At 40.9% G+C, this 144,179-nt stretch overlaps 2 protein-coding genes across 3 annotated transcripts; both read left to right on the top strand.

The window, feature by feature from the left end:
* Positions 1 to 44,327: 44,327 nt before the first annotated feature.
* pspc1 (paraspeckle component 1) lies at positions 44,328 to 54,296 on the top strand (the record flags this gene model as incomplete). The annotated part of the gene is made up of 7 exons (XM_080758582.1): positions 44,328 to 44,723; positions 48,788 to 48,937; positions 49,110 to 49,261; positions 50,012 to 50,107; positions 50,930 to 51,126; positions 52,292 to 52,376; positions 54,170 to 54,296. The coding sequence occupies 7 exons, from the start codon at positions 44,328 to 44,330 to the stop codon at positions 54,294 to 54,296; spliced, it is 1,203 nt and encodes a 400-aa protein (XP_080614708.1).
* On the top strand, positions 54,185 to 117,381 carry LOC308311649 (rho GTPase-activating protein 20-like). Of its 2 annotated transcripts, XM_080758422.1 has the most exons (19): positions 54,237 to 54,275; positions 77,292 to 77,374; positions 86,038 to 86,141; positions 95,433 to 95,518; positions 97,716 to 97,889; positions 98,637 to 98,789; positions 99,255 to 99,296; positions 99,834 to 99,918; positions 100,203 to 100,280; positions 101,442 to 101,508; positions 102,222 to 102,407; positions 103,447 to 103,625; positions 104,263 to 104,427; positions 106,725 to 106,837; positions 107,760 to 107,949; positions 108,545 to 108,659; positions 109,799 to 110,053; positions 110,587 to 111,272; positions 112,957 to 117,381. In XM_080758422.1, the coding sequence occupies exons 3-19, from the start codon at positions 86,043 to 86,045 to the stop codon at positions 113,998 to 114,000; spliced, it is 3,717 nt and encodes a 1,238-aa protein (XP_080614548.1). In that variant the 5' UTR covers positions 54,237 to 54,275; positions 77,292 to 77,374; positions 86,038 to 86,042; the 3' UTR covers positions 114,001 to 117,381. The 2 variants fall into 2 exon arrangements, with proteins under 2 accessions (XP_080614549.1, XP_080614548.1); XM_080758423.1 differs by lacking the exon at positions 86,038 to 86,141 and having other exon boundaries at positions 54,185 to 54,275.
* The last annotated feature ends 26,798 nt before the right edge of the window (positions 117,382 to 144,179 follow it).

The raw sequence follows: 144,179 nt of genomic DNA, 5'->3' as shown, positions 1-144,179 counted from the left end.
ACAGGAGCCTTTAATGCCAAATCTAACCGTATACCATTTGTTGCAATAAATGGTTAATCTATTCTAACGTGAGTGTTTATGTTGGTTGAAATCAGGTGATATTCTGGGTCAAATCTGACTAGTCTTGATTTGTCTTGATCGTTGACCGTTATTGTGCTAATAAAACAATTATCTGTAGAATGGATCCATTCGTACTGTCACGACATAGACCTGAGACTGACTACTAGATAGTGACAGATTAGCCTGTGAGAGATGTAATGCATTGATTGATGGTGATATTAAAAGTTTCAAATAACCATCACTGGCCCACAACCAGGTGATATAATGTAGGCCTATATTTTACTCATGTGGTGTGCGTATAGGATCATAGATATGTGTATGTATATTTCTATAGGGATATCCCGATCGAGTTTATTTATTTTTTGTTCCCGATCCGATTCTGCATCCGATTTGATTTTGAATATATGCCGATACCGATTTATCCCGACAAGAATTATGCCATATCACGATAGTATAATATCCATAATCACAGACAATATCCAGTCTAATATCATGATATGGATATAATATTGATACTACGGATGTCCCGATCATGTTTTTTCGCTCCCGATCCGATTCTGATCATTTGAAAATTATGTGTGTAATTAATTAAGCTAGTAATAATAATAATAATAAACTTTTAATAATAATAATAATCTATTTAGTATAGCTCCTGACCTGGCAGTATCATCATACGGTGCAGTAATTTTCTCCTGCTGCCTTTAGATTATTAATTGTACATGTTATGATGCAAATTAGGCAATATGTTAAATGCACTGTAACATATGGAGATGGATCAAAAATAGACGCAAACAGCAGGTGGTTTGGTTGCTTATTCATCCATTATTATGTGCATTAGGCCGCCAACATGCTTGCATCTTATTATCTTGGCAAAAACAGCACTTCTGGCATATACATACGGCTCAGTGCAACTCGGGTGCAATATAAATTACATCACACAATTTCTTGAATAAATCCCGCTTCCACCTTCCAGGGAGCGAGGAAGGTGAGCAGGAAATGACAGGTGAAGGATGAAAACGGTGCCGGCGGCCGACAGTATGGACAGACCCGTGGACGGATATTAAGCCGTCAAGACCTGGAACGCATCTGTGTCACTCACCGTATAGCTTTTAGCCACTTTATCCATTATTTTAAACTTTAGCTGTTGAAAAAATAGCAGATCTATAAGCTCATAGCGCAGCACTCTGTGCCGTGCTACGAGCTTGTAGATCTGCTATTTTTGAAAAAGCGTGAAAACGTGTCGCAAATCTTATATATTATTTCACAGTTGATGTTTTTAGCTCAAATATTTGCTTCTGGGGGGTCCCTCGAACAACATATTTTCAGATGGGGGGTCGGCGGCCAATTTCATATAATTTTGGGGGTCTTTGACCCCTGAACCACTGGTATAGAAACATAGGTATTTCAGAAAACATGATTTAGAAGACATTGTTCCGGTCTCAAGTCTTAATGGTTTAAGACAGAGAAGGAAGACAAGGTCACATTGCTGTACCAAGGGTCCATACCCCTGACGCACGCACGCACGCACACACGCACACACAGGGCCCCTCCCCCCAGATCTGACGACCAGGGAGAAACGGTGTGGATGAGCCTGACCGTGACGTCTTCTCTTATTTTCTCTGGGACGATCTGTCAGTCCCTCCACCTTCTTCTCTTTTTTTTTAACCTTTCACTGGATGTGTTTCACACCCAGAGCAAAAATGATCTGTCAAAGCTGTGAAAGAAGCGGGTCACCGAAGGGCTGACCAGTCACTTTGAGGCCTGGCGTAGCAGCTTTGAGGTGTTATTTCACAAGAGACCAGCCGTGAAAATGTCTGAATATGTCGCGTCTCCTGGCCGTCACATTCTGTCGACCTGAAATCTCCACACAAAGTTTAATGGTGTGTGTACACACGAGCAAAACTAATAAGCCAAATGCTGCTCGTGCTGCGCTGTACATTCAGCGTCCAAATGATGGCTTTGTCGGATGTGAATGATGAACCAAATCAAAAAGATGACTTTGTATTCATGTCGGCCCTCGTAGATGATCACATGCACGTGCATCCAAGCTGACACGCTAAACAGAATACAAGTGAGATTATAGGCTTTGTGTGCGTCAGCCACACATTGTTCTCAGTTAACCCCATTAAGACCTGAGATTCTACAAAATGTTTTCTGAAAAAAACGTATCGGTGGTGCTCAAACTTCATTCGGCCGCCGACCCCCATCTGAAAATATCTTGTTCCAGGGACCCACCAGAAGCAAATATTTGAGTTAAAAAATGTTCACTGTGAAATAATATATTCAAGGATTTGTACACCTTTTCACAAATTTTCTAAAATAGATAGATCTGCTATTTTTCAACAGCTATACAGTTTAAAATTGGTTAAACGCTAATGTGATCAGAACTTAATAAGGCCTGGCGTTCCAGGTCTTAAAGGGGAATACCACTCATTTTCAACATTTTACTATGTCATTAATATACCTAGAGCTGTTGTCTTGTCATCAAGATGTGTTTCACCATGTTAATGATGTTTTTCAGATCTCCAGTTCTAGGAAACACAGAATGGGGGTAGCCTATTATTTCCACACAACAGCTCTAAGGTAAATTAATGACATAGTAAAATGTTGAAAATGAGTGGTATTCCCCTTTAATGGGTTAATGCTATGGCACACGTATGAGTAGTGCATGTGCAGTGCATGGTGCTAACCAGCAGGACCTGTTTACGGAACGGGCATGTCCCCTGAGGGCCCACGGACCTGGGGATGCATGTGCGGTGCAGCCTTGTTTCTACTCTGTGTGGAAGCGGGTGGCCTAAGGGTTAGAGGAGCGCCCTTGTTGCCGAAAGGACGGGCAGGAAAAATCTGGGTCGGGAAGTGATTGTCATCACTCACCCAACACCGCTGAAGTGCCCTTGAGCAAGGCACTGAACCCCAACTTCTCCAGTGGAGCTGCTTAGTGGCCAACAGTATAAGAACGTGGTTGTACTGGTCAGCTCCCAGGTTTTAATGTGTGTACCCTGAAAGGATACAAAAAAAAAAGCCAGTCTATTACATGGGCCATAGCTATTTAGCGTTTTGACTCGAGAGCTACTTCTAAAATGACCCGGTGAATTGAGGTCTACTACCTGCACAGCCTTTGTGATCTACTGGTAGATCACTATCTCCCTTTTGGGCACCCCTGGTCCATAGGGACAGTTGTTACATGTATAGGTCCCAGATAATAGAGTCACTGCCTAGGGCCCACACATTAGAGGTATACTGGCTAGGGCCCTTTGGAACAGGGTTTTGATCAGTGAGCACAAAAGACCCTTTTGTTTTGGATGTGCTTAAACAAAAAAGTAAAATTGTGAAGTGTTAATATTAACGTTTTAATATTTTGTGAGGGCTTTACTCATGCCACCTATCTATGCCGCATATATGGTGTAGGGCTGTAGGCTATAGTCATGACATGTACTCCTGTACTGTACAGCCTTCACAGCGAAGTGTCCAACCACTGAGAACTGGAGGATGAAGTCAAAATGACAGCGAGTCTCTTCGTTCTCCATTTATCTTCCCCATGCATCATTCACATGAGCCGGTGGCACCGCCACAGTGCTCTGTGCTCCATTAGTTTAACTGACCGATGAGCCGTCTGCATGCAGGGCCTCATTGATTCCTCTTTACTCATGCTTTGTGGAAACATACAGAGATGAATACTGATACTGAGAGGTGGTTTGTTGGATAAAGATGGCTCTTTGAATGCAGAGCAGCTTTGCTCAATGGCTACGGCTCACATAGTATATAGGCAGGGACAGATGCTAGGGAGAGAAGAAGGCCCAAACCACACCGGTAGGGACTGATTGGGACAAAACCGTTTTAAGGTCAACCACACCAATTCAACTCATTGCAACTCAATGAGTTGCATTGGTTGACCTTAAAAACCGCCTTGTCCCGTCTCGACTCTTTGTGCAGTTTGGGATGATGACAAAATTAAAGAAAAATGAAAAGGAAAACTGAAAAGTATAAAACTGATGCTGATAAATGGCTTTTGCTCTCCCGGGTTGAATGAAGTTGGTGTCCCACCTGGAAAATGTATTTTCTCTTCACTAAAGAACTGGATCTATATAGTGCAAACACTCTTATCAATGAGATTATCTGCATTTAACTTGTGTCTAACATGTTATAGCTCTCATAAAGTTGGCAGCTATAGACTGTTGCGTTGGGTCACAAATAAATCAATCATACAATTTAACTGTTCACCTGATGGAAGGTTCGTGTTTCTTTATGGTTTGGACAGGATATGTGTACAGTATGTCAGCGACTGCAGATATGTGGGCAGGCAGACCATAATTCACGATGATGAAACACATATGACATTATGTATACGTCCATTTAGAGAAGAGAAATTAGCATCCAATTAAGCATTCATTACGGCTCTACTCAAATTGCCACCTGACAAAACTCCTGTACCTTTCTCCTGCAGTGTTGAAATGTTCTGGAAACGTACAGAATGAACATTTTAGCCTACAATTAGCCCTTCACTAAGCCCCACCCACTCCACTCTGCGATGGCAAGCTGTCCTTCAGTTCTCACCTATTGAAATGCGATTTCTCCATACAAAAATAATCTATCATTTCCGTAGCGAGAGCAATGTCTTCTAAATCTACGAGTCAACGAGGCCTGCAATAGGCTATGCACTGGACAAATGTGCATGACATTATTTCAATGAACTAGAAATACAAGCAAATGTTAGAGGGACAAACGGTATCCAACTCAATCAACTTTAACGACCGTCTGACATGAGTTTTCACGTAATGCATGCACAGTAAGACTACGGGGATTGGTATTACGTGCCATCACCTGAAGTGCGTCAGTCGTGTAACTTTCCTGATGTTAAGCTGTGTATGTGTTCAACAACATAGCCATGCAAAATAACATTGACAGCTATGAGGTGTCGAAAGCTTGCCATGCTTAGGAACAGTGGCTAAACTGTTTGGATTGGCATTGGACAGTCGCTTTTGGAGTGGGGCTTAGCGAAGGGCTAACCACATGAACATACAGTGGACCTTTAAGTTGCCACTGCTATGACATTGAAACACTGTTTCGGAACACACCGTACGCAGGTGAATGTTTCCAGCAGAGCGGTGTGTGATTCACCCAGGCAGATCTTTCAGAAGTTACTGCCTGTTCTCTCAGAGATCAATTGGTTCTCTGTTGTTTTATATATGCAGAGAGAAATTGACAGAGAGCCCCAGTGCCTTGGCTGCAGTCTTACTTGATTCATCAGGCATGACAGGCACCTACTGTACCTGTGGTGCTTTGAAGAGAAAGGTTGTGGTGGAAATCCAGAGATGAGGCGTATACTTAAGTTAAGATGGCTCATATGGGCCACTCAGCAAAATTCCAGAAGTCCATTCAGGGCTGCAAGCTAAAAATGTCAGTAATTTGAAACGTTTACAAATTTATTTTGTACCAGAGACATGTAGTTTACTACAGTCTGGTACAAAATAAATTAAGAAAACACACAGTAAGAAGCCACATTTCCATATAAAAACTCAATGGACAAAAGTTTATAAAATGTGTAGATAACATAATGAACAGATTATCACAGGTGAATCAATAAGTGGTTAATATTATATAATGGTCAGGCCATATCACTTTCTCTTGATACAAACAATACAACAACTAGAATTTTGTTCAAAACAATGACAATAACTAATTATATTTTTATTTGTACCATGACGGGCCGCAGATACATTAAGCAGGGGGCCGTAGGTTCAGTAGCACTGCCATAGTGTAAAAACAACATCAGAATGTCTCCAATCAGCACCACATTTCTTGTGAACAATGCCAGTAGGCAGGTCACTATAGGTCAGTGAGTCATGCTTGAATGTGAATGCACAGATGGGGCCCAAAGAGGGATAGAGCAGTGGTTCAGGATTTTTTTAGCAGTGTTATTTTTGGCAGCAAATTTCTATTTCAGTTTTAGTCATTTAGTCTCTTGAATAGTTTTCATTTAGTTTTAGTCACATTTTATAGTTAATTAACGAGTCGCAGTGCGACGCGTTGTGAGCTATAGTTCTGCTATTTTCAGCATGCAGTGTATACCTAAAATGACATATACTGGATCTCTTGTCCACTATAGTCCCTTCCTATACATTTAGTCTGTTTTGTTTTTAATTCATGAAAATGTGTGCTTTTTCGGGATGTTTTTTGAAAATGTTGTAGGAAATATGTCCACGACCCACAGTGTTTTGTGCGCTAGAGCGTGTTGATTTACTGGCAGTCAGTATTGGCCAACTATCTTCCTATCGGAGAGAGCAGCAGTGTTCTTGGACTGATTGATGGCTGTTCTTCAGCCGTACGGTACGGTACGCCACTCCACATGAGACACGACACAACGATACTCACCGAGGGCAATTAACCCGCCGCCACGCCACCTGCCGCTGCTCCTTATTGCCAATGATCCAACAGCAATGAAAGGTGTGAATTGCGCAGAGTCAAACCTTCACTAGCGCCTACAACAGTACCGCGGTGAGCTGTTCTTTAGCATTTCCTCTACATCACTGTTTCCCAAACACTGCATGTGTTCACTGTGTCCAAAATTCAATGATTTGTTTCAGTAACTTGCATGAAGAAATAAAATAATAATCTAAGAAATTCCATAAATTAGAAGAAATAATTAGTGAAAATAGCTACAAGCACACAACGCGGCGCGAAGTGACGCGTTATTGTGAGCTTGTTGTAGATTAGCTATTTCTACTAGTTTAGGTCCCGGGCAAACATCTCATTTCTTTATAGGGTCTTGAGCTAAAACGTTTTGGAACCCTGGCACAGCTCTACATTGAGCCAGGTGGCCTTGTGTGTGTTACTTAATGACTTACCCCCAGATGGGGATCTGATAATATTGTGTGGTTTGGGACCATACCATTTAGATGTGGGGGAAGCAGGGGTCTTTCGGAAAGTGAAATCATCCATCTTTGGGACAGACTCTGGATCAAAGCTCAGCAGTGATGGAAGAGGACAGAAAATCTGTGTTGAGAGAGAAACACAAAGCACCGCTAGACAAGAGACAGAGGAATTGTCTGCTAAGAGGACGAGCTGGCTAAAAAATCAACAGCTGTGGATTTGTCTCTTTTTTTTATTTGTAAACGTGGCAACATGCATAAATGAAAGAGTACAGTCCAAAATCCTATGTAATCATCTTGGAGAGAAAATGGGCTATATGCATGCAGAATAATTATTCCTACTTCCAGGCCCCTTCCCTACTTCCTTCACAGGTGTTATGATACTATAAAGGCTCTGTTCCTTTGTGTACAGTGGTTCTCAAAAAATTCATTTCAAGCACCCCCTTATGCAAACACATTGCGCAACATTTCGCTGTGACGCAAATTACATCACAACTTCCTCATTCCCCGGCACCTCCCCTTTTCACTGCACACACAAACGCACGTGCGCACACACATACACAGGGCACAGCAGTACAGTACAGTACAGTACAGTACAGTACAGTGAAGTGGAGTACAGTACAGTGCAGTACAGCAGAGTACAGTAGGCTACATTGGAGTACAGTACAGCACAGTACAGTGGAGTACATTGGAGTACAGCACAGTACAGAAATTCTAGTGTATATTATTGTAAAGCCTCAGGTTTGAAGCCATAAACATTTGTTGACATAATTGCAATGTTTGGTGTGTTGGTTCATTCACAAGAGCAAAATTGCAAGGCAAAAGGCAAGTGAACTTTGGGATTGGTTTCACACAATAACTTTACCCTTCCATTACATTGTTCACTGTATGCCTCTCCAACATTGCCATTCTTTGCACGCACGCACACGCACACACACACACACACACGCACGCACGCACGCACGCACACGCACACAATATCTGGGGATTTCTGTAAGCCTCTGCCCTTTGGCCAGGTATGAGAAAGTTGTTCTGATTGTATGACAGGCTCCAACACTTGTCCTCTTCGTAAACAGGTCAACACGGTGAGTATTGACAATCTGTTTTAGGCATCAAATGGCTGCTCTCTCCAGTGACATTTCAGCACTTCTCCACCTCTCCACTGTCTGTACACTGATGAAATATGGCCTGATCTCTGGCCTCTCTCCAGTGGCCTTTTAACACCTCTTCCATCTCTGGTGTCTGAGCGCTGATGATAGATGACCTGATATTTGTGCGCACAGTGTCTTGTCCGTCTCGTTCTGTCTGAAATTAATTTCCTTCTGAAACTATATCATCTCCTCTCAAACTATACTTTGTTTTCCCTCACACTTCTTGAACACCAGAATCAGTATAATGATCTGTAATTTTCACTGCTTTTGCTTGTCCAGAAAAATACTTTACAAATTGTTATTTTCCCATGAACTGCAATGATATCTGCACATGAATGAACTAATGTACTATCATTGTGTCGTTCATGGCATGTACAGTCCCATACAGTACGCAAAAGCCCTGCTTTTTTAAACCTATAATAATAAATCAAACTTATTACAATGGTTTGATACATGTAAACATGGCTGGGCCTCAAAGAGGTGCAATATCGCAGACATGTTTTCCACCATGCAGCCGTGCACGGCTCATCATACACTGTAAGCTCTGATAACCACAAGAAGAATGTTCCGTTGCTGATGTGTTGATTTTGCTCACCTTTCGATATATCTCACTCTTGCAGCGTGCACGTGCCCCTCCATACCTTTAGGGCATACATGAGCGCAAGTAAATAGCAAGTTTTTAATCCATAAAGGCCTGGAACGCATCCGTGTCACCGTAGCTTTTAACCACTTTAACCATTATTTTAAACTTTAGCTGTTGAAAAATAGCAGATCTACAGCTTGTAGATCTGCTATTTTCAAAATGTGTGAAAATGTGTGCAAATCTTTAAATATATATTCTTTCACAGCAAATGTTTTTAACTCAATCTTTACTTCTGGTGAGTGCCTGGACAACATATATATCCACATATCATTTTTTGGGGTCCTTGACATGAAATTGTTTGAGAACCACTGATATAGAAACATAGGTTTTTCAGAAAACTGTTAGGATTGAGAAGACATTTGTAGAATCTGCCTGGTCTCAGGTCTCAGTGGGTTTAATCCAATATTACCAGCCACAGTGGCATTGCAGTGGGAAATGACTTGGTTCTTGCATGAGGGAGATCAAAGTCACAGGCCGCGCTGTTGTGCAATTGGTGCGTGAGATTAAAGTTATACTCTCTCCCTGCAGAGCCCCAATCGGCATGCAACATCAAAGCAAACGGGACGTCGGCCGGTGTCTGATTAATCAGAGAAAACATTGGCCAATATCGCCACTCAACTGGGCAAGTGGTGAAGGAGAAAAAGGTAAATAATGAAACAATAGTGAAACAAATAGCAACACACACACACACACACACACACACACACACACACATAAAACCCCATTTTAATGAATAGGTTTTAATTAAACGTATTGCATCCACCACGGAAGGTCCAGCTGATTCAATTGGCATTTTGAGAAAGGACTTCGCCCTGCAGGAAATTTTGTGATGAATGGAAGGAGAGGCTGTTTAGGACAGTCGGCTCAATAACCAGGCGATTGCAACTCTACTGAAATGAACATTAAGCCATTAAGGCCTGGAACGCATCTCTGTTATCTTGGCTTTTAACCACATTAATCACTATTTGTGAGCTGTTGTAGCTGTTGTAGCTGTTGGAAAAATAGCAAATCTACAAGCTTGTGTAGATCTGCAATTTTATTTAATCGTGAAAATGTGTGCAAATCTTTGAATATGTATTCTTTCACAGCGAATTCTTTTAACTCCTATCTGCGTCTGGGGGGTCCGTGGAACAACATATTTTCAGATGGGCGTCGGCGGCTGAATACATCATCATTCTGGGGGTCCTTGACATGAAAAGGTTTGACATATAGAGATAGGATCCAAAAGGAAGCACGCACATCACCACATTATCAAGACATTATAATCAGGTCCTCAGGTCTTAATATGTTAAACAACTGCCTGCAGTATTGATGATGTTATCTGCACATAACTTTGTCTACTTCATTGAAAATAATCTTATTGTTTCACACACTTTTTTTTCTCTCTCAATACTTACCCTCTGTTGCTGTCCGTGGTGCTGAAAGGGTGCATAGCATAATTATGACCTATGCTATGCACCCTTTCAGCACCATGGACAGCAACAGAGGGTAAGTATTTAGAGAGAAAAAAACAAAAGACTCGTGTTCCAGTTGAAATGTGTGAAACAATAAGATTATTTTCAATAATTTCACTTTCCTTAGAAAGACTCCCGCTTCCCCCACAGCTAAATGGTATGGTCCCAAACCACACAATATTATCAGATCCCATCTGGGGTATAAGTAACACACACAAGGCCACCTGGCTCAATGTAGAAACAAATAGGCCTATGCCATAGGCCTATCCGAGGGAAGTTGCCAAATCGTATAAATGCAATATCTTGTATTTGCATGGATTTTGCACTGACAAACTAGACATCATACTACAAAATACATTGTTATTAATTAATCATTCATACAACCTAACTCTTCTTTCTTAATACCAGTAAGACGCGCAAACGCGTGAAGCGAACGCAGCTCGTACATATTTGGGTTTTGGACGTATAGCTGCTTTGGGGACTCCTTATATGGTTATGGCTGAGTCATGGTGACACAAATCACTCAGCTCCATATATGGGCACAAAAGCGGGACAGACAGACACACAGACACACAGACAGACAGACAGACAGACATGATCTGCTAGGTCTCATAGTAAGTGCTCACTGCGTTTGCAATCACTGCGTTCGCAATTATGTTTTCAACTCACACTAACTTGATTGTCTTGAACAATGTAGAACAACTGAGATACTTAGTTTTCATTTAAAAATGTGAGAAATGAGAGAGCCTCAGAAACATTGTGTGATCATTTTGAGGGGGTCTTTTGATTCCAGAGCACTTGTGTTCTTACACAGTAGACAGCCCTGTCTACTGTGTCTAGTGTAATAGACGGTTATATGACTGTACTAAATCTTATATAACGACAACAATTCTTCTCGTATGAGAAGTGTTGAACAGACTGGAGGAGGACAGACTGGGTTTTTCCGGCATACCTTCAGAATTCTCTCAAAAGCATAAACCACATGTCTTTAAAGGAATTAGAGCATCACGCTTATGAATCAACATAAGGCAACAGGGATTAAGAGACTGCTTGAGTTTGCAGGCCTGCATATTTGACTTAAATTGGCTATGTATTGCTTTTGAATGCTGGAATATCAAACTGCTTGAAATGAAACGACGGCCATCGATTCAGAGGCCAAATCAAAGAATTAACAAAACATAAAGAAAAGTAAATAAATGAAGAGAAACCTTTTCCACATTTTAGTCTGTTAATTCTCCATCTCGCCAATAGTAATGGCCTGGCTCGATTTTGTTTTGTTTCAAATGGGGTCCATGGGCCTAATACACGTTGCCTGACATCAGAATGTTTGAGAACTACTGCTTTATAAAGTGTGCAGTGAGGTTGCAAACAATCTTATTCTGACTTACTTTCCTTTCTCCGGTGATGTGCATACACCTGCATATTTCCACAAGGTTTGAGGTAATATTTACATCACCATTTTCTATAGAAAAAGTAAAGCACATCAGCGGAATTCAGGAAATGCTGTTCTTGCTTAGAAGACGTATTTCATCATGAAATGCTAAAGCTGTGTGCAAGAGGAAATAAGTAATATTTTCCCGTTGACACAAACTCATACAAATTAAAATGAACGATGGTATCCAAACAAAACATGTGTAAAAGGCCAGCATGACCAATTATATAAATACTATTTATTTTGGGGCTTTTATGCCTTTATTGATAGGACGGTGGACTGACTGGAAATGGGGACACAGGTGGGGAGTGACCACGCAGCAAAAAAAACCCGGGCCAGATATCTCCAGTCAAACACACAGAGAAATCCAGACGTATCCCATTAACATTGGTATCAGAAGTAACAATACCACAATGTAGAACTCTGTTGCAAGAAAACGTCTTATATTTCAAACATTATTGAGTAAAAGTACAAATGTATTGGCTTCAGAATATACTTAAAACACAAAATGGAAAAGTATAGGGCCATTACCCATGCATTAGTGGCCCATGCAGTAGTAATGTGTCTGTGTTCATCACTTTAATGTTGCAGCTGGTAAGGGGGGGTAATTAAACTACAACATACAGTACATCATATTGCAACATTTAATGTACTGTACATTTTGTATTAATATTATAAATCTGTAGAGTAACTAGCAACTATAAAGCTTTCAAATGATTGTGTTGTAAATCGTACAATATTGGCCTCTGAGATCCTCTGAGCATGCAGTACTAGTTGAGTAAATGTAGTGTGTTACTTCACAGCAGTGGTTTTCAACCCTTTTCATATCAAGGTCCATTCTTTTTTCGTCATTTGAGCCACAGACCACCATGTGATGAGATTTTGCCTTTCGGACCCATAACCTAGAATATTTTATTATTGTTGGAAAAGATTTTTATCCACAATTGCTGTTTTGATGTTGGTAACATATAGGAGAGATAACAGGCAAACGATCAGAATAACAATTATTTGACATGCTCTAATTGTGGACTTTTGTAAATTAAGTAATCCAGATGTTTAAGAATAATTTACCTCTTGAAACCAAATATACGGGTCAATTTGGTTTCATTGTACACTCTCAATAGTTAAAAGAAAGGGTCCATTTGGTAACCAACTCTCCATCATTTAGCTGGGGACCACCTGGAACCTCCTCAGTGACCACTGGTGGTCCCCCGGACCACTGGTTAAGAACCACTGCTTTACACCACTGCCTATTAGACACCTGTATGTTCATTAACCGAAAGACGAGACAGGAATATATATCCAGGCCGGCCATTAGGTGGCCTGGCAGCATTTCCTCTCACCTTTATTGGGATTTAAGTGACTTTTATAAGGTACGCTGGGCAGTGAGCAGACTGTTTGGGTTGCTAATAAGGCCTGGCTCATGTACTGCAGCTCAATTGCCCAAGGGGTTTTTATACGTGAGTGCTACTTAAAGAGATACGGTGAGATTTACAACGAGGCCTGTTGCAGTCAGAGCCTTTGGAGGCTCCTTAGCAATGGCTCTCGTCGGATGGAGAAGAGACTGGAACGTTATTTCCCCCCGGAGACTGCATTTGCTGTGTGGCGTGGTAGAGAGTATGTGTTCAATCTTTATTGTAGAAGACTAAAAAGATCAAAGGAAGAGAAGTGTACGCGGTACCGTCTTTTCCCTTCGTCTTCTCTCCTTCAGCATAGTAGGTTGACGCAGCCAGCCGGCCTGTGGGGAAAAGGCTGTCAGAGAAACCTGCGTGACCGATGACTTTCTGTACATAAATGGTACTGGGCTCTTTTTTAAACATTGGTTCCAGCCAGGAAATTCTTCCTTCTTATTATTGAAAGGTATAGTGAGACATAGGGCAACATTTTCAGGCTCTTGCATTGCCATCTGGTGGCTGTATTGCCATATAAGCTCTCTTGGTATTAAGGGACTTTATTAGCTACAGGGTTTGATGCTCATCAGTGATTGCGCCTGTCTATCGCCATATAAAATAATAAATTGCTAAAATAGATCTATACAAAAACAAAAATATTCTCAATATGTTTTTAAATAACAGATGTTATTGTTTTCATAGACCTGGCCGCTTGTTTCTCTTGCAAAATCTGGCAACACTGGTCACAGCAGCAACAGGAAGAGGAAGTTATTCAAGAGTGTGGATAACTGGATAAGCATAGAAAAACTTAAATGGATTTTCATCTCTGAGTCTGCAGGTACCTACAAAAAACAAGTGCTCTTACTCTTACCTGTGTTTCAACAATGGTGATCGAGTGAGTCTGTCAGTAGCACATACAGTAGGCTATTTCCTACTTTAGGCCGTCCTGGCTCAGCAGTCTGCAATAACATGCTATCTGAATAACATAGGCCTATCAGCCATAGGGCTTCTATGCTCTGACTGCTCCAAGGCTCAAAGCTTACTGGCTGCTACTCCAAAGTTGATCTCTAGTGGCTCAGAAAGCCATGCTGCACAGTGACACTCATCATCGTGACACTGAGGAAGTGTTGTGTGTGCCACAGCCATCACTCCTGGCAGGATTTGCATTCTTCTCCCCTTTTTCCTTTCAATTCCTGTTTGCAGGAAGCGCTCACATCGACGTTCAGTCATTTTGAGCAATGCTTCAGGTGCCCAGGGTTAAGAAAAACAGCCAAACATGATAGAGCACCTCCATTGTGGCAAAATTGGTAAACACTTTTTTTGTATTATTATTATTACCTGGCCTTTTGTGCTTTGGAAGTCTAAAATGATTTAATAGTCACTGTACAGTAAATCAAACACCAGCGAAGACTAACTAAATTCCAACGTCTTTACAAGTTTAAATGAGGATCAACTGTTTTATAATCATAAGAGGGATAGTGTTAATTATACACATGCAGATAACTAGAACAGCATCTGATCTTCTCCAACATTATGTCCCCTCCCGTTCCCTCAGGACAAGTGAAGCCAACCTCCTGGAGGTCCCCCACACCAAGTATCATACCTGGGGGGGACAGACAGGGCGTTCTCTGTTGCTGCCCCCTCCCACTAGAATGCGCTCCTCAACCTCAAAGATGTCCTCCCTCCCTTCAACACCACACACTCACCCTACTTACGTAGGGTTCTGAGAGGGGCTACAGGACAGCCTTTCCCAGCTGAGGTCAAGGTAAGATGTCCCCCCATCCCATGCTTAGCCTTTTTTATCATTTTCAATCTAACACTTTTCTTTTTCTTGTTTTTTTTGGTTATTTTTCTATTATGCAAAGTGGCTTTGGGTACTTATTATTATTAGTAGTAGTAGTAGTAGTAGTAGTAGTAGTAGTATAGCTTCTGTCACATGTATGAGTTCATACAACATGCAACAGACTTTCAGTAGCCTACTTTCAGAGTTTGTAACTCTTAAGTAAGCCTACTTGCAATCTTGGTAAATCACCATTCCGTTTTTTGCCAGGTGCTTGAAAAGTGCCTGGACAACATTTTCACCCACTACTACTGATGACCGTAAAGTTGACTTTAGTGGCGACTTTATTGACGACCTAGTCATGATTAGCTGCCTCCTAGAGACCAGTCAAACTTCAACTCTCTTATAAAGTCACTTTTCTCTCCAAATTCAAAACACAGCAGCAGCAGCACACAGCTCGGCAGGAGGTTCAAATCACCAAGGTGACACATTCCTGGCACTGGCAACGTGGGCCTCTGTTTATGCATGTGTGTGTAATAGACTTCAGTGTCATTAGCCAGTCCATTGAGCTGGATAATAATGTGACTTACATGACAGAGGCCATAAGCCACCGACATAAAAAATGCCTCACTGTTCACTGCTTAAGTGAGAAATCTTGGATAGAACTGGTGAGGGAGTTGGGACCGAAGATGATGATTTCCAATTTATTGCAATTGAGTTTGAGAAAGTTATTTTGCACTGAAGTCCATGGTGGCGAAGGATCTGACCAAGTGGGAGGATGTATACGATGAAGAGGAGGGGACTAATAACAGAGCCCTGCAGGGGGACACCGTGGGTAACTGGGGCAGTTGAGGAGTTGCAGTTATTGATGGAGATGAATTGTTGTCAATCGGAGAGGTAAGATGTTAACCAAAGGGCAGTGCCTGTTAAACAAAGACTGGAGATGGGTGATGAGGATGGAGTGGTTGATGGTGTAAAAAGTGGCGCCGAGATCGAGGAGGATGAGGATGGAGAGGTGACCGGAGTCAGCAGACAAGAGGACATCATTGGTGACTTTTGTGAGAGCGGTTTCTGTGCTGTGTAGTGAACGAAAACCGGATTGAAGTGATTCATAAAGGTTATTTGAGTCCATGTGCGATTTAAGCTGAGATGTAACAGTACGTTCCAGGATTTTGGAGAGGAACGGAAGGTTAGAAATGGGCCGGTAATTGCTGGGGGAGTCGGGGTCAAGTCACGGTATTTTCAGTATTGGGGTGATGGCAGCAAGCTTGAGAGCAGGGGGAATGTGGCCAGTGGACAGGGAGGTGTTTATGATGTTGGTGATAAGTGGAGAGAGAACAGGAAGACAGGCAGTAACCAAGGTGGAGGGGATAGGGTTGAGGATGCAGGTGGCGGTTTTGGAGGACAGGTTGGATGCAGTTATTGCAGTAAAGGAAGTGAGTGGTTGGAGGGGAGGGGAGGTAGGTTCAAAATCAGGTGTTGAGGTGGGAGAGGTGGCCAGTTCGGTGTGTATGGTGTGTCGACCTTACATAATATGAAAGAAATGTTTCACATTTACTGCCGGTGAATGAGGTGGTGATGGTGTTCATGGGCTTGAGGAGTTTCTTGAAGGTGGATAAACGTGATTTAGGATTTTTGCTGCCGGATTGAATGACAGATGAGTAGCGCTGTTGAGGGCATTTTTGTATTGTTCCTGATGCAGTATTTAAGCCTTTCTAATTGATTCCTCAATGACTTGTACCGCAAGTAAGTGTCACATAATAATGTGAGTCAGCAGTGTCAAGTGAAGCCAAGCGATGAATGTCTGAATGGATTCATTTCAAGACGTCGCCACGTTTTGCATTTCAAAGTCATCGTTGCTGAATGGGGAAATTGGGCTACAACAATGCAAGACGTTTGCTGCGGTAAGCTATACATTCAAATCCACATTGAATAATACACTAATGCTCTACCACCTGCACCATTCCAAGTTCACACACACACACACACACACACACACACACACACACACACACACACACACACACACACACACACACACACAATAAGTGGGGAGCTCGTTGTCATGGAATGATAAAAATATGAGAATAATATCTACTTCCGAGCCACATAGTCCATAGTTCCCTACTGTGTGTGTGTGTGTGTGTGTGTGTGTGTGTGTGTGTGTGTGTGTGTGGGGGGGGGGGGTGTTATTCATTGTATAGAGGCCTTCCATTATTCACATGCAGCATATCACAAATGAGCTCCGGGCATCCGTTCTTTTTCCCTTTCTCCCATATTGTGCTGTGCCTCGGTACAGCTTGAGGATATGTGATTATTGGATTTGATGTAGCAGCCACGCGATGTACTGAAAGGTCACTGCTTCTGCTCCTAGCTGACCCAGACGAGGCCACAGGGGGAGAGACGACCCTCTTGCATTCTGGACGCTCCATATGGGCCTACCAGCACTAATAGGATTGTCCACTTTTTTTGTAACGTGGAGAGGCTATAAGCCCTGCAGCTCTAAGGAGATGGAAGCTTATATACTGTTGCCACTTGCCAGTGGTAGAGAAAGTACTCACTTTTTTTTTTTAAATCAGTACTGCAATTTAGAAATACTCCGTTACAGGTAAATGTGCGGAATTCAAAATGCGAGTAAAAAAAGTACAACAATATTGGCATCAAAATGTACCAAAAGTAAAAGTGCTCATTAAGCAGAATCTCATTTCATGTTTTCAAATGTTTAAAAATCTTTTGAAAATAGCCGATGTACAAGCTCACAATGGGTCGCATCGCAACGCATTGAAATAGGCTGCTGTTTTCGCTATATTTCAATCTATTGTTGAACATTTCTGCCTATAATGACATGCCCAAAATAGGGATGGCACATTGAACGAGTGCATACAGTATTTAACCAAAAGTATTAAAATACCTTGTGACTATATAACTAGACTGGTCTTTTCTCCATTCCCTGAGGTTTCCGCCCGACAGCAACAATATAGTTCTATATCTTATACTGAGGATGAGTGTGCAGTTAACTTCATCTTCAGCTATTATTTTTGCAACAACAAAGGGTTTTTAGAGAAGTTCAGAATTAATTATTTTCAGAATAGCACAGTTGTAGATCTATTGAAATGTTGAGAGGCGATATACTCTTAATTTATTCTCCTGTGGAATAACATTTCCATCTCAAGCAGCAGTTCGTTCCCTTGAGTAACTCTCCTAGAAGAGCTTTCAAAAGGCCCTGAGTTTAGCATCGTCAATATCTGTTGTTTCAGTGGGGAACAGTAGGCTACTGCTCAGAAGCTGTTTCATTGTAAAATATGTATCAATTGAATCATGCTGTTATAAAGTGTGGCCCTGTAGGAGGATGTGGCATTTATGAGAATCTGGTGGATGCTGCGGAAGGGCTACTCAAGGTTAAACCTATTTCAGCCAACTGTCACCTGGGTTCCATGGGTTGCCATAGCAACTGCTCCTCCAACCTCCCTCAAAATGAGATGCGATGGTCGAGAGATGGAAGAATCGCTAGACCCTCCTCACAGCCCTCCCATGAAGGAATCGGAGGAGATCGAACTACGTATATGAAACGAATGAAGACAAACAAAGCTTCACATGATTTAAAATTATGACCGTCAATTTAGTTAAGCACAACTCCTCCATCAAGTCCCCCCTAGCCCTGAACACTGCTGTGACACTTTTGAGAAGTGACGATGTTTGAATTGCTTCTAAATAAGCGCTCAGATAAGTCTCTTGCTGCAGCGACGATATATTGGTCTGCGACGATTAATGAACGCTGTTAGTGTTGCTAAGAACTAAGCTATACGACAACAATGCCCACAGCGGCGACAGCTAGACGCAGAACCCAAACTGGTTCTTCCGACTAGTGATGCCATTTAGAAGAAATAAACCCTCAGACCATTGTTCAAGAAACCTTAAAACCTATATGCACTTAATCGACCGGTGTCTCCCAGGGGTTTATTCGATCCACTGCTTTTCCCCCCTCTACAACATGACATCATCATTTGATTTCACACACCATGATGAGGTTGTTCAGACTCTCATAAGTTCTCGGTATTTGAGACATTCCCTCCTCCCTGCACACATTCTGACTGACTTGGACTATTTGTGTTGCTTTTACTTTAATGTCATGTAACTCACACCCGGTCCCTCACACACACTAGTATTCTATTCGCCAGTGCTGCTGGTGTTCCATTCATATTGTATACTGTATTTTTCTATTTGGTTCTGTTAATATACTTTCCCCTGGAGAGAGTAGTAGCCTACTGACATTGTAGTCACGTCCAACACCTTCAGTATATTTTGGCAGTGATACCTTGATCCTTGGGGGGGGCGGGTCGTTTTTCATGGTTTTCGATGATTTATTTTTCCCGTATAGATGTACAAAAGTATTTATAATATCAATTATTTTACGCCTAGAATCAAGCCATCCAGGATCCTGGTGAATCATGACTATAAAACCTATTTGATTGATAGAAAACACTAAACAAAGGGTATTTATTAAATATCATATAATTTATTATTGCTTTATTTATTACTTTCACAGAATCAAAGGTTTTATGGTCATGACTCTCCAGGATCCTGGATGGCTGGATTCTAGGCTTAAATTAATTCATAGAAATATTTTAGTAAATCTCTATATGGGGAAATATGAATGGCAGATTGTTCAGTGGGAGAAAACCACGCCCACTGGGTATGCTCTATATAGTATGTTGTTTTTCATGGTTTTCATCTATGGAATCATAAAAGGAAAGCGGGCTATGAGCTTTAGTTGAAGAAACTCGCTACAGAGTGATGCAGCTGTTAACCAAAACCTGATTGTCCACCTCCATCTTCTGGGGAGAGCATGGCGGGTAACGAGCTACCAGGACAGGATTGCTGTACATGAGATTATGTCTCTGTTTGATGTTTATTCTTTGTGTTTATCTGTAGTGGGAGAGACAGGGATTAAATCAACCCCATTTCATTTTGGTTACTCATTAATTTAAAACCGCTCTCATCGAAAGAGAATTAAGTTAACCTCTGACCAGACTGTTATGCATTCTATTATTGCAACAATTTAGCAGTGGTGGAAAAAGTACTCTCGTTTTGCTTTTAAGTAAAAGTCCTGAATTCAACATTTACTTGAGTAAAAGTACAAAAGTATTGGTATCAAAATTGACTTAAAATAATAAGTAGAAAGTACTCATTGTGCAGAATGTCACATTTCAAGTTTTCAAATGTTTAACATCTTTTGAAAATAGCTGATCTACAAGCTCACAATACTATTTTCAAATGGCTGAAATTAAGCGGTTAATGTTAATGTTTTGTAAAAACAATTAGTAACTAGTAAAAGCAACTAGTAACTAAAGTCCACATAAATGTAGTGGAGTAAAAGTAGCCTATAATATTTGGATCCGATATGTATTGGAGTAGAAGTAAAAGTATTGGCACCTCCACATCCCATGCTTCCTCCATCAATCATTGTGGGCCAACATTTTGGTTGCGTAACACCATTAATCCTAATCCAGTTGGAACTCCAAAATGTAATTTTTTCAGGAAATGAAAAAATTAAAAATATAAAATTTTCAGGAAATTAAGAAAACCTTATATTTTCAAAACAAAGCAATAGGCTACTGCTTCATCAAAGTTGGTGTTTTTTATATTGTCAATTACTTGCATGAGAGGGGGAGAGGTGGTGGAGTTAGTTGCTTTAGCAGACAGTTTTAGGGTCCAATGGATTTAAGAGGTTTTGTCCAAAGCGTTTTTTACTACTTTCCATTGGCTCAAGATTTTCGAAACAAAACACACAGACGTAAAGGTGTTCAATAGCACTAATTTATGCAAAAATGTATATCATAAACCTCAAAAATGTAGTTAGGAGGTTTCCTCCCGACAGCAACGATATACTGCAACTCAGACCGACACACCAAACATGGAGTTAAGGTTGAGAGTTACTGTAAGGTTGAGAATTCAAATTAATTCTTAGAGGTCAATGATCACATTCTCCTCTCACAAATATGCTCTCTTTGCTGCCAACAAAATGAAAGGGATATTAATGCCTTCTCTGAACTCTTTGCCTTTATTCTGCAGAGTGGCTGAAAGAAGAGAAAAAATACTCTGCTCTCAGGTTGACCTCTGGAGACTAGAGAACAATATTGGTTTAGATTCATATACACCCACACAGCATCACTTCATCTTAGTGCTTTCTCTCTCCCACTGCTTTCCCTCGCACGCACACACGCGCACGCACACACAGTCGCACACATGCACGCATCGCATGTGCACACACAGTCACACGCACGCACGCCTCCTGCAGTGCAACAAAATCACTTTGCACGGTCATTATGAACATTTATTTCTGCAGTTATCTGCACACAAGGAACATAACTGGTGTCAGAATTGACAAGAAAAAGATTACTTTTGGGGCCTTTATGCCTTTATTAGACAGTAGACTGACAGGAAATGGGGACAGAGATGGGGAGTGAAACGCAGCAAAAGGTCGTCGGGATTGGGATTGAAACCTGCGACATGCTGTCAGGCTGGCATTGCAGCCTAGGGTGGCCCAGACCAGCACACCGGTGGCCTGGGCCTTGATAACACATCTCTATGATGCAAATACCTGCATTATAAATCACACCCAGTAGGCCTATGAAGTAAACAGTGTCTTTGATGAGTAACTGTAAAGCTCTATTTATAGTATTTCGCAGTGTTGGAATGTAACTAGGTACATTTTAAGTACTGTTCTTGAGTACAATTTTGAGTTTTTGTACTTTACTTGAGTATTTCCAATTTCCAGTACTTTTACTTCTACTCCACTACATTTCAGAGTGCAAATATTGTACTTAAGTCTTTTACTTACTTACTTTTTAAATGTATTTGAAAACTGTATAGTTACTATAGTTACTTTGTAGATTTGGATTATTATTAGTATTAGAAAACATACTTCAGCGCTATAGTTCGGCCATTTGAAAATAGCCGATCTACAAGTTCACAATGTTGCGATGCGACACATTGTGAGCCTGTAGATCTACTATTTTCAGATTATAGACATTTTAAAACTTGAAATGGTAAGAAGATTTTACTTTTAATAAGGCAACGTTTCGTTCCGGACCCTTCTTCAGGCGTCTGGAGTTTTTGCTTGAGTACATTTTTAATTCCGGATTTTTACTTATAACGGAGTAGTTCTACATTGCAGTATTGATAATATTACTTAAGAAAAACAATTAAGTATTTTTTTTCCTCCACTGGTATTACGTTGAGTAGGGCAGCTTGATGTACAAGTACACCCCCTGGACATTATCACCTGTATGTCACAGGGTTTTAAACCCAATCCAGCCCCTTGATGCTGAGTGACATGCAGGAATTAGCTGGGTCAGATTTTTATAGTCCTTGCTATGACCCGACCAGGGATCGAATCCCGGCCTTCCGCTCTCAAGGCGGACAGTATAACCATAAGGCATAATATGATTTGGGGATCGTTACAATACAATACCATACCAATGCAAAAACATCCCATTGTGTGCCAGTGTGTGTGCCGATCCTACAAGGGCCTTCTGAATACTGAAGTTTTCTGAAAAACTTCACGGACGGACAAGTGGCGGCCGGCACCAGCGTAACCATTAATGGCCTGAGAACTCCTCAGTTTGAATCCGGCGACTTCCTCAGATTTCAAGGAGAAGCTGAACCTTTGAACAAAATAACCAAAATCAAGGCCGTTTTTGACAACAGACTCATGAGAGTTAAAAAACAACCTAGGAACCGTCCGGGAGATAGCACTGAAGCCTGGACTGCTCACCATATTGCATTATTCTAGTCACGCTTGTTTGCATGCATGTGACAGTGACTCTGAGATAAATCTTATCTCATGTATCGGAAAAACATGAGCACAATCCAACAGGGGTTTAAAGTAAGCATCTGGTTCACCCCGAGGAAAACCTGCATGCATTCCTGACCTCTTCAGGGGTCTCATTCATAAAACTGTGCAGATTCCATACTAAAGGATGTGCGCACAAAACACAACAATGCATGGCCTGCAAAATAATCATACAGTGTATTTAATAAAATGCAGCTCCTACATGATAAATATCACAAGTGCACTTGTGCATATTGACCCGAGACAGTTCAACAGTGACACTCGGCCTATTGCTGTGAGTGCGAATCAAATTTAATTTAATTTACTGCTGGTGTCATATTTTGTGTGCAGTAGCTTTGGTGCAATTGCATTTGCTGTGTATATATAGCATATTAGTTTGTCTGCTTTCTGTTTGGTCAACATGGTCGCAATTCATTGTCGCTTTGGTGCTGAAATGTGGTGTGCCGATTGTGCACATAATATTACTTGGGTAACCTTATTCTTTTTCTAAGATATTATTTGGGCTATTGTTTGCCTTTATTGATGTATAGTAGGTAGACAGGAAACGGGGAGAGAGAATGGGGGGGGGGACGGGGGGGGGGGACGGGACAGCAAAGTTTGTCGGGACCGGGACTCAAAACTGCGACACACTGTCATGCTGGATTTACAGCCAAGGTGCCTGGACCGCTAAACCGTGCCATTACTTGGATAACTTTAGTTCTGCTGGGATCTTGTGCTCCAATCTTGTAAATCGTGTAGCCTACTGCCTAGAACAACAGGTTGGTTATTCACCCTTGTTAGACAGCCAGTACATTTTTACGTAATTCTCCATTTGTACAACAGTGTTGTATTTTCTATATTGTTCTGCTTTAACATGTGCAGCACTTTGGGTCAACCACGGTTGTTTTTAATTAAATGTGCTCTATACATTTGACTTGACTTGACTAGTTAGGCCTGCAAATTGTCATGCAGTCGTTCTCTTTGCCAGGCCAAAATTCATCCTGTCTTTGTGTGCGTGTGTCCGCAGCTAACCTCGCAAGTGACTTGGCTGATCAGCATCATATTTCTTGTGTATGCTGCCAGTAGACTGAGGATCTCAATCCTCATTGGTCAACGATAACACCTTTTTATTTTTAACTCTGTCAACTCCCTGAAATCAGCCTGATCAGAAGCCCTGGGCTTGTCTGGGCATAGAGGCGGCGGAACAAACTAGCACTGGAAATGGACGCCGCCTCCCTATTGGTTCACCAACCTATGTGCCCGCCTCCCCTGCCCCTTGAACTTGTAGATCTGCTATTTTCAAAAGATTTGTATATAGCCTACATTTGAAAACTTGAAATATGGGACATAATGCACAATGAGTAATTTTTACTTTTGGTACTTTAAGTAGCCTACAATTGATGCCAATATTATACATTTTCAATTCCGGACTTTCACTTGTAGGGATCCGTAACAAGTGAAAGTTCGGAATTGAAAATGTACTTTTTTTTTGTTGCTGATTGCTGATTTTTATATTCTAGGCTACACAATGATCTTTGTCTAATCCACATTGTATTTCTATTTTCTACACTGCACGGTTAGTACAGTTTGTTGTATAAACGTTGTCGTTGGCGGAGTGGGAAAGAACAGTGAAATTGGATTACGCCCGAGGGACGTGAACTCCATCATCACGACGGCAGCAAATTGAGGAGGAGAATTCAATTATTACAATTAGCACTTCATACTTTTGTTGTGGTTGATTGTTTTGAGAATGGCCCCCTCGTGTAGTACATTTACTTAAGTACAATTTTGAGGTATTTGTACTTTACTTGAGTATGTCAAATTTCCAGTACTTTTACTTACTCAGAGGCAAATATTGTACTTTTACTCCACAACAATTATATTAAAACGTTTCGGCCATTTGGAAATAGACGATCTACATAAAGCTCACAATGTGTCGCTGCTTGATGCACATCTACAATCTGCTTGTAGATTTTCAAAAGATTTGTATACATTGAAAACTTGTGAAAAGGGACATTCTGAGTACTTTCTAGTTTTGTTACTACCTACATTTTGATGCCCATACCTTTGTACTTTTACTCAAGTAAACTTTGAATTCCAGATTTTTACTTCTAACAGAGTATTTCTATACTACAGTACTTTTACGTAAATAAAAATGTCAGTAGTTTTTCCATCACGGATCATTACAAATATAATATGACTCCACAACTTTCACAGAGGACTATAGTAGTCTTTCAACGTGTCATATTTACCACACTAATGATTTTATTGGTGAGATCTTACTTGCAGTGATGAAAAAAGTACTCTATCTCTCTCACATACACACACATTTGCTCTTCGCTGGTATTCAGTTCAAATATAATATAATATTATAGCAGCATTCTATTTGATTGGGGCAGCATTTCACACGATCCAGCAACTAATAAATCTGTCTGCTCAATTGAGGGCTGGCGAGCCGAGGCACATTCAGATTCAGTGAAAGAACCCATCAGTGTATAATGTTATACAGAGAGAGACATTTAGCCAAAAGAGCCCGGCGGATATGGGCGTGACTTTGAACACGGTTGTACTGAACGGAGGCCCCAAAACATCCAAATGAATTAAATTAACCCCGGACACATAAGAGACGCCTGCTTATAGAGTTATAGTCACCATAAACTGTAGACCATTTTCATTAACGGAAGAGTCTGGCTTCAGAAAAATGATCAATGCAATACAATAAGTAATAGAGCATAGCAGTGGCCGTGGTTTTCTGGACCCACTGAAAAATCTGCTATTCATTTTTCCATTGGAGATCTACTAAAATATTTATATATTTTAAGCCTAGAATCCAGCCATCCAGGATCCTGATGAATCATGACGATATAACCTTTGATTCTGTGAGGAAAGAAAAATGCTAAACAAAGGGTATTTATTAAATGTAGTAGCCTATATCATATAATTAACATTTCTTTCACAGAATCAAATGTGTTATGGTCATGATTCACCACCATACTAAGCATTTAAAGTATGAGGTATAAAGTACTTCTGTTCATACAACAGAAAGATTGGGCATTGGTATCTTTCAGAACCTTTCACTGCTTCGTCTCAACCATTACTCTATGGCTCTGGTCTCAGCCACCGTGGTGTATTTTTTGACATTCTGTTTCTCTCCAAAGTCAATAATCTACATAGGTTCATTCCGATGTTCTGGGCATATTTGTAAAGTTAGTTTTTTAAGCAGGTAAAAGAATCACATTTGAGCCGACGAACACAAGTCACTTTTCCATTCACTGTAGTAGAAGAGGGGCCTTTTTACACCGCAGCTATGTCAGCTGCGTCTACTGGAAATACGTTGCGACCATGAGACCCGTTTCTGAATGTGTCTATAATATGCACATGGTCACATTATGTGACCCACCGTGAATGGGAGACAAGTCATTGGATTATTATTCATTTCCGTTTTTTCATGTCATATGGAAGCAGGTACTCATAGCTTCAAATTGACATATTGTTTGTTCAGTTTGACCCACCAGTTATAGATATATGGCTAGTAATGTCTTGTAGAAAACAGCGAGTTGAGAAAACAGGGTTGAAAGGTTCACTTCTGTGGACTCGAACGTTACACCTAGCTACATGTTTAAGCATTTAATTTCATATTTACATGTCAATTTCAGCTCTGACATTTATTTCAGACATGCTCTAGTATGTGAAGAGTCACATACTCATTTTGGATAAAAAAAAGGTTCTCCTCTGGTGAAAAGATGGAGGTTGCACGATGACAGCCCCTCAGTCATATGGTCACAAATCATGAGCAGTCGGACCTGACAGTTTGGATCTCCATACATGCCTATGAGCATATCTAGGGTTTGTTTATGGCTATGTCTGAGTCAAAGTGACATGCCTATTTATGGGCGTATCAGGCTTGTTTATGGTTAGTCAGAGTGACCTCAGAGGTCTGCCGGCCGGCGGACACCGATATTCTGAGCGACATCATGGGAAATACACAACCCAAACCTTTACCAAAGTTTGTGTGTAGGGCGTGAGCATGCATCGTTGCATCTGCACAAATGTGTGGTTGTGGTCTATACCTGCTGCTGTTGCTCAGTTTCTTTGACAGTATACAGTCGTCCATTTCAGGGATCTCCATATATGGGGATTCCCATATATGGGCTTAATATTGATGACATCAGGGATGTCATCACGTGATATCATGAGGCATGCCCATATATGGTCATGCTTGGGGTGACCAGCCAACCAACCAACCAACCGACTGACTGACGGGGTATACAATATTATACACTTATGTTGTTTTAAAGCGAGTGTAGAGAAGTAGGCAGAGAGAATAGGATGACTGATGGAGACAGTGTGTCCTCCCCTCAAAGACCATCATTCTCTTTCCCCACACATTACACTATTATAGCCTCTAACCAGATTTGCAGAGCAAGGCCAACTGCTGGGTTTCTATCTCCAGTACCTTAATCCATTGCGACCTGAGACCAGATTATCCAAATGTCTTGAAAATCACGATTTCTATGTCAGTGGTGCTCAAACTATGGGATTTCATGTCAAGGAGCCGCAAAATTATATATAATTGGCCGCCGCCGACCCCCATCTGATATGTTGTTCCAGGGACACCCCCCCCCCCCCCCCCCCCCGCCCCAGGAGCAAATATGAGTTCAAAACATTCACTGTGAAAGAATTTTCAAAGATTTGCGCCACATTTTCAGCAGATTTACAAGCTCGGCAAGCACAGAGTGCCGCGCTACGATCTGCTATTTTTCAATAGCTGAAGTATAAAATAATGGTTAAAGTGACACACATGCGTTCCGGGTCTTAATAGCTTAATGCGGCACAGAGGGCAAACCATTAGGACCCCAGCTGCCCGTCAGTGGATAGAGACAGCTGAAATAACAATGATGACTCCTGACAGCTAGTGGATGAGTGCAAACTGCACTCTCATTTGGCACGACGGCGCTCAAATGTCATTTCACTTTGGCCGCACGTTAATAGGTGACAGGCTTCATCTTTCTTGCCAGGGGGACAGATTGGCTGTCTGCTGTGGCCGAGGGGACCGGTGATGTACAGCGAGCCCTCCAAATGACATGCCGGTATCCTTCCTGACATTCTGTATGTCACGATGAACAGATGCCTCCATGGCACCTTCATGTGAAATGGATGCTATTCACATCGACGTTCAGTTCAAAAGGTCTTCTCGGTTGAATCAAACGGATGTTATGTGATACTATGTCATTATTTCATGCAAGAGATATTTATTGGAATGCATGAAAAAATAACGGGTTCAGTCCCTATCTAATGACAAACAAATATCTGCTGTATTGTAAAGACAAACTAAATCTACTGTATTGTACTGTGCACAAACAAGACGAGAGAGTCTACCTACCACTTCATTTATATTTCGTCATACGATTTGTACTGCGTGCTGAAAAATAGACGATCTAAAAGGAATATGTGTCGCATTGCGAGAGAATGATCAGTACGTTGGAACGGGTGACGGATCGTCAAGGTCACAAGCCAGGTCAAGGTCAACATCCTCAGAAAGGGTAACTTTAAAATACATAAATACATTGCTTATGCCAAGTTGACGGGAGACACTCAAAAATAGTTTGGAGAAGTAGAATAAAACACATAAATGTGGAATGGTAATTGCGAATGATTATATAAAAAATAACTAAAGTCACAGTATGACTTGAAGGAAGCTCATACCTTGTGAGATACCTAGGTACTTCATAATGTTCAGGTTTATCATAACTGTCTGTCATAGCCTTTGCTGCAACTCATATCGGGGTAAAGAGCTTAATCTGATGGAACCTATACATCCTTGTCTAATGATCCTGTTGGGAACATACAGAAATACTTTTATAACTTTCACTGAACCTGTGTGTGACCCTAAGGAGACTGCCATCCTCGTCGACATAGTTTTAAATAAGCTGCTCCCACGCACGTATGCTACTCCCACAGACTGCGCCGAAGAGATTTGTGTCAGAAATCCTATTAAGCATAGCAGCAATGTTCTTCTCACGATCCATGTCCTATAGCCAGGTGATACATTTGAGCTTAGTTTCAGGCACGACAGAATTACTGTTCAATGCTCAACTCTTGACCTTGCTGCACAACATAAAACCCGCCTGGGTGCTGCATTAACAGACCTAGCCTAATTCAAATCTCTATCGAATAATTTAAGAGAAGTACAACAACAACAAAAATCTTCTACAGAAAGTGTCACATCACACACACACACACACACACACACACACACACACACGCACGCACACACACACACACACACACACACACACACACACACAATGCTCTATAGGCACTGAAGTGTAACTCATGATAATTACGCTCTTCACACATATCTACTACAGTATATTATTACCTTTTTTTCAATAAGCAGAGTGACCTTGGCTTGCAAAAGATACTGTACAATGTAAGGAGAAAGCCTGCTACTTATGAAAATATATATATATATATATATATATATATCTCCTCTGGGTTGATTTTACTATATGAGTTGTTGTCAAAGGGTGTTATGGACATTAAGGAGTAGTGAGAGCTGTGTAGTTTACCTTTCTGGGGCTGGGGGTGGGTGGGTGGGGGGGGTCATTCTTTTTTCCAGTTTTTGTTTGTTATTGTTTTTCCTGTTTTTGTTTTCGAGGGGAAAAAAAGTGATTCTGTAAAGTAATCTGATGATAATGTGTGCATTGTCAATCAACAAATCTTTAAAACTCAGCATACTATCATGAGCGTGAACATGACACACTGTTATCAACAATACCATATATTAAACAAATCAACACATTTGCTTCATATACATTTCATATACATGTACAGTAGATATCACACAAAATATAAGAATCTCTTTTGTATTATTGTGAACAGCACATAACAACCACTATACTCATTGCAAGCATAAAACATTTGAAAATCCTCCTGACTAACAACTGGATTTAATTTGGCTTTTTCAAATACAGGAACACTAGCTTGTATCCCATAAAAGGAAGCCTGCATGGCTGCCTTTATAAAATCCATACTGTGTATTCAAGCTTTCCACTTAAGTTCATTCATGAGCTTTTCCCTTTCATTTTCATCCCTAGACAGTTGTTGAATTGATTGCAACTCTATTTCCTACGGATACAAAAGCTCATGTGTGCTGCTGACACGTGTGGGGTTTCAGCTTTATCACATGTAAGAATGGGGTCTCCAAGGAAAAATGTTGGAAACCAACCACTCTCTCAGGGAATGAGACTCCTTGGAATAAGGCAGTAGTGATGGGCTGGTGATGGACCTTCACATTGGAAAGTAATTACCCTGACACTGACGCACGCACACGCACACGCACACGCACGCGCACACACACACACACACACACACACACACACACACACACACACACACACACACACACACACACACACACACACACACACACACACACACACACACACACGTAAAACCATAGATGACCTTTTCTCAGGCTGCATATCTGATATGAATCAGATAAGCCGTGCTCAGGAGGTGACAGCTTCAAAGAAAACCGGGGAATGTCACTGTTGTCATTAACATTTGACGTTTGCCATTTGGTGGATGATTTTATATTCAAAGGATAAAGTGGGCCGTAATGGGAATTGAACCTACTGTTAAATCGACATCGCTGCCTCTTATACTGATGGCCATTGGCCACAAGACTTAACCGAGACGAAAGCCTACTTTCCTTAGTGGACGCATTCTGAGCCCCCCACCGCACGTATAAACGGTAGGCTACTTTTTGGCCAAAAGGGGATTTTGTTGCCACCGGGGAAAAAAAATACTTTTAGTTACTCCGTTGCGCCCTCTACCGATATTGCCCAGAGAATTGCCTCATAAAGAATATTTTTCTTCCAGTGAAAAGAAATCCCTTTCTGGTCAAAAAGTACCGTTTATATGTGTGGTGGGGGGCTCAGATTGCGTCCACTAAGGAAAGTAGGCTTTCTAATGACACAACCGCCTTTGTTTTGGTGAGTAGCAAAAACGTTTTTTTTTTTTACGCTAAAGAGGAGAGGCTGGTCTGATTTCGATTTGAGATTTAAAACCGAAAGTCCCATAGCCTTATACTGCAGGGCAGAATCGTAGAAGCAGTAGAAGGCTATGGACCAGAGCTAGGTAGAGAGGTGTGATGGTTTATTGTGACAGATGGGTGGCAGCGAGTGCATGGGCCAGCACTAGGAGACATAGCATAGCATTAGCCTGTGTTCATTAGAGAATGTCGAGGAAGCTTATATCATATTTCTGAATGGCCTCATTAGCGAGAGATTAATATATGGCAGGTTCATTAGAGAGACGAGCTAGAGAGTGTCAGTAGTACACCGGTCGGTCGCTGTCCAGTGTCCACCTACCCTCCTGTTTCCTCGGAAATCAGAAATATCACTTTGTAGTCCAGTGGTTTTCAACCCTTTTCATATAGAGGCCCATGATTTATTCTGCATTTGCGCCACGGACGGACCACCATTTGATGACATACTGTAGCTTCTCAGACCCAAAAAAGAATATTTTGTTGGATATGATTTTGTCCACAATTCCATGCTGTATTGATGTTGGTTGGTATACCATAGGAGAGATATACCATGCAAATGTTAATCAAAATAAAAAATATTCTACATTCTCTCTAAATGTGTGGACTTCTTGTAAATTGAGTAATGCAGATTTTTAACAATAATTTAACTCTTGAGAGCGTAACATGAAACCAAATGGACCCTTAATCCATTTGGTTATTATACTCTCAATCACCTGGAAGGCCCTCAAGGCCCACTGGTGGTCCCCAGACCACTAGTTGAAAACCACTGGTCTAGAACGTTTTTTGGTCACTCCGTACTATGAAATCGCTAATTTCAGTTATGTGGAAAGACTGATTTATCATTAAAGAGCTGTAGTTGACAATGTTTACGATGAAAATGTAATGTAAAATTATACGGTATTTCAGTTCGATGTTCTCATATAAACTTGTCTTCTATGACCTTTGACTATTTACAACAACAAAAACTATTCCTTTTTTTTGTCTTTTCAGGAAAAGAGGGTGCTCTCCTTTATTTTGCATATGGTTCTCAGATTTCTTAAGAGTTAGTGGATTCCAGAGGAGCTACAATCAACTGTCTGGGGACCACCCTTGTGAGGTACTTTGCCTGTACAGTACAAAGCATTTGTCCAGAGTTTCGTGATTCATTCAAGCTCAATTAAGTTGAAAAAACGGAGCTAAAGTTAAAGGATTAAGTAGAACTCACTATCACTTGATTTGTGTGTAAAGAAGAACCACTAAAGAGTTTCCTTGTCCCCTGCTACACCATCGGCTCCTCAATGAGGATAGTCCGTCAGCCAACAGGCTTCTTTTATTTAAAGTATGTTGTTGAGACGGGCAGTTGCAGCCACCCCGCCTACCCGGAAATGTAGTCTCTGGGTCGTTTCTAGCGCATATTGTGTTACTCTTTGGGTATATTTGTACATTTCCACCTTCAGTCGATGCTGTGATGACGACGATGGCCGCTTGCAGCCAAAGGCGTGTTTTTTGTGCAAAACTAAGATTCAGAATCATGAAAACGCCCCACATCACATTCTACTTAAATCATAATGAAATTTGGACAATTTTGCCATACATAGGTTGTTAACGATATGTCAAAATTTGAATTACTTTTTTTTTGTTTTGTATACAATAAATAAAATGCTCCCCATTCAAAGATGTTCCTAGAAGCTTTGTCATTGGTTGAAAAACCCGGTCGAAATGACTAACCAATCAGGAAGTAGACAGGCAAATCGACCAATAACAGAGCTTCTAGGAACATCTTTGAATAGAGATTGCGGCCCCTAGATGTGTCACAGAGACTACATCATTACAATTTTTACATATTATTGCTAGCAGCTTTAATGGTATGGTCACATATAAACCCCTATAAAAAATTGCCGGTCAGCATTGGCAACTGGATTCATGAATACCGTATATACATTGTATATAGACAATATTTTAGGCCAATAAAAAAAAACTATCTACCACATTTCCCACTCCACACCGCCGGCTGCCAGACTAGGAGACATGAAATGCAGTTGGACTGCACGCTGTGTGAGCAGCACATTCTGTCTACAGTATATGTGTGCCGGTCTCTCTCTGTATACTGCAGGTTATTATACTGATGCCTTTACCCCCTGCGGTGCCGAAATACGATGAGTTGCTATAGGGAGCTGCGGAGACTGGCTGTGAAAACGTGAGTTCATCAAGGAGTCGTCAGTTGTCCTCCAATGTGGTCTGTTGAGTGACTTCAGTCATGTTGTGATTTGACTGTAGCCTCCTCCCCACTATAGGCGTCAGTGAATCCACGCTATGAGTCTGGCCAAGCCATGCTAATTTGATTGTAGTAGAACATTAAAGTTCAATTTGGCGTTTCATGTTGCATTGTCTTTTGAACCAGAAACACTTTATAGTATGTTTCATGCAAGAATTTTAATTTGACACAGGATGCAGCTTGAAAACCCAGTATAGAAAGTCTCTTCTCTTCAACAGTCATGGCATGCATAGAGTATCTTGTACGCCACAGATAAAAAGCTAATTAGGGGATATTTTCCAAGCTGTGCTGCATCCTCACGCTGCAGACAAGACATTAGTATGCAACGCTTCCGGTGTAGCATCATCAATGTTGGTCATTCACAAAGTCTGTGGTGCTGAACATTGAAAACAAACTGAGATGCACAGAAGCTGAAGGCACGGAGAGAGACACAGCTCATACAAAAATGAGCTCATACAAAAATCTACAAGCTCATAGCTATGAGCTTGTAGATTTTTGAAAAATAAATGCAAATCTTTGAATATATTCTTTCACAGCAAATGTTTTTTAACTCATATTATAAAATAGTAATCATGAAATAGTTTGAGAACCACTGATATAGAAACAGGTTTTTCAGAAAACTACGGTCTCAGGTCTCAATGGGTTAATCATGGCTCAACCCTTGCCACAAATAACACAAATTACACAATTGCACATTCATGATATTATACCACATCATTATTTTGGTGGTATAATAATAGATTTTGTTTAAATTCTGCTACCCAAAACGAATATGGTATCAGTTCAATTAAACATTAATCAGGGCTGAAAGTCTTGTGTAAAAAATCTAATGAAATGCTGGAGAACACAGTTTGGAGTCAGTTAATAATTTTTTGGGTTTATCAGCTAATAGTTCATGCATATGCCATTTGATTATAAATCCAATCATGTATGGTCAGTGCTCATTAAAAAGCATGCAGTGAAATTATATCAGCATTTTCAGTTATTAATTTTACTTTTTTTTGGGTAGGGGGGGGGGGGGGGGGTATGTTTTGCACAATAGATGTGGGGAATGTTAATGTTTTGATAAACCTGCACACGATTCAATTCCAACACAAATAGATAGATTTATATGTAAATGTAAACACCAATGATTGACAACCTTGTTAGTTTGCAAATGAACAAGTAGTGGAAGCACCCTGACACCGAATTGTGGCTGAGCAACATAATGGTGGGACTGCATGGGACCCCAATTTTGACCTGAATTACAAAAGTGTATACATATCTACCTTCGTAACGTGAGCATATACATATAACTGTTTTAATTGCCTCATTTACATGAGGAAATTAGTAAATATGGCATATGGTCTATCAAAAATAGCAGCCAAAGAGGATGTTTTACCTTTGGCTGCTGCTCTTCCCTGTGTCAACATTTCTCATCATGCATGCATCATGTTCAGCTTATTTTTTTTCCTTTCTTGTTTGGCTTAGTAGAGGATGGATTACTCTAGTCTTTATACTTTTAAATTAATATGTGTTTATTGTGATGTTATTCTTCTGTGCCTACTGCACTTCTATGCCTTTGTATCTGTAACTTTTCCTAGATAGGCTACCTTCAGCAAGTTTCATGGCAGTCCAGTTTTCAGGTTATATCTTTTGGGGGTGACCAACAGAGATCAACATACGCCCGTAAGATAAAAACAGTGAAATTCTACAGCACGTTAAAGTCATACAGCACTGCAGGTCGTCTGCAGTGTTTATTTATAGCCACAGGAGGACATTTCAACATGTGTTTTTGACAAAGAATATAATTGTTAAGTTCATTTCCAGGTCTTTATTTAGCTGTTTCAATGCAACAATGGTGTTCTTTATAAGGTACTGCACCTGTAATTACCCTTGGACTATTAGGTACTGTAGGCTACTGCACCCTCTTTTTGGGAATCCATTTGTTTTTTTCTCTTTTTGCCTCTGGGCTAGGGGCACAACCTCCTTTTCTGTGTTAAACAGTAATTAGGGTTTGGCTGCTTCCGTTTTTAGGGGTGCGCCTGTGTTTATTCCTATAACAAGTTCACATGTTTGAAGAGTGGCGCCGACTGATGTATAGCTAGATTGATATTTATTTAATGGGCCCACAGGCCTCTGGCAAAACGTTCAATGTGAAATAATGTAAGTAAATAATGTAATACACAGCCTTTTTTGTAAGACTGAAAATGAGCTTGTAAGGAAGATAACTTCCCAACACACCGCTGTGGAGATGCACTTGAAGATAGTGCTTCAGTTCCTTATTATCTAGTTTGTGCCAATTGAAAGCCATTAGGCCACGTACGTAGTATTCACACCTACTTCTAATAATGCAATTTAGGTCGCCGTGAGAAAACACAGCAGGAAGTTCAGCAGGAGTTCTTTCTGGCTTGTGAAAACCTTGTCATATCACTTTGATAGCCAGAGCTTTTGTGTCACTGCTCAATACTAATGATGGACAGTTGAACAAAATGAAACAATCAATCAAAGATAAATGCCATGCAGTTCTATTTTGAGCTGCATTTGCTGCACTTTTCTTTCTTATTTTAAATGCCTGCCATCTCCATAGATGCTAAACTATAGACAGGAATGATGGTTGGAAGTTTAATTCTGTAAGAGGAATGAATGTCCAAAAGATTAAAGCTTTGATGCTTTATCATTTTATTCAAATTCATTTAGCAGCAATTATAAACATTCAGATAAATGCAGACGGACGGACGGATAATCAAACAGACAAACAAATAGGCAGACCGACAGACGGATAATCAGACAGACAGACAAATAAATAGGCAGACCGACAGACGGATAATCAGACAGACAGACAAATAAGCAGGCAGGCAGGCAGATAATCTGACAGGCAGAACTTCTAACAGCACTTCTCAACAGAGGTCACCCTTTCTAGTATGACATGACAAGGACTGGAGGTCATGTGTTATGAGACATTACCACCCTGGTTTATAGTTTATACCACCCCAGAGACACTGTACATCAGCTGGGGTGACTTTAGAATAAAGGATGGCTGCAGTGAGTATGATGGTATTAGTTGTGTCCCTCATATTTCTCCCAGCTTTACTGTCACAAAGGATTTAGGAATAAGCGGCGTACTGCAGTGGCGTGCACACTGCACAGACATTTAGAGGGGCAGGTGCTCAAGTGAAAAAGGGCACCTTGTGCAGCACGTGGAACCGGCCGGCTGCGTTAATAGTGTGAGATTTATAGATTTTGTGGCATAAATAATATAGAAGTGTTTTTTTCTTTTTTCCAGTTTTTTTCAAAAGGGCACATTGCTGTCCAGAGGGCAAGGGCAGGTGGTGCTCTAGCACCCCTAGTGTCTATCTGTGCACGCCACTGATGATGTGCTCGACCGTTGTCATCTACTGATAGTCGTGGCGATTTAAGTGCCAATACTAATACCACCATTTCTCAATTTTGTGGAGAAAGCTTCATTGTGGAAAAGTCTCTACCAACACCAACACAGACACTCTCAACAAATGTCTCTTACTATTTGAAATGTTATATGTATGTTAGGGAGCCTTCAGCCTTCAACACATTTCCTATAGAGCGTCGCAGTCAGAAGTGAATTCCCTGTTCATTTTCTCCATAGGCTTTTTAAAAAGTATTTATTTAAAGACATTTACGCCGCGGACAAAGCCAACTTGAGTTGTGACAAATCATGACAACATTTTGGGCAAATAATTACAAATTCCTTGATTGACCTATGACGTTCTCCATCGAGGAAGTATGACTTTTTTTTACTATTCGGGTGCACCGCATTTCTCTGCATGGAATCCCTAGGACTAGGTGAATGATTTGCCGGTCACTGAACCCAGAAGGCACTTTATTGGAACACACGCTCGTGCACGCACACATGACGCACGCACGCATGCATGCAGTGTATAGCGCACAACACACACAGACACACACACACACACACACACACACACTTAGCCCAAGCTAAGTTGTCTTTCAGCAATATGGCAACATGAAAATCATAGAGGGAATAGTGTAATGTTATTATGTCTCTACACCCTTTGAGTTCATCAATCTCTTTGTGCAGTTCCGCCTCCTTCGGTTTGATGACATTTTATGTCATCATTGATGACATTTTATGTCATTTGAAGAGTTAAAACTGCCCTAAAAACTGTCATCAAAAGGATTCAAGATCATTTTCATCGCTCCATGTTCATCAATACAGATTTCTGCAGCACTGCCTGTCTACTTTTAAGGTGGATTTATTTTGTTGGACTTGATTTATTTCAACCAGCTGACTGTGTCTGCCATCTACCGGCATAGATTTTCCTTCACACATTGGGTGTGTGTGTGTGTGTGTGTGTGTGTGTGTGTGTGTGTGTGTGTGCGCGCACGCACGCCCTTACAAAGTATATTCATCATAATTAGTGTGGTTGCACTTAATAATATATATATACGATTTATATAGCGCTTTTCTGGGTACCCAAAGTCGCTTTACAGAAAGAGGTACAGACATATTTATTAGAAAACTATTTAAAAAGGTTTAAAAGGTTAGGTAGGGCAACCAGACTAGTATAATTGGGTTATTTATGCGTCTTTATAAGGGGCACTAGCCCCTTCTATAAACATGTCTCAAGATTTTCCATTAACAATGAAAGAGGATTTTCGGTCAATGTCCGTCTCCTGACTCAATATTTGCCATTTTGCCACAATAAACAGAGAAATGACGTCAGAATGCCGCTAAATATGACATAAATTAAACATCAAAACATTAAACGCATTTAACATTGAAGGGAAACTTTACGTACACGAGCGAATCAGCCAACCAATCGCAGGCAACAGGCAGAATGCTGTCCAGTATGAGATGATACATGATGATGTATGATAAGAGCTGATAATTCCGCTATATATTACGTAAATTAAACATCAAAACATTAAACACCATTGACATTGAAGGAAAACCAATCACATGTTGGTGGGAGCGCTTGGCCAATAAGGGACCACCTTATGTAGAAATGTCAAATGTCCGCTAACATAAATTGATGACAAGAGCTCCCCTAATTTCACACAGGTGTGATTTTTTTATTATATTTATAGTAAAACGTTTGGTCATTATTATTTTTCTGCCCCCTGTGATGTGGGTCTATACATCATCACCACACTACTTAGTGAGCGAAGTTCGGTGTGGTCGGTGGAACCCCACTTGCAATTTCCCAAAATTGTGAATTATCTATAGCTGTCCATGTGTCTGTTCGTATCTAATCTTGGACACTGCTGGACCAATGGCATCAAACTTTGCATGTACACTCGATCCGATAGGCCACGCTAAATTTTTCAAATCGTCCTCATGCTATGAGCTCTAACAGGCCCCTTTTACATTTTGGCTCATAACTCTTGAAGGTCGCACAATAAAAAAGGTCTCTGGATTTCTTGGACATGACATATCATCCACCCCCAAATTGGAATCACATGTTGAGGAAAGCGCAGTTCCATAAGTGTTTATTTCTGCCTAAAGAGCGAATCACAAATGTGGAAAGTTGAACGCATGTCGTAGAAATGCTAATTCTCTCCGCAGCTTTCTCGGGTTAATGGCTGAAACCCAAAGTGTCTCGAGGTTGAAATGTTGAGGAAGGCTGACGTGCCGAAACACGTTCATTTATCTACGTAGAGTGTGGAGATATTCCTTTCTCTATCTATCTTCAAGAATCTGCACCCAGACTACTCCTCCTCATCAGTGCATAATCAATACATTTTCTCCCATCTCAAAGACGGCTCCTTCATCCAAACTCTGACTAAAAGTGATCGCTTCCATTACAAAAATCCCAGAATATGTATAGACAATTCCCTGCAGAAGAGGGCTGCGCCTGTAGCCATTTGTATGTAATGGCCTTTTCCCCTGTTGCAATAAATATTTTCAAAGGTATCTGTCACTCACTGTCACCTGGGAGATCCCCAAATACAGAACAATTAAGGCAGGTCCTTTGTAAGTGTATAGTGATGCACAGGAGCAGGGATTGAACCAGTCTCCCACTTGCCAGACCGACACACAACCTGTCGCGCCGATTGGCAGGGCTGTTGTGGGCCGGGTCTTGGCTGGGTGCTACATACACTTAGAATCTGATGTGTCCTCTCCCAAACATCATTCCAGAAAGCTTGGATAGTTCTGTTGGATTCCTTACCAACCGGGATATAGTATAGCCTTGGTTTGCCTCTCTTTCATCACAATTCCCCCCAGCATGTTTGAGGTATTCCCAGCAATTATACCAATTTAAGTTTGGGAGTAAAAAAAGAACCTGAACATATACGTGTTGATTTAATATGCTTTTGCATTAATGTTAACAAATCCTCATTAACTCCAAACGCTAACCCTATTCCTAAACATAATCCCAGTAAAACTATGCCTAACCACCCTAAACTTATTTCTAACCTTATTCTCAGTATAACAGATAGGCTACAATACAAGAATCGCTCCACTGATCGGTCGGCGTGAGGTCGGTGGAAAAAAACCAGGGCGAGCGTGTTTTAATGTAAGCATTCCAGATACCATGACGAGGATACAACCGCTGACGCATGTCACCTTTCTGTCGATCTCAGACAGAGAGAGGTCTCCGTGTGCTGCGTTTGGGTCCAGTATGTGACACACGTGGTGACTAGAAGCGACTTGTCCACTTTGTTCTCAAGTTGATAGCCCCCGGCCTTCTTCTCTTGCATCTGATAGCCCCCGGCCTTCTTCTCTTGCAGCTGATAGCTCCCGGCCTTCTTCTCTTGCAGCTGATAGCCCCCCGTCTTCTCTTGCCTTCTCGCAACCGCGTTCTCCACCATCGTCTCGCTCGCATCCTCGTCCTTCTGATGTTCTGCATCGAGAATCTTCTGCGACAAACTTTCTTTTTCTCTGATCAGTTTCAATCGCTCGCCCAGCCACTTGTTCCTCTCCTCCCTCCTTTCCAACTCCATGTCCTTGAGCTTCGCTTCCATCTTCACGACTCGGTTCTCCTTCGCGTTCATCTCGTTCCTCATGATCTCGTTCTTCTGCTCCGCGGAGAGGAACCTCTGTGACAAATGTTCTTTTTCCTGAACCAGGTGGTTGAGATCCTCCTCCATGTCCTTGATCTCTTCTTGCAGACGGAGCCTCTCGATCAGTCTGTCTTTCATCTCTTCCCATTCGTTCTGCTCCTTGATGAACGTCTGCTTCATCTCCTCCATGTTGTTCATGAGGACGTTGTCTTCTCTTGTCAAGCACATGTTCTTATTGGTCTCCTCCGTCCCTGCATGTTTATCCTGGGCTTTGGGGGGTGCAGGTGGAGGCGTACTGAAGTGCCTCTTAAATCTTAATCTTTTCATGAATTTGCGAATTACATTCTTTAAATACATCTTTTTCATTTCTAAGATATCACCGCGGGGGTACTCTACTAATGCGAAGTGCAGACATAGCGTGTTGATTTATATCGCTAAACTCTCACAAGTTGGTGCACCACAGCTGCACTCTAATTGGACAGAGTGTAAACACAAACATTGCGTAAACATAAACATTGAAGACGAAGCTGAGGATGCAGATGGCCGGAATGAGATGATGTATTATGATGTATGATGATAAGAGCACCCCTCACTTCACACAGTGAAGTGAACTGATTTTTATTTAACCTTGCATGGCCCATGTGTGAATAATACATTTGAATGGATTAACAGATGGTGGTATTGGTATAGTAAATCACCAATAACCACATTAACTGAGTGTTTCTATTCTGGGGGCAAACATTTAGCGAAAATAGCAGATCTATAAGCCTACAGCACAAGAGCACATAGCAATGTGAACGTTATACATTGGACTCTTTTACATCGAGGTTGAACCGGTTCGGTTCCTTTTCCCCTAATATTGAACCAGTTCAGAGCGTTTCCACTGAAAATGAATTGGTTCGGAACCCTAAAAGTTGGTTCAGACCTGGAACCAAAAATGCCTGCTGGATCTATGAAAGCACCACGGTTCCAAGAATATATAGAACCAGGTTTTAGAACCCAAGTTGTTTTGGTGGGGAAAAGGGGCCTTTGTGCAGCTTATTAGGAGATCTGGTGTAGAGTGGAAAAAGGGAGGGATCAAGCCCTATGTATACAGGGTTTAAGTAGTTAAATGTGAGTGGGATTCAGTCATCCTTCAAGCAGTCTGCTATGTTTGGTCTGTCTAAACATCGCAACATAGGCCTAACCACGCCCGGCGCCACAGGGTCATTGACATCTGGGACTACCATTGACCCCCTAGACCTGTTTGTGGCTCACGGCACTTACAGTATAGCACAGAAGGCACCACAGCGAACAGAGAGACAGGTGGCGAGCGCCCATAGGTATGCAAATGTATGGCTGCCCTTCATCATACGTCATCATACATCATCTCATTCTGGCCAATCATTAGTCTTTTAATGTTTGTTTGTGTGTACACAAACACTCAAACCTGGCCATTCATTATCAATGGCATTTAATGTTTGTGCTTGGACAAACAAAGTTTGTGTTTACACGCAGACACAAACTAAAAGCTGGACGTACAAAAATCACACTTGTGTGAAGTGAGGGGCATTCTTATTGTCATACATCATAATACATCACATTCCATGCTCAACCAATCAAGTCATCAAAAATTTGCTACACACAAACCTTGGCATAGCCAGGAGCTAAAAATGCACAGATTTGAGTTCTGCAATGATTTTACAGCATCCATTTATACTTCAAAAGGCAGGATATTGTAAATGTGGACTTTCATTCTCCCATTGGAAATGAATAGACTCATAATAATAATAATAATACTTACTTGGCTGTTGCTGTAAGTTTGCCGGATGCATTCTGGTTATAATTGCAACAGGTTAGATTTAATTATTTTGGAAGACCAATGTTATCTTTCTTTTTTTTGCCCTAAACATGCATCTATAGATGGTGGAAAGCACTTTTGAATAGCAATTTTTATAATGCCAGACTTGCCAGTATGCCACTCTTCTTGGTGTATGTGTTTTTTTTAACCAAATAACCATTCATTTTAGCATAGCTATACAGATCAGGTTTGTCTCAGCGCAGTAGCATACTTTTAACAGACTGACTGAATCCTGATGGCCAGTGGGAAATTCCAAAACTTGAATTCCAAGGGTAGTAGTGACCAGCTGTGTGCATTATATAAGTTTCATGCAGTATTCTTGCCATATGGTAATTGTAAATTATAAAACAAAACACTCAGTTTACCAGGTTTCCAAGGCTTCACTCACACCTGCACATAGCTGATGCGTGAGACTTGTTGACTGTTGCAAGCTCACAATTAATTTCCAATGGGAGTCACGTGGTTTGAAGAGACAAACGTGTTGTATGAGGGGGAGGGGGGCAGTCGAAACACAGCCGAAAGACGTACAACAGCTTCAAACAAAAATGTTGTGTCAAACCATGCGACTTCCATTGGAATTGGAATTGGGGCGGCCATGACACTTACAACTTGTTTACATCTACCATGCAACAATGTTGTATGCTAGATGTGAAGGTGTGAGTGAAGCCTTGGGCTCTCTATTGTAGGCCTATAGGCTACCTCTTTTTTTTGCTGTTAAAAAAAGCTCTAAATATATTTCCCCAGCCATGCAAAAATTACGTCTTATTAATAAAGCTTTATGTCCATCAAAACAACAATGTGCCAGTTCAAAGTGAAATATATGACTATAGCACTAGAATTATTCAAATGGAGTCAGTTGGTAATCATTATGTTACAGTATGTGTTTGATATGGGATGCTGAATCCCACATCAGGGAGTAAATTAGACCCCGGCAACTACCGCCCTATTTCTATTCTCCATCTCGAAAACGATGGAAAAAATTGTCTACGAACAGGTTGAAAAGTACAAATAAATTAATGTACGAGTTCCAATCTGGCTTCAGAACATCCCACTCCACTGACACATGCCTTCTCTATTTGAGCGGCCACATCGAGGGCCTTTACTGTTCCTAACATAATGTAAACGACATGACTTCAGCTTGTGACTGCAACTTGTTCCTGTTCGCAGATGACTCTGCACTGCTAGTCTCGGACAGGAACAAACTGCAGGTTGAAAAGGCCCTCAGCTCTGAAATCGGTAGAATCTGCACCTGGCTCGCTGATAACAAACTATCTTTACACCTGGGAAAAACTGAATCCATTCTCTTTGGATCTAATAGTAATCTCAGCAAGGCAAATGGCTTCTTGGTTAGAGTGGGTGACAATGTTATGAACAAGATTCCTTCATAGGATCTCCTCACTGGTCAACAAAAACACCTTGAAGACCTTAACAGAAGCCCTCGTACAAAGTTACTTTGACTATGCATGCACCTCCTGGTACCACAGCACCTCAAAGGCCCTTAAAACTAGGTTCCAGACTTCCCAAAACAAACTGGTCAGGCTCCTACTTGGCCTCACCCCCCGAACCCACCTCACCCCTGCCCACTTTGACAGGCTGGAATGGCTTAGGGTCGACGACAGAGTAAAATCTGAATCCCCCCACCCTTTTTCCCCTCACTGTATATGTTTCTTTTCCCTTTTTACCTCCTTTATGATGAATTCCTGTTCTGTTCTTTGACTATAGAAGTTTCTATTTGTACGTCTCTAAATGTTTTGATAAATTGAACATGGTGGACCCTCTTGTAAACAAGTGTAATGCTTAATTGGGTCTTTGTATTGAGTTTGTGCTTGAAATGTACTGTAATTCTGCAAACTGTTAATAAATATTTCAATCAATCAATCAATGGCACTCTCATACATTGGACACTTGGGAATCTTGGTATCGCTTTAGACATAGTCAAATAGATATACTTATATAGAGTATCCCCCTAATTATTGTGGGCTATGTAGAATAAAATGTTCTGTAGCCATGGTTATTTATAATAATTTCTGTAAATTAACCGGTTATTAATCTCCCATCACTAGTTGAAGTTCATCATTCCACACAGGATTTAAAAAAATGCTAATGTCAAATTAATAATGGAAAATTTTTCAGAAAGAAAGTACACGTACCATATCCACAAGTTGTTATTGAAGATTTGATGAATCAGACATTCAGCAAGCCACTACATCTACATTAAATGCAACCACTTGGTGGCAGTGTTTGCACAGTTTAGGAAGATCTAGGTGATTAAACCACCAGACCAGTGGAGGGCAGTAATACCTTAGAGTATATAATAACTCTATGAGTAATACGCCTCGCGGCCTTGTCGCGGCGTCCATACGGCCAGAAATAAAAAGAAGAAGAAGAACAACAAGAGCCGGAAGAGGCGTATTATAGCCTTGATGAACGTAGCACCATCTTTGCTAAGCGAATATTTAGCTAGCTGAGAAGAAGCTGCAGAGCGTCGAAAAACGTCTTTCTTTCACATTCGTACAAAAAACAACAACAATAATATTCAATACATTTGTAAAGAAACAACACTCAAGTCTGAGAAAAGAATGGCCAACCGAAATTTGAAGCAAGTGAGCATGCAGCACCAGGGAAGAAACAGCAACTCCCCTCAACAACCGCCGAGACGCGGCGGCACCGAGTCCCCCTCGGCGGAGCGGCCGATCAAGAAAGAGTGCCCCACGTCGCCTCCACAGGCCGGGGAGCAGCAGCCGGGCAACGGGGCTGGTGGTGGGGACCCTGGGGAGGCCCCGCGGGAGATGGTCCTGGACCTGAAGAGCATGCGGAGGCCGTGGGAGAAGACGTTCACGCAGCGCTGCCGTCTGTTCGTCGGCAACCTGCCCACGGACATCTCCGAGGAGGCCTTCAAGAAGATGTTCTCCAAGTACGGCGAGGTGAACGAGGTGTTCATCAACCGAGACCGGGGATTCGGCTTCATTCGCCTGGTAAGTAACTTCTAGTAAAAAAAACGTATTTTTATTTTAAACTTTACTACTAATATGACATTGTAGCAGGGAGAGAAGCGTTGCTCATGGTAACGGTGTCGGTGTCGCTAAGACAAATTATTCGCTAGTTAGCCTGTCGAATTAATTGAATGCTGGACAACTCGTTAAATTGTTAAATATTAAGCTGTTTTGCTGTCTGAAGAATGTTCATTAGGGGAGTAGACATTGTTATTCAATATCCAATAGGAACTATAATGTCACCATTTCTAAATTCACCGCCTTTTTCCATTCATACATCCCATTACCATTTATTTTGTTCTTTATATGATGATTTCCTGTTCTTTTCATAGAAGTGTATATCTTTACGTCTTTTAAATGTTGTGATAAATTGAAACGGGAAGACCCTGCTGTAAACAAGTCTTGCATTTTGGTCTGTTTAGTTTTCTTCGAGTATTCTTTGAGAATGTAATTTAGAAACTTCTCCATGAATGAAAGGAAATCAACAAATTGCAGAGACGTAAATTGCACATCTCTATCATATGACATACACAGAATAGAAATGAACACATTGTCACATGAAAACGTAATTTAGTAATTTATTATAGTCCAATATTTGGAGACCTCTTTGTGTCCAAAAAGAAAAGTGATTCCAGATACAGCAATTGCATTATTTATTAGTATCACTTTAAAGTGTACAGTTTGTCAATACATCAAAGATGCGATAATAATCCATTTCTTATGGATAAAGCCAATATATGGCTGTGTGTGTGTGTGTGTGTGATGATTTATCGGTTTAATGATTTCTTTGTGCCTTTGCAACCATATATATATATATATATGGTTGCAAAGGCACAAAGAAATCATTAAACCGATAAATCATCACACACACACAGCCATATAATGGCTTTATCCATAAATTGATTATTATCGCATCTTTGATGTATTTACAAACTCTACACGTAGTGATACTACTACTACTAATAAATAATGCAATTGGTGTATGTGGAATCACTTTGAAAGGTCCTTTTTGGCCACAGAAACACAACAGACACAACAAGATGGAAAACGAACATCCCCACAGCAAAAAAATTGCTCCGCCAATCAGAGGCAGTAACGTAGGGACACATAGCTAGCCAACAGCACAGCTGGAGGCGGTACAATTGGATGTCAATAAACAAGGCAGGAAGAGAAGAAGCAAAGCGCGTTTTTAATCAAACATGGATTAAAAATACTTAACGGCTTCCGCGACACACAAGATATTCTCAGAGGTATGTATAGGTACCTATAGTTCGCACATTCAGAAGCCATCACAAAAAAGAAAATCGTCAGAGTCCGCAGATCGACTAAATGCCGAGTTTGTTTATGTCCGCGTTCCAACAATCGCATTAGAAATTTTTGTAATGTCCAGGAACCCTACGCAAAGCTAAGTCCAATCATAAAAGCTTTCGGAGGGTTCCGAGAGGGGCTAGGTAGATAATAGATATCATATGGAGCCGCAATTGCAACTTTTGTTATGAATCTAGAGTTGCATTACCCTCCATTGACTCACCATTCATCCAATTTGCGATGTGCTTGTATTAAACAATGTTAAACTCACCAACATTGCAGCTCTAGGACAAGCTGGAATTATCCCCTTTCAATCTGCTGAGCTTTTGTTTCATAAAAATACACCGTAGACATGTTATCACTATCACTATCGGCTACTTTCTGGCAAAAAAATCTGTGCAGGTGATTCTTTTGTGCAACCACTCACTCCCTTACGGAGCTATGTGTGTGGCTGAGCACGAAAACAGCATGGTTGTTTTTCACCACCTGTGCGCAACCTAACACACACACAAACACACACTCACATATGAACTGTATATACAGTGACAGTACAGTACAGTAGTGGGTACATTAGAGGGACTCCCACACGATAACTCTGTCATTTCGCAACCATTTCGGACGTGGGGAGGCTCGCCGGAACCGGGCCGTCACCCTGGCCATGGTCCTGTGGGTCTGGAACTTCTGGGGACCCCCGGGGACCCCTACACCGTACAGTTTCACCACTCACTTCACATGTGTGATTTTTGAAGTTTTGGAGTTTGGAAGCACTCGTTTTTATTAACTGGTCGCACTTCTGCTTCCTGTATTATGTGTAAATTCAAAACGGGTGGTACGCACTACGCAGGACCGTTCAGTGACTTCAACGAGTGTTTACAAGCAGATCGCAAAAGCAAATTGGATGAATGGGGAGTCAATGGAGGGTATTGCAACTCTAGATTCATGAGAAAAAGAGTTGTTAAGGAATAACTCTGCTCCACTGGTTTATTAATTCAACATTTCGATCACTGGGATTCAGAAATGTCCACTCCAGCACCTGGGCTAGAGTGGATGTGCATCCTCTATTACCTTTGCTATAGCTTGGGGTCCACCTGTCCTATGCTTTCGGCCTAGGAATCTAGACGCAGCTGTGCGACATGAGACTGAAATTAATTAGAGTGACAGAAAGAGAGAGGAGTGTGTGTGTGTGTGTGTGTGTGTGTGTGTGTGTGTGTGTGTGTGTGTGTGTGTGCGCGCGCGCGTCAATTTAACAAAGGTGCAGACGATCAGAAATCAGCAGAATGATCGATGTTTGCGCTACTGTATGGCGAATTGAAGTGGACTCGGACCCAGACTTTTTTTTCCTCCCTGGAAATAAAAACGTCTGGGTTTCCGAGGCTACCTTTGTTACTCTAGATTCATCTCATTATAAAAAATATCTAGTGTTGCAAATTGCATCTAATGGACTATGGACTACTAGCGGCACTAGCCCATTTAGGGACTTCAGAAAAGTTAACTGAGGGTGCCGAAAGGGGCTAGCTAGAGTATGGACCAGAGCTAGCTAAGAAGCTAAAACCAGAAAAAGCACCAAGCGAGTCTGGTCCATTGGACCAGATGCCAGAACTAATTGAAAGTAGTGCCTATTTCAGAAATCTGATATAGTAATTGCTTTATATTTATAATCATTTCGTGATTTGTGATGGCCATTAATATTGGTCACAATTAGGCTCTTGCAACATTTCTAATGGCCTATGATATTATAGCATTCATTTTAGTGCTGCCGTAATTGTCCAAAAATTGGATTCGGATATTCGTTTTAAAAACCCACGTGGATTCGAGCCATTCGATCCATTCGGATTTCGGATTTCAATTCGAGCCATTCGGATTTATTAATAATTATATTTACACGAATACAACCTGAGACATAACATTTAAGATCGCATTGCTGGCGCAACTCTCTCTCTCTCCGCGCATTGGTGCTGCTGGAAATCGAGTTGGAACACAACGCATGCATTATCCCTTCTCCAGTAAAACTCCGGTAGCAGCAGCAATGCAGACTGCATTGCTGCTGCTACCGGTCCGACCCGGTACCACATTTCATCCTTACGCATTTTATTTATCTTTTTATAATTTCCTGAAGGATAAAGTCGCGTCATGATTGAAGATTGATGAGTGATAGATCTGTGTGTTAAAAATATACTCTCCCGTCTGTCCGAAACAACACCGAAGCAAAGCCTGTCCCAGATTCTGATCACTAGATACTGTTGACGGAGGATTTCACCCTTCTGAGCAGCGTACACCCACTGCGCAAAGAACGTAAAAGGCTCCCGCGGCCCCGCCCGCCCTGTGCTCACTACGCAGGCTGCGCTGCGTAGTCTGCGTCTAGGAATAGTGCCTCCAATAGAGTACGAGGCAGCTGATTTATTCTTCAATGTATGCCCGTGTCGGCGTGTCGCGTGGCAAATATAACTAATCTACAAGCTCACAAGTCACAACGCGTCGCTTACCCATGGCACCGCCTCGCGAAAACGAATAATAACTACAAAATATGTTTTATTATTATTTTTAATTCGAACCTTAATTTTATATATTCGGTTATTCATTAATTTTTTTGATTCGAAAATATATTCGGATATAGAATATTCGTTGGCAGCACTAATTCATTTCAACCATATGCAAATTATATGTAACAATTGAAGTAAGATTTTTTTGAGGTGTATGTAGGGCATTATTTTAACGCTTCATGTTCTTCTGTGTCACAGGAAACCCGCACCCTGGCTGAGATCGCCAAGGCAGAGTTGGACGGGACCGTCCTGAAAAACCGACCTATCAGGATCCGTTTTGCCACGCATGGCTCTGCGCTCACTGTACGCAATCTGTCTCCCGTGGTTACAAACGAGCTGCTGGAAGAGGTAGTCAAACAAATTGTAACTTTTAACTGTTTGTTTTCCTGCTTTGTAATTGCATTGTTCATTCCAACTTGCCCCCTGCTACCATACCAACCCATCAATGAAGTTATTAGCTATTCTGTCCGCCTAGTTCGAAATGGTCAGTGATTTCTAAACCGTTGTGAAATCCACACAGGCGTTCGCTGAGTTTGGGCCAGTGGAACGAGCCGTGGTGGTGGTGGATGACCGTGGGCGTCCCACAGGGAAGGGCTTTGTGGAGTTTGCCAACAAACCGACCGCTCGCAAAGCCCTGGACAGATGCAACGAGGGGGCGCTGCTGCTCACCACGTAAGAGGCGTGCAAGCTGTGTGTGTGTGTGTGTGTGTGTGTGTGTTTGCAGTTTTGTGTTGTACTTTGGCCTGTAAATATCTATAGAAAGATCAATCAAATAATGTTGCGGTGGAAATGTGTCCACAACAAGGGGTTTAAAAACAAACTATGGTGGGAACCCCCTGTATACTAGAGAGGTTTTGATTGATTACTTTATTAGGCAGAAAACAGTACAGAGTACAGTCAAACACTTAGTCTAAAAGGATATCGCAGAAAAAAGTCCTTGCTGACTTGTTTCCATTCAGGTCCTGGCAAAATGACACGCGCACGCCGCACAGTCTTTATGTGCATAGATGTGTAAAATGCGATATTTGGGGCTTGATTAGAGCTTAATTTGACTTGGATATTAAAATAAACGATGATCGCTTAGCATCCCGGACAGATCACCGTGTAACAGTGTAGAAAGCTAGCGGATGTTGTGATCCGTTTGACCGGAAATTACATCGCCAGATTTGCTCTATTCGTTCAAAATCGGCATAATTGTGAAGTTACCGCCACCATCGGGACTCGGTGTCTAATACTATAGTCTTGCCTGTGAAAATTAGATTCAGTGTGTATATCACAGATTTTTCTATTGGCATTAAAATTATGAAAATATGAATAGTGCAGGTAGAAGGCACAATCCACTGTTAATTAGGGTGGCCATAAGGGGGTTAATAATGACCTCATGTATAGCTTGAACCTGTTGCATTGCCTCCCATCCTACAGCACCCCTCGTCCAGTGATCGTGGAGCCCACAGAGCAGCTGGATGATGAGGACGGACTGCCAGAGAAACTTCTGCAGAAAAGCCCGGCCTACCACAAGTATGTAGAATGCAAATGTATAGATGGCTTAGTTATAACAATGATTCCGAACCAGTGTTGATTTAGATTTAGTCTTTAGAATTGATTGAATGTTTAATAGACAGATGTGAAAAACGGCAACGGAGTACAGTCAAACATTTTGTCCAAAAGGAATGGCACAAAAAAAAGTCCTTGCGGTCTTGTTTCATTAGGCCCTAGGAATACATTTTCATTTGGTTTTAGTCAGTCTTTTGAATACAATTTCATTTAGTTTTAGTCATCTGAAATGTTAAGTCTTAGTTGACTATATTATACGATTTTAGTCAACTAAATCTACAGTTGATGGTTTTGTCGACAAATGTATTTTGGCGGGCCTTGATTGCGTCGTAATGGCTGATTTTATACTTTGTTGTGACGCTTTGTGAGCTGCTATTTTCAGAGCGCAACCTAACTATAATATGGTTTGTCTTCGTTTAACTTTATCTCTTCTTCACTAGTCCCTCCATAACATTTTAACAGTTTTTTTTGTTGACGAAATTGTCAATATATAGTCTAAGTTAGCCAAATCATCATATCCTAGATTTTCGTAGTTTTTATTTAGTTTTCGTCAGTGAAAAAAAGGTAGCCAACTAACATTTTTTGTCTTAGTTTATTGATGAAATCAACACTGTTCCGGACCGTTTTCGTCAGGGACCCATGGATTTCTATCTTACCTATGTGTAGTAGAATCGTTTATATTAGCAGTCTTTTGACTGATACTGTATGGTAGTTGAATCCTAATTAAATATTTATTTATGGTATGCGGTTCTCAGTATTTAACGTTCTGTTTCTTTTCCTTTCCAGAGAGAGGGAGGAGCCACCGCGCTTCGCCCAGCCAGGCACCTTTGAGTTTGAGTACGCGTCTCGTTGGAAGGCTCTGGACGAGATGGAGAAGCAGCAGAGAGAGCAGGTGGACTTGAACATCAGAGAGGCCAAGGAGAAGCTGGAGACCGAGATGGAGTCGGCCAAGCACGAGCACCAGCTCATGATGATGAGACAAGGTAGAGACGTGTGCATACCTGCTAGCATGGTTTAAAGTTTTCAATCGCCATGATTGGTCGTCTTTATCTGTAATCCACACAGTGTTGAGTCGGTTGGACTCACGGTTGTCCAGAACCATAAAAAAAGTCCTCTGCCCGGGCTCTGGACAGGGCACCTGCCCAGGCTCCATATATGGAGCTGGCCTGTTCTGACATCACAAATAATTATGTTCTGACATCTGCATAGACTCCATATTTGGGCATGCCTGATAAAGAACTCCATCTATGGGTATAACAGGGACACATATCAACTGGGTGAGGCATTCATTTCCAACTTGCATCGTTCCAAGTAGGCCAGTGCTCAACAGGCATCACTCTAGTAAAAGAAAAGTTTAATGCCAATACCTAAATATCATTACATTTTCAGTAATGAGATTATTATTTTGCTTTAGTCCATTTGATAGGCTTGTCTGATGTCTATTTATCCACACTCATGAGGTCTCTGTAAAAAAAAAAAAAAAACTTTTGATTATTATTAATCATCCAAAATCTTACTTCAAGACATATCTACAGCCACTTGACACAATGACAATTTGCAGTACTACTTACAAGCCACTGAGTGGTGCTATTGAGCTACATTACATGTGTATGTAAGTCTTTTAATATATCATTGTACCCATCAATCAATTGAACACACCAACACTGGGAGGCTGAGATCCTTTTAGTAGCATGACATAATTGACAGTAACACAACTAGAGATTAGATCGTTATAGGGAGCAAAAGGGGCTGTTCAAGATTTAAATGATATACTCATGCTCTTTTTCAGCCTAATGTGACGACTTGATCTTCAAGCCTTCACAGTAGACTCAAACAGCTATGCCCCAATGTTCAGTATGGGGACAGATAATACATGTTCTATTTAGAGGTGCTCTGATCAGGTTTTTTGGGACCAATTCCGATCACCGATAGTTTTTCTCCTGATCTTGTGCATAACGGGAAAATTAAAATATTTCCAAAATTATGTCAAAATCCACGTCAAAACTGTGGTGTTCTCCGGATCAGGTAAATTGCCGACCACTGATCGAGTCATTCTGAGTGAATATCGGCGATCAGAGCACGTCTAGTTCTATACTCCCTCTGCTCTTCACTCATGTCCTGTCTCTCCTAATTTCCCCCCTTTCTAAGATCTGATGAGGCGTCAGGAGGAACTGAGAAGGCTGGAGGAACTTCGTAACCAGGAACTGCAAAAACGCAAGCAAATGGAGATGAGGTGCGCTTCTTCATCTTGCTTTAAAACTCTTAAAACCTTCTATACCATATATTATTACAGAACTTCACTAGTTCTGGGAAGTTTCTGCTTATGGACAAAGGTTCACTCTCATTCCTGCCGTTTGACTATAGGAGCTGAAATTGAACTTCATATTAGTGTCTCCTGTGACCTGGCATACATAAGGCAGTCGGAACTTCATGTAATAGTTTTTTGGGAGGTTTTGAGGTTGTGAGAAAGCAATTAATGAACCACTTAGTCTACACTACAACACTGTTACTAGTATACTCAATAAGATCCACACAGTGTACAGGGCTACAATGGCTTCTGGGCACAAACGGAGTTATGACACTTGGCACACAGAAGTCCTATAATAAAAAATAGGACTGTAGTGATAGCGGAACAAACTGCATATTTTAAAATGGATGACATGGGTTTTATCCAAACTAAAAACAAGCTAAAAAAGTGTTTACAATGAGCACAAAGAAGTGAAATGTCCTGCCAGGAATCTGAGTACATTTTCTATCCATCTGCGTGACTGATAATGTCAGGATAATGTGATCTAGTCATGTGGGCCTTTTTTTAACCGTAGTTTTAGTTTTATAAACCAGTGGTTCAAGGACCCCCAAAGGAATATTTGCGAACCCAAATTTTCACGGTTCTAGCAGTGATTTTCAACCATTTTCATTTCAAAGACCCACTGTTTGACATGCATTAGGCTACGGACGGACCTCAAAATGTAATGGGATTTCTATTTCTGGGGGCCTAATATATTTGTAAATTTTACTCAAATTGAACCAAATGGACCCCAACGGGTCAATTTGGTGCACTCTCTGATTGACCGACCCATAAGGGTCCATTTGGGACCCCCTGGTACTCCTCAAGGACCCCTGGGGTAGTGCTGCACAATTCTATCTCGATCCTCCTCCACAAGAATTGAGATCACAATTTACAGTTCAAGCATTTAGCATACGCTCTTGTCTACCCATTCTGACTTGAGATCAGATTCTAAAAATGTCTGTTTGAAAATGACAGTTTTCTGAAAAAGCTATGTTTCTATGTCAGTCGTTCTTCCATTTTTCAAAAATAGCAGACCTACAAGCTCGTAGCGCGCCACTCGGTGGCGCGCTATGAGCTTGTAGATCTGCTATTTTTCAATAGCTAAACTATAACAGAATGCTTGAAACACCAAAAGGGGTTCCCGCCCAAAATGGGTTAATCCAGAGCGATTTACAATAATCAAGAACAAAAAACATGTCATGAATCATATGTATTTTGGACTTATTTCTACTGTAAAAAAGCCTTCGAAATCCTGACCTAAGTTTTCTGAAAAACTATATTTATATACAAATATTTATATACTGTAGCAGCATCACATTTTTAACATTTGGAATATCTATTTTTAACAGTGGAATATCTATTTAAGGAAACTGTGTATACACGATTCCCACACATGTTTTCCATGAAAATATGTATTGTCTTTAGTCTGTAGTTGCTGAACATTACTGCATTAAAAATGTGGCACCTGGAATATCAAAGTGCTTCACTTAAACCTTTCTTAAAGTCTCTCTCTCGTAGCAAAAACAAACGCTAAAAGGAATGGGACAGCCAACTAGTGCTGCACGATTCTTGAAATCACATAGGTCTCTGAATCTAGATCTCAATCTCTTTTTTCGATTGTGCAGCTCTACCTTGAGGTCCCCGGACGCCACTTTGACCCACACTGGTATAAACGAGCAGACTTTGATGACTAATTTTCCTTTTTGACTGATCAGTCACATTTCTCCCCCGCCCAGGCACGAGGAGGAGATGAGACGTCGAGAGGAGGAGATGATGAGACACCGAGAGCAGGAAGACCTCAGACGACAGCCCGAAGGCTACAAGTCCAACTTCATGGACAACGTGAGTACCTTCGGGATGTGATTAAAGTTCTCAGTCGCCAAGACTAATTTCAGTCATCTGGATTCCATAGAAGTCTTCTATATGGAAGCATGTTGCGCAGCGAAAATAGCGCATCTAAAAGCTCAAAACACGTCGCAGACATGTAGTGATCGGCTATTTTCAGTCGGTTATTTTAAGAGGAAAGAGTATTTGAAGTGATCACACTAGGAATAGAATATTTGGATTCCATTGAAGTCGGCATGTCTTCTATATGGAAGCATGTTGTGCAGCGAAAGTAGCCCAATCTACAAGCTCTCAATGCGCTCGCTTGTAAATGGCCTATTTTCGGTTATTGGTTATCTTAAGAATAGAGTATTTGTGGTGGTCAAACTAGCACTAGAATGTTAAGTCTTCCAGAAAATCCTAATGATCTTGTATATTTCATGAGGTTAAAGCCAAGGTTAAAGCCTCAATCTTCAATGTCTTCAACTGGTTGGCTGTATGGCTACCAAAACCATAATTGTACATATCGTGCTAATAATTGATTATGAAAACACAGTGCTAGTGTGTAGCTCTAGCAACATATTTTATTTTGCTTTAATCCATGGCTGTATCGCTCACACACTTATCCCGTAACACTCCATAGACCACTGCAGTAACGCAGACACTTAAAAGGCTTCGTCCCCAGCTTTTGACGGGTGTTTCACACAAAACGTGAAAGATTAAGATAGTTTGTATATAGGGAAAGGTATCACATTCCTAACCTTTTGTTAACCTGTTATTATCCTCGTTACCCAGGCTTTTATTTCTGTTCGCATTTGCCTAAAAAATGAAAGCCTGGAGAAACCCATTGGAAAACGTGGCATAGAAAGCCCACTTCCTTGTATTTCACTAACCAATGACAGTGCAGAGGGGCGTCGCTCCTTTGGTGATGTCAGTGTTCTCTGCATGATTCGACTTAGAGATTGGCCTAATATATTAATTAACAAATAGTTTTTTGGGGGAAAAAGGATAATATATATCATGATTTATTGGGAGAAACCAAGCAAGTAAAAGTATATGTAAAATCAAACATTAAGCACCCCACAGCCCAAATGAAATGATTCTCTATTGCATTTTTATGGTATGCAATCTCTGACTGACTGCCAATCTCTCAGTCAAATCATACAATATATTTATTTTTTTATTTTTTGTAGTTGCCTTATAGACAACATTTGGCCAATCATAGTCGACTAAACAAATCCTTAGTTAGGGACAGTCCTAATATCTACAAACCACACCCGGGAAAATATGTCCATGTGCTTTGTCGAGTATATGTAAAGACCCATATCCACATTAATACATGTTTGAGACGAAAACAGACAGTCTGTATTAGCCTTCTGCGCCAAGGTGTCGTCGTGACTATGTCGTACAGGAAAAAATTTTGAATTGTGTAGACCTGACCTGTGGATTGTCATAACAAGCTGTAAGAACAAGATGTCATACGTGCTAGACTACACAAGAGGCAGAGACGGTGTAATATACAGTATAGGCACTTGAGATGTTCTCTAATAGACCTGTTTTCATTCCAAATGACTCGATCGGCGGTCTCCAAATTGCCCAATCCCATAAAGCGAATAAATTACATTTTAATATTTGTAACTGTAGTGTGGTTTGTGTCATGATAAGCACATGGTAAATGGTGTATTCATATAGTGCTTTTATCCAAAGCGCTTTACATAAATTGTGCAATTCACCCATTCACACACCGATGGCGGAGGAAACCATGCAAGGCATCAACCTGCACATCAATTTCTCTTCAGCCAACACCACGGGACACCACCTTGGCGCAGAATCAAATTAGCCTTTAGTGTAAAAGTTCTCTAACTTTATTGAAGACTGCCTCTGGTTCCGTTGACCACAATGAATATCCTCTTTGAACTGGGATGGGATTGATTGTGGGTTTATTCTTTGCAGATGTTTTGCTATGTTTATTTTCCGGTGACTGTGCAGCCTCCGTCACTGTACTTTAGATGTGTTTTTCTAATAGAAACGACAATTGGTTAAGGACGTTGATTATAGTCATGCAGTGCTTTGCCCTGGACTGACCCCTTACCTTACCCCATGATCTTGTTGTGGTATGACAAAATACTGACAAATAAATCCTAATAAATAAGGTAACCTAGTTGAATGGCCATCGTTGCATTTAAAAAAAAGTATGACATGACTTACTTGCTGGTGTCTTTCGTTATTGTGCCATAGAGCTGTACTCATAAGACACAAGTGCTTCTTTGAAGTTGCCACTTGGATCTATACAATTTGCTTCTTGCATAATAATTTACTTCAACCTAGAAAGTACTCTTCTCCTCTCAGTATTTTAGTTAAAAGAAATGTTTATTTTATTTTATTAGCAACGCTCCAGAGTCCAGACTAACGTTTTTTTTTTTTTTTTTGCACTGGTACGCTTAAAGGACCACTTCACCACTTTTCAACATCTCTTCATATAATTCATCATCATTAGGCAGATTTGTTTTAGATTTTTATTATTGTGAGAACGTTGGCAATTTTGCATTGCAACTTTTTAGGAAAAGAAAGCCTGCCGTTTCTATTAGCTTGGATTCACCATCGATGATCGATGATCGATGGTCACTGGTGGTTTATGAACTGCCCACAGCCCTCTTATGAGACACAGACTGAGTAGTGTGGTGGAAATTTAGAATGCCACAGTAGAGACAATTATTAAGTGACTAACAGCTGTCAATCTGACAGCTGCCACCATGTTTTGTAGCTGTGTACCTATTCTAGAAATAGGAACAAGCACGTATAGGTTATTTAGAATAGGAGTCAAAAAAGTTAAGTTATGGGGGTCCTTGAAATTGAAACGTTTGAGAACCACTGCACACTAAATGGAACAGAGGCTTAATTAGTATCGTCGGTAACGCCTGTGAAGGAAGTAGGAAAGTGGCCCGGAAGTAGGAAGAGTTATTCTGTGTGCATAGAGCCCTTTGCCACATTATGACGAACGAGTGCTCTGCTCTATGCAAAGGGTTGTAATCATGCTGAATTCCGATTAAATGGGATGCTGGGAAAATCAACCACATGTAAGGAATACACTGCACACATTGAATGCTCAGTGCATTGTTGCAATTCAGCTAGAATATCTATTAACCAAAGCATGCCACAAGACCTATTATTTTCCATATGTGCATGTTTTCCCCAAAATAAGTTACTAATTATATTGTACAAGATTTTATTTATTGAATTTACAGAATAATCCCCAAATCCCATATCTTAATTTAACATTCCAGAACTTGCGTAACCCTAAAAGTGTCACGTTATTGTTGTATAATACAATAATACCACTAACCTAGTGTGGTATCATTATCATTATATTATTATCAAACCTTGACCAGCAGAGAATATGAAAAGCTCCATGCCAGAAAATTCCACCTTTTTCGAAAATAAAATCATCATAACCATTTTTTAAATGTGTATCGTAGAGCATTACTTATGTCCAGTTACAATATGTTTCTGTGCTTTTCTTTTCTTTACTTTTTTAGCTCATGATTTGTAATAACCTAGAGAATGAGTTGGTCTTAGGCCCAAACCACACCAATACAACTAGTCGCAACTCCTTGTTTTAAGGACATGTCCCACCAATACAACTTCTTGCAACTGCCATTGGGGGTAATGGTTTCATGCAACTACTCGCAAGTTTCGCAACCGTTTATGTGCAAGGAGTTGCTTGGTGAATCATTGGTGTGGTTTGGGCCTTAGTCAAGTAAATTATATGTATTGAGGTAAATGAAGAACATATTAAATACTTCTCATAGTTCTCATCCGTTTTGTAACGACACAAGACCTTATAGTTGTATGAATAAATTATCAGTCAATGGCCAAGTCCCTAATGTTCAGAGTGTGCATGTACTGTAGAGGATGCTGAAGTGTGTGTGACTTGATGTTGTTTTAATCTGTAATAACTTTTCTCCTCCAGTCCTTTGCTGTGTTGAGAGGTTCCCCGGAGTGTGCACGCGCGCGCACACGCACACACACACACACACACACACACACACACACACACACACACACACACACACACACACACACACACACACACACACACACACACACACACACACACATTAATGCACTGGTCACATTTTCTGTTGTACCTCAACCTCATTGAATCTCTAGATTACAAATGTGCCGATTTGACCTCGAAATTGGTCAGAATGGTCTGGTCACCCAACACGGTAATGTTGGCGGATTCAGTGAGGAAAGAAAATGTAACCTACTGATGATTTGAAAAGTTTGCTTTTGTGGGTCACCAATCAGGGCCCAGTATGCAAATATGGGGAGGGTTTATCACCATATTTTTGAGGCATTTCTCTTATCCGCCCCTTGGAAATGCACCATCGTCACTATTTATTCTTTGACACAATAGAGGGTATGCGCATGCTTAAAGTGAATGGCACATGGAGTGGCAAATCGAGTGGCAAAGTGAGTTTAAAGTTGTTTAATGCAATCGCATAGGACTTTTCTGTTTGGATGCATGCGGGCTGTCAAGGCCAGAAAGTAGTTTTTTGCCAATCAGTAGGCATTCCTGCATAACTTCCGGGTTTGATGATGATGTCACATGCATACCCTCTATTGCAGTGAATACAATTTCACGTTGGGATTTTCACCAGACATTCCATCTCAGAGGAATCTTTATCTTAACCAATGTTGGCAGTCTTCAAGCAGAGGAGCTTAATTTATTTGACTTAAATTGTTAATCGTTTTATTTAAAAATATTAATTATTATTCACAGTAGTTTCTATGGGACATGATGAACTGACTGACTGTCACACATAGCATTGCTATTGTATTGCTATTTTTTTTACACTGATTTTATTTCACAAAGAAAATCAACAACTTCCAGATCACATAAGGGCACTGAGTGCACACATATGTCAAAATGTACAAAGGTCACAAGTCTTAATGACAAAACATTCTACCACACAGGCTACAATTATTTAGATTTCCCAATGGGACAAAATAGTGTGCAATTATATTTTATATAAACACAAAAGGGCTAACCCAAAACATAAAACTGTTATGGTTCTAGAAATGACGGATGTATTTATTAACTGGATCTTGCTCAGAAATAGTTTTTTTAATGTAGATTATTCTAAGCATCAATTCAAGGGGCGCATGCCTCATGTCTTATACTGTATTTGTCACATTTTTGGCCCAATACATGTATATTTCAAACAACAATAGTAACAGATGATTGTAATCAGAATAGTGAGAACCAATGGAATTAGCCCTTCGCTAAACCTCACCCCAAAAGCAATTGTCCCAACGCAAATCCAAATAGTTAGCAACCATTGCTAAGGATGGCAAGCTTTCATCACCTCATAGCTGTCAATGTTATTTTGCATGGCTGTGCTGTTGAACACATATACAGCACAACGTTTGGAAAGATACACGACTGACCCACCCAGGTGATGGCAATAATACTAATCACCGTAGTCTTACCGTGCATTTCGTGAAAACTACTGTCGGACGGTCGTTAAAGTTGATTGAGTTTGATACGATTTCTCCCTCTTAACATTTCCTCGTAGATGTTTACTGAAATAATGTCACGTATATTTGTCCAGTGCATAGCCTACTGCAGGCCTTGTTGACTAGATTTAGAAGACATTTTGAAGCTCTTGCTACTGAAATGATCGATTATTTATATGTGGAAATCCCGTCATTTAACATGCATCTCAATGGGTGAGAAGGACAGCTTGCCATCGCAGAGTGGAGTGGGTGGGTCTTAGCGAAAGGCTAATTAAAGCAATTAAACCAGCTGAATTCAGCTTTTTGAATTCATATTAAATGTGATAAGATCACCGTGCCCCCTTTATTTAGTCCAATATATTTTCTTCTCAATTAAATTACGAATGTATTGATGATATTGCACCCCTTTTCTTATATGACAGTAGATTATTTTACATGCTATGTGTATGCAGTAATGTTTACCTAAGTGTAGTGTTTGTTTGCGTCTGTTTTATGTGTGGATGTGTGTGTGTTCTGTCTCCCTCTGTGTTCATTGTGTCAGTAACTGCTTTATTAACAGCAAAGGACGTACTCCTGTGAAAATATTATTTAAGTATCTGTACTTAATGGATTAATACTATTCTGGAAGGTATTATATTCTGCATCCACCTGAGATCGCAATTGAAAGAATATGACTAATTTCATATTTTTGCAACTAAATAAACTAAACAAACAGCTATTGTGTATGAAATATACATACATATATTGGGGTTTAATTTCAAGGACCCCCGGGCCCCAATAACTCTTGAGAGTCTGCAAATGTGATCCAGATGTACAATCTCAGAGTTAAAACCAGTAAGGGTCCATTTTGGTTTTGGACCCTGGACCCCAATTTGACAACCGGTGTTATGCTGTATTGTAGACCATTTCAGGCCATCAACGATAAAGCCTGATTTATACTTTTTTGCGGGAGTGTCACCCACTGAAACGAGACTATCAAGAAGCTCACACAATGTTGCGTTGTGAGCTTGTTGATCTGTAGAACTAGGATATAACTTAAGTATAACTCAGGCTGTTTTGTGCACACGTTCCAGCCTTTGACCTTCCCATTTGTAATCATGAGGTATGACAATCTGTGAGTTTTTATTTCATTTGCCTAGTGGTTTTAAATAGTTGATAGGATGTTGACAAGTGTGTCACACATCTAGCAACAACAGAATGTTGGAAATTAATTGAACCCTAGATGTAGAATTAGTCCTACCCCAACCCCTTGCATAATCATCAGTCTTCTACCCATATGACTTTTACACATCATCTATGGGCACTCCATTTACATGGCCCCACGTGAATAACCCTACGATTGATTCACATAGAATTGAATTGCTCCATGTACCATTTCTCTGATTTATTGCAGCTTGTTCAAGATATTTAGGCCAGGTAACCTGTTGTTTCTCCTTCCTTTCTTCTTCTTCCTTCCTTCCTTGTTCTTCTTCGCTGTCTGGTTAGCTCTTTTTCCTTGCGCCATTTCAATGAGGCCGGATCTTCTGGTAATGATATAGCAACCACCTAAAATTCTACATTTTCATACAGCTGTATAATACTACAGCTTTGCACCCTTTGCTGAAATGTAAGCCCAAATCTGAAGACAACTGCGACTTAGTAGAAATGACTATCCATCACTGTGAAACTTGCTGTATGCTTGAATGAGGATGTCATATTTAGTCGTAGTTTTTAAATGTATGTATTTTGATCAAAGTACAAATTTTCAATACTTTCTTTAATCATTTTCGTTTTTCTGAACAAAAACGGACAAAAAACAGGATAGTCCGGTCTCATTCAGTTATGCATACAGTAGGCCTACTACAAGAAAATAAGTCTTCCTAGAAATGGAGCTACAGAAAAATATATAAAGGAAAACTATTAGATATAAGCCATGCTGTACATTCTAAGCCTTGCAACATAGTGTACAACAAAATTAACCTGACTGCCAGATTGCTGCAGTATTGAGTTCACAAGTTCTCTCCTCCTGCCTGCTGGGCTCTCTGGGCTCTCTCAAGCAGAAACGATGAACCGGAAGCAGCAGGACAACAATCTGATATCGCCATAATAATTTGGAGTTGTAGTCTTGTTAGGCTGTGTTTACATTTGTGGTGTGGCACAGCTTCAATATGTCATCAATCTCGCGTTGATCCCGCCTCTATAGCGGCCGCATGCGGCTGCATATCTCTCCGGTCTGATTTGGTCCGGAGTCTCTTCCCGAGAGACACCAGACTCTCCCTTCTGGCATTATGCAAATGTTGTCCAGAAGGGGAAGTGGTTTCACCAACAAAATGCCCAAACTTATTATTATTTTTTTTTTACTTTATGACGAAGTAAATAACAAGTTTATAAAAAAAAAACTCTACTATAGTTTTAGGGATGTAACGATGAGACATTTTGGCCGATATCCGATATAATTAATTGCTGTTATGGCCGATCTCATGCTGTAAAAACTAAAAGAATGATTTAAAAAGGCAATGCCTCTTTATACTGAAAACTAGGGTTGCAGGTAGTACTTTTTTTTTTTTTTTTTAATCAACTTTTTGACTCTTTTGAAAACTTTGCCAATAAACACTGATAGAATTTGCAGCCTTCATCATCACAAAATGCTTTTTTTTAAATAGATTTTTCAACATAATTACTATAAAATAAAATATCTGCTAAAACCGATACCGGTATATTAATTATTTCTGTGCCGCTTAGTTGTTAGCATAAATCACACTTCCCAGTGCCACCATCAGTGTCCACTTTAAGAGGAGTTTGCCCGCCCCTTACCCCACACACACACTCAACACACACACTTTGCTATCATTAGCGCAGAAGATCCACCAAGGACAGCTCTCCAAAATTCCGACTTTGAGGTGGTTTGAATATATATATATATATATATACACACACACACACACACACACACACACACACACACGGATTGAACATTGGAACTTTGATTCCACGTCTTCTCTGCCTTTTAGGCTTTGTAATCACAAAATGCACAGGGCAGATATGACAACTTAAATATACAAATAAATAACTGACATTTAATCATTTTAATATTTTTTTCTTTCCAAATTAATTACAAAATACGTATGGACATATGTATGCACCTTTTTCAACATGGAGACAATTGACGATTATAATCAAATAATTGCGATTAGGCCATTATGTAATGTGTCGCCTAAATATGGTAGACTTATTTTGTGGCGATTGAAGTTCATTCTGTTGCTTTGACACTTAGGTGGCAATGTGGTCACATCTGTCTATTGGCAGCTGCTGAGTTCAGGATGAAGTGATCTATTTATTGTTTTTATTTTTCCAATGTGTTGTCGGTGCATGTTTTATCATGTTCTTTCTATGTCTGGGGAAAATTGCAGTTCCCAAGGCTCATGTTGATGCTGGTTATAAACTGGTGAATTATGTGCTACGTAATGACATGTTTCCTTCTGGACAATGTTGGGCTGGTTTGTCTGACTTGAATTGTTTGTTGAATTGTTAACAGTTATCAAAAAATAGTTTCCTACATTTGGGATATTAATGTCTTATTGCTGAGCCAAGTCAGTGAAATCATTCCTTGCATTGTGTGTGTGTGTGTGTGTGTGTGTGTGTGTGTGAGACTGTTGCACGCCTGTGTGTGATCGTGCGTGTGTGTGGTCACGCGCACGCGTGTGTGTGAAAGCGTGAGCGTGCGCGCATGTGAGCGTGAGTGTGGGTGAGAGCGTGCGCGCATGTGTGTGAGAGAGGGGGAGAGAGAGATAGCATATGCATGCATGTGTGTGTGTGTAGAGGGGGAGAAAGAAGGGAGTGATGTTATGTAGGGATAGTTTGTATGTTTCTAGAATCCTTTGCCTTCCTTACAGTGTTATTGTGTGCTTGGAAGAATGAATGCATAATTGTATATATTTTTTGTCTTGCATCTAATGTATATATGAGGTTTTGATATTGGGTTGGGTTTAGCAATAAAACCGTAAGGAAAAACTAAAGGGGGAACTAAACCCTAGACATTTTGTGAGGTTTCAAGGGCATGGTTTAACTTATTGCATTTATTTATGTAAGCAGCACTGATGCAGTGTGTAATATTGTCAATACTTGCACATTGGCATACATATCTCTTAAAGGGCCACTTCACCCCTTTTGCAACCAGATCATATTTTAATGTTTGGGAGACAAGAATTATTATTATTATAAGAAACCCTTTCCTGTTTTATGTTTTTTATGTGGATAATGTGTTTTTAGATGTTTTAGTATTTCAAAGTGTCTGTAATGTCATGGACACTGGTCTCAGCTCCTTCCTGGACTACATGTCCTTCATGGACTACATGACAGCCCTCCCCCTATCCACAAGGTTGGGTGAGTACAGCAAAGCATGATGGTAATTGTAGTAATCCAGCAGTGAGACAAGTGTCCATGACATCACAGACACTTTGAAATACTAAAATCTAAAAACGCATATTGCCCTCATAAAAACCCCAGGCAAGTGTTTCTTGTCTCCCAAACATCATTAAAATAAGATCTGGTTACAAATAGGGTGGAGTGGCCCTTTAAGCTTATTTGCTGCAGTGGTTCTCAACCTTTTCTGGCCAATGTTTGACCAGTTTTTACAGTATAGTTTGATTTCTTTGGATGCAGGAATGCTCGTATTTCTTTCTTAATTAAATGTCCCTTTTTGAGTGGTGCAACCACTCCATTGCCCATCAATGTGTATCCCTGGCTGGCTGTGTCCATGGGTCCGTCCGAGCATGGAAATACCCCCCATGGGGATCCCGACCCACAGGTTGAGAACCACTGCATTACAGCACCACGCTCAAACTCACAGAAGAGGCTTAAGTGCAAAACTCCCTGCCTGTGCAGCACAGCGCCACTGATGTGGTGGGCGTTGTACATGGACAATAATGGCGGCAGCTGTTTTGACATGTGCCAGCAATGTGTTTTACACTTTAGGGTTTAGTTCCCCTTTGCAAAAGATCATTATGGATAGAATTGACACTTTCATAGTTGGTGTATTATATACTTAATACACTAGTATGCAAACATAATAGTATCTGGACAATTATTAATTTTATTTGAGTTCAAGGAAATGCTATACCAGCTAGCTTGTATGTGGTTAGTTGTATAGACCAGATGGCCTTGTATAATCCAACAGTCATTTTACCTCGTATGTGTAGCCTGTATTGCCCCAACATCTCTAAGTATGGCGAAATCTCCGCCATATTGGTTAACATAGGCGACCTCAGCAATACAGTACTGTGTTAGTTTTTTTTCTAGTAGTGTATGAGTGTGGTGCGGTCCGTAACGATCGCTGCTGGGAGGCTTTTGTTTTCAAGGTTCTTCTTCACTTCTTCCAGGAAATGAGAATGGGTGAGCTGGGCCCTCGTGGAGCCGTTAATATGGGAGGTAGGGGCCATATGACCACATAAGGACTGGTCACTACTGAAAATAATACGTTGAGCGGAGAGTGCTCTAAATGCCACTTCCCTCTGTTTTTACACCCCTAGTGGCTGCATTTCCATGTTCAGAGTTTTCCTTTTATTCTTTAATATATCAAAACGGATCTGGAGCCAGTTGGGGTGTAAAACAAAAATTTAACTGAACAAAAAAAAAAGAAAAGTCTAGTACCTGCAATATACTACCTGTAATATTCGGTGTACTGTAGAGTGTATTATCTATACTCTGCTGGGTCTATATTGTGGGGGTACGAGGTCGGAAATTCATAGTTAAAACCTTTGTCTGGTCCCTAAGCTCTCATCCTCTGTCATCTGAAGCAAGTAGCAAGGTTTTGTTTGTAATTATTGTAAGCAAAATGTACCGTAGCTGAATGCTTTGTAAGAATACGTTACAGGAGGTAAAAAGACAAGCCTATATATCATTTTTAACTAAATCCAATATTCTAGTGTACAAACTTGTTACTGATCTGCTGCCTGCAGGGCGATAGCCTTGGGACCAGAGTTAGGCAGGGCCATACTCTGTTGCTGTCAGAGCTGGAGTCGACTGTCGGGAGGTTCATGGTGACTTTTCACCATGTCAATATAATCCAGTACTGCACACCATCATCACCATCAACAAAGCTACTGTGGGTCGTTTTTAATTGTGTTAAACTCATTTTTTGTACATTTTGCATATGATCACAATCTGCCAAGGAATATTTTCCATACATTGAAACGGTTTCTAACACCTTTTGATTTTATGGGCGGGTGTGCGCGTGTGTTCGTGCGTGTGAGCGTGCGAGAGAGAGAGAGAGAGAGAGAGAGGCTAGAGTGTGTGCTGTGGAATGAAAATGTGATTTAGTTTGTGGAATCTTTGGCTTCTATTTTGTGTTTTGACAATAGTTCTTTTTTGTCTTCCATTCAATATGAATATATAATGTTTATGATGATTTATGTTCCAACAGAGTACAATAATAATTAGTGGGCAAACAAAATTTTATAGCATAAACCACTGAGGCATTAAAAAAAGGAAACTTTGCTAATTATCATCCTAAATCCCAATATTATGATTTGTGGAGGTAATGGTGTAACAAAGATATTATAATTAGGGCCGGGACTTTAACGCGTTGAGATTAATTAACTACCCAGTGCACTGAGTGGAGTGTCCGTGTCCTCTTCAGACAATAACACCACCAGACAGTTTACCAGACCAGGGGAAGCCGCTGATATGCGTTTAAAATGCGATTAATTGAGATTAATAAATTACAAAGCCTCTGATTAATTATATACATTTTTTTTAATCGAGTCCCGGCCCTAATTATAATATCCATGTCTTCTGTGTAGGTCTCAAACCCCAATAAACTTTTTTTTGTATATCACTTTGAAAAAAACGGTGTTAGTGCTCCACACAAGACAAGACAACTGCGAGTTAACACTGAGCCCACTAGAGGCTTAGAAAGCGTAGATTAACTTTTGTCTGGCAGCCCGCCAACAGCGTAGCCTACGTTTTCTAGGCTTTATATTCTTTAATCCATGTTTTGATCGGATTGCATCGATGGCTGTCTCTCGTTAGCGTCAGTGTAAAGTGGTCATTTTGAAGATGCGCACACATCCACTTGCACTCTATGTGCTGCTTTCAATTGTCTGTATCTCCAAATCGGCGCAATGAATGTCGTTTCTGGTGAAACAAGGTTTTTCAACAGCCGACAGCAGGTGCTGTGATACTCACGGTCGGGTTTTTTCTGCACCGAGCGAGAGAACAACAACCGGTCAAGACACTACCACACACAGCGTTATGTCATCGTAACATCCGGTTACGGATATTTGGCTCTTCAAAATGAGGGTTGAAAGCGGAAAAAACCTTGGCAATGCGCGATAATAGATTAATTAATCCTGGCGGGCAGTGGTTATTAAATTAAAAAGATTAAGCTTTAAAAGCAGCTTTGTAAAACGTGTGATCTAAGAAAGGGATTTAAAACAAGGCACTGACTCAGCAAACCGGTTGTCCTCAGGCAGCGCATTCCAAAGTGTATAGTAGCTGTGGCGATATAGAAAAATATAATATCATGATATCGCTTTCTTCCTTTTTTTTATGGTTACTTTTCAAGTTCGTTAATACTTTCAGCACCATTGCCGTTGATTAATGCCAATTGAAGCCTAATTTTGATACTAACGCTTAACGCCATTGCCGTTGATTAATGGCAATTGTGCTTTTATAGTGCATTCGATCGATCGAACCATAATGCTACTTACATTAGCCGGTTAGCTAGCTATGTTTTTAGCACAGCAGTGGATCGTCCATCTTAGATCGTCGTCGCCATAATAATCCATTCTATCCTTTTCTTTCAATCGCCTGTATCCTATTCCTTGTCCCAGATGGCATTTTGGTCAAAACAGCGTGTCGGCGATGTGGAGCTCTCCAGTGCACCAACATAGATCGATCTTGTAAACAAGGCCTCCCCAGGCTCCGTTCAGCTTCCTAGGTTAATACTACTGCGGTAGACCGGAGATGTGGCTTTTCAAAATAAGAGCTCGACTGGAAAAAATGCTGGCATGAATAAGATCCAAATTTTTCAATAAATGCTAGCGCTGAAACCGTTAATACAACCACCTACAAGGTAACACAAACTAAAAGAGAAAAGGAGTAAAATACCATTTAGACAAAAATAATTTATTATTTTTGTTGAGCGAAACCGTCGTTCTAGAAGTATAAAGTTAGGTATAGAACTGCAAATCATAGAACGTGCATTCACTGAATCACAATATATATACATGATATCTCTGAAAAGGCATATCGTGGAGACATTGTATTGTCTCTACAATATTTATCACCATATCGCCCACCCTTGGCTGTGATCGTAAAAGCCCAGTCATCTTCTGTGTTGTCATGAAAATTATGATGGGAAACTTGTCGTTTCACAACTGTACGGAATATACGTATGCTAGATGATGATTTTCTTTTCACACTATGGTTCCATTGACTAAGCTGTTCACACCCATATTTTTGGGTGTAAAGGACATTTTCCAAACTTCCCACGTTGGTAGTCTAGAATAAGGCATTTGGTCCCATGTAAGTCTGCATCCGAGAAGACTTGAGAAAAAGCGTCCCTCTGCAAAATTCAGACAACAAACGTATTACTGAGTCGGACTACTAACGTGGGAAGTTTGGAAAGTTCCCTTACACAGAATATGGGTGTAAAAAACAGCTTAGTGAATCAGGCCCTATATTATTGATCTCCTCATACTTATCCACAATAGACCGGACCTCTCTATCTATGATTTCCAATGTGTGATGAGTTTGTTTTGTGTTGGATAAGAGTGAATAGTAGAGACTTGCAACAATGTGCTGGTTAGAATAATTGAATTTGGACTACACAATTTTGCATCTTATGCGGGCAAAGCTCAAGGTAGCGCACATGCAGGCATCATAATGACTGAGCATGTTCAAGGCAGGTAGCATTACTTAGCAGATTATATTGTATTGATCTAGCAATACTTTCACTTTCAAACATGTTAAGGGTCATTTTAACTACTCAGGTTTTTGTGAGCACCATTTTTATGTTGCTTGATTCAGTATTTACCGTATTGGTATACTCATTTTTAACAGACTTTTAACCCCTCTTATACGTTCCTATACAAACCCATTGTAACTTCAAACTCCATTTTAACCATTAATTGAAAACACCACTTTGTTCTGGTGACTGATGTTGTCCTAATGCGTGAGGAGTCCGTGCTTTGTCAATTTTAGGGGGACAATGGGGGGGGGGGGGGGGGGGGGGTGTGTGTGTGTGTGTGTGTGTGTGTGTGTGTGTGTGTGTGTGTGGTTAAAAATGTATATCCAATATATCTAAATACTAAAGTAACTTAAAAAACTGGAGTGCTCACAAACACCCAAGTAGATTACCAAACATGGTGTGTGATATATCCCTTTAAGAACAGATTGATTGGTCTGTTGCGTTATGGGCAGTATAATTCTGTAATCTAAACATTTTAGTGTGTTTCTCTGTGTGATTGTGTGTGTGTGTGTGTGTGTGTGTGTGTGTGTGTGTGTGTGTGTGTGTGTTTAGGCATGTATTATATTCAAACATTGGACACCAGCTGTCACTCATTGTAGATATTAATAGCTTTTTCCTTCACTGGATTGCCATCTGTATGTACCTCTATTACAAAACTCATATTTTCTCTAATATTCCACATCATATTGTGGGGATGAATGCAAGACATCCTCTTGTGTTACTGATATTTCTCTGAATGACCAAACATGTGTACAGTAGTGGTATCATGTTAATGGTGGCGTTTTGTCTGTTTGTGGTAAAAAAATAAATAGGGCTCTATTTATTGTAGGTTCTGGTCAAGTTTCCAACAACTACTCTCTTGCTCTCTGACTAAAGATGGTGTGCAGTTCTGGGTTTGTCTAATATATACAAATGTGGATGTTTTGCATTTGCATCAAGTCTTAGTTGTTTTAGCAGAGAACCTCCCACAGCTGGCTCCGCACTATGATTAAATACCAAAAAATATTTTCCGTAATTTAAAACGGCACTGTTACTATTTTTAGCCTAATGTTGGTTTTTGGTTAACACAGAATCGTGTAGACATAACTAGTACACGGCAGTTGTTCTCTGAATTAGGTCGTACAGTACACTATTTATACTATTGCTTTGTAAATGTAAGCTTTTTTGAAATTTGTTATTTGATCTCATAACTAAGCAGCTGTTTTAAACAGCATTTCAAATGTATAGCACTGCTTGTTTTATTCATGGTAAATATATTCCCAGGGTACTACTGGTCAGATGTCTGGCAGGCATTCTAAACCTTTGTGACCAAAAGCCAACGTTAGCTAGCTTTGTGCGCGGCTTGTTAATATTTTGCTCCACCATTCTGAACAAGTTCCTCTGGAGGGTGGCTGTGTGCGTTAGGTTTATTCTTCCAGAGTCACCGAACGATGCTTCGTTGTTTTGCGTGTAGATGGCTATAACGCTGCCTCTGCTGGGGCCAGCGGTAACCAAGGCAACCCTCAGATGATGGGAATGGGAATGAGTGGAAGGGGCGGAGCCATTGGCCAAGAGGGAACTCCAAATATGGGCACGATGTCAGAGAATGGAGCCATGGTAATGTATTATTAGTGCTCCCTCGTTCTCTCAAACGCCTTTGGATGGATTTGAGTTGATTTTAAAATGTTTGTTGGAGCAATTGTAATGCAAGCTTTTGAATGGCGTTGGCTTAAAATTAAATGTTTATCAGAAATCCAATAGTTTTCTAAAACAAAACATGGCCTAAATTGATTGCACTCAGAGCTACTCCAAAGTAAAATGGTTTAAAACACAAAATTCCATGTCGTATGACATGCTGCAATGATAAGTAACATTTCTGGTTGCAGGGTCGCCTTTGAGGCAATTTTCGGCTTTTCACACTAACTGGAAAGCCTAGTTTCTATTTACTGTTCAGTGCTCAGATCCGGTCTAGAGCCTGTATGCTACAGTCTACAGGCGCCATTTACACTGGCAGCCAAATCCAGCCTGAATCAGATTTTTGCCACATCCAGATTGGAATCCAAGTCTCATGGAATTGGATTTTTATAAATTCAGAGGTGGATCTGTCTTAGACTGAACGCAGTTACATGATCTAAATCGGATTCCATGTGACTTTTTTTGTGTTTACATTTATTTAAACAAATCGGATTGCAATCTGGATGTGGCACAGATCTGATTCAGGCTTGATTTGACTGCCAGAACACACATGTGTGACAGTTCCAATCTGGTCACTTGCAAATGCAGGCTGAACGGTCAGACCAAAAGGGGTAATAAATACGATTTGACTGGATGTGACTGCAGTCTAAATGGGGCCTAAGCTGGTCCCGCATTTCACCACCACCTTTCTTAGTTTCATCATTACAAATGAAGTGCTTCATAGTGGTGCTGGTTACATGAATGCTGGACTGGTGTATCTAAGCAATGGATTTGTAGGCATTACATTTAGTTTAACTCTGGAAACACTGTCCTATAAGACTAAAAACTAATAAAAAAGGACCTTTTTAAATTGATTTGGAAGAGCATGCAAAGTCAGCGATGTTGTGAAACATTGGATCAATAACTAATTGGTTCGTTCCTCTCTCTCTCTCTCTCTCTCTCTCTCTCTCTCTCTGTGTTTCTGTTTGGCCACACGTCTTTTCTTCACGTCACGCTTTGGATCTAAATTAAACCCCGGTGGATGAACTTTGATAAACCAACCTATCGTCGCCCAACGGATTTGTTTCACTCCTCACTCCCCAAATATGCACACACACACACACACACACACACACACACACACACACACACACACACTATATCTATATATATCTCTATCTCTCTCTATATCTCTAACTATCTCGCTCTCTCTTTTTCAATCATTTTTGTCACTCACATTCTGTATCGTTAAAATCCACAACATTGCTTCAGCGTAACGATCGGTTCCCACAAGCTGGCCTAATGGGGGCCCGGCCAGGGGTGGAGTCCCCTCAGCAGCAGACCCAAACGCAGCAGCCAGGGGCCACTCAAGGCGTCGGAGTGGCCCCAGGAGGATTTGGCAGGGGAAGCCCTGTCGGGGCAGTCTTTGACGGCCCCAACAATAAGCGTCGCAGATATTAAAGTCGATTCGTTTTGGAACGAGGGACTTTTGATGGTTCACAGTTTTTGCTTAACTGCCCAGTTTAAAAATGTCCTGTCCTCACACCATTATTGCCTGCTTTTTTATTTAGTTTTTATTCCCAGTAAGTTACCTACTCTTTAACTAGAGGCTGTTTCTGTGATTATGTAGTTTCTTTGTTTTGTCAGTGGAGGGCTGGACACTTATTTACTTACACGTATTTTCTTTTACAATTCAGAATTTGGTAGTTGTGACATTAAATAACTATTACTAACACAACAGGCATATGATGTTTGACCACAGTACCCCGAATGCTTTGTAGAAACACTGCTCTGCCTGTAAATATATATTTTTTTATTTCATCCTACACCATTTCTTTTTCCTTCTGAAAGTTTTAGCATCTGTGGTTGTAAGAGTGTACCTGGTTTTTCCAGCTTTCAAATAATGGATTCAGCCATCTTTAAATGGTTTCCATTGAGTCCACGTGAAAGAAGTTTTAAAAGCATGTTGAGCATTACCCATCTAATTAAACCACTAATATCCTAATAGAATACATACTTGCTCTATGCTTTAGATATAAAAAAAAGTTTAACAAGAAGCCTGGAGTACAGAAGTTTTTCGAAGAAAAGGGAAACCAAATGGTACCCAAGAATGCCACGTTCAAATATAGTTCCTTCTAGAAGGCATCTACTAAATATCCTCATTTGGTGTTTTGTTGTGATCATGTTAACCCAGTAGATTAATATCTTTTCTGCTTTTGTTTCCTAAACCAAAAAGCTGTAGCACAAACTACATGAATAATGAATATCCATCCATGCCGTCGTTAAATGTCTCCTCTGCTTGATTATTTATCCATGTGAAATAAAAGACATGATGAACAGGGGAAGGTGTTGTTTCTCTCATGCAAGAATGACTTCCACGTTGTAAATCAACAATGAATTATATTATGTAATATACCAGGGGTGCCCACACTTTATTGACTTGAGAGCTACTTTCAAAATGACCAGCTCAACTAAATCTACCCACCAAAAAAATTATTATCCCATTGCTGAAAATAGTTAAACGTACCTGTGTTGGAATAGCGGCGATGGAATTGGAAATGGAGGGGGAGAAATGTAATCGGTAGGGTTTTCTTGTACTGTAATATTGTTTTCAAGAGTGTTGTGCAAACATCAGTATAGCATTACAAAGTATTTCATTGTGGGTTTGAGCCGAGAGGCCATTAATTCAAGTGGCAGATTCCCAAAATATATATATATTAAATATATATTTAAATGATATATATTTTTAGGGGAATGTCAGCCTTTGTGATCTACTACTGGTAGATCGTGATCTACCTTTTGGGCACCGCTGTAATAGACGGTAACTTATTACTTAAAGTTAGATTATATAATAGTAAACTAATTACTATACAATTTGAGTAATAATAATATTGCTATTTTATTCTTGGTTGTACTGTGGGCTTGAGTGTTTAATAGACTGGGTTGGGATGGAGTTCCTACTTGCTGCCCTCTAGTTGTCGGAAATTGCTTATTGCAGCTTTAAGTTCAGACCTTTTTTTTCACCCCCATAATACTAGAATCCAATTTCTATCCACACATACAATATGAAAACATTTTACATGACTATAAGAGAAACTTAAAATGCCGCCAAATGTTAGAGTATATGGTATTGTACATCGTATCATAAATAAGAAAGTAAAGAAACCATTTTAAACGATGTGCAGTGTGTGTTAATCCTAATCAAAAAGCAGATGACATGAAATATTTATTTTTAAAATCAGATTTACGTGTTGCCTGTATAATTTGTGGTGGGAGACTATGGCAGCTCTTTCATTGCTTTGCGCTGATACATTTTTGAGATGGGGAAACGTACTAAAGAGACCTTGTGATGAATGTCTGGTGTTGTATGTGTGTTCATCAGAGCTAAACTTGCAATACATGCGTGACTTTGACTGTTTTTGAACACTGTATTACAGACGGGTACATTCATAAATTCTCATGGTACATGAAGGAATTTGTAGTATTATTTGTATTTTTTGTTTCCCAAGTCCTCCATCGCTCCAGCCAACTACTGTACCTATTTTGGAAAGAAAGTTTACACACACTAATGAAATACAGTATTTTCGGTTGTATTTGCTCCAGTGACCAGTGAATCCTTTGGTAATTAACTGATTGTCTTGACACAGATTACATTATAGAATGTGATCAATTAAGCACCAGTTTTCCTATAACTAGGGTTGATCCGATCACGTGATCGAAAATCCAGACCGATCAAGTCATTTTCAAATGATCAGAATCGGATCGGCGGCAAAGAAAGCGGGACATCCCTATTATCAATATGATATCAGACTGGATATTATCTGTGATTTTGGATATTCAATCAATCAATCTTTATTTATATAGCAGATTTCAGACGAGTGCAGTTCAAAGTGCTTCACACAGCAAAAATCTAACAAGAAAGTACAATTGTACTATTGTGATATGGCATAAGTGTAATATAAAAATATTATATAAAATTCGTATTGGGACAAACACAGAAACATGATCGGGACATCCCTACCTAAATTGTAGGCCTACTGTAACCGCTCCTATAGCATTAAAAAAGTATTACTGTTAGAAAAAGTATTCAGTAAAGGATAAGCTAGCATGCCATTTGGGGTTTTTAGTTCTGATTAATACAATGAAAACATTCTTAAAATGTTCTTTGGATGAGATACAGTAAGTCCTCTCCAACCGACCACAGAAGGTCTGGCAGTGGAAATATGTCTGATTATCTTATTAGTACAGGGGTTCCGCAAGGATTATGTTCTCTCCGCCTGTGTTTTCTTGTTTTTTACACACATTAAATAATGATCCAAGACTAATGCTACGGTTTGTCAAGTTATTCAAACATGGAACACATCTGTGTCACCTTAGCTTTTAACCGTTATTTTAAACTTCACCTGACATTTTTGAAGAACCTTGAAAACGTGTGCAAATCTTTGAATACATATTCTTTCACAGCAAACATTTTAAACTCAAATATTTGCTTCTGGGGGTCCCTGGAACAACATTTATTTAATTTAATTAGCACATAGTGTATCACAATCCAGTACAAATCATAATAGATGAATAGAATTCATTTGTCTTTCATAATTCATTTGTCTTTCATACTTATCTGATACACCCATGACGAAAAGGAGATGGAAGAAGAATAAATTCTTATTTTCAGATGGGGGTCAGCGGCCAATTACATTTCTTGTTTTGTTTTGTTGGGGGCACAGGTTTGAGCACCACAGGTTTTTCAGAAAACTGTCATGATTTAGAAGACTCTAGAATCGTCCTCGGGTCTCAATGTGTTAATCATGCCTTGTTGTACTTACCTGTTGAAACTGTAGACCAGTGGTTTTCAACCATTTTGATACCACTGGTGTAGACCATGGCCCTTATCAACGCGGTGTACACCAAATTTGGGTGTACACCGCGTTGATAAATAAGGGCCCATGTGTTTTCAACTGAGGTCCGTGGACCACTGGTGGTCCGTGAAGGTATTGCATGTGGTCCCTGACCCTGCATTTAAATACGAAAGTATTATCTAGGCGTATGATGACTCATCAATATTTACTGAGAAGTCGGACATCAAGAACTTGATGAAAAGAGTTAGAATCTCAAGGGGTCAAGTCACCATTATAGGGAAATGTGCCCATATCAATCATGTCTGCTCGGAATTGAGAGTTTAATCTGGGAGGTTAATTTCCCCTCACTACGCCCATATCCCCCCTCCCAACACAACGGTGGTCCTCAGGTTGATTCTCAGTCAGGGTGGTATTTTTAAGCACTTCATTCACATTGACACCTAGTGACTGCAATGGAAACTAGAAAAAGTCCGCCTCAGGGCACAGGTCTCCACCAGGATAGGATTGTTTCAATTTGTTTAGTAATGTTACAAAGATTAATCCAATTTATTTTCAATAAATGGCTGGCATACATTGACATGACATGATCCGGCTTGATTACATGACTATAAAGACCATGTCTAGAGACATGGTCAGATATTTCGATACAATCTGAAGGACTAATATAAAAAAAGTGTTGCACCAGGTGAATAAGAGATGGTGACTGTCCTATTGGTCATATGGTGTACCTTAACTGATGTGTGCCTATGTTTCCTATTCAATATCCTGATTGATTGATTGCATGCATGCAAGAGAGCAACAGTTCAGTACAATAACAATGTTATTGCACTGCTCAGTTCACACAGGCGTGATGTTTTATCATCTTTGTCGCTCAAACATTGGCAGAAGTGGATTTCTCCGTGGTGCATGAGTTGATGGCATTTTTTTTCCACGTGGGATGATTTGATGCCGTGATAAATATGATGTGTCTGGCGTGAGTGCGTGTGAAGAGAGCCAATTGTGTCTCACGCTCATTGCGTGAGAGTTGGCAGTTCTGAATGTTTATCTCTGAAAACACTGAATATACAAGAAATGTTAACCGTGCCTTTATCTTAGTCTTGACATGAGTCAACCAACTTTAGAAACTTACTTTATGCGAAGACCTACAAGCTCACAAATCGTCACATCTGCAATGTCATGTGAACTTGATTGGCTGTTTTCAGCACGTCACACACTCACGCACGACAAAGCAGAAAACGGGCTTCAGGAGTTTGCATGACCAGAAAAATGTGATTAAAATCATTTATTCATTTGAGTTGAGATGACAAGGGAGATACAGTAAGGCAGTGGGTCGGGATCCGTTTGTGGGTCGTGGACACATTTTTATGGGTCCCATTATTTTTGTTTCCTACATTGTTTTAATTAATTATTAGGCCTAGTATTTCAAAACATTTTCAAAAAGGACTCTCCAAAAAAAGTAATGTTTCATAAATTAAAAACAAATTAAATGATTTTCAATTAGTTATTTCATGAAGAAAAATCAAAGAAACATCAATGAATTTCCATAAACAAATGTTTTAGTAGTGAAAATAGCCGATCTACAAGCTCAACGTGGTGCGAAGCGTGAGCTTGGTTTGGGTCCCAGGGAGACATCAAATTTCTCTTTTGGGTCACAGGCTAACAGGTTTTGGAACCACTGCAAAAAGTGTTTTAATAAGTCTTACCCTTTATTCTAATTGCAATCACCATTCACTCCAATGTGGTCTTGTTGATGTTAGTTTCTTGTTTTTTTTCTTTTTCTTATGTCTTCCTTTTCATGCTCTAGTCGTGCATTGTTGTGGATTTATATCATGCCATGTGTAATAAAGTCATATATTGCATATCAACCAAAAGGCATAACATTGTTATTGTTATCGCCACACTGTTGACTGCATCTTATAAGGCCTTGGGTATTCATATGGTATTGCAATGTGGGATCTGATGTGTATGGGTGAGGAACTGAAGTGGAGAATGTGAAATATTTGATATTACAAAAACCTAAACCTTCTCTCTGTGTTCTCTTTCATACTGTAGGTCACTCTACTACTGCACATCCTACAGACAGGAGAACAGAGGACACGATGAAGAAGCTCAATGCACCATCTCTACATTCCACGGTAAATTAAATGTCGATAGAAACCACACGGCCATCGAGACAGGGGGGTTTGATTCCTTCCTTGCCGAGCCTATCTCCTGTTCCTGTAGCGTGAGGCAGCTTGATGTACAAAAGTACACCCCCTGGACATGATGCTAGTTAGTATGTCGCGGGAACTTACACCCAATCCAACCCTTGATGGTGAGTGCCATGCAAGCTTGTAGATCGTCTATTTCCACTATTGCTTAATTATACATATTTGTTGTACTGGTCCTCTTTGGTATGGACTCTTTGGTATGACCCGGCCAGGGATCGAACCCCGACCTCTCGGTATCAGTGGTTTTCTGCCTGCACTCAAAAATCGGCAATTCAACTTTGCCATAGAGAATTACAAACATATTTATATCCATTATTTTTAGCCTACAATCAAGCCAACCAGGATCCTGGTGATTCATGACCATACCATTTTTCAGTGGTGCAACCACTCATATAACCAGCAATGTCCGTGTACCTGTGTAGGTACCTGTGTACCTGTGTAAATGAGCATGAGTATGTGACTTATTTATACCAGTAGGGGGCGCCAGAAACAGAGAGGGGTAGTGCTGTGTCTCTAATGAGAGAGAGAGAGAGAGAGGGGGGGGAATTGCACCACTCAGTTCACGCATGTGTGATTTTGTATTTATTCTGTGAGATATTCTTTCCCCACTAGTTGGGGCCCTTAGGGAGATTTTAGGGTATGTTCGTTCACTTTTGTCTAAAAGCGCCAAATTTGGCACAGGTGTAGCTCAGGGCATACTTAAATGATTTGGCTAGGGCGCCCGCGCCGGTGACCTTTGGGGTCGCCACAGCGGCTGATCCAATATGGCCGCCACCTGAACACGCTTTTGCCTCTACATTTGAACCAGATGAGCTACAAATCCAAACTTGGTGTCTATTTCATGTTTTTTGACAATTAGAAATATGATGGAAAAATCATCTTTATGATTGGGTGTGTCTGGACCCCTAATTAGCATATTTCCAAGATGGCGGCCATGTAAAAATTAGGTGTACCTTAACTTTTGATACTTTTGGCAAACTATTTTAGGTTTTTTGAGCATCAGAAACCTCCAGATAAAGCAGCATCTGCATCCATGATGAAGCATGCAATGGAGCTTGCACAGAAAGGCACATCATTTCTGAACCCTGGCCAGATTGCTGTCCTTGGTGCTGATCAACCATTATATGCTATAGCCAAGCAGCTCCAATGGCAATACCCCATGACACTTGGTGAGGATAAATTGGTTTTGATGATGGGAGCATTGCATATTGAAGACAAAGCTCATCTTATGGTAGGAAAACTTCTCCATAATTCAGGTTGGACCACCGTCCTCTCCCAGGCCCAGGTGTTAACTTCAGGACGAGCTCAGTCTGCCCTCAATGAGCACCATATAAAACGGACACGCTATGCCCATCAAGTCACTCTCATGTCCCTTCAGATTCTCAAACAAAATGCATACTCTGCCTATTGTGCAGATGTTCTTGGTCCACCTGAGTCATTTGAGATGTGGGACCAACGAGCTCAAGCAGAGATTCCACAGTTCAAGTACTGGTCCACCATCATGGAGCTAGAGCTACTACTGTGTCGATTAATTCGGTCACTTCGTGAAGGAAACTTCAATTTGTATGTTCAAGTTTGTGATGAACTGTGTGCTTGGTTTCATGTGATGGATCACACAAACTATGCCCGCTGCACGTTTAGAACACAAGTTCAGCTTGATTGCAAAGGATCAATCACATGAGCAGTCAAACAAAATTCTGCAGTCCTATGGTGGAGCAGCTGGACTCTATGAAAAGCCTGAAGCTCTCACACTATTCATGCTTGCAGGGCCAGACAGTGCCAGGTTGGTGCAAGAGTTTGAAGCTGTGTAAAGTAACATCAGCTCACCATCCTCAACTTCTCATCATGAAGAGGCACATAGCTTGCAGGTCAAGTTCATGAAAGATGTCAAATCCTTCACAGCCATTATGGAAAGTCACAGGAATCCTTCAGTAGATTATGACCTCACAGCACTTGACACGCAGGAAATTGTGGAAACAGAAGTATCTGAATCACTCACAACTGTTCACAAAGTTGCTATAGCCCTACATTTAGCTTATGTAGAGGAGCGACTTGAGAAGGCCACAAAGCCCATTTTGGATATAATTCCATGGACAAAAATCTTGACTTTTGCAAATCGACCAGACCGAAAAGCCAAACGCAATAACAGCATTCAGAAGCAAAACATGAATCTCATCACCCAACTATTCCTTTCCCTTCAATCGAGGCCTGATGCAGACATGGCAGACTTCTTCAAGTATGAAAACCAGAGAGAGCCACCCAGCATTAAGGGCTTTTACGCTGCGGCACAAAGGCGGACATACTTGAATGCTTGAATGTCCAAAAAGTCCGCATAGCAGCAGCTAAGAAGGCCACTGTAGTTGTGCTTGATGGAGCAGTAATGGCCCAAATGGTCCGGCCCCTCGCTGCAAATACAATCAATGAATACATAAACACCAATATTGCAGGTTTGTTAGGTCATACATGAGCCATGACTCTGTTGAGCGCTTGGATATTGTGTTTGACACATATCCAGAGGAGAACCTAAAAGCACAAACTCACCAACGCAGAGGAATGGGGAAAATAACTAAAATAGGGGAAGGCAGAACTCCTATTCCAAAGCGTAATTGGAACAGTGAGTTCCTGAAAAATGAAGACAATAAGAAAGAACTGTTTGGACTTGTAAGTGTCGAGCTCACGAAGGATGACATGCAGGGTAAACTACTGCTGTGTACGATTAATGATGATGTTCTCTGCAACAGGCCTGGATTCAATTTGTCTACACTTAAGCCTTGTAACCATCCTGAAGCAGACACGAGAATGGTTCTTGCAATCCACTTTTTTGATGCATTAAAGATCACAGATCTTTGGATTGGCTTTGGCTGTGGAAAAAGCTACCGAGACATTCCTGTCCATGAAATCCGCAATGCAATGGGTCCTCAGAAGTCACTGGCATTGCCTCTCTTCCATGCGCTGACAGGATGTGATACTACATCAGCCTTCCTTGGCCATGGGAAAAACAGTGCATGGGCAGCTTGGGAGGCAACACCAGATCTCCCAGACACCTTGGTTGCCCTCACCTTGGAGCCTGAGAAGATCAACTCTGATCCTGTTCATATGCAACGTCTGGAGTGTATGGTTGTCATCATGTACAGTAAGAGCTGTGGCTGCAGTAGTGTAGATGAGGCCAGACAGAGGCTTTTCTCAAATGGTACAAAGTCCCTTGAGAACCTTCCTCCCACCCAAGCTGCACTGACTCAGCATGTATAAAGGGCACTGCTGCAGGCCAGTTTTTATTGGAGTCAGGCAACCTCCGTCAAACTGAATATTCCCAATTTTGGAATATGGGGATGGAACAGCTCGACAACAAAGGCTTGGGAACCATACTGGACCCATCTGTCAGATGCCAGTACAGCCTGTGCCATCCTTCTCCGCTGCGGGTGCAAGAAGTCTTGTAGCGGGCGCTGCAAGTGCTTTAAATCTGGGGTCTGTTGCACCTCATTGTGTGGATGTGAGGGTGCATGCACCAACAATGAGGGTCCAGCACACTAACCTGGATGCGTACACTTGGTGCAGCTTTTGTCTAGTTATTGGGGAACAAAAACAACAACAACCCCAACCCCCCCCAAAAAAACAAAAAAAAACAAAGGGAGAGAAGAAGACAGCCTCCACGTGGCCTCCCCCGCAAGTAGCCAAAGAGCCCTTTAAGCGAAACCAATGTCTTAAAAATGTCACAACCACAGCCCCCCCCCCACCCACCCCTGACATTTCACATCAGAAAGGAATCATGCATGTCAGAATTAGTTGAATTAGACCTATTGCACCAGGTTTTACTCATAACAATGGCCAAGTTACGTCCAATGTCTTCAGAATAGAAAAACGCCACTTGGAATTATGCAAAATCGGGGTCTAGACACACCCAAAAAAAAAAAAAAAGCATTCCAACACATTTCTATTTGTCAAAACACATGAAATAGACACCAAGTTTACATTTGTAGCTCATCTGTTTCAAATGTTAGAGACAAAAGCTATTACAAGTGGCGGCCATATTGGATCGGCCGCTGTGGCGACCCCAAAGGTCACCGGCACGGGCGCCCTAGCCAAATCATTTAAGTATGCCCTGAGCTACACCTGTGCCAAATTTGGCGCTTTTAGACAAAAGTGAACGAAAAAATCCCTAAGGGCCCCCACTACACAGAATCAAAGGTTTTATGGCCATGATACTGGATGGCTTGATTCTAGGCTTAAAATAATTGATGCATTTTTGTAAATCTCGATGGGAAAAATGAATGGACGATTTTTCAGTGGAACCAGGAAACCACGCCCACTGCTTTGCCCATAGCACAGTTGTATTACAATTACAACATCATTCATTTCACCTCAACTCATCTCTGTTATGGCGCTCTTATTTCCAAGATGATGATGGAACCTACCTACAGGTACCAGGTAAGTTTTCAGCGCTGGGGTGGTTTTGTAACCTGATTTCAATAAAGATGGTTAAAAATACAAGTCTGTGTGTGATTATTATGCCTGTGGTGGACTTTTGAGTGGTGCAACCACTCCAAGGAACAGCAATGTCCGTGTTGTTCACCTATGTATGTGACGACGACGTTCACCTATGTATGTGACGATCACCTATGTATGAGCACGAGTATGACCATTAGTACCAGTGCCAAACAGAGAGAGAGATAGTGCTGTACTGTTGCCTGCTAATGAGAGAGAGAGAGAGAGGGGAGTTGCACCACTCAGTTCACACGGGTGTGATTTTTTATAGATCGATTCACATTGTGTTTGTTCACACACCGCTGTTTGCCTTTGTTCAAAATCTACGCTTTGTGTGTCACTCGGACACATGATTGCGAACGCAGTGAGCACTTACTATGAGACCTAGCAGATCATGTCTGTATGTCCGTGTGTGTGTCCCCCCTTTGTGCCCATATATGGAGCTGAGTGATTTGTTTGTCATTGATGCAACACACTCCATATTTGGACGTATAGCTGCTTTGGGGACTCCTTATATGGTTATGGCTGAGTCCTGGTGAGTTGTTATTGCAATTTACGATCTGCGTTCGCTTCCCGCGTTTGCGCGTCTTACTCGTATTCATGGAGAAACGACAACAACACGGACACGTAGCGTTAGCGGCACTTAAGCTTCTAGTATAATATAGGCAGCACAAGCAGTGCTCGTCTTAAATGTGTCCCGAAAGTGACGTGAAAGTACATGTGCACTACATATTCAAGTAAGTATTCAAATATGATGCTTTGCTGTTAATATTAGTGTATACATTTGTCCATGCAAACTTGGAGATCAGATGAGTGGTGGTATCCTATATGAGCTGCAGACGGAGACATCATGTTTAACCCATTTAGGCCTGACCTCAAAATAAATAAATATTTTCACGATTTTTCAAAAATAGCAGACCTACAAGCTCGTGGCGTGCCATGAGCTTGTAGATCTGCTGTTTTTCAATAGCTAAATTATAACTTAATGTTTAAAGGGGTTCCCACTAAACCTAACACCCACTTTTCCCCCAAATGGCCCATTATTTAATTATCATAGATTGAAAATATGTGGGGGAGAGATGGCTGCTTTTCTTTGCCATGCCCAAGGCAGCTCATTATCAACACTAGCTAAGCCTAATCATTACACTGATCCACTTTTAACAGGGCTGATTGTGGCCAATTTGGGGAGCGAACGTGTGCACACAGCACACACAATTTCTCTCTGTCACTTTTTGCCCTGGTTCTAATACTTTAGCCCAGTTTGTGGCCCACTTCTGTCCCCACTCCCAGAGGTATAATCGATTTGGGGACGATATGCATATTTATTTCTGTGTCTTTGTTTCTATTTCAGAGACTTTTTCTGGCATACGCACATTGTCTTGATGTGTTTTGAACACTGATAGTCAGTGTGCCACATATATAATTATGACACCACATGAAAACTAAATATTCCATGCTGATTTTGATTGTCCATAGGATACACATAACCTTAGAAATATTTTCTTTCACATCAGGATGTAATTGAACTCAGAGAAATAACCCACCTAGTCATGAGTTAGGAGTTTGAATGAATATACAATTATGTGCAGGATGTAATTTGTAGATGTGAGTGGATTTAAATTAACTGGCTAAACGTTTTTGGAATGAAAAGAAAATAAGTCTCCCCTGTGCCAATGTTGGCACCCGTGCCTAAGGTTGCCTACCCCTGATCTAGGCTATATTCAAAAGCGGATCTCTGATAATGACTTCAAAGGAAAGGACCTGCACAATCACTGTCAGGAACTTGCATGAAATAAAAATAAATGTTGCTCTTTATTGGACGTTTGGGTCGTTAGACCTTCGTCGTGTGCGGGTCCTCTTCTTTGATGTCATTATCAGAGAATCCCCGTTTTGAATCTTAGCTCACCTTGAAACCAAGAAAAGTGTCTTCCTCAGGGTTCCCTGAGGAAGACTATTATTGTGTTTCCTGCACCTTTTTTAATTTATTCTGCAAAGATTCGTGGCTTAGAGTTGTGCAGCCTCATCCTTCTCAATGTTATTACAAACAAATTGTAATGTAATGTTATTTATTTACATAATGGCCTACATTAAGAAGACATGCTACTAGCCGTGCTACTAGCCGGGGAGCCAGTCACCCAAAATTGGACAGGACCTGTGATGTCATGCTGTACTTTTTATTTGTGTTTTTTCTATTAATTTGGTCATTAAGGTCCACAGAATCAGAGGCCTGCTCTTCCGGAAACATCGCGAAAAGAAGTTATGGCAATTCTTGTATACCACACCATACAACCATATTTCCCAAATTTCATCATGCTTTAAGTAGCATGTGATAATTGTGACATGTCAAACTAGGGGGTTTTCATGATTCTGAATCCATTCCAAGCATTTGTAACACTCCTTGGCCTAAAAACGGCCATAGCCGTCTTCACAAATGTGATGAGGTCAGCACATTTTGGTGGCTAAGGCTGAATTTATGGCCAAGTTTTCGTGCAAAACTAATACTTTTTTTCGCGATGTTTCCGGCAGAGCAGGCCTCTCATTCTGTGGCCTTTAATGACCAAATGAATAGAAAAAAACACAGGTTAAACCCTATTCCTTGAGCTTTTGGGCCTGTGGAGCCCCGGCTATGCATGGTAATTCAAATTGTTACGTTATGTGATAATTATTCTAGTTATATACAGTATAGTTATATTTAGACCCCAGGAAGATCCAAACAAAGAAATAAATCATTTTACTTGCCTGTTGCTTTTTCAAAGGCATATAAAGTCGTCTACCTGCAGAGCAGAAAATGCCACCTCTATTTTCTGTTTTATTGGGTAATGAGTGTGTGTACCTCTCTCTCTCTGTCTTGTCCAATGAGTGTGTGTACCTCTCTCTCTGTCTTGTCCAATTTGTGTGATACTGCAGGGTTTATGATACGGTTAGATAACGGGACAAATCTGGACATGAAGTGAAAATTCAATGGAAATGTGTTACGTAGGCCTACTGTACAATTTAAGTTTGCTTGAGTACTTCCAATTTTCAGTACTTTTATTTCTTACTCTATTACATCTCAGATCCAAATATTGTACTTTTACTCCCCTACAATTTATTTGAAAACTTACATTGCAGAATTGATACTTTTACTTAGGTAAAACATTTGAGTACATTTTCCACCACTGAATAATACCACTATAATGAAAAAACAGTTGGAGACCTAGCATATCACTTTAAATCGTTTTCCTTTTTTGTGTTGCGCAGCTAGAGGGTATGCGCATGCTTAAAGTAAGTGGCAAAGCAACAGGCAAAGTGAGTTTAACATTGTTTAATGTTGTTTAATGCAATCAGATAGGACTTTTCTGTTTGGATGCATGGGCTGTCCTGTCAAGGCCATAAAGTAGTTTTTTGCCACTCAGTAGGCATTCCTGCATAACTTCAGGGTTTGATGATGATGTCACGCGCATACTCTCTATAGTGTAGTGCCATTGACAATGAATGGAGAATTATGTCATGTGGACTAGCAAATTGGCTATTTCAGTCCTACACAAACATAAATTCCCATTGACAATATTATTGATATTTATGTATATTTTGTTTTACGTCATGATGTACGATGATAAGAGCGCCCCTCACTTCACACGGGTGTGATTTTTATTTTACACACCTACATCCTCTGCTCTAGATTGGAACCACTGACTGGCCCCAAGTGACCGGTAGGCCCCGCCCCCATCTGCCTCCAGGCTGTGCGTAAAGACGCATAATACTGAATTGGCACACTTTAAAGTCTAGGTTATTCTCACACAGACAGGACTCCTCTGTAGGTGAGGTACTTACTTCAGAGCCTTACTTCTCATTCCCAGTGGATAATTAATGATGAAGAGCAGCTGTGACAGATTGACAGATCTGTTTAAATAGTCTCTGAGTTTCTGCGCCAGCTTGAAGTTAATTTATCATTTTTACGCACGATTCAATGCCAGCTAAACACGTTTTCTTTGGGTTCTTTGCCTGTATGTATCGGATGGGATGGCGCTAAAGAACAGACGTTTGCTATTATTGCATCACCGTCGGGAGCCCGTTGTGCGACTTTGAGCTTCAGTGCGTGTTATTTATTTATTTAATTTTTTTAGCCTGGATGGAAAACATGTCGCCGCAGCAGCAGGACAGCCTGAGCCGTAGCCGAGCCTCTCTGTTCGGGGACGCGAGGAGCAGCGGACAACACGACAACAAACGGGTGCGTGTGTGTGTGTGTGTGTGTGTGTGTTCGCGCGCGCGCGAGCCTGTCACTCAGGGTGCAAATAACACTCAATAAGGGACCAGGGTCCCTTGGGTTACAGTTGTACACATTAATTCGGCTATACCAACTGTTGTGTCTGTTATATAGGCTATCCTCCTTTCGACCCAGTTAGATTTGGGTCGAGCTGCCACACAGCCACTACATTATGCAGAAATTTAGCATTTTAATGAGTTGTGAATGGCTGCAATTTAGGCCTATATTGAATCCCATTGTCAATTCAAATTTCAGGATATCTATAGGAGCTGATCAAATATATGTGCATCCGATTCTCATGCTTTTGGATTGCCAGCCCAGCCCTCAGTAGGCTATGATTACGCAACATATACACTATAATACTAGAGACTGCTCCTGTTGTACTATTGTAGTATACTAAAATCAGTATACTACAACTCTAACTGATTTTGTATCATTCTGCTATTCTGGGTAAAACGTGGGAGAACTGCAAGATCACAACACAAACTTCTGACCTGAGACAAGTTTCTATGTCAGTGGTTCTCAAACTTTCTCATGTCAAGGACCACCAAAATGATATGTATTTGGCTGCAAACCCCTTAAAATATGTTGTCCCAGGGACCCACAGAATCAAAGAGTTGAGTTAAAAACGTTCGCTGTGAAAGAATATAATAATTAGAAAATAATCAAATATTTGCACCACATTTTCACAATTTTTCATAAATAGAAGATCTACCAGCTCATAGTGTTGCGCTATGAGCTTGTAGATCTGCTATTTTTCACCAGCTAACGTTTAAAATAATGCTTAAAGTGGTTAAAAGCTGACACAGATGCTTCCAGGTCTTAATGGGTTCTAATTGAGGTGGCATGTTGTAATGTCCTTGTTCATTTCAACCTGCGTTAGCATGTTGACTTTCAACTGCGAGCAGCAATTGAACTACAATGCCCTGTGTGAGTCAAACCAGAATAGTTGGAATCCTGGGTCCCATGGCAACATATCACACTGGAATCCCAAACAAGAGATATGGTATTGTAAAAACCATACCATATCTGAGGACCCTGTTTAGTGCGAGTAGACAACTGTCACTTTAAATCTTGAGCATTGATTTATTGATTGAAAATGGTATCAACAGTTTGTAGAGTGGGTACAGTTCAAGGAAAGTACAGGTCAATACAAAAACTGCTAAGAGGATAAAACCAGAAAAAGCACTAAGACTTGTTTACATTTATTTTCAATTCATCAGAACATTTAAAGACATACAAATATGTACTTCTATGAAAAAAATCATAAAAAAGCATAACCCTGAATGCCTGGGTTTGTGATCCCCATATATCCCATTCAGGAAAAGGCAACATTTTGCTAGTCAATCAAAGCTGATACTGCTGTATAGAATAGATGAACATGTACTTGACTGACTGACAGAAAGTATTATTTTATGTGAAAAAGCTTTCAAAATAATTATGATGCCAAAAACATGCAAATCAAGGCCTTAATCATCTTGGTTGGAATGTTCAAATTCATTCCGATGCTAAATCAAGTGTGTTGGTTTCCAGAGCCTGAAAATAGAAAAAGTGATCATTATTATCGTTTATTGTAACGTATAATTGTATCGTGGCGATTTTAATTTATAGTGAAATTGTCCTCCGTCAACTGTCGACTTCCTGCGCACGCATGAAATGCTCACAGCCTGAGGACTGAAATCGGGACCGATCACGTCATTTTCAAATCGGATCAGGAGCAAAAAACTCGTTCTGGACATCCTTGTATCAATATTACTAGAATTTCGGCCCCCTTCGGGGGCCTCATCCCAGTGTCGTTGCAGCGCAATATGGGAAGAAAGAAATTGAAAGAGTTGACAGACTCCAATTCATGTTTCAGCTGTGTTTTTAAACTCAGTAGTGTGCCCTGCACACAGCGCACACTCGCAATTGCAGCTGGAGGGCGACGCGACACACACACAAGCCCACACACACACAGAGCGATGTGTGGATAAATCACTGAGATTTGGGAAATGTGTTCTGAATGGGCCTGAATATATGTGTGTAGGCTGCAACAATGATTTCATAAAGTGTAGTTTATTACACTTTATGAAAAGTTTACAGGCAACTAATGTAGTGATAGATTAATTGAATGGGCCTGAATAGATAGATAGATAGATTTCTTTATTTTGTGTCATGCACCAAAGGCGCCCAGCCCACATGGGCTTACAGGACACACCATATCATTGCATTCAATATTGCATTGTGTACAATAAACAGATATGTTTTGTTGATATTCCCTTTTTTTTTTACACAAACAAAAGATTCTGCCTTATTTCCCAGGCCCTGCATAAAAAGTCTAAACTCAGTAGTGTGCCCTGCACATGTAGTAACGGATGGGTTATAAATTATTATAATACTGTACTGCACTCCTTAGTATTGCACTGTACTGTAATGTTGTCCTCTGTACTGTACTTTACTGTACGTCTGTACTGTACTGTACTGTACTGTTGTTAGTGTTGTTATTGTTGTTTTTCTTATAATGATTATTATTATTATTATTGTTATTATTATTACATGCATTATTGTTCTGATGTGAGCTTGTTTGTAAATGAGTGAGTTTACAAAGAAGTTTATTGTTATTATTATCCTGCTACCCTAATAGACAGGGGTACATGAGCACCTGGCCGTTCATTCGTGCTCTATCTCCGACCAAGCCACACTTCCACCACACATCTCTCTATGCAAAATAAAACCTGCACACTCCCACAAAAGACATAGACTACATTGCATTCGCCAAAAATGTCTTCTTTACTGTTTAAATACACGCTATTCTTGCTCAACCTCAACAGCCTACGTCAGAATCGTCATGTTGGCGTCTACTACGCCAACTACGTTCACTTAATGGGGCCAGTCCTTCACAGTGACACACGCGTTAGATCAACCACATAAATTAATTATAGGTCCAGCAAGCAAATCATGATTGTCTGTTTGTGCTCAAAACACAGCTGAAACATGAATTGGAGTCTGTCAACTCTTTCAATTTCTTTCTTCCCATATTGCGCTGCAACGACACTGGGATGAGGCCTCCGAAGGGGGCCGAAATTCTAGTTATTATTATTATTATTAGTATTGTTATTGTGATTATTACATGGATTATTGTTGTGATGTGAGCTTGTGGCTGACTCACTATCTAGAAAATAAAAACATGGCACTTCATTTAAAATAGGTTACAGACCCCTGTTATATGCGCTTGTTTTGGGATTATTTTTATAGACCCATTTACTTGTTTCTATGAGACATGGCAACAGCAGCGAAAGGCATCCACGTCTTTCTCTTGTGAAATGCTGAGATTAGAAACGACCATAATTATTTCATTTCTCAACCTTAAAAAAATAAATAAAGACATCTCCATAATCCTTGGGAAGTGTGTGGAGCAAAAGTAGTCGGCATTGTCATGGTTGAAAGTATTCATGCAACACTGACGCTGTAAGCTGTGTGATGCTAACGCGCTAACACCGTTAGCATGGTCTGTGTTGGTCAAAGGAGAAAGGATAGATATGAAACTACTGGCCAAAATGTCATACAAAACACAGCACCTAAAATCGGAATGTGATGGTGACCTATTGAGCACAAACAGACAATCATGATTTGCTTGCTGGACCTATAATTAATGTATGTGCATTACATTTCCACCTCGCACATATAAATCAAAAGCAAGATGGATGCTAACGCGCTAACACCGTTAGCATGTTCTGTGTTCGTCAAAGGAAAAAGGATAGATATGAAACTACTGGCCAAACTGTCATACAAAACACAACACCTAAAATCGGAATGTGCTGGTGACCTATTGAGCACAAACAGACAATCATGATTTGCTTGCTGGACCTATAATTAATTTATGTGCATTACATTTCCACCTCGCACATATAAATCAAGCCACAGTGCAGTCAGAGAGTAGTTCACAGGTCACACACAGGAGCAGTGAAAGGGGGAGGGGACTTGGGATGGCAGTGTAGAGTAGGCACGACATTGAGGGGTAGAAACCATCCCGGTCGCGTGGTTGATCTAACGCGTGTGTCACTGTGAAGGACTGGCCCCATGAAGTGAACGTAGTTGGCGTAGTAGACGCCAACATGACGATTCTGACGTAGGCTGTTGAGGTTGAGCAAGAATAGCGTGTTTCAGAAAAGTAATATTTAAACAGTAAAGAAGACATTTTTGGCGAATGCAATGTAGTCTATGTCTTTTGTGGGAGTGTGCAGGTTTTATTTTGCATAGAGAGATGTGTGGTGGAAGTGTGGCTTGGTCGGAGATAGAGCACGAATGAACGGCCAGGTGCTCATGTACCCCTGTCTATTAGGGTAGCAGGATATGCATATATCATGATATTAGACTTCGTATTTTCTGTGATTTTGGATATTGTGCTATTGTGATATGGCATAGGTGTTCTATAAAAATAATGGTATCGGCATATACTCAAAATCAAATGATCGGAATCGAATCAGGAGCAAAAGTATGTGATCGGGACATCCCTAGCTGTCTTCTAGCTGTCATAACTAACCAACCACATTGCATATTCCTCTTGGAAACTTTACTACTAGGGATGTCACAATTATAAATTTAAGTTGACGATTAATTGTCACAAATAATTGTGATTAACGATTTAATTGTTTTTTTGGTGTTGAACATTGGACAACATATTAATACAAATGTAATTTTAGATTGCCTTTAAGGCCTCCCTCGTAATAAAAAAAAGCACAGGGCAGATATGACAAATAACTTAAATATACTAAGAAATTACTGACATATTTAATAATTGTATACAAAAAGAGAACGCAAAAATGGCGGAAATAGGTGATCATGCTATTTCCGCTTGTATTTTATTTTGACGATGACGATTTATGCAAGAATAATTGCGATCAGACGATTTTGTAATAATTGTGACAGTCCTGCATGTGTACAGCCCAGCTCAGCAGCATATTATCTTTACAAGGGGAGCAGCGAACACATCAGCAGGCTGGCCCATTTGTCCTCTCGTCTCATGTGGTTACTGAGTTACTAGCACAGTGTCATTAATCACACAACTGCGTGCTACTGTATGCGGACATTCTGAAGTCAGGTGGCGGTCAGCCTGTTCCGAGCCATGTTCATTCATTCTGGGGCTAGGTTGCCATATTGTCCTGGACAAATAGCACCCAAATACATCTACATTCAATGAACTGATATATTACATAATTTCAACCCTTAACTATACTAACAGTGGTGTAAGAAAGTATTAAATTGTTTTACTTAAGTAAAAGTATCAATACAGCCATGTCTAACTACTCTGTTACAAGTAAAAGTCTGGAATTAAAAATGTACTTGATGTACAAAAGTATTGGTCTCAAAATGGACTTAAAGTACCAAAACAAAGACTGTACAGAATGTCCCATTTTCAGTTTTCAAATGTATACAAATAATTTTGAAAACGGCAGATCTACAAGCTCTCAATGTGCCGCGATGCGACACATTGTGACTTTGTAAATCTGCTATTTTCAAATGGCCGAAATGTATATAGGGCTTATAGGTAATGTATGTTTTGTAATAATAATCAAAATCTACAAAGTAACTAACTAACTAAATAAATGTAGTGGAGTAAAAGTACAATACGGTAACTACCATGAGGTAGGCAGCGCAATTGCGTTGGGGCCCAGAGGCATTTGGGGCCCATGGTCGCCCACCCGTGCAGTCTGTAAGATAAAATTATAAATACATACAGAGATGCAATTGAGTGGCTGGGGGGGCGGCCCACCCTCACCAGCCTGCATTGGGGCTGTCCAATAAGGCCCTTCACCTTGTTAAGGGATTGGAATGCTATGCAATAGAGCGTCGCAGTCCCGCCCCCTTTCATGACGACGAGAGACCCGGAAAATAATTCCCCGTTCATTTTCCTCATAGACTTTTCAAAAAGTATTTATTTAAAGACGTTTATGCCTTTATTTTGGTCAGATCAAATAATTTGAAAGAAGAAAAACAAAACAAAAAGTGTTGTATCCTGCCTATTTATTCTTCTTTCTGCATTTCCAACATACTAGAGGCGCGATGGACTGACGACCATAAATCTAAATACTAGAGGCGCGATGGACTGACAACCATAAATCTGGTGCGTGTCACACGGTGTGACGGAATATTCTATGTATTCACTCATATTGACTGAAACTATGACGAAAAATGTTCGTCCGTCCACTACCTTTTGTCACTGACGTAAACGAACTAAATAAAAACGAAATAAAAACTAAGCTATGATGACTAAAAAACTATGACTAAATATATTGACAATTTTGTCAACAAATAGAAACTAATTCAAATGTTAGGGAGGGACGAGTGGAGAAGAGATTCAGTAGAAGTTACTAAAAGACGTGCCACTCTGAAATTAGCCGATCTGATCGGCTATTTTCAGCATGCAACCAAGTGCATGCAACCAAATTATTATCAACCATAATACGCCAAAATACATATGAGTTGACAAAATCGACTGTGGATTTAGTAACACTAAATCTAAAACTATATAGACTAACATTAAAACATTTCAGATGACTAAAATATGACTTAAACTAAATTCAATTTTGCTCAAAAGACTGACTAAATCTAAATCTAAAAGACATATTCAGCTCCTGTGGCCATGTGATGCTGGAGAGCTTGTCTGTGTCCTAGTGACCTCTGCCCCTCTCAGGCTGTTACTACTATTCCATCGCTGAGCCCATGTACGGTGTATGCAAATTACATAATTGTCTCCACCAGGCCGAAGGCATGGGGAGAGAGTATGTTTTGCACTCCGTCCGTGTGTGTGTGTGTCCGTCCGTCTTGAAATGAAAACTTGAAATGAGACATCCTGCATAGTGAGTACTTTTTAAGTACAATTTGATGCCAATTATTTGTACAATTTTAATTTCTGACTTGTACCAAAGTAGTTCTACAAATCTAAGTATTGATACCTTTAGTTAAGTACAACAATTGAGTACTTTTTCCACCACTGGACTTCAGATAGTTGACTGGTGGAATTGAATGGACCTTTTCACAGCAGATATTTTGAGCGGTATAAACACAGCTGGAGGTAATGACATTAAACGTGGGACGCTACATTTAGGTGTTGCAGTGTGCAAGCAGGACAGCTCCCGTACAGTTGTACCTTCACGTTGGCACACAGTAACACCTAAATGAATTCAAGCGCGCCCACCACAACTAACATTATTACCTTCAGCTGCGTTTAAAGTGTCTGTCTGCTCGACTATATATTTTAATTGCAAAACCCGTGTCACATAATATGTGTTAAAAAGAATCCCGGCATGGGGAAAGGGCAAAAAAGTAGGAATACAGAGAGGGTGTTTGTGAAAGAAGAAGAGAAGAGAGTGTCCTCTGACCATCAAAGCTAGCCCATGAAAAGTGTGACAAAAAGTGTCTCAGGGGTATAGTGACCGGATGGGAACCGCAAGGTTCTCAGTTCCAGTTCCCAGAGTTAGTGTCGAAGTGTCCTTGGGCAAGACTCTGAATCCCCAAATGCTCCTGATGTGCAGGTTGGTGCCTTGCATGGTTTCCTACTTTCCTCCGGCATCGGTGTGTGAATGTGTGTGTGAATGGGTGGATAAAAGGCGCTATATAAATGCACCATTAACCATCTGGCTAATCTTTACGTCTCTAAATTCCTCCTATGTCATTATGCCGGCCGCCGTGACATTTGGAGGCCACGGCAGGCGGCTGATGCTCTGATGGATGAGAGGAACATTAAGAGAGCTTATGTAACGACGACAGAGAGAGAGTGTAAACATGAGCCAAGCGTTATGTGAATGCCTGTCTGCCTCTCTCACACCCAGCGGTGAGGGTGTGAGGGTGTTTTATAGCCCGATTTATACTGTGTCGTGCTTTTCAGTTATTCACACTTTATCTTGATTGAGCTATAAGGCTGCGATGATGTGGAACATAAACCGATCTGTGAGAGTCTGTAGAGAACCTCTGGGTAGAGAATATTGGCAGCTATGGTAGTAATTCAATTATATTGTATGGGGGGGCTCATAGTTTGTCTCTCTGTCTGACCATCCAAAAAACATATAATCCATTTCATTATTTTTCTTGTGACCTGTCAGAGGTTATTTTGCAACTTTAACACATTTGATCCCGGTGACAGGTATACTTGTCCTGAATAATTACGGTCACTTTTCATTTTAAGCCTAGACTTTAGAACGGGCTGAACTTGCTGAAGGGTCTCACCTGAGGATGATCCAAGGCTGCACAGTGGCTCATATGGGCTTGACATGTCTGCTATGTAACGCAGACTTAACCTTAAACATGGAGTGCCGTGATTTTTGTACCTTTTCTGTTTTGTACATGTCTATGGAGTTAACATGACTCTAATAGACACCCAGGTGTGGTTAGAATATTCAAATATGCACTTTTATTTTGTTTTAATCACGACAATCAATAATATTAATATCCATTATATAACTAGCTAGCTGACAAATGAAAGGAAGGCATAAGAGGGTTAATGGCGCGTTTGTGGGCCACCACGACAAGACTACCGTGCTTATATTTAATGAGTTTTTTAGTTTTTCTTTTTGCTGTATCCCACTGAGAAAGACAGAAAATGAATTGAGCTGGGAAACAAAATGACTGTGACATTAATTAAACTGTTACTGATGGACCCTACTTTAACCACATGTACCCTATCATCCCTTGGGTTAATGTTAAAGGGTAGGGTAAGTGATCTTCTTTGGTTAAAACAAAAAGTTGTTTGTTAAAAGGTTAAATCACTATATTCTGATAATAATCATTGCTATAGAGTGTTTGTTCAGTAACAGGGGTATCCCTGTCTCTCCAGCTCTTTAATAAACAGAAAATACATTTTCAGGTCGGGGACAACGAGATAGTAGCAATTTATCAGCGTAGTTTAAAAAGCATTTTCTCTTTAATAAATAGCTGGGCAGACGTGGAGAGTTTTTGAACAAACACTCTATAGCAATGAGTACTATCACAATATGGAGCTTTTTAACACTTATTTTAACCAACGATAATCACCTACCCTACCTAAACATCGCTATCATTCAGTGAAAACAGCAGATCTACAAGCTCACGTTGCATTTGCAACGGGACACAGTGAGATGGTAGATTGGCTATTTTCAGGAAAGATGTTAAGTGTAGAGAGAAAACCGGAAGGGACCCTGCAGGGACCCTGTAGACTGTAGCGCCATGGGGAACTCCAGTATGGGGTTTAATCTTACTGAATCACTTGTTATTTTACATCATCTGTCTCCGTTTCTTTAGAGAATGAAGTCGCTGAGTCATCGCCGCCAGTCGGCTCCCTCGCTGGTCATCACCAAGGCTCTGACCAGGTCCAGGACCCTTTCCAGGTATGGTGCAGTGTTCCCATGCATATGAAATTCATTCCTGGAAATATTTTGAAATGAGAAAAAAAAAAGGTTTGGAATTTATCAAGGGCCTTGGAAAAATAGTTGTTTTCGGCTATTGGTTTTGTTAATAAAAAAAACCTTTTCCAAAACATGTATAACATTGCAAATTCATATGTATAGCCTAACATAAGTCGTTATTCGACAAACTCTTTGGCCATTGCACATAGGACTAGGAGTAAGAGACTCATTGTTGCGCTGAATGATTGTTATATACAGTAGGGCTGGAAATTGGGTTAACTACTTTGGAAATGCATTGGTAAAAAATGTGTGAACCCTGATCGTGTCCTTGGTGGGACAAGTCTTACTCTAACGGCAGCACATGTTCACAGGGCCAGCAGGCTTGACATGTTTAAAGGAGACTAGGTGGCAGTCTAAGCTGATGACTAAAACTAAGACTAAATATATTGACAATTTTGTCAACAATTAAAAACTAGACTAAAATGCGCAGCCAACTGTAAATGCTGTCATTATAACGCCATCAAGGCCCGCCAAAATACATTTGTGTCAACAAAATCGACTTTAGATTTAGTTGACTAGAATAGTACTAGTACTTTATTACTACTAATAGTAATAGTACTAAAACTAAACCATTTCAGATGACTAAAATATGATTCAAAAGAAAATGTATAAAAAATTGCTGTCAAACACACTACTGTGTGGGTATCAGCTAATTGAGAGCTGTCTACTGTATGTAGTAGAGGTGGGACGATTCACTTACCTCCCGATTCGATACGATCTCGATACCTAGGGTGCAGATTAAATGTATAATTATATCGCGATTCGATATCGTGATTTATTCCGATTAATAATTCCGTTATTTAAGTTACTTTACTTTTTATATACTAGAACATTTTAAAACAATTATAAACCATGAAAAGTCGAATCAGGCTTACTGCTTACAGTTTACTTCAGAAAAATTCTGAAAAAACTAACCTAAAACTATAGTAATTTTTTTTTTAAGTAACAATTAAAAATTGCGATATTTGAGCCCATCCCTACAATGTACACCCTTGCTAATGTGCACTGAAGTGATGATGAATGGCATCTAAGCCATAATAAATCATAATGAGTTCAGTGAGTAACACGTACAGAAAGAAGCCGCAGCATGTGAGATTATGTCTGCTAATCTCACACACTTTACAGAGCAGATTAGTGGAGGCAATGTTTATAACGTAACGCTCACACACACACACACACACACACACACACACACACACACACACACACACATACACACATACATACGTACATTTGTACATACACTAAACTGCTGGAGTAGCTGAGTCCATTCAGGTACATAATCCCTCTGTCTGTGGCCAATCCTATCAAGCGATAAGGGCTCTATTAATAGGCCTGGCTTTAATAGACCGTGTGGAACAGTGATGTGAATGAGTCCATTAAAACACTCCCGGCAGCAGCGTGTGTGTGTGGATCTAATCCACCACCTAATCCACCACCCTGCCTCACCTTTCACATTGGAAGCTATAGTCTCGCGTAGCCAGACAACTATTCCACAACCTCTGAATGCTATATAGAGTTTGGAACTACAACTCCTCAAATCCGAGCAAGGAAGCTGCTATTTCCGCTCACGATTATATATATATATATTTTTTAATATCAATTTCTGCTAAGCAGCAAGCTATATCTGCTTAGATGATTTCTATTCATATTAGACTGTAAAGACTAAACGGAAGTGGGCAGGAGGCTTCACTTCCGCTTTATCGCTCACTAAGGATCAGAGCTACCGTTGCTCCAGACTGTACGAAGGGAGCATTTGAAAATTGGGAGGGGCCACAGTCTGGCAACGCGAGGCTACATTGGAAGCACACAAAAAAAGAGAGAAGGCGATAGAGAATACAAATAAAAATTGAAGGTTCAGCAAGTGTATTGAATGTGTTTCTACAAGCTATTAAAATGCAGTCACTGAGCCCGACCGAAGACAGATGTTTGAAGGCGACGCCAATCAACGCCAGGGATCAAAGCTTGCCTATATGCATTTAGAATGGTGAATCAATTAATAGTCCCAAACCTCAAATACAATTTGTCCCACCCCCCCAACAAACGATGTGCAGGTATGTAAAATAAAACGGTTAAACGGTTTGATGATCACCAGCGTTGTGCGTTCTTCTGATTGCAGAGATTGCGTCCAGGCTGCCTTCTGCCCAGAGACATGCCCATTGGTCCAGTCCTTCCTGGTGTGGTCTGATAGGGTGTTTCTCCTGCATGGCCACGCCCAGTTGAAAACGGGACTACAGACACAGGACAGACACCTGTTCTTGTTCAACAACATGCTGGTCATCGCCAAGGCCAAGTAAGTGGTGTGTGTGTGTGTGTGTGTGTGTGTGTGTGTGTCTGTGTCTGTGTCTGTGTCTCTGTGTGTGTTAGAGTTTTCAATCTCTGCCCGAACCAGCCCCGCCCAGACGTTTTAGGGCCGGACCGGGCATAAACTGTATGCTAATCGGTCCTACTGATTATACAGTTTATGGGCCTCGGGCTCCATGAAAAAAATAATATATTGAATTTGTTCATAATAATAAAAATAATAGTTCTGTTCTGTCTGTTTGTGTATGTATCTATTAAGATGGTGCTGACTGGCGTTTCACTTTTACTCTGTGTAGGGTTCTCAAATTCTGCACAAACCCGACCAGGCCCTACCAGACCCGACGTTTTAGGGCCGGGTCGTGCTTAAAATCTATGCTAATTAGTCTGGCCGGGCCTCAGGCCTGATCAGTTAGGGCCGGGCCTTAATTTTCAGGCCCGATGAGAACTCTAGTGTGTGTGTGTGCGCGCGCGGTGACGACCAAACAAAGATGAAAAGAGTTTTTTCGTCATGGAGACAGACCGTGAGATACGTGATGTGGGAGATGTAGCAGACTCCATCTCAAGATATTTTGTTACACGGACCTCCCAGAAGATTTGAGTTAAAAACGTTCGCCGGGAAAGAACATAAATTCAAAGATTTGCGCCACATATTCACGCTTAAAAAATAAATTAAAAAAAGCAGATCTACAAGCTTAGTTTTAGTTGTTTCCCCATGCATGTCTCCGTCTGTTCTCAGATCAGGCAACCAGTTCAAACAGAAGGCGCAGGTGCGCGTGTGTGAGATGTGGACGACGTCGGGCTGCATGGCGGAGGTGTGTGAGGGCAGCACCAGCCCAGAGAGCAGCTTCGTCATGGGCTGGCCCACCTGCAACTGTGTTGCCATGTTCAGGTACCATTATGTGCGTGCGTGTGTGTGTGTGTGGGCGTGCTAGGGATGTTAACAATTAATCGCCTCTACGAAATTATTCAATAAAAATGAACAGTTAACAATTAATTGTTAATTCTGTGGTTCTATCATTGGGCGGTTTTCTGTGAATGTAATTATGTCTGTGTCCACCCCCCCCTCCCCACAGAAATAGGTAGCCACAGAAATGTCTCTGCTTTTGCATGTGATGTGACAAAACGGTGCATTTCATTTTATTCCTGATAAAAGATGCAATTATCTGGCCCTGTCTCTCAAATGGTTAGTTGTATTCTTTCTGTATATCAGCAAAATGTAGATTTATGTTAGACATTATTGAGGGAAATCAAGATTTTCATATAAATAAACGCTGCTTATAAACTAACCGGTAAATCGATCGATAAGGTTATTGATTATCATCTAATGTTCACGATGCCATCTCTGCTTCCACAGCTCCACAGACCAGAAAGAGAAATGGTTGTCCCTCCTCCAGAGGTAAGAGGTGTGTGTGTGTGTGTGTGTGTGTGTGTGTGTGTGTGTGTGTGTGTGTGTGTGTGTGTGTGTGTGTGTGTGTGGTATGCAGTATGCAAATATAAGCTAGCTATAATTCAATACAGTACAGTATATCAATAATAATTAGAGTGGATCTAATCCCAGATAACAATTCCACAATCTTCCAAAAAGAAGAGTGTTTGGTGGTGGTTGTTTGTCACAGAGACTCTTTTAAGGCCAATACTAAGCCATAATCAGAACTTGTTAAACCACTGAGTAGTTTGACCGAAGAACTTTGTGAAGGGGAAGAAAGTTTGTTTGAGCGTTTCTGGTGGTTTAAGCTCTGAACAATTCAGAGCTTTTGGACAAAGGAACGTGCTGAGGCCTCCTGACTTGAAGGTTGGGTGTGGCGTATATATCTTATTCATAACTGTGGTGTCATTTTGTAGTGGAGTTGTCATGTATATTTTGTCCACAAAGTAAGAACTTGCATATTCCTTATTGTCTCGTCTGTGATTAACCTCCTCCTCTCTTCTTTAGCCGAATTAAAGAAGAGAAAGAGAAGGAGGAGCCTAAAACCATCCCTCTCAAAGTCTACGGGAAGGGAATCAACAGCTTGGCTGATGTAGGTTTACTGTGTGTGTGTGTGTGTGTGTGTGTGTGTGTGTGTGTGTGTGTGTGTGTGTGTGTGTGTGTGTGTGTGTGTGTGTGTGTGTGTGTGTGTGTGTGTGTGTGTGGTAGTACTTAGCTTATGTGAGTTTGTGTGTGTGTGTAGTAGTACTTAGCTTACAGTATGTATGTGTGTGTGTAGTATTCTAGACATTATGCTCGGTTCCATTGGTTTCGATGCAGAGTTCCTTATTAAGCCGCTATTCAATGCTGTTATATTATATCTCCTTCCTGGTTCAGATCAAAACCCTTGCAGTCAGTAACTGTGATTCAACCAATGAGGTGGTCCGATTGGCCCTACAGCAGTTTGGCATCGCGGTGAGTACCTGGTTACATCACCACCAGTGAATTCCCTTTAGAATGATAGGTAGATCAGTGGTTTGTGTGGGAGACCGGGGGTTAAAATCCAGATGGAAAGTTGTGTTATTCTTTTATCATAACCTTTACCTGTACTGTTGACTGACACTTTTCCAAATTCTATCACATTTGTGATGACGGCTGTGGCCGTTTTTAGACCAAGGAGTGTTTTCGTGCAAAACAAATGCTTGCAATGGATTAAGGATCATGAAAAACCCCTAGATTGACCCTTTCACATGCTACTTCAAGCAGATGAAATCTTGTACATTTTGCCTTATATAAGTTGTTAGTGGTACCCTAGCTCTGGTCCATAACCTTCTACTGCTTCTACGATTCTGCCCTGCAGTATAAGGCTATTGGACTTTCGGTTTTAAATCTCAAATCGAATGCAGACCAGCCTCTCCTCTTTAGCGTAAATAAAAATAAAGTTTTTGCTACTCACCAAAACAAAGGCGGGTCGTGTCATTAGAAAGCTTACTTTCTTTAGTGGACGCACTCTGAGCCCCCCACCACACGTATAAACGGTGCTTTTTGGCCAAAAGGGGATTTTGTTTCCACCGGAAAATAAATACTTTAAAAATAATACTTTTAGTTACTCCACTGCGCCTTCTACCGATAAAGCACCGTTTATACGTGTGGTGGGGGGCTCAGAAGTGCGTCCACTAAGGAAAGTAGGCTTTCTAATGACACAACCCGCCTTTGTTTTGGTGAGTAGCAAAAACGTTATTTTTATTTACGCTAAAGAGGAGAGGCTGGTCTGATTTCGATTTGAGATTTAAAACTGAAAGTCCCATAGCCTTATACTGCAGGGCAGAATCGTAGAAGCAGTAGAAGGCTATGGACCAGAGCTAGTGGTTCCCCAACTTTCAGCAGCTGTCACAAACTTTCGCAAGGGAGTTGGCTTGGAACAGAATGAGAGTTGATTTAGCTAAATTTCCCTAATTACACCCTGTCCCAGTTTCAAAAATAGTTTCTCATTGTTGTTTTCAGTGGTGAACAGTGTATACTCAAGTAAATATGTTCTAAATTAATTTTAGAACATTTCACAATGAAACATTTCCAGTTCTTTAGTTGCTATCCACCACTGCTTGTTGTTTTTAATAAAGTACCTCTGTTTCTTAGGGCAACGTGAAAGACTACCAGCTGTGGGTTTTCTCAAAGAGGGACAACGCACCCTATCCTTTGATTGGTCAGTGAGTCTCCTATTGTACATGATGTCCAGTACCTTTCTGAGGGTCCTCCATTTTGTTATCCGTTTGTGTATTGTTTATTTGTGTATCCTAGTATAGGTTTGTAATTATTTTAGACAGTATTTGTTTCATTGTTAAGAACGAGTGTGAGAGGAGAGGAGGACAACAACACTGCAGCCAGATCTGCCCGCTCTGTGGAGCTCACCTCCCAGCCACAAGCATTTGGAAGTTGGTTGGTCTCTTCCAAACTACCTGTTTCTCCTTGTCTTCAAGGCAGACAAATTGAACTCGAAGCTGGGCTGAATTAATGAGGAAATACCGCTCTAGTGCCGAAATGATTTCGGCTCGTCAGAAATTTTCAGTGGCACCGAAGCGGCGACTTTTTGATACAGTTCCCAAGCTCATAGCGCAAGCTTGTAGAGCTGCTATTTTTTTAACAATCCTGAAAACGTGTGCAAATCTTTGAATATCTATCCTGTCACAGCGAACGGTTTTAACTCAATTATTTGCTTCTGGGGGTCCCTGCCCTGGAACAAAATATTTTGAGATGGGCATTCGCGGCCAGATACATATCATTTTGAGGGTCTTTGATTTGAACATTTTTGAGAACCACTGATATAGAAACATTAGAAGACATTTTGTAGAATCTGGTCTCAATGGGTTATTCCTCCCTCTTTGTCTCTCTGTTGTCGCTCCTTGTCTCTGACACCAGGTCACGAGTTTCCCTTCAGTATCCAGATGGGTCATGTGAGGGAGCCGCCGTCTCAGGGTAACAAGGATGCAGTACTGACCCCCGACAGACAGATGGCTGTGCAGGCAGAGCTGCTGCTGCAGGCTAACAAGCAGTGCCAGTTCATTCTGAAGCGGCGCCCCGCATCACAGCAGCATGAAGCCATAGGTGATTTCATAGACTACAACTCCGTTACAGACTTCCCATTGTCCAGTTACGCCAGAGCTGGGGTTGTGCCAATCCGATCACGTGATCGGCCAATCACTTCATTTTCAAATTATCAAAAAATGGTCAAAAAAATAAATGTGATCGTGACACCCCTAGAATCAATATTATATCCATATCATGATATTAGACTGGATATTGTCTGTGATGTTTTATGTTATACTATTGTGATATGGCAAAAGTGTCAAAATCAAATGATCGTATAAGCCAATAAAAACACGCGATTGGGGCATCCCTAACCAGAGCAGTTTGATGCCTTGCTCAGAGGTACTTTTTACAAAGTAGTTTAAAAGGAGAGTTGGATGTTTCTTATTCACCTCCTCTCTGCTGATTGTCACACAGCTAGCTTGGGAAATTGAACTGTCAGGTGACAATTACTCTGACTTGGCATTGCCTTCTCAAAGTGAGGTCTAAGGATCCTCTAGGTTTCCTTGAGAAGGTTCCAAATGGACCCTTACAGGTCTGTAACTAAGAGTGTACGAATGTACGTTACGGCGCCGTTTGGTTCAGTGTGTACACTCGAGAGTTGTAATGTTTGTCTAACCCATGTTATGCTTAGCTGTGATTGGACCATAGCAGTTTGCGGCTTAGCTATAGGTCAATTGACTGTAATTGCTCGGGAGTGGTTTATTGTCGGTATCAGCCGGTAACACGCGGAGTCTGTCCCCATTATACAATGCACTAGACTCCTGGGAATTGGATGTTGAGGTGGACCACCACACCTACCATCAGCTCCCAGTACTTCCTGCATGACTTGCCACCCCCAAGCCATGCTACTCATATGCTGAGATGGCGGTGTCCGGGATCGAACCCATGAACTTGTGGTCCAAAGGGGACCGACTGAGCTACCTGGACACCAACTTAAACTGTAGACTAAACCATGACAATCTCCAATGCTATATTACACTTTAGGAATAAAATCAATGACCTTTGGAATAAAATCAAATAAAGAATAGCAGGATATTGCATTTGTTATTTTCAGAATTGTCTCAGAAGCCCTTCAAAAGGAAGCGTTCGATCATCAATTGGGCCTTCTGGAAAGGCTCCTCCTCTCAGCTCGACGACTCCTCCATGTCCCTCTCGAGTCCCGCCTCCGGCTGCCTCTTTGGCCAACCGCTGAGCTCCGTTTGTCTGGAGGACACTCTGCCTCAGCCAATCATGGTGAGCGACTGCAATGGACTGACGTAATATAAGTGACTATTATTGCTGTGTTCACACTGGCAGATGCAAAAGATACAAAGCTACACAACGTATTTGTAGCTAAAGTTGAAACCAGCTCAACTTTCTCCCCCCTCCTCGAGTCCTCCCCCCCCCCCCATAGAACACCCCTCCTCTACACTGTTATTGGTTAGCGAAATTCAAGGTTCACTCCCACTCCTATGCCAGATTTTCTGGCTCGTTTGCAAACTTTAAAATAGATGTTTTAAAGTTGTCGATGCCACCTCAATATCATGTTAGTTAGACTGTATGAAAAAAATATGTATTTCTTTCAAAATGTCATTTTTATAACTCATATATGTTTGCTTATAAGTTTGAATGTTCTCAAATAGAAACTTTAATGAAATCTAAGTTTTTCAGATCAACTTTATTGCTGCTCCACTGCCTGTCTTTGGGCATTGCACATAACTGTAGGAGTAAGAGACTCATTATTGCGCTGAATGATTGTTATATAGGCCTAGTACTGGCCAAGACATTGGGTTAAATATTCTGGAAAAGGTTTTGTAAATGACGTTAACCCTGTTAACACAGTAAACTGTACTATACCGGATGTCGCTCTTTTCTCTCTGCGTTCCTACAGGACATGCTGGTGTTCTTGTACCACGAGGGCTCGTGGACGCGGGGGATCTTCCGTCGGTCGGCCGGGGCCAAGGCCGTCCGCGAGCTGAGGGACTCGCTGGACTCTGGCTTCTCGCAGCTCCCTCTGACCAGGGACCACGTGTTCATCATCTCTGGGGTCTTCAAGGTACTGCTGAGAATAATAACCACTGCAAGAAGAAACTCAGTGTTGATAGCATTTGTAGATCTGCTGTAGCACAATTTTAAAATGTCACTCTTTAAAATAATCGGTGGTGGAAAAAGTACTCAAATGTTTTACTTGAGTAAAAGTGTCAATACTGCAATGTAGAAATACTTTACTTACAAGTAAAAGTTCGGAATTAAAATGTGACTTGAGTAAAAGTACAAAGTATTGGTATCGAATGTACTAAATTTCAAGATTTGAAAAATCTTTTGATTATAGCAGATCGGTTATTTAAAAATGTCCGAAATGTATATGGGGCTGAAGTGGTTAATGTATATTTTGTAATAATAATAATAATACAAATCTACGAACTAACTAGTAATATTTATATATTACAAATACCTAAAAATTGTACTTAATAATATTAATGTTTTTTAGAATAGTTTTTCCCTCGCTCTCTCCCTGTCAATGACACTTCATATTATGCCATGTCCTTCATATGACCTTGAACAAGCTTGCCCACCCTCATGTCGGGCATGATGGTTGTGTGACATTTGGTCAGAATAGACAAACATTTGGCGAAAAATAGGTGCATTTGTGATCTATATCAACACAGAGCTTGTAGATCGGCTGTTTTCGCTATTGATGTACAACAAAGTATATAGGGTTTAAGTGGTTTGCATTCTGCATCCATGAGGCTAAAGGTCAAGGTTATTGTTACCGTTGTTGAGAACCTGTGCTGAGCCCTTGTTCTGTGTGCGCACATTTCTGCATATTGAGTGTATCATGTGTACAGTACACACATGCTTTAAAGTGCATACACTTAACTGTGTGTGTGTGTGTGTGTGTGTGTGTGTGTGTGTGTGTGTGTGTGTGTGTGTGTGTGTGTGTGTGTGTGTGTGTGTGTGTGTGTGTGTGTGTGTGTGTGTGTGTGTGTGTGTGTGTGTGTGTGTGTCTGTGTCTGTGTCTGTGTGTGTGTGTGTGTGTGTGTGTGTGCGTGTGCGTGTGCGGGGTTCCTCCTTTGTGTAACAGCATTATTTAATCCGATCATATCCTATTTTAGTCCTCGGACCTAGAACAGGCTGTTCATAACAGTGGTGGTCTTTAAAACATAATCTGGATTAATATCCATTTCCATTATAATCTGGACGGATGACAGCGAGTCATACAAACACCAGTGGGTTCTTTTTTAACCTATTACCTAACGACACATACGTTTGTTCATAGAAGGACATGCATGGATTCACTGAACAGTGCATGGCTTAATGCAGTGGTTCTCAAACCGTTTCATGTCAAGGACCCCCAAATTTGAAAACAGGAAAAGAGGCCGCACAGCTCGTAGTCACAGGCGCCTGAAGAGGCGTCCTGTTTGCCGAAACGTCTGTTCAATAAAAGTTTCTTGCATCGTGACTATGAGCTGTGCGGCCTCTTTTCCTTGTTTTAAGTTGTATCTCCTGCAGTCAGCACCTCCCTACTACTGGTGTGCGCGCCTACCGCTTTGTTTGTTCAAGGACCCCCAAATTGACACTCATTAGCCTGCGGACCCCCATTTGAAAATATATGCCAAGGACCCCCATAAGAGAAGATTTTCAATTTAAGGACCCCCGGTTTGACCTGAATTAGGCTATGGTCCCCCATTTCTATCTCTGGGACCCCAATGTATATTGTAAAAGGGAAGTTAATTTAACTCTGAGCGTGTACAAATGGACCGTAACGGGTCCATTTGGTTCCATTGTACCCTCTCTTACCGACCCATAAGGGTACATTTGCTTCCTAGGTATCATTTAGCTGGGGTCCCCCTGGAACTCCCTCAAGCACCCTTTTCTTGGCTTTTTCTTGACAGCTTTGAACATTCAGGAAGAGAGATAGAAATTTGGAACACAAGAAGCCCTTGTTCACAATCACCTTTCAAGGCAACTGATAAGAAGATTCATTGTGTGATGTTCCACCAGAGCATGCCTTTCGTTGATAAATATAGCACATGTTGTACGGCTGTACAACATGTTAATAAGCTGAGAGAGACCCTGCGGTTATGCCGTTTGTGAATCAAGCTTGTAAATATCCGAAACCCCTTACTTTTAAATAACATAAGAAAGACCCTCTTTGCGGAACAAGCTTCTAAATATCTGAAACGTTTTTGTGGTAAAAGCCCTCAAACTTTCTTCTTCCCTGCCTTGATCTCCTTACGCCCCGTCCGTCCGTGTGTCCGTCTGTGGGCAGCTAATCTCTGCCACCCTTGGCTTGTTTACTTGTGTAACTGTGATGTGATAATAAAGATGATTCTGAGTCATACTCCACAGGACTTCCTGCGCAACATCCCAGGAAGCCTGCTGTGCTCCGACCGCTACGAGGAGTGGATGGACATATTGGACGAAAGCCAGGGAGTGGAGGAACAGGCACAGGATATACAAAGGTTGCATGCACGCATGCGCACACACACGCACGCACACACACACACACACACACACACACACACACACACCATTGTTATAAGGTTGGGTTTATAATGTATAACGACGACATATTGAGCTGTATATGTCAGAGACATTGAAGAACGCTAAAATTGTTCAGTTCTTCATTTACCATTTCGCAACAGCGGTAGATGCAGCCAGAGTTAATCCTTATAAATGGGGGTCCTCCTTAATTGGCATGGAAAGGTTTGGGAACAGTCTATATGCTATGTAACAGAAAATACAAATGGTACATTTTGATACTAAATTATACAATTTACAATTTGCAATTCAGGCATTTAAGCGGATGCTCTTTACCAGAGTGACTTAAATAAACACATCCTTCTACCCTAATAGACAGGGGGTACACAAGCACATTTTATCCGTTTATCCGTGCTCCTTCTCCTACCAAACCACACTGTTAGCACACATCTCTCCATGCAAAAACAAATCTGCACGCTCCCAGAATACAGCTGCACTACATTGCATCCACGCAACTGTCATATTTACTGTACAAATATTACTTTTGTCAAACTACTTACTGTTACTGCGCAAGATCACCAGCCTACGTCAAAATCGTCATCATTTGCCGACTTACGCCAACTCCGTTCACTTCATGGGGCCAGTCCTTCACAGTGACACACTAGAATGTAGAGAGGGCAGTGTACTGTTCACTTCATGGGGCCAGTCCTTCACAGTGACACACTAGAATGTAGAGAGGGCAGTGCACTGAGTGTAGTGCCTCAGGAAGCTATTGGATGCCAGGTAAACCAGGAACCTGAACACCAGCCTACCTATATAACCTTCTGTACATTGAAACTACAGGATACCAGGTTAAACCTGGAACCCAGAATAACGTGTTTCACCACGTCTGTATTCCTGCAGGCTGATTGTGCGACTGCCCACAGAAAACGTTGTGTTGCTCCATCACCTCCTCTGCCTGCTGCACGGCATCCAGGGCAACGCGCCGGACAACCAGATGACCAGTTTCAACCTATCGGTGTGCATCGCTCCCAGCATGCTGTGGCCTCCTGGGACTTGTAGTCCCCAACTGGAGGGAGAGATGGCCAAAAAGGTGAGCAGTGGTGGAAAAAAAGTACTCAAAGGTAAAAGTATCAATACTGCAATATAGAAATACTCCGTTACAAGTCAAAGCTGGAATAAAAAATTTACCTGAGTAAAAGTACAAAAGAATTGGCATCAAAATGTACTTAAAGTATCTAAAGTATAGTACTCATTATGCAGAATGTCCCATTTAAAATTAGCGTAATTTGTATTGTTGACCTAATTCTACCATATAGCGCAACTTTCGTTCAAGAGGGGCTGTCGCATGGAACTATGGTGTTGTGCTGTTGCTGGCGTTTGTGGATTAATTTATTCACATTTGATCCCGTTGACAGGTATACTCGTCCTGATTAATTTAATTTCGTGCAATGCTCCCAGTGCTTTTGACGAGTAGGCTCGTCTTAAGGCGTTTGATATCGCTATAAGATTGCCTTTCTATTTTCCTTTTTTTTAACCGCTCCAGTTGCTGTGCATGGTTGCTAGGGCCCCGTCCGCACCGTTTCTGTATGATCAAACACATTATCTTCTGAACTAGAAAATATTTGAACTATCCCTTTAAAGCAGGCAGCCTGACTTTAACACAGTATTTATCTCGTCTCCTCTAGGTGTGTGACTTGGTCAAGTTCATGATCGACCACTGTCAGAAGATCACAGGACAGAACCCCGCCACGTTGTTTGGAGGTCCTCCGCGGAGTCACAGCACCAAGGACATTCAACCAGGTACTGCATAGTGTATATATGCATAGCATTGTATGGTTTATAGACGGTCGCACTGAGGAAAAGACAGGAATCAGAGCTGGAGGTAGCAGAGACAAAAATGTTGAGGTTCTCTCTGGGAGTAACAAGGATGGATATGATCAGGAACGAACGAGTACATCAGACAGCACATGTCAGATGGAGATGGAGATAAAGCCAGAGAGGCCAGACTGAGATGGTTTGGACACGTACAGAGGAGGGATAGTGAGTATATCGGTTGAATGTTGATGTTGATATTGGAACTGCCAGGCAGGAGGCCTAGATCAAAGAGAAGATTTATGGATGTAGTGAAAAAGGACATGAAGTTAGTTGGTGTGAGAAAAGAGGAGGTAGGGTAAGATGGAGGCAGATGATTCGCGGTGGCGACCCCTGAAGGGTAAAGCCGAAAGGCAAAGAAGACGACTGCATAGTGCATACACAAATAAAGTGTTTAAAACTGTTTTTTTTCCACACACAAGTCATCACTGGAGACATGCATTGTAGTATTCTATTGTAACTCTTACAGCAGAGTGATAAAAGCCATAAGTAATAGGGAATCTATTGGGTTTTTATTTTCAGATGTTGATATTACAAAAATGTAATCAGTGAAAATAGCTATTTTCATCCAAATGTTAGTCAATTATTAAATGTCATATGTCCAGAATATGGACCCTAGGATTCCTAGTTATCTGTTATGTGTTAACTAATATTGACAATCACTATTTAAAGGTAATATAGGGTAACTGATTATTTTCTTCTATTTAACAAAAGGTTTTATCACTATATTATGATAGTAATCATTGCTATAGAGTGTTTGTTCAGTAACAGGGGTCTCCCTGTCTCTCCAGCTCTTTAATAAACATTTCTTTGTGTCATCACTTACAATTCCACTTGTTTAATCTGTATTCTGACTGCGTTCGCTATCCTGTTTGGCTAAAACTGGTATCCCGACCTGAAAATGCAGTTTCTATTTAATGAAAAGCTGGAGAGACATGGAGACTCCTGTTACTGAACAAACACTCTATAGCAATAACTTCCACAATATAGTGCTTTTTTAACACTTGTTTTAACCAAAGAAAAACACTTTGTCTAATTTAATTTCTACGCCATTCCTCCTCATTTAGACCCCTGGCCGTCATACCCGCTGACGGACTCGTCCTTCGACAGTCTGGAGAACGAGCTGGATGACTACAGCGGCGGCTCGCCGAGCTTCCCGACCGGACGTGGTGGCTGCCGTCAAAACAAACCGCTGCAGGGAAGCCTGGACTCCATCCTCACGCTCAGCGACAACGACCAGGACGCCGCGGACCCGGACGTGCACCGCTCGTGTGCCCACCAAGCCACCAGGGAGCGCTGTCTCCTGCAGTTGCCACCGCCAGGTAGGTATAGGCCTGATTAATCGTTAATAGGATCAAAATCGATTAATAAAAAAAATATATATACATATAATAAGAAGAAGAATATCCAAACAGGACAAGGCTATACAGGCCTACCAAAGTGTGCCTGCGTTGCATTATTGCAGTGGTTTTCAACCAGTGGTCCTTGAGGGTGTTCCATGTGGTCCTCATCTAAATGATGGAGAGTTGGTAACCAAATTCACCCTTATTAGATTTTTTACTCTCAAGAGTTAAATTATTGTTAAACATCTACATTACTTAATTTACCTTGATATGAAAATTGTTGAAAACCACTGCATTATTGGTGTTGATTGGTAATGTTATCTGTTATTAACAACCTGATTGAGGCAACATGGATGTGTAAGGATAAAGGCATACAAAAAAACAATTCCGCAATTGAACCTTTTTTTTAATGGTTCATTATTGAACGTTAAAAACAAATTGATGAATCGTTAATATTGAATTATACTAATTGATTTTTCATTTTGGACACTTTTTCACATCCCCACTGCCAGGCCGACCCAGAGGCAGGAGACCGGCACACCCAGCCTGCCCCATCATCAGCCAGGAGGGATCGCCCACCGGCAGCCAGGACCTCTCCTCCTCCCCGGAGGACCTCCGCTACAGATTCCGGAGGTGTTCAGAGCCGGCCATCGCCTACGCGACAGAATTACAGGCCTGCACTATAGGAAGTGGCCAGTGCCTCTCCAGGGAAGATGGCAATAATGATGACAATGAAGAAGAGCATCTCAAAGCCGGTAACCACTCGCAAGCCCACGCCCACTCCGAGACTCTTCCGGCCGGCGGCTCCTTCGGCCTCTCCTCTCCGCACACCTCCCCTGCACGTCCCACACGCTCTCCCCTCGACTCCCTCCCCTTGATGTGTCGCGAAGGGGCCTCGCAGGCCAAACGAGACCCCCTCCTCTTGGCGAAGACGGCAATGCTGTCCGTGTCTACCACCCCCACTACTACGGCCTCGACGGGAACCGTCTCTGACAATGTTCCAAAAGACGGTGCCGATCCTCCAGACGTGGGACCACCTGGTCCAAATGGCTCCCCCCTGCCGCCCCGAGAGCTTCCTTCCAAGGAGACGTTGAAAAGCGGCAGGGGGCTCCACCCTAATGCGTGGTTGAAGGATGTACGGAGGCCCTCGCTGAACCAGCAAGACAGCTCGGAGAAAGACGACGGAGAGAGAACGGGGGTAAGCGAGAGGCATGATTGTGCTGAACTTAAATTTCATGTATTTTCATTCATTGTCATAAATGTACTTTCCTAGTCAGGCACGTGCACGTCGTGCACACATAGACATTAAAGGGGGCTTCACCCCCTGCTCTTTTACCTGTCTGTTAAACAACCGCCCTCACCAGACCATGAATGCATAATTTACTATGGTGAAAGAAATGTAAATGCCCCTCCTTTCCTTTCCATGCCGGAGAATTGCTTTTTTCCGAACTCTCCTGAACTCGAACGCAGCATTTTGTGTTGAAAGAATTTGTTTAGAAATCCATGTCACACTCTGCATCTCCAGTAGATAAAGAGAGTGTGGGGTCACGCCCTGAAGATTGCTGATCTACAAGCTCTCAACGTGTCACGCTTATAGATATGCTATTTTTGGCTAAAAGTGTCCTTTTTAGGGAATTTCAGCTCCTGCCCCTCTAACATTCTCTGCACGTCCCTGTTCCTAGTGGATTGTTAGGCCAGTCAATCTAAGCTAAAAAGGGGCATCACTCAAACGAAATTGCAAAAGTAATCGTTCAAGGTTTTTTATGATCGCTAGGTTCATCCAAATAACATAAAATAACATAAACATAAAAAAGTATTATATAAATTGTGGACCATGATACATTCAGGGGTTGAAAGTTGGATTACCATTAAAAACCTATAAACTAATGCTTGGAATGGATTCAGAATCATGAAAACCCCCTAGTTTGACACATAATACATTTTTGATTTGTTTTTAATGGTAGCCTACTCCAACTTTCAACCCCTGAATGTACCATGATCCACAATTTATATTATACTCTATATTTAATGTTATTTGGATGAACCTAAGGATCATAAAAAACCTTGAATGATTACTTTTGCAATTTATTTTGGGTCAAATCTTAGATTGACTGGCCTATGAACGTATAAATTAGCGTTATATTGACATACATAGATTCTATTTTGGAACTTAATTACTCCCATCATAAACACCAAATAAATGTGTTTTAACCCAGACAGTGTTTACAAAGATCAGTAACATAAATGCACTTATACTACAGCCAAAGAATCACCCAACCCAATGTCAATAAGCAGGATAAGTACTCAATTCCCAGTTTAGTAGAATAAGACATTTGACCAAAAGAGTGTGTGTCCAAAACAAATCTAATAATAACTAGAACTGCACTCTGTCGAGTGCATACTTGTTTTAAATTTACTTAATCTTGGACTATAGTGATATTAATACTAAATCATGATCAGAGTAATAGGTGTTTCTAACTTCAACCGTCCCAGCAAATGACGTAATGACTAGTTGTGCCTGATAAAACCAATGGTTTTCGATGGTAGTGACGTAATGACGATATGTTTTAGTGTCGGGAGGATTAAAGGTAATCTGGCACCACTGCCGTATCAGGCACAAGTAGTCATTACGTAATTTGCTGGGACGGTTGAAGTCATTTGCTGGGACGGTGCATACGCATCAAAAGTACTGGGACGGTACATACACATCAAAAGTGCTGGGACGGTGCATACGCGTCCCGGGCGAAACTAGTACTTGCGCGCTCTGCTTGCGCAAGTAATAACTAATATGGCAGGGGGTGTTTTTAAATAGTTCTCATAAATAATCTCTCTCTCTCTCTCCACCCCCCCCCCCCAACCCCTTCACTGGAACATGCAAACAGGGAGGGCACACTGATCAGTCTGTCATTGCCAGTAAACGGGACCCGGAAAAAGGTGACCTTGTGAAGCTCAAGCCGGAGGAGGAGGGGAGGATGGTCATTCTGGAGACCCCCAGCAGCGGGCCTCAACCACTCGTAAAGCCTGAATCCTCCAGTTCTCCTTCCCCCCAGGGGGCACCCTATCCTCAGCCCTCCCATGGGAACCTCCAAACACCCTGTCCTCAGCCCTCCACTGGGAACCTCCAAGCACCCTGTCCTCAGCCCTCCACTGGGAACCTCCAAGCACCCTGTCCTCAGCCCTCCACTGGGAACCTCCAAGCACCCTGTCCTCAGCCCTCCACTGGGAACCTCCAAGCACCCTGTCCTCAGCCCTCCACTGGGAACCTCCAGGGGCCACCCTGTCCTCAGCCATCCCATTCCATTAGGAGCCTCCAGAGGGAACCCTGTCCTCAGCCCTCCCATTCCCAACTAACTGTCCGCCAGCTCAGAGACATCCACACCCAGGCCTGCCAGCAGCAGCACACCCACCACATAAACGAGCTCAAGCTTGCTGTGCCACAGACTATGGTCTTTGGGCAGACGAGTCCGGCCCTCGCGCTGTTTAGGAAAAACAAAACGCACTCCCTCAGCGGTGCAGAGGAGGATGGCCACGCCTGCCTTCTCTCCCAGCGGCGTTCCTCCGAGCCGGAGGCACTGCAGCTCGCCTTGCACCTGGAGCTCTTCAGCAGACGAGCTGTTTGCGCGCAGAGACTCCCCGCTGAACCAGAAGCCCTGAGGGTTTCTGAGGTGGACATACAGGGCGGCCAAAGAAGTGCCAAGCCCCCCCTCTGCTCGTCCACCTGCACTGCACAGGGCGCGGTAAAGCATTACGTTCTGTCCCGCCCACACGGTAGCCCTCAGAGCAGTCAGCAGATGGCGCCATCCCTGGTTGAGAGCAGGAGGGCGTGGCTAAGGAGGTGCAGTGATCCCATGGCCCCGCCCCTGGAGGAGGAGCCAGACTTCCCACAGGCTTTGGAGCAGATGTTTGATGAAGAATCATTTGTCTGAGAACTCTGAGTCACACTACTCATCAAGGTGCGCTTGTTGGTTTATGTTCTTGTATGTATGTAGGGCAATGGTGAAAAAAGTACTCAGTAAAAGTAAAAGTATGAATACCGCAATATAGAACTAAGTAAACGTCCAGAATTCAAATTAAGTACAAGCGTATTGGCATCAATACATCAGTACTTAAAGTACCAAAAGTGCAAACTAAGTACTCGGTCATTTGACAGAATGTCCCATTTCAAGTTTTCAAATGTATAACAATCGTTTGAAAATAGCAAATCCACAAGCTCACAATGCATTGTACTTCTCCTATTTTCAAATGGCCGAAATGTATACAGGGCTGAAGTATAGTAACTAACGTTTTCATATAATTGTAGTGAAGTGAAAGTGCAATATTTGCATCTCAGATGTAGTAGAGTAGTAAAAGTATTGGAAATACGCAAGAAAAGTAGCCTACAAATACCTCAAAATTGTAAGTACAGTACTTAAGTAAATCTACTTAGTTACTTTCCACCACCGTATGTAGAGTATAGACTTGAGTGTGTTATTACAAATAATGAAAGGAAACCCCTTCACTAAGCATCTGCCTGAGTTTGGAGAGATAAATCAAAGCACCTTTTGACATTTTAAACCCATATTGAAATCATTTTGCCTGCAAACATGACTAACTGAAAGTTTACTGTAGGCCTACTCGAACAACATAGATGCTGGTATAATGTTAAATTAATAATTGTACATGACCAAGCAAAATCACATATAAACTTAATTTGCCAAAATTATTTGCCAAAATTATTTGCCAAAATTATTTGCCAAAAATTATTTTGCCAAAAATTATTTTGGCAAAAATTATTTTGGCAAATTATTTTGGCAATCTCATACATCAAAACGTACATACATGGGAAATTTGGTTAAATAAATAAATGATGCCGTAAAAAAAAAGCATATGGCGTGAAAAACAAAAAAACGCAAGTGAAGGTCTAGATATAGATATATATAATATATTTTTCACGCCATATGCTTTTTTTTTTACGGCATCATTTATTTATTTAACCAAATTTCCCATGTATGTACGTTTTGATGTATGAGATTGAGATGAGCTGAGCAAATATTATTGTTCAAATCTCAGGAGATGGTGGTAAAAGCTAACAAGAATACTTTACATGAAGTAGAAGGCAAAATGAATAAAGTCAGGCAGGCAATGATCAAAACATCTCAGAGGAAGAGAGATGCTCTAGTCAAATTGCATTTACATTTAAAAGGGATTATAGGTCCACTGGTCCAGAGAGCAGATGAAAAAACTGAATTTATATCAGAATATGTAGGCTACCACCAATAGTAATGTCATGATCACAGAAGAAATGCCACAAGATGCCTCTTAAGTGTTCACACACCTGAACCTTGGTATGAATTAGGGTTAGGGGTTATTTACATATTATCTATATCTGGATGGTTGGTCATTGTATTAAAGTGGCTATGAGCAATAATATGTCGGCAATGACTAAAACAGTCCCAAATAATGTAGTCTCTGTGACCCTTCGGGGCCACAATGCACAATCTGCATTCAAAGATGTTCCTATAGAAGCTTTGGCATTGGTCAAAATCTGAATAAAAAAGAAAACAGGCCATTAAATTAAATTTTACATATTTTTGCTTATAGCAGCTTTAAGGAGACAGCGTTAAGAGTAGTATTCATCTATATTATCTCTATCTATGGTTAGTTACTTTGGGATTTATCTCTTAAACATTAGCCCAATTAAGCAAGAAGTCCATTCATTCTATGTAGGTAGTTTGATTATTACTGGGTGGTGATCATTAAATATCTCGTTATAAATGACAGCACAGCTGATTTACAAAAATATATAGACATGCATATGAAGAAAACGCATTTAATAACCAGAACCTAAAAAAAGAAATAAGGGAAAAAAAAAGAAAAAAGTAATCTAATAAATAAGTGCAGCTGTGTCACACAAGTCGGTTCTACAGCAGTGGTTTTCAACCAGTGGTCCTTGAGGGGGTTCCAGGCATAGGTGGTCCCCAGCAAAATGGAGTTCGTAACCAAGATCTTTAACTCTTGAGAGTGTAATATGAAACTAAATCGACCCGTAAAGACCAAACCACACCAAAGGGTTGGGTTGGGACATAACAGTTTTTAAGGTAAACCACACCCATGCAACTCATTGAGTAAAGTTGCAATGAGTTTCTTTGGTGTGGACGTGTGGTCTACCTTAAAAACAGTTTTGTCCCAAGCCGACTCTTTGGTGTGGTTTGGGGACTACACAATTTGAATGTAGAAGAATTGCTAATTTCCAGTTATCTCTCCTATGGTACCAACATCAATACAGCATTAGTGGATAAAATCTTACGATTTTAAAATATTCTCAGAGGCTAAATCTCATCAAATGGTGGTCTGTGGCTCAAATGCTGAATATATAATTGACCTTGATATGAAAAAGGTTGAAACCCACTGTTCTACAGTAGTTGTAGCCAAATATGACTACTGTATATACTGCACAAACATTAAATATCACAAGGTTTATTGCAGGCTTATTGAGTATATGTATGTCTGTCCTACAGTAAGTATCTGAGATTAAGCTTTGACATGAATTGTTGACTGATAGAAACATTTTGTTGTGATTTAATAATTAGTAGCTAGATTATCTATGATAATTCAGTAAACCCTATGGAATAAGATTCTCCTTTGATGGTTTAAAATATGTAATAATGTACTGTGTATTGTTTTACTGCCAGTAGCAGGGAAGCCACTTGTCCATTTCATTTTTTATAAATTACGAATAGCACTTAAATGTTATGTGCTAGCCAAGTCAATTTATCTTCATTTAAATTAAACAAATATAATAGGGATATTTCAGTTTCAAAATAACTTTGGGTCAATTTATTGCCTACTCAGGCTTATGTGAACACCCCCTTGTAACTTCATATATATATTGTTTTTAATTTGTATCTTTTGTTGAGTTTTTGAGGTTTCATGTTTTGTTTTTTCCTTAAACAAATATTAAATGCCATTAACAATGAACAGAGATTAATGTTTGTTTTGTCCTCGATGTTGTAAGAAGAGCGCCCCTCACGTCACACAGGTGTGATTTTTACTTGTAAAACAGCACCACCCACTGGCGGACATAGTCTCAGCCAGCACACTCCCCGTCTGACATCACTAACATGTCATAATTACATTTTCTTTACATTGTACTCATTATCAGTGTTCGGCAGGAGGAATACAGTTTCTGTTATGGGTCTCAAGAAAATAAAATAAAAAATAACAAGCAGCGGAATGCCAGAAACAAAAAGTAGGTCAATCTACAATTAGCAAATAAAAATAGCAATACAAAACTAAAACATTAAAAATGGTAAGGGAATTTGTATTGGATAATACATTTTAAATTGATATTATTAGATATTCAACTTTATTGACATTTATAATTAAATTGGTGTCTTTACACTGTAGAATCCATTGTTGTTTGTTTCTGTTGCTTAACTCTGTTGCTTTAACTACATATAAGTGTCTATTTGTTTGTCTCTAAATGTTTTGATGAATTGAACAATGCCCTTTTGTAAACAAGTGTAAGGCTTAATTGGGTCGTCCACTCACAGTTAACAGTCTTTGTATTGAGTTTGTGCTTGAAATGTAGGCCTACTGTAATTCTGCAAACTGTTAATAAATATTTCAATCAATCAAAATTGACATTTCAACTATTGATCAGACGCTGTGCATTGACGACATCTAGTGGTCATTCATTTTAATTGCATGCATGCAGAGAAATCACAACATTGTGAGACGCACTGGGTCGTTGCCATGTTTTGCCACGGAAACCAGCGACCTGCCTTGTGTAAGTAAGTAAGTAAATTTTATTTATAAAGCACCTTTCTTAACAATGTTACAAAGTGCTGTACAGTGACACAATAAAATCATAATTAAAACAGGACAGTACAACAAGCAAATAAGAACAACATAATCAAGTCAAATAAAATCAGAAAAATGTTCCCGAAATAAAAACGTTTTCAGTGGACAAAGCCAGGCTTGATACGAGCAGACGTGGCAACGCGATCGAAACACAGGGGCAATCGCCCGTTGGCCGAGAGGTCGGAACTCACGGGCCAATGGGAGCCTGTGTCGTGTAATTTCTCCCTTTACACTGACTATAATTCTATCTATTTGAGACAGAAACGGCTAAGCAATACGGCAGGCTGTAGGCTGTAGTCAAAAGCACCGGACGAATGAAGGCAGGCAGAGGAGTAAGGTAGTATAGTAGTAGTAGTAGTAGTAGAAATTGCGGAATTGCGGAAATTCCTGAAATGATAATTGCGAAATTGCGGAAATTTCGGAAATGGAAATTGCCGAAATGGTAATTGCGGAACAGGCGTATGCACACCTGGACCTGTAAATGAACAACACAAAAACTAAGGCACTGGTGTCAGACTTCTGGTTTACCGGAACGGGGTTCAACTCCCTGCAGTGCCCTGCTTAATGTGTAGTAGTAAAGTAGTAGTAGTAGTAGTAGTAGTAGTTATCACTACTTTTAAAGTCTTCCTTTTGGTATCATTTTTTTTAAATGATACCAATGACACACTGGATATTTATGACAATAAAATGTGATTCAGGACTTGACAGTCTTTGCATTGTGTTTCTTGCCTAAGTCTGTGGTTCTCATAGTGGGTTATTATAACATATTGTTGATGTGAAAGGCCTGACTGCACAAGAGGAATAATGGAGATGCTTCACAAATCTGACGATTGGGAGAAAGTGGACCTCTTGGCAAAGGGAAGTTTAGGCAGAGAAGTAGATGTTCACCTGCCCTGGGGAGGGGTGGAATTTAGGGGATTAAGTAAAGAAGGTTTGGTAAGGGAATTTCCGCAATTTCCATTTACGCAATTCCGCAATTTCCGCAATTACCATTTCCGCATTTCCGCAATTACAATTTCCGCAATTTCCGCAATTACACATACACATACAAACTTGGAAAAACATCCTTGATGTAAGAGTGAGCTAAATATTGTATAAATGTCCGTACTAGTAGGCCTACTTGTGTGCAACAAGCAAGTAGGCACTCGATAGGGTGCAGTTCTAGTTTATTTTGCCATAACACCCACATTTTACTGTGTGGAAACACCGGGGGGGAAATACCCCCCCCGGCCCCACTGTACTGCATCCCAGTAGACCCAGGGTAACAGAGTACATCGATGAGTATTGGCTTCAGTGCTTGGTTACAGCTTGGTCCCCCAGGCTGGCCTTGAACCTGCTTTGGCCATGTACCTCGGTACACAGTCGCATTGGTAGCCACGCTAGAACTCGATCACCTAGAGCACCTCCACCAATTACACTTGTTTCTTTAGGGCTTTTATGTCGAAAGTGTGCATTGTTTTTTAACCTAAAGAACCTCTATATTCTGAAAGGTGGGTTAAGTAATACGTTCAGGAAAATTAATTAGTGAGGACCAATTATATTTTATTTATTTTTTGCAATTGCTTACTGTATAGCCTACTTCTATGTCATGTGCTCGGTGTAAAAAACAATAAAAAAAACATTCGGGGTTCGGGGGGTCGGTGGCCCAGGGGCCCTTTATCTCTAGATCCGCCTATGCTCATTGTGCCGAATGTCCCATTTCAAGTTTTCAAATGTATAAAAACCTTTTCGAAAATAGCAGCTACAAGCTCAAACAATGCGCCGCATTGCGAGCTTGTAGATCGGCTATTTTCAAATATGGTCAAAATGTATGTGGGAATCCAGGTGAATGGGTGCACCTACTGCACCTGACCTAGTCACATGACCAGCAGGAAGCACAAAAGTCTTGTTCCTCCTAGTTGAGAGCCATTTTGCCTCTGCTGCAGGAAATGCAGGGTGAAGGAGAAAGCACATGGTAGGCCTTGTTTGTTGCAGCCAATGTTGCTAATGGCTTTTGTTTGGTTGAGCACATGCCACTGTTGGCCATATTGTTCATTTGTGCACTTTAGTCTGTTTCCATGTTGTCTTGTTTGACCTTAATAATCAAATGTTCCCTAGGAGAGCTTTATTATCTTGCCTCACTGATTATTGCCCTAATATTTATTTATAAAATATATATTTACAATATATTTACTTTACTATGTGAATTTTGTTTGGCATATTTATATTATTTTGATTTGTTTATTTGCTGTGTGCTGGCTGGGGGCAAACTATCTCAAAATCTAAAGCTTTTAGAAGCCGTTGTCCCATGGCCTAATGTGCAATGATTGGGCTGAGGACATGGGTCCATACTGGGCCATTATTAATATTGATTGATGTGGTTTAGATGTTGCTGCTATATGTACTTTATTTGCTTTTGGTATGGTGTATTTATCTTATTTTGATGTTTAATCTGCTGTGTACGGTTAGTTTAGAGGCCACAGTAGGCGCGTGGGCACACAATGGAAACACCTGTGGACAAGCAATGCCTCATCTGTGAGACTAGCCCCGCAAGCAGAACCCGAATGTAGTAAAGTTTCTGACACTTTTATGACTTTACTGCATTGGGTCCTGCTTCACGTGGGGCTGTCGCCAGTTACGCACAAACAAATACAATGTAAACACGCCATGAGACGGACTTCTGCGCGCTTTTACCATGGTTATTCATGTATTGACTTACGAATGTGCGAACTATAAGTACCTTACATACCATACCGACACATCTCCTGTGTCGCGGAAGCCGTTAAGTATTTTTAATCCATGATTGATTAAAAATGTCGCTTCTTCCTACCTTGTTTATTGACACCTCATTGTACCGCCTATCTGGCTAGCTAGTGGTGCTATAGCTATGACGGAGCAGATCAAAGGCAGGGACATAGCCCGCAAAGCCAACCGCACATCGGGAGGCGGTACAATAAACGGTAAATAAACAAGAAGAAATCAAAGCGACATTTTTAATCAAACATGGATTAAAAATTACTTAACGGCTTCCGCGACACAGGAGATTTTATCAGAGGTATGTAAGGTACTTATAGTTCGCACATCCGTAATCAAACACAATACAAAGCGCGGTAATAGCGAGCAGATCGAAGAAAGGTTGAGTTTTTTATATCCGCGTTCCAACAATCGCATTGGAAAATCTTAGCATGACCAGGGACCCTACGGGTCAGCCCGGTTCGGTTCGGATTGGGCTGACCCAGGGGGTTCCGAGAGGGGCTACTGTGAGACCTGACACTTGCATTTATTGTTTTCATGATACATTTTATTTATTGGCTCAATGTCTCCATTTGATGTTTAGCTGTAACCCTAATCCTTCTGTTGGGAATGATAGTCCCTTGTATAGATAGCAGGTAAAAGCGGTAGTGACTGAGTCAATTCACATTTCCGTCTTCTGCGGATCAGCTTCCACCACCTCCTCTACCATTTCCTTCTACCACCACCTCCTAATACCACCTCCTTACACCACCTCCTTCTAACATCACCTCCTAACACCACCTCCTTCCATGATGTGGTGGAAGCTGATCTGCAGAAGACATGTGAAATTTAGAAAATATAGGGATGTGCCGATGAGACATTTTGGCCGATATCGAGATCCGATATAATTAATTGCTCTTATGGCCGATAACCGATATTACCGATGTCATATGATCTCATTCTGTATTGAAAAATTATAATAATTTTGTCCATTCTGAAAAATACATGTAACGGGGTAACTGCACTGCAGGCTTAGGCAAGTCAGATTTAACTTAAATACTTTTATATTTAATATTGTAGCATTTTTTTTGTCATGGTATATAAATTATGTCAGATAATATTTGTATTCACAATTATATCATTATATTGTAATGTATTTGCCTGTAAAATTGCTTGCTCTGGCTAGTATCTGTCGGTCCTTTTAGCTACATGTAAAGTGTCTTGGGGACTGATCGGTATGATGCTGGTTGTGTTTCCCATCAGTGTGGCTGTTATTAACACTGTACAGACTCGCGGTCCAGTAAGGCCTGCCACTAACTCATCGTCCGGGGAGACACTCCCCGGAGTTTATGTCTCCCCCTCTGCAGGTCCATGGACTTCTATTATGGACCCCCAGCTGCCTCAAGAGTGTGACTGTGGACCAGGCCTCTTCATGGAGCCAGCAACAGAGTGCCTGCCTGCCTGGAAATAGTCAAGTATCATATGTAAGCTAAGAACCTAATTGTTGAAATGTCTATGTAATGAAACTTGACATACAGTAGCAGTATCTATGCATAGAGTCACACAGATGATACCTGAGGAAAGGGGCTGGTCATTTGTGTGCAGGCCAAGATAAGCACACTGGAAATACCTGTGGACAAGTTATGCCTCATCTGACACAGACTGACACTTAAGTTTATTGTTTTCATGATAAAGCTTTTCTTTGGAGCAGTATCTCTCCATTTGATGATGTTAGCTGTAACCCGGAATGATAGTCCCTTGTATAGATAGAACGTGCAGGTAAAAGCGGTAGTGAGTGAATTCACATTTCCGTGTCTTCTGCAGATCAGCTGCCACCACCTCCTCTACAATTTCCTTCTAACACCACCTCCTAATACCACCTCCTAACACCACCTCCTTACACCACCTCCTTCTAACACTACCTCCTAACACCACCTCCTTCCATAATGTGGTGGAAGCTGATCTGCAGAAGACATGTGAAATTTAGAAAATATATGTAAAAGTAATTAGGGATGTGCCGATGAGACATTTTGGCCGATATCGATATCCGATATAAATAATTGCTGTTATGGCCGATAACCGATATTACCGATGTTGATATGTCATTCTGTATTGATTTTTTTAATGATTTTGTCCATTCTGAAAAATACATGTAACAGGGTAACTGCACTACAGGCTTAGGCAAGTCAGATTTAACTTAAATACCTTTATATTTAATATTGTGAGCTTGTAGATCTGTTCAAGCTTTTATTTTGGGCTTGTTTATCTGTGAAGACAGACCGATTAATCGGACCGATGAATTATTCGGTCTAATTGATTCATCGAACCGATGCCGATTGATCTAAAAACAACTCAAATTGGCCGATACCGATGTGTTTGCCGATTAATCTCCCATCACTAAAAACATGGAGAAAAACAGACACCTTCAATGTTAACCATATAAGTGTCAAATAAACTTTATCATGAAAACCTTTTGTTATGGTATATCAATGTCAGATGATATTATTGTGAATATAATAATGATATAATATTATATTGTAATGTATTTTCCTGTAAAATTGCTTGCTCTGGCTAGTATCTCTGTCGGTCCTTTGCTCTACATGTAAAGTGTCGGTATGATGCAGAATAGGGAGGTTATTCAAGTTTTTTTTAGCCTGGGGGCGGCATTTTATATTCCCTGCCCCCTCCTCCCTTTCCTCCCCCCCCCTGTGTTTCCCATCAGTGTGGCTGTTATTAACACTGTACAGACTCACGGTCCAGTAAGGCGTGCCACTAACTCATCGTCCGGGGAGACACTCATCGTCCGGGGAGACACTCCCCGGAGTTTTTCGTCTCCCACTCTGCAGGTCGATGGACTTCTACTATGGACCCCCAGCTGCCTCAAGAGTGTGACCGTGGACCAGGCCTCTTCATGGAGCCAGCAACAGAGTGTCTGCCTGCCTGGGAATAGTCATCAAGTATCATATGTAAGTGAAGAACCTAACCGTTAAAATTTCTATATAATAAACTATGCATCGATACTATACAGTAGGAAAGGAGCTGGTCATTTGTGTGCAGGCCAAGACAAGCACACTGGAAAGACCTGTGGACAAGGGTGGACAAGTGTCTCTCCATTTGATGTTTAGCTGTAACGGCTAATCCTTGTGTTGGGAATGATATTTGAGTGTTGTATAGATAGCACGTGCAGGTAAAAGCGGTAGTGAGTGAATTCACATTTTCTTGTCTTCTGAAGATCAGCTTCCACCACCTCCTCTACTATTTCCTTCTAATACCAACTCCTAACACCACCTCCTTCTAACACCACCTAACACCACCTCCTTGAATTATGTGGTGGAAGCTGATCTGCAGAAGTCATGTGAAATTTAGAAAATATGTAGTAAAGCAGACACGTTCATCGTTAACCCATTCCCTGTACCATTTATTTTCATTTTTATTGTTTCAAATAAACTTTACCATGACAACCTCTTGTTATGGTATATCAATGTGGTCAGATAATATATAATTGTATTCACAATTATATCATTATATTGTAATGTATTTGCCTGTAAAATTGCTTGCTCTGGGTAGTATCTCTGTCGGACCTTTGCTCTATATACAGTACATGTAAAAAAAAGTATTTTTCCCCCTAACTTTTCTCCTCTCCTAACCCCTTGGTTGTGTGGGATCATTTCCAATCAGTTAACACTTGTTTGTTTAACACTTATTGTATGTGTTTTTGTATGGATAGTTTTATCATCGTTTTTAAGAGCCTACTCAGGGACTACAGATGTAAACTAGCTTTTGGCTAACTCTGGCCCATTTACATGGATGTGAAAACTGACATGTTGATTAATGAGCATTTTCCCTGTCAAATAAATAAATAAACATTGTACAGACTGACTCACTGTCCAGTAAGGCCTGCCACTAACTCATCATCCGGGGAGCCACTCCCTGGTGTTTATTTTTGTCTCACACTGCAGTTCCATGGACTTGTAATATGGACCCCCAGCTGCCTATCAAGAGTGTGACTGTGGACCAGGCTTCTTCACAGAGCCTTCACTCAGCCTATGAAGAGTGTGACTGTGGACCCGGCCTCCTCACAGAGCACGACCATGGACTGCTACCATATCATAGTACATCACAACGCTGCATTTTATCTTAAAAGTAATACTTCATATGATCTGACATCATTGTGGCAACAATGATGTCAGAAATCATGTCAAAAAGGGCGAAATAAAAGGACAGTCGCTTGTAGCAGGCATTATGTATGTGGGAACAAGTGGGTGAATGTTATTGCTTGTAGTGGCTTAGGTATGCGACTCTTCCCTTTGCATCAGGTATCATCTGCTTGACTCTTCCCGAACACACCCACAAGCTCTCTGGCACTGAATCGTCTATAATCATAACGTCTGCCATTGCCAGGTTCTTCTTAATCCGAGTGCATTTTTGTGGCTCTTGAAGCAGAGGCAGGTACTCGCCCATCTCTTCCAAAACAAGTCAACAAGCTCAAGTGGCATGACTGAGGTGCTGATAATTATATTTCCATTGCTGACCCACGAGAAAGAAGCTTGGGGGCTCTTTTTGGTCAAACAGTAGTGTGTTAGAGGCCCATTAGCTCTGTGTATCTTCATTTGATGTTTGACTGTAACCCCAAACCTTGTGTTGGGAATTGAAGTCCCCTGTATATATGGCAGGTGCAAGTAGATCAGCAGATCAGCTTCCACCAACTTCTAACACCACCTCCTTCTAACACATCCTAACACCACCTAACACCACCTCCTTCCATATTGGTGGAAGCTGATCTGCAGAAGATATATGATGTGAATTCACTCACTCCCACTGGTAGCAACCCAGACCTGGCCTTTGCCGTGTGTCAGCAATGGAAATGCATCAGTACCTCAGTCATGCCACTTGAACTGTTCACAAAAGACTTGTAAAGACTTTGCTGAAGGGAGAAAAAGTGCAGTATCTCGTGGACTTGTTTTGGAAGAGATGGGTGAGTACCTCTCTCTGCTTCAACTGCCACAAAAGTGGACTCAGATAAAGAAGGGCTTCTTTATCTGAGTCCACTTTTGTGTTGTCCCCATCCTGGGCCTATCACTTACGATATTTATGTTGCCAGATTAACCCCCTGGTCTCTGTCCCTACTATATTAAGTTGTAACACTGTGGAATAATGTGATTCAGTCATGGAATAACACTATGTCAAGTCTGGATCTGTAACATCATTTCACTGAGAATCAATTTATATAAATTCCCCTAAACTTTATAATTCGGTGTGGTCTGAATTCCTTCGTCTTCCAATTACTTTTTAAAGGTTTTTTAACAAGGTGTTTTATCCATTGCCTGGATTGTGTTCAAAGGGTTTTTCTAGGAATGGTTAAGGTGACTAAAGGATTTTATTCAAAGGGTATTTCACTCATTTGCAAAAGGTAATGTATACCGATTAATTTGGTTCCATTCAAAGTTCTCTCAAAGGTTTATCCATTGTGCTATCTTAAATTGACAGCGCACTATATTTGACAACTAGGCCTAAGGTTTTTCCACCATTTCCACCATTTCCGCAATTACCATTTCCACAATTTCCGCAATTTCCGCAATTTCCGGATAACTTTTTTTTTCAAAATTTCAAAAATTGCGGAAATTGCGGAATTTTGAATTTTGAAAAAAAAAAGTTATCCGGAAATTGCGGAAATTGCGGAAAATGAAAAAAACATGGGCTATAAGCCATCCTTTTTTTTCTAACACTCCGCAATTTGCTAATGTTTCCCATCCTTTCCGGTAAATACAACACATTGAGCAGGGCACTGCAGGGAGTTGAACCCCGTTCCGGTAAACCAGAAGTCCGACACCAGTGCCTTAGTTTTTGTGTTGTTCATTTACAGGTCCAGGTGTGCATATACATGTGCGCCTGTGCGTGTGTAGGTGCACGCTTCAATATAACCCATCGTTTTTTTAATTTTTTCAATATTGTCCAATTCTCCATGAGTAGCTGTCTGTCTGTCTGCCTGTCTATGAGTAGCTGTCTGCCTGCCTGCCAGCCAGCAAGTTGGTTAACAGAAAATAAATTGTTATGGCTGAGTAAAATAAAATACAATATCCATTTCCACCATTTCCACCATTTCCGCAATTACCATTTCCACAATTTCCGCAATTTCCGCAATTTCCGGATAACTTTTTTTTTCAAAATTTCAAAAATTGCGGAAATTGCGGAATTTTGAATTTTGAAAAAAAAAGTTATCCGGAAATTGCGGAAATTGCGGAAAATGAAAAAAACATGGGCTATAAGCCATCCTTTTTTTTCTAACACTCCGCAATTTGCTAATGTTTCCCATCCTTTCCGGTAAATACAACACATTGAGCAGGGCACTGCAGGGAGTTGAACCCCGTTCCGGTAAACCAGAAGTCCGACACCAGTGCCTTAGTTTTTGTGTTGTTCATTTACAGGTCCAGGTGTGCATATACATGTGCGCCTGTGCGTGTGTAGGTGCACGCTTCAATATAACCCATCGTTTTTTTCATTTTTTCAATATTGTCCAATTCTCCATGAGTAGCTGTCTGTCTGTCTGCCTGTCTATGAGTAGCTGTCTGCCTGCCTGCCAGCCAGCAAGTTGGTTAACAGAAAATAAATTGTTATGGCTGAGTAAAATAAAATACAATATCCATTTCCACCATTTCCACCATTTCCGCAATTACCATTTCCACAATTTCCGCAATTTCCGCAATTTCCGGATAACTTTTTTTTTCAAAATTTCAAAAATTGCGGAAATTGCGGAATTTTGAATTTTGAAAAAAAAAGTTATCCGGAAATTGCGGAAATTGCGGAAAATGAAAAAAACATGGGCTATAAGCCATCCTTTTTTTTCTAACACTCCGCAATTTGCTAATGTTTCCCATCCTTTCCGGTAAATACAACACATTGAGCAGGGCACTGCAGGGAGTTGAACCCCGTTCCGGTAAACCAGAAGTCCGACACCAGTGCCTTAGTTTTTGTGTTGTTCATTTACAGGTCCAGGTGTGCATATACATGTGCGCCTGTGCGTGTGTAGGTGCACGCTTCAATATAACCCATCGTTTTTTTAATTTTTTCAATATTGTCCAATTCTCCATGAGTAGCTGTCTGTCTGTCTGCCTGTCTATGAGTAGCTGTCTGCCTGCCTGCCAGCCAGCAAGTTGGTTAACAGAAAATAAATTGTTATGGCTGAGTAAAATAAAATACAATATCCATTTCCACCATTTCCACCATTTCCGCAATTACCATTTCCACAATTTCCGCAATTTCCGGATAACTTTTTTTTTCAAAATTTCAAAAATTGCGGAAATTGCGGAATTTTGAATTTTGAAAAAAAAAGTTATCCGGAAATTGCGGAAAATGAAAAAAACATGGGCTATAAGCCATCCTTTTTTTTCTAACACTCCGCAATTTGCTAATGTTTCCCATCCTTTCCGGTAAATACAACACATTGAGCAGGGCACTGCAGGGAGTTGAACCCCGTTCCGGTAAACCAGAAGTCCGACACCAGTGCCTTAGTTTTTGTGTTGTTCATTTACAGGTCCAGGTGTGCATATACATGTGCGCCTGTGCGTGTGTAGGTGCACGCTTCAATATAACCCATCGTTTTTTTAATTTTTTCAATATTGTCCAATTCTCCATGAGTAGCTGTCTGTCTGTCTGCCTGTCTATGAGTAGCTGTCTGCCTGCCTGCCAGCCAGCAAGTTGGTTAACAGAAAATAAATTGTTATGGCTGAGTAAAATAAAATACAATATCCATTTCCACCATTTCCACCATTTCCGCAATTACCATTTCCACAATTTCCGCAATTTCCGCAATTTCCGGATAACTTTTTTTTTCAAAATTTCAAAAATTGCGGAAATTGCGGAATTTTGAATTTTGAAAAAAAAAGTTATCCGGAAATTGCGGAAATTGCGGAAAATGAAAAAAACATGGGCTATAAGCCATCCTTTTTTTTCTAACACTCCGCAATTTGCTAATGTTTCCCATCCTTTCCGGTAAATACAACACATTGAGCAGGGCACTGCAGGGAGTTGAACCCCGTTCCGGTAAACCAGAAGTCCGACACCAGTGCCTTAGTTTTTGTGTTGTTCATTTACAGGTCCAGGTGTGCATATACATGTGCGCCTGTGCGTGTGTAGGTGCACGCTTCAATATAACCCATCGTTTTTTTCATTTTTTCAATATTGTCCAATTCTCCATGAGTAGCTGTCTGTCTGTCTGCCTGTCTATGAGTAGCTGTCTGCCTGCCTGCCAGCCAGCAAGTTGGTTAACAGAAAATAAATTGTTATGGCTGAGTAAAATAAAATACAATATCCATTTCCACCATTTCCACCATTTCCGCAATTACCATTTCCACAATTTCCGCAATTTCCGCAATTTCCGGATAACTTTTTTTTTCAAAATTTCAAAAATTGCGGAAATTGCGGAATTTTGAATTTTGAAAAAAAAAGTTATCCGGAAATTGCGGAAATTGCGGAAAATGAAAAAAACATGGGCTATAAGCCATCCTTTTTTTTCTAACACTCCGCAATTTGCTAATGTTTCCCATCCTTTCCGGTAAATACAACACATTGAGCAGGGCACTGCAGGGAGTTGAACCCCGTTCCGGTAAACCAGAAGTCCGACACCAGTGCCTTAGTTTTTGTGTTGTTCATTTACAGGTCCAGGTGTGCATATACATGTGCGCCTGTGCGTGTGTAGGTGCACGCTTCAATATAACCCATCGTTTTTTTCATTTTTTCAATATTGTCCAATTCTCCATGAGTAGCTGTCTGTCTGTCTGCCTGTCTATGAGTAGCTGTCTGCCTGCCTGCCAGCCAGCAAGTTGGTTAACAGAAAATAAATTGTTATGGCTGAGTAAAATAAAATACAATATCCATTTCCACCATTTCCACCATTTCCGCAATTACCATTTCCACAATTTCCGCAATTTCCGCAATTTCCGGATAACTTTTTTTTTCAAAATTTCAAAAATTGCGGAAATTGCGGAATTTTGAATTTTGAAAAAAAAAGTTATCCGGAAATTGCGGAAATTGCGGAAAATGAAAAAAACATGGGCTATAAGCCATCCTTTTTTTTCTAACACTCCGCAATTTGCTAATGTTTCCCATCCTTTCCGGTAAATACAACACATTGAGCAGGGCACTGCAGGGAGTTGAACCCCGTTCCGGTAAACCAGAAGTCCGACACCAGTGCCTTAGTTTTTGTGTTGTTCATTTACAGGTCCAGGTGTGCATATACATGTGCGCCTGTGCGTGTGTAGGTGCACGCTTCAATATAACCCATCGTTTTTTTCATTTTTTCAATATTGTCCAATTCTCCATGAGTAGCTGTCTGTCTGTCTGCCTGTCTATGAGTAGCTGTCTGCCTGCCTGCCAGCCAGCAAGTTGGTTAACAGAAAATAAATTGTTATGGCTGAGTAAAATAAAATACAATATCCATTTCCACCATTTCCACCATTTCCGCAATTACCATTTCCACAATTTCCGCAATTTCCGCAATTTCCGGATAACTTTTTTTTTCAAAATTTCAAAAATTGCGGAAATTGCGGAATTTTGAATTTTGAAAAAAAAAGTTATCCGGAAATTGCGGAAATTGCGGAAAATGAAAAAAACATGGGCTATAAGCCATCCTTTTTTTTCTAACACTCCGCAATTTGCTAATGTTTCCCATCCTTTCCGGTAAATACAACACATTGAGCAGGGCACTGCAGGGAGTTGAACCCCGTTCCGGTAAACCAGAAGTCCGACACCAGTGCCTTAGTTTTTGTGTTGTTCATTTACAGGTCCAGGTGTGCATATACATGTGCGCCTGTGCGTGTGTAGGTGCACGCTTCAATATAACCCATCGTTTTTTTCATTTTTTCAATATTGTCCAATTCTCCATGAGTAGCTGTCTGTCTGTCTGCCTGTCTATGAGTAGCTGTCTGCCTGCCTGCCAGCCAGCAAGTTGGTTAACAGAAAATAAATTGTTATGGCTGAGTAAAATAAAATACAATATCCATTTCCACCATTTCCACCATTTCCGCAATTACCATTTCCACAATTTCCGCAATTTCCGCAATTTCCGGATAACTTTTTTTTTCAAAATTTCAAAAATTGCGGAAATTGCGGAATTTTGAATTTTGAAAAAAAAAGTTATCCGGAAATTGCGGAAATTGCGGAAAATGAAAAAAACATGGGCTATAAGCCATCCTTTTTTTTCTAACACTCCGCAATTTGCTAATGTTTCCCATCCTTTCCGGTAAATACAACACATTGAGCAGGGCACTGCAGGGAGTTGAACCCCGTTCCGGTAAACCAGAAGTCCGACACCAGTGCCTTAGTTTTTGTGTTGTTCATTTACAGGTCCAGGTGTGCATACGCCTGTGCGTGTGTAGGCTCTCTCTCTCTCTCGAGGCCTTTCTGTCTGCCTGGCCCGGTCTGCCCCGCCCTGCCTTGCAGCAATAGAACCAGCCTTGCTGGCAAGCCAGCACAGCTGGCAAGCACACAGTTAGTCTAAACCAGTTTCAGACCGGCAGGCGCCTAGGCAGGCAGACAGACCAGGTGTCATGAACTGGCTCACATCATGACAAAAAGGGAGACGACACACAGGATTAAACTTAACATTATTTTATTTATAACTAAAATAAGGGTTGAACGGTGCAAAATGTATGAGGTGTGAGTGGTCAGTGACATCAGTAGTGTAAAGTGTGTATGGCTGTGTGAATATGGACTGTATGTGCAAGTGCAGAAAGCAACTGAACTGAAACTACTTCAAACCAACATAACTAAACAAGCAGTGTGACCTGTGCAGGGGAGAGAGAGAGAGAATGGCCTCAGCCAGCCTGCTGTTATACCCAAGGGGATAATTGGGACCAGGTGTGTCAATCCCCAAGACACACCTCAGCAGGCTGGCACTCTCCTCCTACACAGGGACAGAGAAGAACAATTAGTAACCAACCAAACCAACCCCACAGGATGGGTCATCACATCCCCCCCCCCCCATAAGAGAGGAGACCAAACAGGTACTCCGTAATATTAACTTAGCGTTAGTTACATATGACCAATACCTGAACCATCCCACCAAACACCACCTCACCCCCCCTGCAACCTTGGTACCTGTAGTATAGGAGCACATTTAAGGGGAGAGTGAGAGACAGCAAGGTGAGACTGATGCAGGCACAAACATAGGGTACTTCAGACAGACTAGAATCCATGTAATAGGGCCTCAGCCACTACATTTCTAGGGCCTTTTTCTTGTTGCCCAACTCTCAGAGATGGTTTACCAATTTGTACTGAACGAGCGTTGCATGTTTTAATGAAAACAAACCAAACATCCCTTTTCAACCGGGGCCAAAAGTAATTTTGCCGGATGTGCTTGTACACGTTCCTACATCCCATATGCCCAGCTACCTCATCATATGAGGCCTTCAACACCATGTCCCTGAACTTAGCTGGCACCACAATCTGCAAAATGGGTTTCTCCAGCCCATTCTCGCCCTGTACACCCCACTTACGGACAAGAACTTCATTTTTCACAAAATAGCCCTTTGTAGCAATTTCCATGTCTTCCGCAGGAGACACCGATTCAAACAGAGGTTTCAAAGAGGGATCCGACCTTTGTTCTTGAATTAAGTCAGTCCTGGAAATGGACTTAAGAGGCACAGGTATTGAAAAGGTTTTGGCATCAGCTTTTTCCTGTTGACCACACGCTTTCCTAGGACTCATCATGCACTTTAAAGGCTCAGACACCCCTATTTTCAACCTTTCTGAACGTAAAGTCAGGCCTCTGTGTGCCCACAGGTGATTGAGCCTCAGCCCACACTTTATCACCTGCAAGGTCATTGCCAAGGATTATATCAACCCCCTCCACAGGCAACTCATGACGCACTCCTACCACCACCTCCCCAGAAACAAAACCACAGACTAACCTCAGTCTATGTAAGGGGACGGGGCTGATTTTCATCCCCATACCTCGCATTAACATGAAATCACCCGTGTCTGAAACTGAGGAGAATGGAATTACGGCTTGACGGATGTATGTTTGTAGTGCACCTGTATCTCTCAAGATCTTCACCGCAACTGCCTTTCCACCAGGCAGAGACACATAACCATCTGAAATAAATGCTGAATAAACAGCCTCATTTGAAGGAATGACAGGGGCAGCCAAAGCGACAGGTTTTATTTGTGCACCACCTGACCACTTCTCTTTAGTTTTAATAGCAGGGCAATGCTTTTTCCACTGCCCTTTACTGTGGCAATAATGACAAGTGTCAAGGTCATCCTGTTTCCATGAACCAGGCTCAACCTGAGCACAATCTGAAACTCTCTGAGCCACAACAGGTTTTTCAGTTAGCCTACATCCTGGACCACTGGTCTGGTGCATACCCCAGTCCTCACCAAATTATTTGTGAGTTAAACAATACTCATCAGCCAACACGGCTGCTTCCTGAGGTGTTTTAACTTTTCTCTCATTTATGTAGGTAGTAATAGTAGCTGGAACACAGTATTTAAACTGTTCCAGAGTCATCAAGTCAGACAGCTCTTTAAAGGTCTTAACCTCTGATGCCAAACACCACCGGTTAAACTGGACCAACATCTCTCTCACAAATTCAACATACGGTTGATCTTCATTTTTACTCAATACTGCCCTTTTAACAACGTCATATTTTCCACATTCTGAAACTGTTAAAGCAGCATAGGCCTCCTGGGCCTTACCTGTGAGGACACATTGGAGCAGCGTCTGCCACACGCTCAAACAGGGAAAAAAATAAATCTGGATCTTTCTCTGAAAACTTGGGTAGTAACTGCAAGTTAGCCCCAACATTGAATTGTTGTTTATCTTTAACACTCAAATTAAATTTCTCTTGCTCCAATTCCAACCTTAACAGTTCAGTTTTTTGTTTCATAAATTCCATCTCTTTCTCATGTTTGAGTTTAATTTCCAACAACTCCTTTTGTTGTTCAAAGCTTAAATGCCTAGAAGAAAATGAAAATGTTTTACCATCTTGTGCATTTGTTTCAGTTTCGATGTCCTCCTCCGATGGGACCTCCTCCTCCTCCGGTAACACTTGCTTTGCCACCAAGTCGTCCATCAGAAAGATTTTTACCCTATCCTTTGACCGTTTGGCAGGGATCTCAATTTTGTAGTGGTCTGCTATCTTAAACAGCTGCTCTTTTGTGCATTTGTCCAGCACCCCAATAGATGGAGCCTGAATAAATTCCTCCACTACAGAACTCATTTTTTTCCCCCACAAAAAAAACCAAAAAGAAACTGTGCAAGATAGCAGACCACTACAAAATTCATCACACAGGAAAGCAACAAAGTGCAGGCAGGGGGACTATCCGGCCTAAGGCTGCGCTGCAAGGGTTGGAGCCTGGCTTGCTCCTGCTGGTCTGGGCTGAGTGGCTGTGGCTGCACAGTAAGGCTGCAGTAACCTAGTCTGGGCTTGTTGCTGCACTGGCTTGCTAAGCTCGCATTCTGAGCTGGCTGGCTCGCCAGATAGGCTGGTTCTGTTGCTGCAAGGCATGGCAGGGCAGACCGAAAGAGGCCTGGCTGAGCTGACTGAGCAAGGCTGGTATGGCTGCAATGGCTGACTGCAAGGGCTGATATGCTCTGGCTTGGCAGCCTGACCTTCTACACTGGCTGACTGGCGGAGCTGACTGGCTGCGTTGGCTGACTGGGCAGGCTTGCTGGCTAGCTGGCTTGCTGGGCTCCCTGAGGGAAGCTTTGGGATGGATCTCTAGGGGCATCGGCTTGTGTTGAGCCTTCCAAAGGCGTCTACCTTGATCTCCGTCCTAAGAAAGAACGACAGAAAAAGAAATACACACACAAACCCAACTATGCAGCTTCCACCTGAGGAACCGAGACGCGAAAAAAGAACTGAGCGTCACTTGGGATGGTCACAAACTCTCCAACCACCCCATGGAGTTACACTGGACAGGACATAGTAAATCGAAAGCCCAAAAGAATGGCCTCCCACAAGGTAGCGTGCTCGCCCCCCTCCTTTTCAATATCTACACAAACGACCAGCCACTACCCAATGCCTAATGCCAGCGTTTCATCATTACGACCCAACAAGCAGACGATTGAGTCTGTCCTTGAAAGTGCCCTCCAAGAAATGTCAAGCTACTACAATACAACCACCTGAAACCCAACCCATCAAAAACCCAACTATGCAGCTTCCACCTGAGGAACCGAGACGCAAAAAAATAACTGAGCATCACAAACTCTCCAAAAAAAAACACCTGGAGAACACAAAAGCCACGGTCAACACCCACAATAACATCCTGTGAAAACTAGTGAACTCCAAGTGGGACGCAGACCCACAAACAATCAGTGCAACTGCCATGGCCCTGTCTTTCTCTACAGCAGAGTATGCCTGCTCAAGCTGGAGCCGATCACGTCACACCAAATTGGTCGACACAGCCCTAAATAACAATTCCTTTCGTGGCTGTTTACATTCGAGGGTCGCCGGTCCTCTCGAACGGAACAGTTTAACGTCATGCCCAGGACGAAAAGATATAGAGAACACCAATATGAAAAATAACAGTATATAGCGTTGTCTATATAGCGCGCCGCTCAATGACCTGAGACCATTGAGACAACACATTGAGCAGGGCACTGCAGGGAGTTGAACCCCGTTCCGGTAAACCAGAAGTCCGACACCAGTGCCTTAGTTTTTGTGTTGTTAATTTACAGGTCCAGGTGTGCATACGCATGTGCGCTAGGCATGTGAATCTCGTCTCATCTCACGATTCGATACGCATCTCGATACACTGCCAGCGATACGATACATTAGAGATACATGGAATCCCCTGGCGATACGATTCTCCCTCTTCCGGATGCGATGCGATAACCATTTAGTTCAAATCAATGCGATGCGATTCAACATGATGCGAAAAAGCAAAGAAAACATTTCAATAAAAAATAAGATGCAATTCAGTATGGTACTACAGAAAGCATTTGGTTTAGGCAGTAAATGTAACAAAGGTGCTTTGTCTTTTTTTTTACTACTGTATGCATCACTTTATGCAACTTCTTTTTGGCCTCTTAAACAGCACTTTTCCAAAACAGGCCTTTTGTTTTCAAGATATTACTATTCAACAGGAACAGGAACTCAACAGGAATGAGGAACAGGACTGTTCCCAGCTTCCCTCACACTTTGTATGTGGATTTCACATCTGCTATGCAATTACAATACCAGTGGTTCTCTAACATTTACATTTCAAGGACCATCGTAATCTTAAAGAGTGTACAAATGGAACCAAATGAACCCGTAAGTGTCCATTGGGTTCCATTTGTTCAGAGTTACACAGAGTACACCGACCTGCAACTCACAAGTGCTCTGTAGGGCCTACATACAAACTGTCAGACAGAGAGAACACTAGTAGTGTTCTCTGTCTGAGGTGTTCTGTCTGAGAGAACACTACTAGTAGCCTACACAGTAGGCTACTAGTACCGGTAGTTTTCTCTGTCTGACAGTTTGTGTAATATTACAGTACACACTATAGTAAATAATTCACTGCCCAGGATTAACTGTCTGCCAGACTGATGTGCTAGAGTTCAGTCTAACTGAATGAGAAGAATTTAACAAACAATAAAAGGGTCAAATAAAATGTAAACAATTACTGCTGTAAACAGTAACACAACACCTAACTTAAAGTGACACTTTCAATAGTGCAATGTGAGATCAGTGATCACAGTGTAAACAAAACAGACAACTCTGTGTCTTAAGAAAAAAGAAAGAAATGCACAGATCTTTCTGTAAATGCCACTCTCAGTACTGAGAGTGGCATTTACAGAAAGATCTGTGCATCTTTGTGAATTATTTCATATGGCTTTTTTCAGGGTTTTTTTCAGGAAGATGAGTTGGTCCACATGTTCAGGGAGAAGCAGACTGCGCTCTGCAGTTACAATGTCCCCTGCTATGCTGAACACTCGTTCAGAGGGGACACTTGTAGCAGGGATGGATAAATAGCTCCTGGCTAATTTTGACAGCAGTGGAAGATCTACTTGCTTTTTCCACCACTGCAGCACATCCTCATTCAGACCGGACCCCTCCCTCCCCCTGTATTTAGCAATTTCCTCCTTAGCCTGCTCCCACAGGGTCTTCTCTGGTGCGCTCGGACTGAGGAAACCGCCAAGAATCAGGTCCAAGGCCGACTTCTTCTTGGGAGGCTCTGGGTCACCATCTAGACAAGACAAGACAAGAGAGACATGAGTTACAACAATATGTCTACAATTATATCACACCCATTTTCTAATGTCAACATAATATTAAACTAGTTAAGTAAGTTACAGTACCATATGTCTACATTACAATATCATCACACCTATTTTCAAATCGACACACTATTATAAATAACATAACTATAAGTCTTATAGTATAAGTTAAGCATATATATATATATACTTATACTTAAGTATAAGTTTTTCATTTTTTCAATATTGTCAAATCATCAAAAATGATGAAAAACGGCGCGCTATAGTATGCCGTACGATATAGGCTATAGCCCATGGTCCAAAATGATGAGAAACGAGGATCATTTTTTTTTCAAAATTTCAAAAAACATGGGCTATAACCCATCGTTTTTTTCATTTCGTCATTTTTTTCAAATCCTCAAAAATGATGAAAAACGGCACGCTATAGTATGCCGTACGATATGGGCTATAGCCCATGGTCCAAAATGATGAGAAACGAGGCTAACTTGTTTTTTCAAAATTTCAAAAAACATGGGCTATAACCCATCGTTTTTGTCATTTTGTCATTTTTTTCAAATCCTCAAAAATGATGAAAAACGGCGCGCTATAGTATGCCGTACGATATGGGCTATAGCCCATGGTCCAAAATGATGAGAAACGAGGCTAACTTTTTTTTTCAAAATTTCAAAAACATGGGCTATAACCCATCGTTTTTGTCATTTCGTCATTTTTTTCAAATCCTAAAAAATGATGAAAAATTTGGCGCGCTATAGTATGCCGTACGATATGGGCTATACAGTGCACTCTCCTTCGATGTAATGAGACTTCTGCCCGCTCTCACTCACAAACGGGTGTAACCAACAAGCTTAATTACCCAAACACAGATGCAACCAAGACACATAATGGGAAACCCACAACATATTGAACACACTTAGAGCGCCCCCAAGAGGACAAAATACAGAAATAAAACCACCATGACATGGCAGCAGTAACACTGCTTAAATTGCCAAGAAGAAAATGTCTGCACTGTTGCTTTAAGGAGATACACAGACTCAACTTTGGTGCGATAGAAACTTAAAATGTAGATTAGTCATGTACTATGCACTTTCTTTTTTTAACTGCAATGATGAGCCTGCACAAACAAGAATTTCACCCATGTTACCTGTAATGTGATGTGACAATAAAGTTTGATTCTGATTCTGATTCTGAAAAGGCAGTGAACCCTTGTGCTAATTTCTTCAACGAGCTTGCTTGTTTAGCACTGTCCACTTGGCTTGTACTAATCGCAACCAGTCCAAACAGTACCTCCTCGTTCACAGCGTGTGCTGTGTAGCTTTGTCTTCTAGGTGTTCTGTCGACGTCAAGGAGCCTTCACCATCGTAGTGTAGTGTTCTACTGTGCCGCCCATCCATCTTCTCTGGTGCGCTCGGACTGAGGAAACCGCCAAGCATCAGGTCCAAGGCTGACTTCTTCTTGGGAGGCTCTGGCTCTGGGTCACCATCTAGACAAGACAAGACAAGAGAGACATGAGTTACAACAATATGTCTACAATTATATCACACCCATTTTCTAATGTCAACATAATATTAAACTAGTTAAGTAAGTTACAGTACCATATGTCTACATTACAATATCATCACACCTATTTTCAAATCGACACACTATTATAAATAACATAACTATAAGTCTTATAGTATAAGTTAAGCATATATATATATATACTTATACTTAAGTATAAGTTTTTCATTTTTTAAATATTGTCAAATCATCAAAAATGATGAAAAACGGCGCGCTATAGTATGCCGTACGATATAGGCTATAGCCCATGGTCCAAAATGATGAGAAACGAGGATCATTCTTTTTCCAAAATTTAAAAAAACATGGGCTATAACCCATCGTTTTTTTCATTTCGTCATTTTTTTCAAATCCTCAAAAATGATGAAAAATGGCATGCTATAGTACGCCGTACGATATGGGCTATAGCCCATGGTCTAAAATGATGAGAAACGAGGATAACTTTTTTTTCAAAATAAAAAAAAACATGGGCTATAACCCATCGTTTTTTCATTTTCTCATTTTTTTTCAAATCCTCAAAAATGATGAAAAACGGCGTGCTATAGTATGCCGTACGATATGGGCTATAGCCTGTGACGGCGGATGCCGTCACTATACCTAATGCAGAGGCTAACACAATTCTATGTATAATGTAAATAAGGACACAAATTGTAACAAATGCATTTATTGAAGTTAAGGGGGGACACTGAGTTGTCGGTGATTCTCTGAAGTGGTGGATCTCCTCATACACCTACAAATGAGCAGAGATAAGGCACATTAGTTTAGGAATAAATAGGACAGCATACTTTCTAATTGACCAGTATAAGGAGAAGACTTGTAAAGAAGGAATGTAAATCTCTGTCTAAACTTACCTCTGTTTATTCTCATCCTCCTCTCAGGGTGGTGTTCGGGCAAATGAGTTCCCTCTGGGTATAGGCACCCCTCTTATAGTTCCGGGAGGGACCAAGTGGGAAATGGAGCAGGGGGGATTGGGATGGACTATAGTCTATAATGAATGTAATCCTGTATGTGTTGTATATATATTCTATGCTAACTACTAATTGTAAATAGGTATGGAGGGTGCATAATAGGGGGAGTAAGTTTATATAAAATGGCATTGTGTGATTCTAAGAATGGGGAATATGGTTATGGTTACCCATGGGGAATGGTATGGGCTAACCAGGGAATGGACTGCACTATAAAAAGCAGTCAGTTGTATTGAACCCGAGATATGACAGGTTGTTATGCTTAGGCCTGTCAAAGTGATGGAGAAATAAAGCCTTATTGAAGGTGCCCTGGACTGGTCTCTATTCATTTGTTGCCTTGGCCGCTCGACACTCTCACATAGCCCATGGTCCAAAATGATGAGAAACGAGGATAACTTTTTTTTTTTCAAAATTTCAAAAAACATGGGCTATAACCCATCGTTTTTTTCATTTTTTCATTTTTTTCAAATCCTCAAAAATGATGAAAAACTACGTGCTATAGTATACCGTACGATATAGGCTATAGCCCATGGTCCAAAATGATGAGAAACGAGGATAACTTTTTTTTCAAAATTTCAAAAAACATGGGCTATAACCCATCGTTTTTTTTCATTTTTTCAAATCCTCAAAAATGATGAAAAACTACGTGCTATAGTATACCGTACGATATAGGCTATAGCCCATGGTCCAAAATGATGAGAAACGAGGATAACTTTTTTTTTCAAAATTAAAAAAAAACATGGGCTATAACCCATCGTTTTTTGTTTTTTTTTTCAAATCCTCAAAAATGATGAAAAATGGCGTGCTATAGTATGCCGTACGATATGGGCTATAGCCCATGGTCCAAAATGATGAGAAACGAGGATAACCTTTAAAAAAAAAAAAAAAAAAAAACATGGGCTATAACCCATCGTTTTTTTTAAATCCTCAAAAATGATGAAAAACGGCGTGCTAGAGTATGCCGTACGATATGGGCTATAGCCCATGGTCCAAAATGATGAGAAACGAGGATAACTTTTTTTTTCAAAGTTTCAAAAAACATGGGCTATAACCCATCGTTTTTTTCATTTTTTTAAATCCTCAAAAATGATGAAAAACGGCGTGCTAGAGTATGCCGTACGATATGGGCTATAGCCCATGGTCCAAAATGATGAGAAATGAGGATAACTTTTTTTTTCAAAATTTCAAAAAACATGGGCTATAACCCATCGTTTTTTTCATTTGTTCATTTTTTTCAAATCCTCAAAAATGATGAAAAACTACGTGCTATAGTATACCGTACGATATGGGCTATAGCCCATGGTCCAAAATGATGAGAAACGAGGATAACTTTTTTTTTTCAAAATTTCAAAAAAAGTCCTCCGTATTCCTCCGCAACACTCCGCAATTTGCTAATGTTTCTCATCCTCCGCAACACTCCTCCGCAACTATCTTAATATATAACAAGGTTGGATGGTCCTCCCTGACAAGAGAGACGAGAACTACATTGGCACCTGTTCTTGTATAAAGCCATGCTTGGAGATTGTCCTAAATAAATCTCATCTTTCCTGAAAAGGGACTCTGAACCCTACCACACCCGTTCAAGTAATTCCCCCAAATTCAAGTTATCAAAAGTTAACTCTGAACTTGGTAGATCTGCTTTTAGCTTCTATGGCCCTAATACATGGAATGACCTGCAAACAACATTAAAATTTACCACATTGGTACCCTTGAGTCGTTTTAAAACCTTGGTGAGCATACAAACCCCCACAATATGTAACTGTTTTATATCGTTTTGAATCGTTTTCAAATTGTGCAATGCGAGTGTGATATCTGGGGTGCATAGTGCATACATTTGTTAGACATACTATCAGTCCGACAAGCATTAGTCCGACAACACCGTCGCTCCCGACATGCATATACAGTACAGTATGGAGGCGTGGGACGGACGGACGGACGGACGGGAGATGCAGGTTTTCATAGTAAATGCGACCTATGGTCGCAACAATATCTCACACTTATATAGCACCTTTCTGAGTACCCAAAGATGCTTTACATGAGGCAAGAGGAAGCAACAAAAATAAAAACAACTTTATTATCCCATGCCATCAAAACCTCAAATGTCCTTTTGAACATAGTCCAATACCCTCACACAATAGTCCACATTTCACATAAAAAAACCTGTATTCCAATACCTTAAAATCTCGGCCACTCCCTCACACTCGGTCACTCCAGCATGGTGGTGTTACGATGAAATTGGTGACCTGCTGAAATATGTGAAAATCGTGTAGACAATCACAATGTCAATGTCTGCTGATAAATGAAACGTAACAATTTACATTCAGAGTAAAAAAACCTAGTGATATTTAGGCCTTGTATTTAAAGATCTCCATAAAGTTGTGTGAGATCGATGGTCACATATGTCAGCAGGTCACCAATATCACCGTAACACCACCATGCTGGACTGACCGAGTGTGAGTGAGCAAGTGGCGGAGATTTGGGGTATTGGAATTTAGAAGAAACATCAAGCAGAACCCGACTATGTCGGGGGAGAGAAAGAGGAAATACAGGCAATAGTAGTAGCAATAGAAATAAACATAATAGTGATATATAGTACAACAATGTCAGATAATACGTATATAGTGGAATAAGAATGTTAAGATAAAATACAGTGTAGTGGTGTGGTGTAATATAACATGGTAGCAGTGCATGGTTGTGCTCTGTGAGGAGGCAGAGTCCATAGTCACATAGGCTCTGTGAAGAGGGTTACAGCAAAACATCAAATGGAGATGGTGATGGTTCTAATTCTACCATTATGAGAATGTTTTTATTTTATATGTGAATAATGTAAGTCTGAACCAGGACCTTAAATTAAAATATGTCCAGACCACCATGAAAATGTAAATAAAACCCAAATAAATTATCCTAATATAGGAATATAGGACTGTCAGTTTAAGACAGTAAGAAACTTTTTCAAAAACCTTAGGCCTAGTTGTCAAATATAGTGCGCTGTCAATTTAAGATAGCACAATGGATAAACCTTTGAGAGAACTTTGAATGGAACCAAATTAATCGGTATACATTATCTTTTGCAAATGAGTGAAATACCCTTTGAATAAAATCCTTTAGTCACCTTAACCAATCCTAGAAAAACCCTTTGAACACAATCCAGGCAATGGATAAAACACCTTGTTAAAAGACCTTTAAAAAGTAATTGGAAGACGAAGGAATTCAGACCAGGAATTTATATAAATTGATTCTCAGTGAAATGATGTTACAGATCCAGGCTTGACATAGCGTTATTCCATGACTGAATCACAACATTATTCCACAGTTTTACAACTTAATATAGTAGGGACAGAGACCAGGGGGTTAATCTGGCAACATAAATATCGTAAGTGATAGGCCCTGAAATATTTGTTATGCATAACAGGATGGGGACAACACAAAAGTGGACTCAGATAAAGAAACCCTTCTTTATCTGAGTCCACTTTTGTGGCAGTTGAAGCAGAGAGAGGTACTCACCCATCTCTTCCAAAACAAGTCAACGAGATACTGCACTTTTTCACCCTTCAGCAAAGTCTTTACAAGTCTTTTGTGCATTTCCATTGCTGACACACGGCAAAGGCCAGGTCTGGGTTGCTACCAGTGGGAGTGAGTGAATTCACATCATATATCTTCTGCAGATCAGCTTCCACCAATATGGAAGGAGGTGGTGTTAGGTGGTGTTAGGATGTGTTAGAAGGAGGTGGTGTTAGAAGTTGGTGGAAGCTGATCTGCTGATCTACTTGCACCTGTCATATATACAGGGGACTTCAATTCCCAACACAAGGTTTGGGGTTACAGTCAAACATCAAATGAAGATACACAGAGCTAATGGGCCTCTAACACACTACTGTTTGACCAAAAAGAGCCCCCAAGCTTCTTTCTCGTGGGTCAGCAATGGAAATATAATTATCAGCACCTCAGTCATGCCACTTGAGCTTGTTGACTTGTTTTGGAAGAGATGGGCGAGTACCTGCCTCTGCTTCAAGAGCCACAAAAATGCACTCGGATTAAGAAGAACCTGGCAATGGCAGACGTTATGATTATGGACGATTCAGTGCCAGAGAGGTTGTGGGTGTGTCGGGAAGAGTCAAGCAGATGATACCTGATGCAAAGGGAAGAGTCGCATACCTAAGCCACTACAAGCAATAACATTCACCCACTTGTTCCCACATACATAATGCCTGCTACAAGCGACTGTCCTTTTATTTCGCCCTTTTTGACATGATTTCTGACATCATTGTTGCCACAATGATGTCAGATCATATGAAGTATTACTTTTAAGATAAAATGCAGCGTTGTGATGTACTATGATATGGTAGCAGTCCATGGTCGTGCTCTGTGAGGAGGCCGGGTCCACAGTCACACTCTTCATAGGCTGAGTGAAGGCTCTGTGAAGAAGCCTGGTCCACAGTCACACTCTTGATAGGCAGCTGGGGGTCCATATTACAAGTCCATGGAACTGCAGAGTGTGAGACAAAAATAAACACCAGGGAGTGGCTCCCCGGATGATGAGTTAGTGGCAGGCCTTACTGGACAGTGAGTCAGTCTGTACAATGTTTATTTATTTATTTGACAGGGAAAATGCTCATTAATCAACATGTCAGTTTTCACATCCATGTAAATGGGCCAGAGTTAGCCAAAAGCTAGTTTACATCTGTAGTCCCTGAGTAGGCTCTTAAAAACGATGATAAAACTATCCATACAAAAACACATACAATAAGTGTTAAACAAACAAGTGTTAACTGATTGGAAATGATCCCACACAACCAAGGGGTTAGGAGAGGAGAAAAGTTAGGGGGAAAAA

The sequence above is a fragment of the Protomyctophum bolini genome, assembly GCF_963924005.1.
Source record: "Protomyctophum bolini genome assembly, chromosome: 24".
Classification (NCBI taxonomy): Eukaryota; Metazoa; Chordata; class Actinopteri; order Myctophiformes; family Myctophidae; genus Protomyctophum; species Protomyctophum bolini.
This window is presented reverse-complemented; position numbering and strand designations above follow the sequence as displayed.

Excerpts from the sequence above, each read along its gene's own strand:
- LOC308311649 (XM_080758422.1), top strand. The coding sequence starts at position 86,043 with ATGGAAAACATGTCGCCGCAGCAGCAGGACAGCCTGAGCCGTAGCCGA. Across the intron at positions 101,509-102,221 it reads CGCACCCTATCCTTTGATTG|GTCACGAGTTTCCCTTCAGT; the intron begins GTCAGTGAGTCT and ends CTCTGACACCAG. Across the intron at positions 111,273-112,956 it reads ACGACGGAGAGAGAACGGGG|GGAGGGCACACTGATCAGTC; the intron begins GTAAGCGAGAGG and ends ACATGCAAACAG.